At 43.2% G+C, this 143,888-nt stretch overlaps 3 protein-coding genes across 5 annotated transcripts; all 3 read left to right on the top strand.

Annotated features, from left to right (window-relative positions):
* Positions 1-40,665: 40,665 nt before the first annotated feature.
* On the top strand, positions 40,666-41,758 carry LOC116897879 (40S ribosomal protein S26-like). Its single transcript, XM_032899284.1, has 2 exons — positions 40,666-40,814; positions 41,324-41,758. The coding sequence occupies exons 1-2, from the start codon at positions 40,666-40,668 to the stop codon at positions 41,691-41,693; spliced, it is 519 nt and encodes a 172-aa protein (XP_032755175.1). The 3' UTR covers positions 41,694-41,758.
* A 25,775-nt stretch (positions 41,759-67,533) lies between these two features.
* Positions 67,534-119,739, top strand: Atp13a3 (ATPase 13A3). 3 transcript variants are annotated; one of them, XM_032900061.1, is made up of 32 exons: positions 67,534-67,597; positions 71,876-72,049; positions 72,706-72,876; positions 73,195-73,265; positions 75,053-75,133; positions 77,044-77,113; positions 78,330-78,464; positions 79,645-79,717; positions 81,370-81,501; positions 82,481-82,660; positions 82,773-82,930; positions 83,653-83,841; positions 85,370-85,431; positions 86,624-86,774; positions 89,097-89,213; positions 89,752-89,769; positions 89,863-90,016; positions 90,101-90,221; positions 92,958-93,082; positions 93,691-93,866; positions 94,443-94,565; positions 94,642-94,721; positions 95,651-95,693; positions 95,789-95,898; positions 96,550-96,646; positions 97,819-97,891; positions 100,343-100,511; positions 101,837-102,024; positions 107,043-107,131; positions 111,569-111,649; positions 112,599-112,688; positions 119,112-119,739. In XM_032900061.1, exons 1-32 carry the CDS (start codon positions 67,547-67,549, stop codon positions 119,307-119,309), a joined length of 3,750 nt encoding a protein of 1,249 aa, XP_032755952.1. In that variant the 5' UTR covers positions 67,534-67,546; the 3' UTR covers positions 119,310-119,739. The 3 variants fall into 3 exon arrangements, with proteins under 3 accessions (XP_032755952.1, XP_032755955.1, XP_032755954.1); XM_032900064.1 differs by lacking the exon at positions 75,053-75,133; XM_032900063.1 differs by lacking the exon at positions 112,599-112,688.
* A 5,285-nt stretch (positions 119,740-125,024) lies between these two features.
* Gp5 (glycoprotein V platelet) lies at positions 125,025-126,955 on the top strand. The gene has a single exon (XM_032900060.1). The coding sequence runs from the start codon at positions 125,095-125,097 to the stop codon at positions 126,718-126,720; it is 1,626 nt and encodes a 541-aa protein (XP_032755951.1). The 5' UTR covers positions 125,025-125,094; the 3' UTR covers positions 126,721-126,955.
* The last annotated feature ends 16,933 nt before the right edge of the window (positions 126,956-143,888 follow it).

Genomic DNA, 143,888 nt, shown 5'->3' with positions numbered 1-143,888 from the left:
AGCAGACAAGCAGAAGTCCTGGGTTTATAGAGGGAGGAGGGAGAACAACCAAATTATTGATATATGTAATAGTTTGATTACAGTTTCATGAAGTTATGTGAGTGTCACAGCTAAATGTCCCCAAATTAGGTAGCATATGATTGCCACTGACGTTTTAGGACAAAACACCCTGATTGCTGGAGCCCTAACTGGCTATACATTTATCTATCTTGTACAAAACTGTGGTTGGAAGATTCTGCCTTACCGGGAATGAATCTATTTTGCAAGACATCAGTTTGCTCTACAGGAGAACAATTGCTAAGGCAGAAAGAATTCTGCATCTTGATCTATGTAGTGAACAATTATGACGCATGAAGCACAGACTGTTAGATAACCCACTCATAAATAAAAGGTTACCACCTATGAATTTACCGATCAGGAGCACCCAGTGAAGTTATCAAACACACCAGACTGATGACAAATGAAACCCCCTCACAAAGGCCATATAAAAGTCAGGTCCTGGGGCTGGAGAGATGACTCAGTGGTTAACAGCACTGCTGCTCTTCCAGAGGTCCTGAGTTTGTAAGGCTCGAAGTGAGTCTTAACTACGGGGAGATCCCCCCAACTGAGGCACGAGAATAGAGTTTGATGCAAACGCAAGAGGTTTATGTCCCCTCGTGGTGAGTGACTGGAAGGTGACCCCCAATGGCTATAGCAAACAGTTTTTATACTTTTAGGGGTACAGGTTACATCACCAAGTTTACAGTTTAAACTTACATGACATGCCTTCAAGCTCTATCTGGGACAAGAGGGTCAGGTGACTAACAGTCAGTACATTCTGCAGATTTTCAAGAATGTTCCTGCTCCTCATAAGAACTGTGGGTGGAGGATAGAACTTGGCCTAGCCTTGACCCGAGGCAGGAAGCTGATACTTGACCTAATCTTGACATGAGGGGGTGGGCATAAAGCTGGCCAAAGCCCCTAGGGTCCTCATAACCGACCTACTTTCTACCAGGCCAAGCCTCCTAACAGCTCTTATGCTTCAGTAAGAACTAATGTCCTTCAAGTTCAATTCCCAGCAACCACATGGTGGCTTACAACCATCTGGAATAGGATCTGGTGTGTCTGAAGAGAGCTACATTATACTCGTATACAATCAATCAATCAATCAATCAATCAATCTTAAAAAAAGAGTCAGGTCCTAGCAATGAATATCCTAGTAAGAGCACCAGTGGAAGGGGAAGCCCTGGGTCCTGCTAAGACTGAACCCCCAGTGAACTAGACTGTTGGGGGGAGGGCGGCAATGGGGGGAGGGTGGGGAGGGGAACACCCATAAGGAAGGGGAGGGGGGAGGGGGACGTTTGCCCGGAAAACGGAAAAGGGAATAAAACGCGAAATGTATAGAAGAAATACTCAAGTTAATAATAATAATAAATAAATAAAAAAAAAAGAGTCAGGTCCTACCAGCTGTGGTGGAGTGTGCCTGTAACTCTAAACACTAGAAAGCAGCAAGATAGTATCTGTGTGTTTAAGGACAGCCTGGTGTTTTTACAGCCCTGGTCTGCCAGGGCTATATAGTAAGATCATGCTTCAAAAAAATAATAAAATAAGGGTTTGCAGAGATGTCTCAGTGTTTAAGAGCACTTGCTGCTCTAGTGAAGGATGGGGGTTTGGTTCCCAGACCCTTCATGACAGCTCACAACCATCTGTAATTCTAGTTCCAGAGACATCCAATGCCTTCCTCTGGCATCTTCGGGAATGTTTTTGCCTGCATGTATGTCTGTGTACCACGTGTATGCTTGGGGCTGTCATTCAACCACATGGGGCAGGGTACGACCAACAGGCAACGACCCCTCAGAGCTTCAGTTCAGCAGGACTACCTGCTTCTTGTGGGTTTCTCTGATGGCCATTGATGAGACCAGATCCGGTTCCCCAGTGCAACCTTAGACTTTGCCTTGAACTAGCTGTGCACGTCTGCAATGGACTGGATTTGTCGATATCACCTGCAATGTTATTGGCTGCACTGGCTCCCTGACTAGGCCTCCAGTAAGGCCTCCCTCATAGCTTCTCAGTAACTTATATATCTTCTCTGTTAGGTATAATGATGGAGCTAATGCTAGCAGTTAAAACAAACTAGCCAGGCAGTGGCGGCACATGCCTTTAATCCCAGCATTCTGAAGGCAGAGGCAAGCGGGTTTCTGTGAATCTAAGGCCAGCCTGGTCTACTAAGTGAGTTCCAGGACATCCAAAGCTACACAGAGAGACTCTTGTCTTAAAAAAAAACAAACAAACAAACAAACAAAAATATGCGGAGGGAAATCAAGATCATTCGTTCAGTATAGCCATAGCACCGATGGGACTTGGAGTTCTGTTGTTAGTTACTCCATTCTAACACTGTGGAAAGACACTACTAATGTATCCGTGAACTTGGAGGCAGAGTATGCTCATGAGATATGATCACAAATCCTAATAATTAGAGTAGAAATCTTGAAAAGACAGTCCACCGTGGTGGCCACACAGAGAGGCAGAAAGAACAATGCACCTCCAGTCCACGTTCAGCAAGCCGACATAAACTTGAAGATGTGATGGGAACTAAGGAAGGATTGGGGTGGGGGTGGGGCGAGAGATTTTGGTGAAAATATGGTCTGGTTTGATCATCCTCTCCGTTCTGGTTCTGCCTGTTGGCAGTAGTTGTTATCTCTGTTTTTCCTTGAGGGATAATCTGACTCCAATAAAATTATCCCTTTTTGGGGTTGGGGATTTAGCTCAGTGGTAGAGTGCTTGACTAGCAAGTGCGAGGCCCTGGGTTCGATCCCCAGCTCTGAAAAAAAAAAAAAAAAGAAAAAAAATTATCCCTCTTCTAGAGTACAGTATTACCATCATAGTTGATCACCCTCATCGGGGCTACCCGTTGCTTGGGGAACAGTTTGGTACCTTAGTAATGTTTTGACCAAGCCAGCCCAGTCAGTCAACAGGGTCTCAGGGAGGGAGTGAGGAGTTAAGAGACAATCAGACAACGCTATAACGTGACTCCAGCCAGTGTTGAAGCTGAAGACGATTTTTTTTTTTCTCTCCAGTCTGCTTTTTTATCATACAAAGAATATGGTCGGTCCTAAGGCATAAACAGAGTAGTGCCTAAGGACACAAAAACACAACACAAAGCATAGAGTTTAAGGAAGAAACAGCTTAAACAAAGGTCCCGTTATTACTGTATTCAGGGCCTACTTCCTTGTCCTAGCCCAATGTCAAATTCCTGCGAGATTCCTAGAAGGCAGCACCTGGAGCTCTCAACGTTGTCATTTTACGGTATTGAAGGCAGGAGGGTCTCACTATGTAACTCTTCCCCAGTCCGTGTGTCTGGTCTGAGAAACCTGGCTGGGGGATTAAGAAAGACAGACAGGTGATGGATCTAATTTGTTAACATTCTCACCTGTCCCCACATCCATACTATACCAGGACTTAGGACAAACAGGACTGATGTCGTCTCGAGCTTTTATTTTGACTGTGATTATTTGGAGTGGAGGCATTGTTTTGTTTTGTTTAAAGAAAAAAAAACAGTCATGTGGGTTGTCTAAAAAGAAAGTGCATTTAAATATTAAAAAGAAAAGAAAAGAAAGATAGACAACTGCACTTGGTACCAGCAGCCCAGGGACTCCGCACATTTATTTTATGTATATTATGAAAGAGCAAGCAGCCTAGCTAATCTTGGTAGGAGGGCTCTGTAGGGGAGTAGGCTGGGGGTGGTGGTGACCAGCCAGTCACTGGGGACAAGAAAGCTGTGGTTGGTATTGTTTGCACATGCAGTTTTTAGCGGAAGGTCAACCGTTGGTCAACATTCTTACTCAGACCAGGGGAAGACCTTGCCATTCCCATGAGTCTGTGGCATTGGCAGCCTTGGCATGGCTGTGCTTATGTCAGCAGTGTGTATTTATACAGGACTTCACCCGTTCCTCACATAGCCCAGGCTGACTGTCAACTCACTGTGTAGCCCATGCTGACCTTGAGCTTGCAGTCACCATTCTACCTCAGCCACCTAGGTGCTGGGGAATCAGATATTTGCCACCAGAGCTGGCTTATCACAAAGATGTAGGCTTAGTTCTTCCTCCCAGTCCTATGCTCCCAGAAAAAAAAGACTCAGGATCAAAATATACTTACAGATACCTTGGTCATATAGCTAGGCTCTACTCTGGCTAGGTCGTAACTGAAATAACCCAATTATTTTCATCTATACATGTGGTTGGTTACCTGTGCTCAGGGACCATTTGCCCTTCTCCTCATCTCTTTCCAGGCTGCTCTCCTGCCTTGCTCTCTCCCAGAATTCTTTCTCCTTCCAGATGTCCCATTTCCCATTTCCTGCCTAAGCCATGGGCTTTTTAACGGGCAGATGTTGTATCAATACAAATCACAAGATATTCGCTCTACAATAAGATGTTATTGATCAGTCTCATTGTTTCTGGAATCCAGGATAACTGCAGGTTGAGAGAAAGACTAGAGACCTTCAGGTGTCTTTTGAGAGTCTAAAGTATGTTATAAAGGCAGTGTGTCTCAGTCTGACATTAAGATACCTGTTAAGTGAATTCTCTCCCACTAGGGAGCTGGAAACAAATGTCTAAGGGCTCCAATGACAGACCAAAGCACAAGTCTCCCAAAGACCAACCTAGGAACTACTGGATTATTATAGCTCTTAGCTATTCATTAGGCTTACTTACTGAGCACGAGTGAAGGGTAACTTACAGGAACATGGGTACTCCGTAAAGCAGCTGCATCACTGCTAAGTCTCACCACAGTATTGAAGGACCCTAATTCTCACTGAAGTATAAGAGCTATGAAGAAGCTTGGCCTGGTAGAGAGTAGGTAGGTTATGGGGTTCCTGTGAAGGACCCTAGGGGCTTTTGCCAGTCTTACACCCACTGCCTCAGGTCAAGATTAGGCCAAATACCAGCTTCGAGCCTTGGGTCAAGGCTAGGCCAAGTTCCATTCTCCACTCATAGTTCTCGGGAAGAACAGGGACATTCTTGAAAAACCACAGAATGTACTGATAGTCACCTGACCCTCTGGTCCCAGATAGAGTTCAAACGCATGTCATATGCTTGCTAGCCAATAGATTCAAAGGTCAATATGCTTAGCCAATACGTTTAAACTGTAACGTTGCTGATGTAACCCGTACCCCTAAAAAGTATAGAAACTGCTTGTTCTAGCCATTCAGGGTCGCCTTCTAGTCACTCACCATGAGGGGCTGATTGAAGGTCGACCCCGATGTGCCGGAAAATAAACCTCTTGTGTTTGCATCAAACTCCATTCTTGTGTCTCACTTGGGGGGGGGGGTGTCTCCCAGTAGTTAAGACTCACTTCGAGCCTTACAGTATGGATGATGACTTCTTCATAGCTGCATAGCTGAGGTCCTCCCAAACCATCGCAGCACAGATCACCCCCTACACACACACACACACACACACACACACACACACACACACACACACACACACTCGTAGCCTAGATAGAATCCTATTCCATAGCTGCAGATGTAGTCCTCCTCCCACAGTTGCACAGATGAAGTCCTCCTCACCGCTTAGCATCACAGATACAGTTCTTCCCCCATAAGGGTACCAGTGAACCCCTCTGCTCAGTTAACCTTCTGTCTCTACACGCTCCTGCACTTTAGAGGACCCTGCAGCTGAAGAAGAACTGCACACAGGTGTGTGGGAGGTGCTGGAATCTCACATGAGCATCCAATAACCCTCTCCATTGCCTCCTCCTCTTGGGGAACGCCAACAGATAACAGGCTGGATTTCGAGGGCCTCTTGCAAAAAGTCATGGCTGCTGTGATGACTATGATGTTCAGCGGGTAGTGCTCTACCACAAAACTTTTAAAAGGATAGATTTTTTTTTTTAAATGGAGGCAGAGGTGGAGCGATGGCTCAGCAGTTAAGAGCGCCAGCTGCCCTTCCAGCAGACCCAGGTTTCATTTCCATCACCCTCGTGGCAGTTTAATATGTTTATTAAATGTTGTAAAAAGCCACAGAGGTAGAGATGCCAGGCTTGTCCTCTGGCTTCAGATATCTGTGGGCTGCACTCATAGCTGTTCTCACAGCTGTGGCCAAACGCTGGACAAGCAGCCATTTAAAGGGGAGGAAATGTTTATTTCGGCTCATAGTTTAGGGGACAGAGTCTATCGTGGTGGGAGAGGCATGGCGGCAGGAGCATGAGGTGGCAGTGACATTGCATCTGTAATCAAAATCAAACACACAGAGACGTTCTTTCTCTTTGTCCGTGTGTGTGTGTGTGTGTGTGTGTGTGTGTGTGTGTGTATACACCCACATGTGCCTATATGTATACACATAGAAGGAGGTTGGATGTCTTTTTCTATCACTGCCCACCTTATTTCCCTGATGACAAGGGTCTCTCGTTGAGCTAGAAGTTTTCTGCTTAGGGCAGGCTGGCTGGGCTCTGTCTATCTACACACACACCACACACACACACCACACACTGAGTTTAAAAGCATTGGAGGGGTTGGGGATTTAGCTCAGTGGTAGAGTGCTTGCCTAGTTAAGCATTAAGGCCCTGGGTTCGGTCCCCAGCTCCGGAAAAAAAAAAAAAAAAAAAAGCATTGGAAACCCTTCAATTATTTTATATATGAGTACACTGTAGCTGTCTTCAGATGCACCAGGAGAGGGAATCAGATCCCCATTACAGATGGTTGTGAGCCACCATGTGGTTGCTGGGAATTGAACTCAGGACCTCTGGAAGAGCAGTCAGTGCTCTGAACTGCTGAGCCATCTCTCCAGCACCCCCCCCCCTTTTTTTTTTGAGACAGCCATTTAGTGTAACAAATGGCAGCTGGCCTTGAATTCCTCTGATCTTCCTGTCTCCACCTACCACAGGTGCAGGACACCACACTCAGATACCTCCTTCCCTCACTCTTTAGTCTAAGACCACACCCCATGGGCTGGTACTGCCTCCACCTACCACAGGTGCAGGACACCACACTCAGATACCTCCTTCCCTCACTCTTTAGTCTAAGACCACACCCCATGGGCTGGTACTGCCCACTATCTGAAAGCCTTTTCTCCTCTCAACTAACCCTCTCTGGAAAAGCCCTCACAGACACATCTGAAGACGCACCTCGTTAATGCCCTAGGTGTTTCTTAATACATTCAAGTTGGCAACATCAACGTCATATGACTTCACTTGGAGAGTCAGCCATTTTAAGCGAAAGCGGCTTTTATTGCCTGCTTCATGGTTTCCTTTATATAACGTTCATTTTTAAAAAATTTATTACATAGTGCTGCAAAGGCTATTCTTATGCAAGCAAATAATACATTTTGAGCATTTTCTCTCTCCCTCTCCTCTCCCCACCCCCATCCCCTCTCTAGGATGGATCTCAGCAGAGATGGCCTTCAACTTGAAAGGCAGCTGATAACAACCTGAATGTCTGGTCCTCCTGCTTGCACCTCCCAAGAGCTGTACCAATTCGTAAGATGCTGGGAACCGAACTCTAAGCGCACACCTAGCCAACTGAGCCACATTCTCAGCCCTATAGAATATTCTTGAAATAACAGCTATAGGGGTTGAGGATTTAGCTCAGGGTAGAGCGCTGCCTAGGGAAGCGCCAAGGCCCCTGGGTTGGGTCCCCAGCTCCAAAAAAAACAAAAAAAAAAAAAAAAAAAAAAATAACAACTATAGAAATACAGATGAGATCAGTGCTGACAAGGGACTGAGGAGGAGGGGGAGTGGGAGGAGGAGGGGGAGGGGGAGGGGGAGGAGGAGGGGGAGGTAAACATAGCCAGAGCAACTCATGGGTGGCCTGTGATGATAGAATTCTTTGTGCTCAGCCAGGATTTCACGCTAGCCCAAGCTGGCCTTGAACTCCTGATCCTCCTGCCTCAGCTTCCCAAGTACTAGGTCTCAGGCCGGCACCACACTCAGTGACTGAGTCTGATCTATCTGAAATCCTACATCATTGATTTGGTCACAAAAGGGCCTAATGTGTGCAGATCATCATGCAATTTGCCTTTTCACCTGCTGCTGTATCCTGAGCCTTTATCCTTCAGAATGCGCAACCCCACCTCCGTCTTCCTGGTTACCTTTGGTTTGGTCACATGGACACACCACAGCTCCCCAACTTCTCAGTAGCTCTGGGTTGTTCTGGTGAACAGTTGAACTGCCTGCTTTGTTCTTTTCCTCCTTCAAACTCGCCTTCCAGGTGTGCTGGTTCTCACCTGTCATCTCACCCCTCGGGAAGCTGAGTTTCAGACCATCCATACATCCCCCTGCCTCAAACGACGCAAAAGGAGCACAATGCTAGCCTTGCAAGGTTCAGCCTTCTCATAGATCGTTGTATTTTTGGGGTGTTTATGGACCAGATTCCAGTAGATTGCATTTAAAATTTTAGAATACCGTATTAAATTGTCCTGCAGAATTAGGTTGTGTCAACTTTCCTCCCTGTGGTGACGAGGCTTGTGGTCGGTCCTCTGTGTTCTTGGCAAGCTTATTTACTTGTTCCCACCCCTTACGACCTTTCCTCCAGTTACTGTTTTCCATACCCAGCTCTCTGTAGAGCCTCTGTAGCTCTAAATGTTGGTTGTAGAAATGACCTGGTTTTCTGATGATCATTCAGTCAGCTAAAAGCTCAGAGGACAGTAGAAGAAAAACGTGCAAAAGAGCACCATATATAGCATCAAACATAACAATGCAACTGAAGCTGGGTGGTGGTGGCCACACCTTTAATCCTAACACTTGGGAGGCAGAGGCAGGTGGATCTCTGAGTTCGAGGCCAGCCTGATCTGTAGGAGTGAGTCCTAGGACAGCCAGGGTTGCATAAAGAATCCCTGTCTTGAAAAAAAAAAAAAAAGAAAAGCAAATAAATGTTAAAAAGTAAATACGTTAATAATTAATAAAGTTGATAAATAAAGCTGATGTAGAGCTGAAGAGTGTCTTGAAGGGTAGAACATCAGCCCAGCATACTGTGTGTGTGTGTGTGTGTGTGTGTGTGTGTGTGTGTGTGTGTGTGTGTGTATGCCGGAAGGATTTGTTAACTCATACTCTGTGGACAGAGGGTGTTACCATTGTCTTTATTACATAGATGCCTTGCTGATAAATAAGTAGGAATTACCTAGGTGGAGAAAGGCCACGAACAAGATGGAATCCATGCTGTAATGAAAGGTGTGCACAGAGACAAGAGGGTTGTAAAAGCCAAGTGTAATCTCAGAAGAGGGGAGGAGCAGTCAGAGGCAACTACAAGACAGAGAATGAAGTTGGAAAGAGCCCATGAATGCCACGAATGGGAGGATAGGGCTGTTTTAAAATAATCTATTCTTGGATGTTCTGTTAATGGTAGCACAAAATGGGCTAAGACACTGAGTATCTTGTAAGGGATAAAACCTTATTTTTCTGAAGTTCTGGAGGCAGGAAGTCTAATAGTAAAGTACCGATAGGTTTGGTTTCTGGTCACAGAATGTCTCCCTGTTGCTATGCCGTCACACTGTCGAAGTGGAGAGGGTGAGAGAAGACACCACACCCTGAGGCCCAAAGGCAGAACAGAGCCAACCCACCAGTGATCAACGTTGTCAAGTAGGCCAGGTTTGGCACCACTGTGGAAACCAGCATCTGGGTATGCTGGGAGGGATGCTCTAGAAGGAATTCGGATGCAAAGACACATACTGAATGTGGGAGAGAGCATCCCATGAGTCCTGGGTCCAGGGTTCTGGACTGAACGGAAGGAAAGGGGATCACAGCAGCAGAGTCCGTCTCTCTCTGCCCCTGCTACGATGCTGCGTATCCAGTGGCCCTATGCTCCTGGCACCACGACAGACTGCAACCACAGACCATGAGCTGAAGAAGCCCTTCTTTCTTCCTTTAGTTGCTTATGTGAGAGATTTTTGTCATAGCAACCAGAAACAAGGGATACAGTACTCTAACAGCATTGCCACTCCACTCAGAAGGGCCGAGTTCTCATAACCTAAGCACCGTCCATTCAGCCCTTCCTCCCAACACTGTGGCAGGTGTATGGAGTCCAAGTGTGGAGGGGCCTGTATTAGTTATGTTTCTGTGGCTGTGATTAAGGTACTATGACCTAGGCACCTTTTAAAAGGAGTTTATTTTGGCTTAAGTTTCCAGCAAGACAAGGGTCCATTATGTTGGGAAAGCATTGCAGAAGACAGGCGGGGAGCCAAAGAAAGGAGCTGAGAGCTCACATCTTCTAAACAGAGAAAACAAACTATATATAGATTCCAAAGTCCATTCCTAGGGACACACCTCCTCCAGCAAGGGCCACACTTCCTAAGCCACTAGGGGCTAAGCATTGAGATATCTGAGCCTAGAGGAGACATTTTCATTCAAACCACTACCGTGTCCATGTACATGGCTAAAAAGTCAGTTTTACTCCTCCGAATAATGGGTCCATTTTCCTTTCCTCGGCATGGAACGGTGATTAAGAGAGCTTGTCTAAGGTTGGCTAATCTGGAACAAAAGAGAAGAGAGGAGTAAATCTGGAAAACAGCCAAGGCAATTAGCACTTTCCTGATATGTCTGAACAAAGTTACAATGTTTAAGCTAAAATACAAGAAGGTGGCTGTTGCTGTCATGTTCATGACAAAGGAACAAAGTATCTTTCTTTCTTTCTTTCTTTCTTTCTTTCTTTCTTTCTTTCTTTCTTTCTTCCTTCCTTCCTTCCTTCCTTCCTTCCTTTCTTTCTTTCTCTCTTTCTTTCTTCCTTCCTTCCTTCCTTCCTTTTTGGTTGGGGTGGGGGCTTCAAGACGTGGTTTTCTGTATAGCCCTGGCTCTCCTAGAACTCTGTAGACCAGGCTGGCCTCTGAGAGATCCACCTGCCTCTGCCTCCTGGCAGATTAAAGGTGTGTGCCACCCTTGCCAGGCTTGCCATCTTTTTAAAACATTTATTTGTTTCATTATTTTATTCTTTAGTTACATGTGTTTACGCCATGACATGTATGCTGAGATCAGAAGACAGCCTTCAGGAGCTGGTTCTCTCTTTTTACATGTGGTTTCTGAGAGTCCAACCACACACACACACACACACACACACACATGCACACACCACAGCACGTGTGAAGATGAGAGAACAACTCGCAGGTGTCTGCTCTCTACTTCTACCCTGTGCATTCTGGGGACAAAACTCGGGACACATGGCTAGGTGGCAAGCTCCTCTAGCTGCAGAGACATCTCACTACTCACTGTCCCTGTGTCACTACCCCCACCCCATACACACACACACACACACACACACACACACACACACACACACACACACACACACACACACAAGACAGGGGTTCTCTGAGCCCTGGCTGCCCTGGAACTTGCTCTGCAGACCAGGCTGGCCTCCAACTCTAAGATCAGTGGGCCTCTGCCTCTTCAGTGCTGGGACTAAAGACATGGGACGCCACTGCCCAGTTCTTTCTATCTCAGCAAATATTTGGTACTTCTCATTCTGCATTTCTTCTAGCAAATGCAGTAGCTTTTCCTCTGTTAGGTTAGGGATCCAGGAGAGCACCTGCTTTTAGGGCATGGTCAGCACCCTGTCTGAGAGTGTATGCGTGTACGCATCCACAGTTCTTCAAGCAACTTTAGGAGTTTACAAACCAATGACTTCCTAGGTTGAGAACCCGTCTCTATGCCTAGTAGACAGGTGTTGTCTGTAGGCTCTGGGGAGTCAAGATAGAATCCTATTAACTCTACCTCATCGAAGGAAAGTGAGAAGAAGCATGAAATAAATAAAGTTCAATAGGTAACTTGGATAAATTTTTGAATGGCACAAACGGAAAGGTTAAAATAATAGGATAGGCCTCGGCGCTCAGAGGATCTCTTTGAGATTGAGGTTAGCCTGGTCTACGTAGTGAATACCAGGCTTGCCAGGAACCCCTGTTAAATAGTAGTAAGTAAACAAATAAATAATTAAGAAATGAAAAGCAGAGTGGGAGGAGGGGCAGGTTAGAAGCTTTATCTTATTCATTATTTTATTCCCGTTGACACAGGAACGGAGAATTCCTGTCCCCCTCCCTGCCTCCAACTGCCTTACCAACTGGGCTCTGTGTTCCCTAGAAAAGCCAGAGTGTGTACACCCCCACCTCAGATAAACAGAAGTGGTCACTATGTGGCCAGAACTCGACCAAGCCTTGCCCAGCTGTTATCTCTAACTCTGACCATGGTAAGTGGTGGTGAATATTATTACCAATGTGCTGAGAAAACTGAATTTCAGGCCCAGAACCTATCTATGTTCACACAGCCAGAGCGCCTGAGCCTGCAGACATCAGCGTTTCTTCCTGTTTTTATCCTACATGGTGCTTTGGGTGGGTTTAAATGTCTTGTGATTTTACATAGTCTGCTGTCTTAGTTAGGGTTTCATTCCTGGCGAGAGGCATCATGACCATGGCAACTCTTATAAAAACAAACAAACAAACAAACAAAAAACCAAAAAACAACAAAAAAATCTTAATTGGGGCTGGCTTACAATTTCAGAGGTTCAGTTCAGGATCCTCATGGCGGGAAGCCTGGCAGTGTGCAGGCAGACATGGTGCTGGAGGAGCCAAGAGTTCTACACCATGAGCCACAGACAGCCACAGGAGACTGTGTACCACACTTGATACATATGAGACCTCAAAGCCTGCCCCCACAGTGACACTTTACCTCCAACAAGGCCACACCTCCTAATAGTGCCTCTTCCTGTGGCCAAGCAGTCAAACACATGCGTCTATGGGGGCCGTTCCTATTAAACCACCACATATGCTAAAGGGAAAAAAAAAAGAACAAACAAAAAGAAAACTCGCGGGGTTGGGGATTTGGCTCAGTGGTAGAGCGCTTGCCTAGGAAGCACAAGGCCCTGGGTTTGGTCCCCAGCTCCGAAAAAAAGAATTAAAAAAAAAAAAAGAAAGAAAACGCGCACATCCATAGCAGAAATGTCAAACTTGTTCAGTAAGTAGATGGAAAAGAGAAAAAAGATTAAACTTCTTGAAAATCCATCCCAGAATCCAATAGGGTGTGTTCACTCCTTGGGCTATTTGCCTTAGCCAGATTCCACAGACCAACCAACATCTACACCGAGACACACACACACACTCACTCACTCACACACGTCACCCTCTCAGTCAGAAGCAACCCCCAAGGACTGGAAGGTGGTTGTGGAAGAGAGAGCCTGAGAGCCTGAGAGCCTGTGCCACGTGTCATGGGAAACAAAGACACAGGACCCTAGCATAGGAAAGCCCACCTGCTGTGTTACTGCCCAGCTACTCCATTACATCATCCTTTACTTGTCAGTTCTCTCATTCTCTTTGATGTCCTGTTGTTTGTTTTTGTTTTCCTCCCTTGTTTTCTGAAACAAGATCTCGCTCTGTAGCCAAAGCTGACCTCCAAGCCGCAGCACTGTTCTGCTTCAGATTGCCGGTGCGTACCACCCTGCTTGACTACTATGGAAACTTTCTTTTTTTTTTTTTTTTTATTAACTATGGAAACTTTCTAATACAAGGCGAAAGATTGGGGCTAGGGGAGGATCTTTCTATTGGCTTAAACCCAATACATGGGAGCTGGCTTCTCTGTTGAATACCCCACAACTTTAAAAATGCCAGCTGTGAAAACATGAGGGCCTGAGTTTGGCTCCCCATCACCCCAAGGGGGAAGTGGGGGGTGCAGCAGCACTGTTTGTAATCTCAGCTGTGTGAGTGGGGAAAAGCAAAGCATTCCTGTTTGCTTTGGTTGTTTTTATGCTTGGTTTTGTTTCTTTGTTTGTTTGTTTTTGTTTTTGTTTGTTTTGTGTTTTGGGGACTGGGTTTCCCTGTGTATCCCTGGCTGCCCTAGAACTTGCTCTGTAGAACAAACTGGACTGGAACTTAGAGATCTGCCTGCTTCTATCTCCTGAGTGCTGGGATTAGAGGTATGTGCTGTAACGCCCAGTTCCTTCTGTCAATCTTTATCACTAAGCCCTCCCCGTATGACTGTGTCACGTTATTTCATTCACAGAGGTCTCAGGCAGGCTTGACAGAACCCTTCTCCTTGTGATTTATTTGTTGAAGAAACTGAGTTGTTCATCTCACGAAACTTCTCATGTCCCTAATTTGGTTGGTTGCATCTAATGGCATCACCAATGTGTCCCCTGTGTCTTAGTCAGGGTCTTCTAGAGTCACAGAACTTATGGGTAGTCTCTATATAGGAAGAGAATTGGTTGATGTCTTACAGTCTGTAGTCCAACTCCCCAACAATGATGAGCAGCAGATCTAGCAGCGGCTCAGCTCCACAAGGCAGGCAGGCAGAAAAAAAAAGACTTCCTTCTTCCAGTGTTCTTATATAAATCTCTCCAGCAGAAGGTCCAAGGTTAAAGGTGTGTACTACTACACCTGGATCTGGGACTTGCTTTGTCCCAGATGACCTTGAACTCAGCGATCTCCTTGCCTTAGGCTCCTGGGATTCATAGCCACTTTGCCTCAAGATCTCCATGCCAAGATCCAAGTCAGAAACTTGTATCTCCCAGCCTCAAGATCAGGATCAAAGGTGAACCTTCCAATTCTGGATGGTAGTTCATTCCAGATAGAGTCAGGTTGACAACCAGGAATAGCCACCACGCCCCTGTAAATTAGCATGTGGATTGCTATTTTCTGGTTCTTTTTTTTTTTTTTTTTTTCCGGAGCTGGGGACCGAACCCAGGGCCTTGCGCTTGCTAGGCAAGTGCTCTACCACTGAGCTAAATCCCCAACCCCGAATTGCTATTTTCTATAAGCTACCAGTTGTGTGTGTGTATGTGTGTGTGTGTGCGTGTGTGTGTAGACTATAGTAGGTAGAATCTATTACAGGATAACATTAGGTACTACAAGTGTCTGATTTTGTCTTTAGTGGTGAAATCTGCAAGTCGAAAGTCCATTTAAAGCTGCTCAATATTGTGTTGCAGGTATGTAGTTTAGTTGGTAGGGTGCTTATGTAGGAAGCCCTGGTTTTGGTTCCCAGAACCACATAAAGGAGGTGTGGTAATGTTTGCCTTTAATCTCAGTGGAGAGAAGATAAGAAGTTCAAGATTATATTTATATATGATATGAATATACAATATATTCATATACAATTATACATATTCATATACATATGGGATATATGATTTATGTATGAGACAGGGGCTTATGTATCATCCTAGCCTGGCCTTGAACTCCTTATGTAGCCAAGGAGATAGAGATCTAGTATTCCAGCTTACCATCCGTTTCCCAAGAAACTGGCTTTCTGTTATATAACGATTTACATCCCTGACTAGTATGAAAGGTTCAGGAACAAGAAACTGAGAGGTGTTGACATTAGCCTCAGTAAGTGGAACCCACGTGGACAGGTGGGTTCTTCATATGCTACCTGCACTAGAGAACCTCTCCTAAGGAGAGGAGGCTTCTGTCCTCCCCTGAGTGGATGGCCACATGGGTGGATGGCAGACAGTGTTATGTAAAACCAAAACCAGTCCCTTAAGTTACAGTTGAGTGGGGATTTCGATTGTGGCCTGCAGCCCTACCATTGAAGGACACATCCTGGGATGGAGGGGACACCTCTTCTACCCGGAAAGGTAACCGTCTCTAGTTAGGTTGGCAGTGCGCTCTCTGTTTTGGATGACATGGGGAAGCTGGAGAGAGCCTGCTCTGCTGACCCGGCAGTCCTCGTGTCTGAATGTCTTCCTGTAGCAAGGTGGTCCATTTGTTGCCCATAATACCTGTCGCCTGAAACGCTGCCCTTCCAGTTTACACGCCTGGGCCAAGGGGAGCATCTCGACTGCTTCTTGCATTCTGCCTGCTTTGGATTGTTCCCAAGTGGAGAAAGATCTTGCTTTGCATATGAGGTGATCTGCATTCTGAAGTCAGGAGTCCCGTCTGCTTTCCCCCATGTACCCCAAAGAGTCCAGTCCGGGTGCTCAACAGCTAGCAGGACTTAAATAGCCCTACATGAGAGCCCCTCCCAAGGCTTCCTGAGTGTTTATAGACAGTGGCGTCATGACGCCCTTTGAAAAGAGCAAGGTTAAACACAGCTACTGTTAGGAGAGAAGGCACTTGATAAATATTTAACGAATGGTCAAACATCCAGGTGTGGTGACACATGCCTATAAACCCAGCATTTGGCAAGGCAGGTGCAGGGGGCACTGCCAGGCAGTTCTAGGCCAGCCTGAGCGGCAGAGTAACTTCCTCTCTTAAAAAGCCAAACCAGAGCTGGAGAGATGGCCGGGTGGTTAAGAGCACTGACTGCTCTTCCAGAGGTCCTGAGTTCAAATCCCAGCAACCATATGGTGGCTCACAACCATCTGAAATGAGATCTGATGTCCTCTTCTGGTGTGTCTGAAGAGAGCCACAGTGTACTTTAATAGTAGTAGTAGTAGTAGTAGTAGTAGTAGTAGTAGTAGTAGTAGTTGTTGTTGTTGTTGTTGTAGTAATCCACTTTCTTTTTAAAAAAAAAAAAAAAAGCCAAACCAAGGGCTAGAGAGGTGGCTCAGTGGTTAAGAGCACTGACTGCTCTTCCAGAGGACCTGAGTTCAATTCCCAGCAACCACATGGTGGCTCACAATCTGTAATGGGATCCAATGTCCTCTTCTGGTGTGTCTGAAGACAGAGACAATGTACTCATATAAATAAAAATAAATAAATATTTTTTTTTAAAAAAAAAGCCAAACCAAACAAAACAGAAAAACAAATGGTCCCCTGAGTTTGTTGGGGTGGGGGCAGGGGGATGGAAAGAACATGGAAGGACATTTGGAGGATGGGGGATCTGGAGAGGTTGTGGGAATGGGGAATGATCTAGAAAGAGAACATGGCTCCAGCCTTCAGTTCAGCAATGAGCACTGTTTATCTGGTCAAAGACGACCTACGAGGAAGCTATGAAGAGCAAACTGCCCAAAGCTGACTATGTGACCGTTTGCAGGGACCTGTGGCTGCTTCCCTCTGGGACCCACGCCAAGAGCTTTGCTTGGGTAACTTAGTTTTATCCTCTTCCTCTTCCTCCAGACAGTCCCAGGAAGGGGCAATGGTTTTAACTCTCACTCTTGACTAATAGATGAGGAAATGGAGACACCGTAAGTTTAATTAACTTACCTGCAGGGTAGGGAGAGCCAAGACATTCAGTCCTTCCTGCCAAAGTAGGAACCCGATCGCCAAGCAGCAGAGCAGAGGACACAGTGGTGCGGATGCTTCAAGAACATTACTGGAGTACTTGGTATTAGCCAGGGTCACGTCATTTTATATAGGAACCCTATGTTGGTTTAACAATGCCGATTCTCAGAAAGTAATTTGGTTCCTGAAACTTAAAACTTAAGTAACTCGTTTCTCTAGCTTTTTTTTTTTTTTTTTTTTTTTTTTTGTCCTCCTGCCCTCTCAACCCAGGAATGGCCAACCACCAGAGGTGTTTAGTAACCACCTGGCTGACATTCCTGATTCAGAAGTCCCTCATTAACCCTGCAAAGGTCACCCGAGGCCAAAGAAGGAAAGTCTTCCTTCTCTTTCCCTGTTCCCTCTGCCTGTGCTATAACTAGGGCAGTCTGCACGCTGATGTAAGCTGACTCTGAGCTGGCTGGAGTCTTGAGTTAGAGATCTCCCCTCTCCCCTCCTCAGCTCTTTCCAGAAGTTTCCCCAAGCTGGCTAGTTTCTCCCAGAGGGCTAGTTTCCCTGCCTGTCTTTTCTCTCTCTGACCTCGCACCTGACATCTTAACTAACACACACACACACACACACACACACACACACACACACACAGCCCAATTCTGAACTGGTGAACCTGGTCAGTGGGTAAAGGCACTCTCCACATAAGTTTGGCACCTTAAGTTCAATCTCTGGAACCCAGCTAGGGTGGAAGGAGAGAGGGGTCATCTGCCCTCCACACACAGAAAGGCACACTAAATACTGAGTAAAAGTGAGCCCACTTTTGGAGTCAGTGAGAAGGCTCAAAGGTAAGGGTGCTTCGCTGCCAAGCTGGTCTACCTGAGTTCCTTCTGCAGCACACGTGTGGTGGAAGGAGGGATTTGACTCTTACAGGGTTATCCTCTGAGCTTCACACATGCGTATGTGTGCACATGCATATGCACTAACAGACATGCATAGGCACAGGGAGGAGGAGGGGGAAGGAGGAGGAAGGGGAGGGAGAGCACACACTAAATAAATATAATTAAAATCTCACATCTGCTTTTTTGCTTGCTTCATGATCTCAGACATACCATTTAACTCCCCGGGGCCTCCATTTCCCCATCTATAAAATGGGGACAGAAAAGGCTTACAGAACTTTCTAAGTCATGAATGAGATGTGCTAGTTAGTTTTCCATCGTGACAAAAATACTTGAGATAAGTCAACTTACAGATAGAAAAGGTTCCTTTTGGCTCACAATTTGGGAGGTGTCTGTTCAACAGTGCCTGGGTGAGTAACAGCTCCTTTCACCCTCCAAAACACTCATCTTAAGGAAAGGGGGCCACAGTTCCTTTCAAAGCACAACCTCCATGATAAGCAGACCTCTCCAGGACCCCTCTCCCAAGGTTTCTACCACCTTCCTGTTGTATCCTGGCCTTTAACACTCTAGCCTTGGGGGACACCATCCAAACCATGCATGGGATGAGATAAAGTTCACGGAACACTTAGACTTCAGGGGGCCACATTAGTGATGTGGCGTATGCTCCTACGGTCAATATGGTAGCTATATTGGTCTCCCAGACTGGAGAGTGGGCAGAGTCAGAGAGATCAACAGAAGGCAGGACAAAATCAGCATGGCCAAGGGCAAGGGCACTCTTGGTTTATGTGATCTCTTTTTTTTTTTTTTTTTTTGGTTCTTTTTTTTGAGCTGGGGACCGAACCTGGGCCTTGCGCTTCCTAGGCAAGCGCTCTACCACTGAGCTAAATCCCCAACCCCTATGTGATCTCTTTTACACACACACACACACACACACACACACACACACACACACACCACCGCACAGCACAAATAACTTATCATGACTCTTAGATTCCCACTCTTACTAATTAGTAAATGATTTTGGTGGAAACATAATATCTTGGCGGGGCCCTACCCTGGGCAGATCAATACCCACACTCTTTTGGTGGTGCCTGGTCGCACACACATTATCATCCCAGCCCTCAGGAGGTGGGAGCAGGAAGTTCAGGAATTCGAGGCTATCCTCTGCTACATAGTAAGTTCCAGGTCAGCCTAGGCTACATGAGAACCTGCCTCAAGGAAAAAACAAAACAAAACAAAACAGAAATGAGCAACAACGGCGATTGAAAACCTTGACACTTCGGGTAAGTGTGAATAGAGGAAAGACAAGAAAAGATGAGTCTGAACCTTTGCTTTTGTTTCTTTGAGGACCCTGAGTTCTGTCACAAGCTTCCTAGGTTCCTCCCTTCTCTCGGCCTCAGTTTCCCCACAAGTCCAATGAGAAGTCTTTTACATTTGGCATTCTCTCCAAAGCAAAAGTTTTCCAGTTTCACATGGGGTACCTTAGATTCCTGTCCCCCCACGCATACACCACAAAAGACCATGCTGAGGCCTGGATTTTAGAACCCTCCTTTTTTTCTTTGAGTGAGAGGGGGCAGACCTTGCTATGATTCCCAGAGCATCAAATTCCTGGGTTTAAGTAATAATCCTCCTGCCTCAGCCTCCCAGTTACTGGGATTATTGTATAGCACACCACAAATGCCTGGCCTCTTGGGGGCTCTTTTTGAAATCTGGGGTGGAAAATGGACAAAGGGAGCTGTATAGAAGAGACCCCACCTCCTGCCCCTGACACACACACACACACACACACACACACACACACACACACACACACACACTTTTTCATATTCCCTTCCATGTGGCACTTTGGAACAGCTCCCTCTGCAAGGCTCCCATGAACCTTTCCCATGGACCAACTCCCTTTCAAGGAACTTTGTGAACTGGAACCATAGAACATCATGCACAGTGTTGTTTGGCTTAGCCTGGTGCCGTCCACGTGACTGGTTCCTGCTCAAGTGTTGTTTTTCCACCACCTTCTGGAAGAAAGGGGAGGTTGTTTCAAAAGTTCACTGCCCTTAACCCTGGCACCAGAGATGGAGAACTGTGAAACCAGAACCTCGGTGGACGCGGTCCAGCAGAGCCTGTGTGTACCAAAGGGTGATGCGGGTGGGGTGGGAAGAGGTACAGGAGAGGCAGGGGCAGAGCACCACCTATCCAGGTGTGAGGCCTGGTCCTGGCCTCAGGCAGGTGCAGGGAGCCTCCATCCTTAGCAGCCTGTGGGATAACAGGCAGGCACTCCTGTAAGAAAAGCTGTGGTTTGAAGTAAGAGTTTTACATCAAGTAGTATAGGATAAGAAAGGCCTACAGCGGGCTGGAGAGATGGGTCAGTTGTTAAGAGCACTGGTTGTTCTTCCGAAGGACCCAGGTTCTAATCCCAGCAACCACATGGCAGCTCACAACTGTCTGACTCTGACACCTTCACACAGACATCCATGAAGGTAGGACATCAATGTAAGTAAAAAATTAAAAAAAAAAAACAAGAAAAAGAAAGACAGACAGACAGACAGAAAGAGGCCATGATAGCATCCTACAATCCTAGAACTGGGGTGGTTGAGGAAGGAGGGTCATGAGTTTGAAGCAAAACTAGATTATCTGGTGAAACCCTGTTTCAACATTTGTAAACATACATATTAAGTACACCAGAGTGAAGAAGACAAGAATAAACATTTCATATGTTGATACATGCCAATCAACTGATCAGAAAGCAATGCCTGAGGGGACACTTTTTCCAAACAAAAAGCCAATCACACACGTAGCAGAGAGAACAATACTGTGGAGACAAGATGCCTTTTCCTCCCTAGTTGGTCTCTGTGCCCTCTACCCCTTTCCTGTTATCAAATCTCTGAAGAGTCGGGAACAGTTGAGCCGAAGGACCACGATCTTCTTCAGATCAGCTGTGCCTGCAAAAGTCAATCCCAGCCTCACTGTTGACCATTGATCTTCATAGGAAGAGGGGGGAGTCCAGAGCCGTGAGACCCACCTGAGTATCCAGAGCCATCTCTAAATTAGTCATCCGCCATCCTGCTCCGACTGCACATGGACATGGCTGCGCTCTGAGGGTAGAGCGAGGCAGGTAGACCAGGAGTGGGTGGTCGCCCCCAGCTACATATGATAAATTATACTCTCATCTGGGCTACATGAGACCTAGTCTCCAACAACAAGGGGGATGGAGAGATGGTGTGGTGGGGGGTTAAGAGAACCTCCCGCTCTTGCAGAATATCCAGGTTTGGTTTCCAGCACATCAGGAGGCTCACAGCTCCCTATAACTCTAGGTCCAGGGAACCTGATGCCCTTTGGCCCCCACCAGCAGCTGCTCACTAGTGGTACACACAAAGGCACACATGTGCACATCAATACAAATAAGGAGGTCACATTAGTCAGAGATCTCTAGAGGAACAGAACTTATGGAATTAATCTATATCAGGAAAGGGGAGTTATAACTACAGACTGCATTCCAGTTAGTCTAACAATGCTTATCTACCATGGGAAGGTCCAAGAATTCAGTAGCTGTTCAGTCCACGAGTCTGGGTGTCTTGGCCAGTCTTCAGCATGAACTACAATCATACCAAAGTAGGCCAGAGAAGGAATGGAGTTGCTAGCTGGAGAAAAAGCAGGCAAAGAGACTTTTATATAAGCTTCCAGAAGAAGGTGTGGCCCAGATTAAAGGTGGATCCTCCCACCTCAAAAATCCAGATTGGAAGTGGGTCTTTCCAACTCACATTATTTGATTAAGGAAAAAAAATTCTTCATGGGTATCCAGCCATGTGGGTCTTAATTCCAGATTAAGTTGACAATCAAGAACAGTCACTGTAGAGGTCTTAATAAGACAGCAAAAATAGAAGGTTCCAAGGCAGATCAGCAGGTTCACTACTGGCAGCGTGAGCCTGATGACCAGTGTTTGGTCCCACACAGAGGTAGAAAGGAGAGAACTGACTCCACAAATTGTCCTCTGTCCTCTACATGCACACCAAGGCACTTGGATATCAACACACATATTATTATTATTATTATTATTATTATTATTAAAAAAATTAGAATCACCAACCAAGGAGCACTCAGGGGCTAGACCTAGGCCCCCTACACATTTGCAGTCACAGCGCAGCTTGGTCTTCACGTGGGTCCTCTAACAACTGGAGTGGAGGCTGTTTCTGACCTGTTGCCTGCCATTGGATCCCCTTCCCCTAAAGAAACTGCCTGGTTGGACTCAGTGGGAAAGGATGCACTTAATCCTACTGGGATGAATGTTCCAGGGTGGGGTGGTAACCAAGGGGGAGGGGCTTCCCCTTCTCTGAGAAGGGGAGGGAGTAATGGGGGGAGGGTTTGTAAGGGTGGGACCGGGAGGAGAGGAGGGATGTGTTGGGGGGTGTGATCGGGATGTAAACTGAATAAATAAATTAATGGAAATTTTTTTCTAAAAAATGAAATTGTATTTGAATAGAGTTGTTATCCTAAATTTCAAAATGAAAAAAAATTGCCATCTTAGTTTTTGAAAATAAGCATGAATGAAGCATTATATCTTCAAAAAACAGATAAACTATAAATAAAAATCATCCTATTTTCCTTAAGATGTTTTGTTTATTATTATTTGAGGAGGGGGATATGTCAACTATGCCCAGTTCCTGTCTATGTTTTATTTGCAGAGTGTGTCCTGGTTTCTCTGAGAGCAGTTGATGGGTCAGGTGTTCTGATCTGCAAGAAAATTTGAAAGGGCTTAGTGAAACCTAGCACAGGAGGTGGTCCAGGGATGATGGATACAAGTGCATCCAGGGTCACAAATGCAGATAATAGGTTGCCGGGATGCTGGAGGTGCTGTGGACTCTGGAGACAGGGACCTGAAACAAGGTGTGAGCTCCAGGCAAAGATGACCTGGGATAATGATGAACTTCCTCCTCTCCTCCACCTCCATCTTCCTCCTTCCTTCCTTCCTTCCTTCCTTCCTTCCTTCCTTCCTTCCTTCCTTCTTTTCTTGTTATTTTTAATTGTATGTACATTGGTGTTTTGCGTGCATGAGGCTGTTGGATCTTCTGGAACTGGAGTTACAGACAGGTGTGAGCTGACATACAGGTGCTGGAAATTGAACCTGGGACCTCTGGAAGAGCATACAGTGCTCTTAACTGCTGAGCCATCTCTCCAGCTCATCCTTCTGCTTCTTAAAAACATGAGTCACAGGGGTACGGGCACAGAACATACTCATATTCTTATTCGTGCACATTGACTAATTTACATTGACAGGTACCTGCTCTGCTTCATGCCACAGAACCCTAGCACAGAGTAGACAGTAGTGAATGGAGATGTGTAGTAAAGCCTGGGGACAACCAGGACCAGCTGTGTCTATTCTCTGTCTGTGTAGTTTGGATGAGAGCCAGAAGGATCCTGCATCAAATGTTTGGTTTGCAGAGTAATGTTTGTAAGGGTGATGAGCTCATAAGGGCTCCATCCTAAGCAAGGAATTACATCACTGCCGGATGTGATAGCACTATTGAGAGGTGATGGTGCCTGATTGGAGGAACAGGGCTGTTGAGTTGTGCTTTGAGGGATAGATCTCCTCCCTGGCCCTTCTCCTTGATGCTGGCTGCCATGAAGTGTGTGCTGCTGTGCCTCCTCCCAGCCCCCATAATGAGCCAAAAGACCATGAGCTGACTCCTTTGTAGACTGACTCTTCCTTTGCTTCTTTCAAGTATTTTGTCACAGCAACAAAAAAGTACTTAAGGGGCAGGGAAGGCAGAACTAGGAAGTGCATTCTGGGTTGAAGTGCAATCATATATTCAACAACATCTTCTATAAAAAGTTCTAGGCATGAGGGTCCAGCATCTGCCTCCATGGACACTGCCACAAGTTGGAGCATCAAATGTAACATTTATCTTTTTATAGTATCTAATATTTATACCAATAAAGACACAGGAGGTATAAACTAAAGTAAAAATCTGTTAGGTCAGCAAGGTAACTTTATTTTCTGAACTTTATACAAAATATCTATTTACAAGCTTAATTCTACAACTAAACTATTAGCTCTTTAGAAATCTCTGTGTGCTTTTACCTAACTGGTCTACCTTTCTCTTGAGCTCCTCTAAACCCAAGAGGGCTCCTTAGCTCTCTCTCCTAGAATACTGTTTTACTTGTGATCTGTCAGCTACTTCTCTGCTGTTCTGGCAAGCCCAGAGAGAAAATTGCTATCTCTTACCCAGAGCTCTTCCATGAGGGCTCTCCGAAGCCAAAAGGCAGACAGGTCTGAAAGGTCCAACTGCTATAAAAGAAGCCTCTACAGTTCCTCTCCTACACCTTTGGCAGGCTGAACCACGTCACCATCATGGGGGTAGGTGGGCTCCAAGCCACGTCAGTAGGGGCTGAACCATTTCACCTTTACAATGGGGTAGCTCAAGGCCATGCAGCTGACTTTACTTCCAGTCCTAGAGCAAAGACCACAAGACCTCTCCCAGGCAATTAGCCTTAAAATAAGCAGAATATTTCCATTCTTTAGCTTCTTATCTCAGGAGGCTTTTAGAGGCTGTATCTCTTTAGGACACACCTACCTGCAACTGACATCTATTTAAACTTTTCTATTTAAAAGGTTTTCTATGTACAATAACCGAATATCCTGTAACAAGGAACAAAATATCCTTATCAATATTATGTTCTAGCAGGGAAGGGAAGATGGACTACTGTCTTTTAGATAGAAGATGTGAGCTACAGAGAGGACTAAATTTTGACATGGGCCTGGTGTTGGGGTTTAATCTTGGCTTGCATCCCGACAGAACACAGCAAACCAACATGGTTCCACATGGAGAGGTTTAATGGGAGAAGAAGAGTAGAGGGGAGGAACAAAGGCCGGCCATGAGCACGTGGAGGGAAGGTCGTGGGGTGGGAATGAAGAGAGAAGGCACGAGAGGGCACGAGAGCAGAGAAGAGAGGAGAAGAGTTAAGAGAGCAAGGAGGGGGCCAAGCAGCCCCTTATATAGTGTCAGGCACAGCTGGCTGTTGCCAGGCAACTGTGGGGCAGAGCATACGCCAGGTAGCTCTGGGGATGGAGCTTGGACAGAATACCAACATTCCCCAGTTTTGGTTTAATTAAAAAGAGAAAAATTAGAGGCAATGGTGGAGCAGGAATAGGGTCATTGTGATCTCTGACTGCTTCCTGCTTGCTTTAGGGTGACATGTCTCTAGGGAACCTAGAAAAATGGGTATAGGATGTTTGTTTAGTCATAGAGCTGGCTGTTTCCTTGTTGTCCAGGGTCTGTGGAACCATCTGAGGACAGGTCAGAAGGGACAGGTCCAATAGAAGCGTCTGTGTCTGTGAGGGGAGATTGGAACTGGAGGTCGCTTCTCTGGAGTTGTCCTGGGTGTAGTAAGTGCCTGGACTTGACGAGATGCTGGAACACACACACACACACACACACACACACACACACACAGAGAGAGAGAGAGAGAGAGAGAGAGAGAGAGAGAGAGAGATTTATTGTAGGCAGAGAATAAGATTAAATGCATTTGGAAGAAAATATTTTTCTTAGATGTACATTTGAAACCCAGGGGAACCCCACCCTTTGGAATAGGTAGTTAAGTGGGAACTTTAGGCAGACGTACGTACCTGGGTGGAGTCTATTTAGTCCATGAGAGGTGGGTCTGAGTGGGTTTCCTGTGGCTTATAAGTTTACAAAAGAGATAACAACATGAATTAACAATACAAACATTCTTTAAGATAAGCTTTTTTTTTTTTGTGGCGCATAAGGAAGAATTTGTCCTACAGAATGTGTCCTGGATCTCTTAAAACAGTTTGCCATGACAAAATGACAGAGAAAGCAGTTTCCAGATCCTACTTGGAAAGACTGTTTAGCAACAGAGGGGTTGTGGACCTCCCAGACTCGGGGGTCTACCTGAGAAGCTGGTAAAGGAAGCAGCATATCCGTGTTAGTAGGTTGGTGGGCTAGAGGGAGCAAAAGGGCTGCTGGCGAGCTTGGGTTTAGCCAAATGGGGGGAAGCAAAATAGAGGCTCCCAACTCAGCCAGAAGATCCCCTCCCAACAAGGGGACAGGGCATGTTGGCACCACCAAAAAGGAATAGGTGAGAGGTACAGCCCTAAAAATGCAGCCAAGCGGTGGGGTAAGGTGACTCCCTACCCTGACAGAAGTAGGCCCCCAAAACTCTGTTAGGACCGAGTAAGTGACCCCAGTGTCCAAGAGGAAGGAGATGGGCTGCCCACATACCATGATGGTTATCCAGGGCTCTGCTGGTGATGGCTGTGGTCAGGTCCAGGAAACTCAGGCCCCTTCAGTTGCCCATAGCCAAGCCTAGGAGATCCGCTGGAGGGTTATCTGGATGTGATGTCCCCTGTCCTGCTCAACACGGGGGCAATCAACAGCCCAGTGTCCTTCTTTTTTTTTTTTTTTTTTTTTTTTTTTTTGGTTCTTTTTTTTTCGGAGCTGGGGACCGAACCCAGGGCCTTGCGCTTCCTAGGCAAGCGCTCTACCACTGAGCTAAATCCCCAACCCCCAGTGTCCTTCTTGATGGCACCTAGGACATGGCCCCTTGGCTTGTGGAAGTTAGGGCAAGCACTTGCCCAATGACCTTGTTGACCACGTTTGTAGCAGGAATCTGGTGGCCTTTTAGCCCCAGAAGGCCAGGAGTTCCGGGCAGTGGCTGAGGCTGGTCTGACAGCCTTTGCCAGCATATGGTACTTTAGTCTGCGAGCCTTCTTGTCCCTTCCATGGTGCACTTAAAGGCCAGCGCCAAAACTTCTGCCTGTGTGTAGGGGCCCACAACTAACTCTAGCTTTTTAAGTTTGTCTTTTAGGTCGGGGTAGCTCTGGGAAAAGAAATAGGTCGTCAGAAGTTGCTTACCTTCTGGGTTTTCAGCATCCAGATTAGTGTATTGTAATAAAGCCTTTGTAAAGCATTCTAAAAATTGGGATGGGTTTTCCTGTTTTTTCTGGATGACCTCTTGTAGTTTTTCCAAAATTCATTGGTTTTAAGATTGTCCTGTAAAGACCGTCCAGAAAACAGATTATAAATCTATCTCTGGCTAAAATACCACTTATGGAATTATAATTCTATCGGGGATCTTGGTCAGGTACTGCCTCAGATCCAATTGGGTATGTTCGTCTGCATGTATTCTCACCTGCTCCCAAACTCACCAGCGTTCCTCAGGGAATAAATTATTAGTAACTCAGTGTGTTAGCAAGAGCTCATTGTACAGGTAATGTTTCCAAAAAAAAATCTGAAAGGTTTTGGAGCGATTGCTCAGTGATTAAGAGACCTCATACATATAAATAAACATTTTTTCTTTATTTGATGTGTACATGTGTTTTGACTGCATGTATGTCCGTGTGCTGTGTATATCCAGTGCCTGCAAAGGACAGAAGATGAAGTCTTGATCCTCCTGGGACTGGAGTTAAAGAAGTTGTGAACCTTCATGGGGGTGCTGGGAGCCAAGCTGAGATCCCCTGCAAAAAGCAACAAGTGCTCGTAAGCACTGAGCCATCCATCTCTCCAGCCTTGACAGAATAAGTCCTTAAAAGAAGGAAGACCCAAAGGGAGTAAAAGAGCTCCGGCAGTATACCAGCTGCCTTGCTCACAAGAGTCCAACCCTCTGAAGCTGTAAACTCCTCCCAGCCCCAGGTTATAAATGCACTCTTTTATAAGTAGCCTTTTTTACACTGTCCTCCTAGCAACAGAACAGTAACTAGGACACTCTGTGATCTATTGGTGAAGAAGGCCCCAGAGTCCCCCAAAAAACTCAGGTTTCTGTTATTGCTCTCCATGGCCCACCAGAGTGAGATGGTAAGATCCTCCTGCTGAAGGCAAAGCGCACCTTGGATGCTGTCTTAGTCAGGGTTCTCTAGAGTCACAGAACCCATGGGTACTCTCTATATAGGAAGAGAATTTGTTGATGACTTACAGTCTGTAGTCCAACTCCCCATCAATGATTAGCAGTAGCTGTGAATGGAAGTCCAAGGATCTAGCAGTGGCTCAGTCCCACGAGGCAGGCAGGGAGAAAAAGAGAGACTCTTCCTTCTTCTGATGCCCTTAGGCAGATCTCCAAGAGAAGGTTGCTTTGACCCAGAAGATCTTGAACTCAGAGATCTCCTTGCCTTAGACTCCTAGGATTCACAGCCACTATGCCTCAAGATCTCCATACCAAGATCCAGGTCAGAAACTTGTATCTCCCAGCCTCAAGATCAGGATCAAAGGTGAGCCTTCCAATTCTGGATTGTAGTTCATTCCAGATAGAGTCAAGTTGACAACCAGGAATAGCCACTACAGATGCCAAACTCAGAGAAATCAGGGCGGAAATTGACCAGGAAACATTCTCCTTCCTGGCTAACTTTCGGAGTGCTAGGAAGGTGCTATGCAGACCATTGGGAAAGAAAAGCCATTAATGTTGTCACCTGGGGGTGAATCCTGCAGGGCTGCAACAGCAACCTGTCAGACAAGACCCCCACTGGTGCAATGGTGACATGGGGTTTTGCAATAGCCAACTGTTTTTTGGATCTAATTTGAGGAATTCCACAGGAGGGAATTCACACCTCATATTGTAAACCCAGTCAAAAGCCTGTGGTTTGGGAGGTTACCAAACCTTCTTTTGGGGAAAGAAAACTGTTGACATGCTAAACGGACGTTTCAAACAGACCTCTAAATATTTGTTCATGCACTAGATTAGTTCTCCCCTCCACCTTAGCCAGAGAAACTTGTATTTGGAGCATGTAGTAGTTAATGCAGAGACTCAAAATTGGTCGAAGTGACGAGAAAAAGTGACTATTGAGTGCTCATAAGCGGGACACGCATGTCACCGCTCCTGTCCCTAGGCTCAGGGAGAGAGGTCGGACAGAACTTCAGGGCCAGAAGATTCAGGAAGAGTGTGATGACATAGCATGGACATAGCATGGCTGCTGTGCTCATGAACTCGCCTTTAGTCCAGATCTTCCGAAGTGGGAAGAATCACCTCTGATCTGCTCCTCGCCTTCTGCAGGAAGGACACACGGAAAAAGGAAGCTCTGGCTCTTGGCCTGCTTGCCTTGCTGGCAAATCCATTCCTTCACAGGCATTCGAGCCCGTTTCTGTGGGATTCCAGCACATTCTGAAGAGCAGCTGAGGGCAGGAGAAATGTACATACAGTGTACTTATATATAATAAATAAATAAATCTTAAAAAAAAAAAAAAGAGCAGCTGAGACATCCAGCCTCGTGGACTGAACAACTACTGGATTCTTAGACCTTCTGTTGGTAGACAGCCATCATGGGGACTGGCTGGACCATAGCCTGTAAGTAGAGAAAAGTCCCTTCTCTCTCTCTCTCTCTCTCTCTCTCTCTCTCTCTCTCTCTCTCTCTCTCTCTCTGCCTGTCTCTGTCTCTACACACACACACACACACACACACACACACACACACACACACACACACACACACACACACACACAGGTTTTATCATATCTAGAGAATCCTGACTGACACAGTCTGACTCTGTAGTCCAGCCTGTCCTCAAACTCATGACCATCAGTCTACCTCAGTCTCCCAAACACTATTTTTTTTATAGATGCGTACCACCAAGCTGGACTTAAGAAACATTTGTTTTTACTTTGTATGTGTCTGTGTACAGCATGCATACCTAGTCCCTATGGAGACCAAATGAGGATATCAGATCCTCTGGAACTGGGGTTATAAAATGGTTGTGAGCTGCCCTGTTAATACTGGGAATTTAACCGGGATCCTCTGGAAAGAGCAATAAGTGATCTCAACTGCTGAGCCATCTCTCCAAACCCCAAGAAACTTTTTTTTTTAAGACAGAATTTCATGTAGCCCAGGCTAGCCTAGAACTCCTTATGTAGTTGATGAGAACCTTGAACCTTGAACTGCTTCCACCTCCAAGGTGCTAGTCAGTTCATTCTGTAATGGGAACTGAGCCCAAGGCCTCATACATGTTGGAGGAGTGCTCTACCAGCCAGGCTCTATCTAGTTCTTTCTCCCCTGATAGAGCATTTTATGTAATTTGGGCTATCCTCAGACTCCACATACAGCTAATTCTGCCTCTTAGCTCCTTATCTTCAACTCTCTACCACCAAATGCTAGGATTGCAAGTGTGTACTACCAGGCCTTGCTACGTGAATTATTTATTTGTTTGTTTGTTTGTTTGTTCGTTTATGAAAGAAACTCTGAGCTTGGCACTCCGTATGGGCACAATGCATTTGTAATTTAGCTCAGTGGTAGGATACTTGTTTACATACTCGGTGCGAAGCCCTGACTTCTGTTGCCAGGACAAAGAAAGAGAACGGTGTCAGGGGAAGGAAAGGAAAAGTAATCTCTGTCAAGCTTCTCTCTGCGACTGTCCAGTGCCACCATGAGTGACGACGAATATTTCAAGTGAACCTATGCCGACAAAAGGCATGGGGGTTGGGGGAGGCCTCTCGTGGCTTGGGAACGTTTTCTAGGCCGTGTGTTGGGATGGAACCAGGAGCTTCTTCAGAGCTTTCATAGTCCCTCGCCAGTCGGTGTACCTGCTAATGTGCAACTACGGGCCAAGGGGCGATGATATACACACATGTACAAGGGAAGAACCCCGCCAAAACACAGTCTTCGTCACGGGTAACATGTTTTCCTCTCCGAGGGTTAGTGTGGATTTCTGGTGGTTAGTGTGATTTCTGAGTAGCGCGTCCTCCTAGTCACGCTCGTGGATGAGAATAGATCACCTCCACGGATGCCCGCTCCCAGGCTCCAGCTCACTAGCGCTTTAAATGCTGCAGACTACGTTGTGGTACACCTGATCCAAGCATGTAGGTGGGGCAGAGGCAGGCAGACTTCGTGATTTCAAGCCTAATCCGGTCTACACCAGTTCCAGTTCTATAGGTCGCCAGAGTTACAGAATGCTTGCTTGTGGTCCAGAGCGTCCCCAGAGCAGGCTCAGCCCCCCCTCACCCCCGGGTGGCTCCATTCACACATTCAGAGCGAGGAAAACTGCTGGGCCTGAAGCAGAGATGGGGATCTTGGTAAAACCCAGCTGCAAGTCTTAGCTCGTGTGCGGACATTTTATATCATGCACTGGCTGTTTTCTGCTTTGCTTGTCTCTGAGGGGTTCAGCGTTCAGGCTTTAAACTTTAATCCCAGCAGGCCTGGATTGATGCCTCTTAATTATGTCTACGACGTAGCAAATCAACACCCGATTAGGGAGTTATTCACGTATTTAATATCTAGGAAGTTATTACAAGAAAATTGCAACATTTAAGCCCTCTGGTAGGTTGGGAGGCCGCTAATTTAGGCTTGGTCCTGAGCAGTGCTGGTTGGCCTCCTATAAAGCAGGATTGGGCTTTTGGTTATATGTTCATTAGTAAATTTCATCAAACCAATAAGGTCTCATGTGTTCTTTTACTTTTTTTTTTTTTAAAGATTTATTTATTTATTTCATGTATGTACTCACATACACTGCCCCTGTCTTCAGACACACCAGAAGAAGTCATTGGATCCCCATTACAGATGGTTGTGTGCCACCATGTAGGTGCTGGGAATTAAGTTCAGGGCCTCTGGAAGAGCAGTCAGTGCTCTTAACCGTTGAGCCATCTCTCCAGCCCGTCTCATGTATTCTATGATAGAAACATTGAGGAGGCTGACGGTGACGGCTATTTCCAGTTACCAACTTGACGTTATATAAAATGAGCTACAATCCTGAAATGGACGGCACGCCTGGGATCCAGATTGTAAGGCTGAAGACACAGGCTTTCGATCCGGATCTTGAGGCATAGTGGCCAGGAAAAGCATAGGCCCAGGCAGGGTGATACACACCTTTAATCCCAGGAGACAGAGGTAAGCAGATCTCTTGAGTTCAAGGCCAGCCTTGGAAAGGCTAAGTAAGGGCTTGAGTTCCATGCATGGTGGTACACACCTTGAACCTGGGTGATAACTTCTGCTGGAGACCTACATAAGGACAATGGAAGAAGAAAGGCTCACTCTTCCTCTCCTGCTTGGACTTGATTGCCAGCACATTTGTTGAAACTTACCAGCTTATACTGAAGATCGGCTGAGACAACTAACCTCGTGGGGCAGAGTAACTACTAGATTCTCCCACTTCCCACCCACAGCAGCCCATCGTTGGGATAGTTGGACTTCAGACTGTAAGTCATTACAACAATTTCCCTTAATATAGAGAGACATTCCAATAGTTCTGTGACTCCAGAGAGCCCTGATCTTGACTTTGGATTTTCCTGTTTCCACCTCTGGGTATTATAGCTATGTAATACTAATATCCAGTTTGTTCAACACTGGAGATTGAACAGAGGGCTCCCTCAGCCCACGAATGCTCTCTACCTTGGACAAGGCTTATTTCTGAGCCTCTGTGAACTAGATCATTCCTCAGGCTGCTTTCGCTTTAAAGCCCTATGCCTTTAAACAGCCATCAGCAACTGTGATTTTTGAATAGCAGGGAAATAAAGGGCCAAGACCTGAGCCTTTCTGGAGTTAGGGGACCTCTTTGTAAGAAGTCTGAGCTAGTGCAGTGGTGTGAGTCTGTAATCTTGGTTCCCTGGGAAACTGAGGCAGGGTGATTGCTTAAGCCCAGGAGTGCACAACCAGGCTGTGGTGAGGAATTACCTACAAAGTAGATGAACGAAGAACTGTTGATTCACACAGAATAGATATTGCTACTGTTATAGTGGGAGGTCACAGGATCCTAACCAGAATCTGTACTGGATGACTGGGAATGTGAGGCCAGCAGGGCTACATTAAGACCCTATCTTAGAAAACAAAACCAAGCTGGGTCTCTCTCTCTCTCTCTCTCTCTCCCTCTCTCTCTCTCTCTCTCTCTCTCTCTCTCTCCTCCCCTCCCTCCTCCCTCCTTCCTCCACCTCCCCAGGGGATTGGGGTAGGTGGTGGAGCTCGTATGGTACTGGGGACCCTTCAACCTTCTATAATAAAAATGCTGTAAACATTCAGGCTAGTGTAACTAATACACATCCTGTCTCTTTCATCCCCTAAGCTCCACATGTAGTCACAAATTCCCTACCCTCCTGACTGATAAACGCCGGGACCATTGGGTGTGTATTACCACAATCTCTTTTTTTTCTATTTTTTTTTTTTTTTCCGAGCTGGGGACCGAACCCAGGGCCTTGCGCTCGCTAGGCAAGCGCTCTACCGCTGAGCTAAATCCCCAACCCCTCACAATCTCTTTTCTTGATGCTAGGGATTAAACTTGTGTTTGGTTCAGGCTAGCTGGTCACATTCCAAATTTTTCACATGACAATATTTTACTATACATACTTGGCTGTTCCTCACTTATTTATTACATATTATTCCCTCGATTTCCCAGTAATCTTTCTTTTCTTCTCTTCTCTTTTCTTTTCTTTCTTTCTTTTTTGGAGACAGGGTTTCTCTGTGCAGCTCTGGTTCTGGAACTCAATCCATAGACCAGGCTGGCCTCAAACACACAGAGATCCATCTGCCTTTGCCTCCCTAGTGCTGGCATCAAAGGCCTGCACCACCAGCGCCCAGTTCCAATAATCTTTTTTAAGAGTAAAAAAATAATTGAGATTGGAGAGGTGGCTCAGTGCTAGAGACCACTTGTTCTTGCAGAGGACCCAGCTTCCATTCCCAGGACCTACGTGTCACTTTATCTTCAGGGGACCTTGAGTTCTCTTGGCCTTTACGAGCTTCAGGCGTGCATGACGTGTACAAGGATACAGACTGGGGATGTGCAGGGGTGGGGATAGGAAAGGATAGGGGTTTGGGGGTAGTGGGAGTTGGTCTCTGTGACCACCAAGGCCAGCAGAGTGTCATACATTTGAGATAGGAAGGAAATTCAACAGGAATCAGTAGCCAGTGTTGATTCAAACTTTGAGAGTCTGACCCTGAGAAGTTTTATTTTAGGTATATTTAAGCACAGTGCAAACAACAATAACAAAAAAAACCAACAATTTTCCTGTTAATAAATAACTCAGTGTCATTTGCAGAGCAAAGCTTACGACAGGACTGCATCTAAGCTATTGCAAAGTGTGAGCGACATCTTCCATAAAAGACAGGATCTACAGGCTAACAGGAAACAGATTCCACATAAAGAAGCTCATGGCAAAGGTCTGGGGCGTATAGTGCTATACATGGAGTTGGTGGTGAAAGAGTCACTAGGCTTTTACCCATGTCCATTCCCAGCCTTCTAGGCAGAGGATGTGATATATCTCCCTTTGAAGGTACAACCCAGTGGTTCCCTAGTGCTTTCTGTGAGCACAAGGATCTACGTGCCTCGTGCAGAATGGTGGCACACACGTCTAGTGTCAGCACTTGGAAGGCAGAGGCAGTCAGATCTGTGTGAGTTCAAGGCCAGCTTGGTCTACATATCAAGTTTCAGGTCAGCCAGGACCCTGACTCAAAAATAATAACACATGCATGAAGGCAAAGCGCTCATCCATTAAGAATAAAAATATAACAACAACAACAACAACAACAACAACAACAATAATAATAATAATAATAATAATAATAATAATAATAAAAGATCATCATCATCATCAAGAGATGGCTCAACAGGGCAAGTGCTTGTCATACAAATGAGGGTCTGAGTTTGAATCCCCAGGACCCACATAAAAGCAGGACACATAATAAAAGAGTACCTGTAGTCAGATGTAAATAACATACACACACACACACACACACACACACACACACACACACGCACACGCACACACACAGAGGCAGGCAGACAGAGAGAGAGAGAGAGAGAGAGAGAGAGAGAGAGAGAGAGAGAGAGAGATGAATAACAAAGAAAATTCAAGCTAGCAGTATGGCTCATTTGCCTTACCTTGCATGAATAAGGCCCTGGGCTCCTGAATTCTGGGATTAAGGTGTACACCATGCTGTGTATGTGGTGCTGAGAATCCTCAGGCTTCATACACGCTAAGCAAGCACCCCATCAACTGAACTAAATTGCAGCACATGCATTGTGTATGTGTGTACCTGTGTATATCCAAAGGTGAGTGTAGAGACCAAAGGACAGCCTGGAGTGCCATTCCTCAACTGCCATCTACCTTCGAGACATAGCCAATCAGTGGCCAGGAACTTACCAATTAGGTTAGGTTACCAGGCTAGGCTATTCCAAGGGACCTCCTGCCTCTGTCTCCCCAGGACCAGAATTACAAAGGCAATACCACCACACCTGTCTTTTCCTGTGGCTTCTGGGAATTGAACTTCAGCCTTTGTACGTGAGAAACAAGCACTTTACTGGCTGAATTACCTCATCTGTCCTCTACAGAAATTTGACACATGAATGTCCTAGGTGAGAAGGCATGGTTCCAGAGTAGAGAGGAAAACGAACTAGACATGGCCAGGGCTAAGGAAGTGGGAGACTGGGAGAAAATAATGGAGATAGTGTGACAGCAGAACATAGATAATTGAGCAGACAGACAGACAGACAGGAGAAAGAGCTGGACAAATCCTGTGGATTATAAGGAGGCTGAGTAGCTATGGGGAGGCAAGGGCCAGAATGCTGGTGTGGACTTTGAAATGTGTAACCCATACTTGTGTTACAGGAGGCGCCTCATGGCCAGTGTGAGCTTTGATATGTCGGGCACCATAGGCAGTCAAATGTCTCTTCAGCCAGAGCTAAGGGAAAGGATTCCTTCGGGCAGATGAGAGCTGATTCCCTGAGGAATGCTGGCTTTGTGTAACATCCAGAATTCTATAGTCCAGTTTGAGCTCACACTTCTAGGCATACAGACAGCCTGAGTCCTAAAAAGTGTAATATAAATTTTACTAGTAAGTTGTCACTCACGGTTTCCTTTTCACGCGGAGAGCCTTTGGGAGAGAGGAAGACAGTTGTTTCCTAGACTCCGGTTTGTTTATTTCAAGTGTCTTCCAAGACTGCCTGTCCTGGAGTGGGCTGGCCCTCTAACCCTATAACAGTGAGGAAGGGGTAAGAAAAACAACCAAGGATGATAAAAGGCACGGCCTCCTTGATGGCATCTGAAAGGAAACCCATTTCCAAAAGAGGCTACCGCCGTTTATCCCGAGGCAGAAAGATGCCCGCATTAGGAAAGAGAAGCTGGAAGTTCCTTCATAGAGGAAAAAAGTCTCTGCCCAGAACTCTGGGTTGGGAACTCTATCATGATGGTTTCAATTGAGACTCCCCAGCTGCTTCTGCTGGATGGTCTAAGCCCTTGATTCAATATATTACTTCTGCTTGCTCTCTCAGCTGGGCTCTGCTCCAGTCCAGAAGTGTGAGCTGGGTCCTTTGAAGCCAACAATATGGGTGCTTGTGAGCCACCTGATGTAGTGCCAGGATGGAATGCTGGTCCTGTGACAGAATGGTAAAGGCTCTTATGTGCGCTTGATAGAATGGTAAATGCTGTATGTGCGTGGCTGTCTCCCCAGTTCCTTTGCCGTCTTCTGAGCGGCTACTCCCCTGCTGCTTATGTCCTGGTTCCTGGGTAAAGGACTGAATGGGTAAAGCTCCTAACTTCCTTAAGGTTGTCTGCGGAGTCGTATTTTCTGGCCGTCGACTACTCTATGCAAAGCATTATTATGCGGTGGGGGATGGGCGGGAGTAGAGAGAGGAATATGGTTCTTCCTTACAGTTTTTTCTTTTATTATTATTGTGTGTGCTCATGATATGTGTGTAAGGGCCAAGGGCAACAGTCTATTATGTATACAGCTAAGCTAAGATAGTCAGTCGCACCTGGCACATTAAAGCATTTTCAACATAGGATATTTCAAGTTTACAACAGATTTATCACTACACACTGCGTCATAAACTGACGAGCACCTGTATTTAAAAACATGCCAAGGGGCTGGAGAGATGGCTCAGAGGTTCGTAGCGTCTGCTGTTCTTGCACAGGACCTTGGTCAGGTTCCACATGGCAGTTCATGACTGTCTATACCGCCGGTTCTGTCTGTACTTCCAGTTCCAGAGACTCTGACACCTTCTTCCGGTCTCCATGAACACCTGCATATGTGAGTTGCATATTAGATGCACTCAGTCCTAAACACATACACATAATTCTAAAGAAAAAAACCAAAGGTCATAGTTATATTCGAATTAATCTTTAAATAAGTTTAGGTCTTAGGTTCTAGCTCAGCTGGTAGAGTGCTGGTCTGGTTGTTGTAGGTTCAACCCGTAGAGCTTGAAGATAGAATTGTCCATACATTTGCATATGCATGATGGCGTATACTTATTACCCCAGCACTCAGGAGGCTAAGCCAAAGATCTGGGTGGCTCAAGACTGGTGACAACAGTAGATAAAAGGCAGCCTCAGCTACATGGTGAGTTTGAGGCTAGACTGAGATCCAGGAGACCCTGCTTCTAAATAAGTGAATGGATAGATAAGTGGAACCTTTAAAGCACGATGTCCTCCTCATCACTGTGGAGGTTGAGGCTGGAGATTCTTAAGCTGCAACCTATATAGCCTGCACTATATAGGTTGACCCCGCTTTTTTGCTTTTTGTTTTATCTTAGTTTATTTTGTTTATTTTGAGACAAGAGTCATTCTACTAAGCCCTGGCTGTCCTGGAACTCGCTATGTAGACTAGACTGGTCTTGAACTCAGATCTGCCTGCCTCTGCCTCCAAACACAGACCCAGCTGACCCTATTTCTCTCTCTCTCTCTCTCTCTCTCTCTCTCTCTCTCTCTCTCTCTTCTCTCTCCCCCCTCTCCCCTCTTTCAAGGAACTACTCCTTGGCCTTTTGACCAAGATCCAGTGTGAAAAATGAACTTGTAGTTCAGCTCCAAGAGGTTTCACTTCAGTTTGCTTGACTGCTAATAGGAACTATTTAAGTCACTCTAAGGACTACAGTGGCTAAGGCCCTGTGGCGTGGAACTAACAGTGTTTAAGCTCTTCTCCGGCTTAGAGCCTGGCTCCCCTTCGTTTGGTGGTGACAGCTGTTGTGGATTTTGCAGAACCTTGAGCTATTTGGATCCTGCTTCCTCCGCTGGATTAGATTACAGGTAACGCCAAGCTGGAGGCATGTTTTGGACAGGCTCACTTTTGAAAAGTGTATGAAAGAAATTCTTTGGCAGCAGAACTCCCACACTGCAGCTGGCAATCACTATTGACTTAACTTTCTAGATCTATGGAAGCCGTTTTGCTTTGAGGGGGGGAAAAAGTAACGAAGAGCAAACACCCTCCTCCTTCCTCTCCCTCTAGCCCACAAGGAAGCAACTGTCTTAAGCAAACAAAAGATAATAGCCTTTGGCTATCTAGATCATAAGATACTGACTTGTGGGCTACAGCACTGAGAATCTATCTACCTTTGGGCTCCTATCTGTCTGCCTCTCCTTCCAATGAGCAATCACCTTTTGGAACTAGGAACTTAAAGGAAACCTAGGAGACTACCCTGGAGGCCAGGCTTGTCCCATGTTTGCTCTAGAAGCCAGAACTGCCAGCTCTGAAAATAGGCCACGGGTGACTGGCAGTCCCTCCGAGCCTCATAGGAAGTAGCTGCAAAGGTCAGGGGAAGTTTTTAACGACTGAAAGCTAGTGAATGGCAGGCCCGAGGAGCTTCTTTGTTTGGAATGTGAAGCAGGCACTTGGAGAAGCAGCGTGGGTACAGGATGACAGGTGCCAAGGTGCCAGCCTAGTGCTTCAGTCCCATGGAAGAGTTGGCTTTGCCCCATTGTGCAAATAGCCCCTCGATAGGCAGGGGAATCATCTGGCAGGACAGCAGACAGTCTTGAAAGATGCGTTGCACTAGCTTTAGAAACCCAGTATAGTATTCCCAAGAGGACAGCCTGGATAAGCAGCCTTTGAATTTCTCCTTCCTTTCCTTTCCCTCTCCCCACTTCAAGGTCGAACCTAGAGCCTCACACAAGATGAGCAGAATAGCAACGTTCCCCCAACACATGCACTCCCAAGGTTTCTGATTCTCCTGTGTACCACCTAGCTGCTGGGATTATGGATGTGTTTGACACACAGAGTCTTGCTAAATTACCCTTCGGGTTCCTTTTATCCCAGGCATGCCTTGAATTTATACTTCATTCTCCCAAGTGAGTGGGATTATAGGTGTCGGTTAGCAGGCCTGGCTGAGTTCATTTCAACCAGAAGATATTGGGATCCCAAGAAGTAGGAAGCATAAATGTTCTGTCTCTGTTCCCCCTACTCTGCCTCTCTGTCTCTCTGTCTCTCTGTGTCTCTGTCTGTCTGTCTGCTGTCTCTCTCTCTCTCTCTCTCTCTCTCTCTCTCTGGAGAGAGACAGTTTTATTAAGAATGAGAAAGGGGTTGGGATTTAGCTCAGTGGTAGAGCGCTTGCCTAAGAAGCATAAGTCCTCAGCTCCAGAAAAAAAAAAAAAAAAAAAAAAGAATGAGAAAGATACTCTTGAAGCTGGATAAAAACATCTGTTCAAGGTCTTTACCTTTCTCACTGTAGAATAAAAACGGCTGTAGACATTGCAGCAGTGGAACGGGTGTGGTTCTGTTCCTGTAAACGCCAGAGACTAGGACATTGGATGGAATGTAGCTTAGTGAAATAGGTGTAAGCAAAAAGCCCAAGGTTGCATTCTAGTCATAGCTAAACATGAAAGGAAGGAAGGAAGGAAGGAAGGAAGGAAGGAAGGAAGGAAGGAAGGAAGGAAGGGAAAACAAGGAGGGCGGCAGGTAGCTCTAGACTTCAGAGCAGTGGTTCACCAGGTAGCCATCCGACTTGGGGCTCTAGAGTTTAGAGCAGTGGTTCTCAGCCTTCCCAACGCTGCAACCCTTTAACACAGTTCCTCATGCGGTAGTGATCCCCGGCCATAAAATTATTTTTGTTGCTACTCCATAACTGTAATTCGGTACTGCTATGAATTGTAATGTAAACATCCGATATGCAGGATATCTGACATGTGACCCTTATGAAAGGGTCATTTAACCCCTAAACGTATGCTGACCCCCAGGTTGAGAACCACTGCTGCCGAGTCTGGCCTTGGCTTCAAATTCACTGCATAGCCAAGGCTGGCCTCGAACTCCTGCTTCTCATGCCAGGATTACAGGAGTGTGTCAAGACACACAGCTGTCACTTAAGACAATTTTAAAAAAATGTTAATGATGTAGTTATATATGTGAGTTGGGGGTGGGGCACACATGTGGAGGCTGGAGGACTAGTTTGTGGAGTTGGTTCTCTCCTTCCACCTCTCACGTGAGTTCCTAGGATTGAATTTTGCATTGCCAGGTTGTATATTAAGTGCCTTTTCCTGCTGAGCCAGCTCAGTAGCCCCTTCATTTCAACGCCTCTTCTGGGAAGATGCTAGGGCTGCAAATAGAACCACCCACGGGCCTATCTCTTCTTCTTTCCTGTAAGTGCTGGGGACTGAACCCAGGACCTTCTGGTTGCTCTGCAGTGCCTTACCATTGAGCTTTATATCCTGTCTATGGTCTCCATCTTCCCAGAAATCCTAGCTTAACGGGAAGGACAGATTTAAATAAACATACCTGTAAGTAGGACTGTAATGATGACTACAAAGGAGATGATAAGAAAATGAAGGAAAAGAGGGGATGGCTGGCCTCCTTCTCAACATCTGATGTGTGTGTGTTTAAGCCAGAGCCCAGTTCCTAAGTGTTAGCGAGAAGAGGAGAAAAGGGAAGGGGGAGGAGGTTGTGCAAAGCCTCTGAGGCAGGAAAGAGCCGTTGGTGTATATGAGGAACTGAGAGAGGACCATGTGACAAGGATGAGGAAGGTAGACAGGGGATCTGGGGTGAGGGTTGCAGAGCAAAAGGGAAAAAGGGCTCGAACCTCGTAGGTCGACAATGTTTACATTTTATTCCTAGCAAAATGGGCAGCCATGGAAAATTGTCATCGGTAGCTATGCTCCGCCGCTCGGTGACACTCTGGTCAGGATGTGAGAATGATTGCAAGCGTCGAGGACGACAGTGCAGAAACCAGTTGGAGGTAGCTGCCATAGTTCTGGATGAGCGATGGAGGTGACTGAGATCGTTCCAATGGTGATGGACAGAGAGAGGTGGACAGATTTGTAATAGACACGTTATTAGGCTGTCAGCCAGCAGAATAAGAGATACAAAGAATGATATCCAAAGGGAAATGAAATCATCCAGCAACTGGGATGCAGTCATGGTTACCTTTACCTGCACGGCAAGTTTAAAGAAAGCCTGGGATTCGTGAAAGCCTGCTCAAAACAAGGAAAATGGGCTTGGGATGCAGCTCAGTTGGTCAAATGAGTGTGTGTAGCCTTCACGATGCCCTGGGTTCTGTCTCCAGCACTATACAAACCAGGTTTGGTAGCCCATGCTTGTCAATATTCTTTCAGTGGGTGGAGCCAGGAGGGTGAGAAGTTCAAGTTCATCTTAGTCTACATTACAAATTCATGGCCAGACTGGGAAACAGAAGACCCTCCCCTCCTTGGGAAAAAATAATATTTAAAAGACCTGCCTTATAAGGTAGCACACCTACTTACTAAGAATTCCATAAGAAGCTCTTTCACGTCTTGGCTCCAATATGACCAAAAATGGAGGAACAAGGGTCGTGCCAAAAAGGGCCCCGGCCATGTGCAGCCAATTCGCTGCACAAACTGCGCCCGGTGTGTGCCCAAGGATAAGGCCATTAAGAAGTTTGTCATTCGGAACATTGTAGAAGCCGCTGCAGTCAGGGACATATCTGAAGCAAGTGTCTTCGACGCTTATGTGCTTCCCAAGCTCTATGTCAAGCTGCACTACTGCGTGAGCTGTGCCATTCATAGCAAGGTCGTCAGGAATCGATCTTGTGAGGCCCGGAAGGACGGAACACCCCCACCACGATTCAGACCTGCTGGCGCTGCACCACGACCTCCACCAAAGCCCATGTAAAGAGGTGATTTCATGAAGGTAGAAAAAAAAATACCATGGAAAAATAAAACTGAAGTTATACTTTATGTGGCAAAAAAAAAAAAAAAAAAAAAAAAGAATTCCATGAGAGTATTCAAAACAGGCTGATCTCTTAATTCTAGGCTAGACTGGTCTACATAGAGAGTTCCAGGGCAGACAGGGTTATGTAGTGAGACCCAGTCTAAAAAAAACAAAACCAAAAAGCCAAAGAAAGCAAGCAAGCGACCAACCAGTCAACCAACCAACTGCCAAGGACCAGCCTCAGCTTGGAGAGGGGATCCTAAGGAAGGGGTCTTTGAGAGAAATGACTTGAAGTCAAATGTGGGTACAAAGCTGACAGCTTTGTCTTCTGCTTGAGATGCCTCTCCAGACAGCTGTGTAAATAGCTCAGCTCTAGCAGATCAAACCCCAGTCTTTTATTTACATATCAATTCAATCGTTACTCCAGGTTCTCTTTTGATTATCCCACGAACCAGCATTTTATGACCCTAGGCCCTAGACTCTTTTTTTTTTATTATTTATTTATTTATTTATTTATTTATTTATTTATTCATTCATTTATCATAGTACACTATGGCTGTCTTCAGACACACCAGAAGTGGGCATCAGATACCATTACAGATGGTTGTGAGCCACCATGTGGTTGCTGGGATTTGAACTCAGGACCTCTGGAAGAGCAGTCAGGTCTCTTAACCACTGAGCCATCTCTCCAGCCCAGGCCCTAGACTCTTAGAAGACAGCAAATATACTTGTTTTAACATAGATGAGTTCAGAGATCTGCCTGACTTTGTAATTATAGACAATAAGCTAGCTGGATGGGATCTTGCCCTGCAATTGCCACTAAATCTCTTTATCTCCTTCCTTAACATCTTTCTGACAAGCTGGGTCATTAATGCAGTTGTCTCTGTTCTTTTAAGTCTGTGAAGCCACTCATACGATTCATATTGCATCATTATATTTTTGCACAGCTGAAAATTTATATATTCCGTGTTTTCAGAGTTCTTTCCTACAGCCTTAAGGGTTGTCCTGAAGGTCAAAGTGTTTACTATTTGGCTAAAGAATATTAAACACACCCTTGCCTCCCAGACACATGCTGCTTTTAATTATCATGGAGAACATGAAGCAAAATAAATTATACAAACAAGTCCCATGCCCACAGCAACTGTAGCATTCTGGGAGACCCATGTCCTGCTAGTTCTGCTCCAGGGATGGGAAACCATCACGTTGTCCTTTCCAAGGCCATGCAGGACTCCACAACCAACCAACAACAAAAGAAGAAACTAGTAGGGCTGGGGAGGTAACAGTGGTTGAGAGCACTAGCTGCTCTTCCCAAGGACCCACTCATATCGGACGGCTCACAAGTACTTCATCTCAAGTAGGTCTGGTACCTCTGGCTTTCCGTGCATGGGCATTTACATGTACATGCTCACCCCACTCCTACCGTATAATTTAAAAAATAAATCTTAAACAACAATGACAAAGGGAGGGTTGGGGATTTAGCTCAGTGGTAGAACGCTTGCCTAGCAAACGCAAGGCCCTGGGTTCAGTCCCCAGCTCCGAAAAAAAAGAAAAGAAAAAAAACAATGACAAAGGGAGGCAGGGAAGTATGTATGGTCCTGAGTCTTATAAGAAAGGATGGGCTGTGGGTTTGAGAGTTATTAACGTACATGCAGATGATAGCTACAGCCATGGTAGACAAAGTTACCTGGGAAGAATATGTTACTGCATACACTAGAGGTTATCTTTGGCTTTCAGGCAGTGTGTGTGTGAGTGTGCATGAGTGTACATGAGTGTGCGTGCATGAGTGTGTGTGTGTGTGTGTGAGAGAGAGAGAGAGAGAGAGAGAGAGAGAGAGAGAGAGAGAGAAAACGAGAACAAAGGTCTAACGAAGAGGAAGAATCCCAAGACTATATAATCGAACATAATTGTCTTAGTTAGGGTTTTACTGCTGTGAACAGACACCATGACCAAGGCAACTTTTATAAAGACAACATTTAATTGGGGTAGGCTTACAGGTTCAGAGGTTCAGCCCATTATCATCAAAGTGGAACTGTGGCAGCATCTAGGCAGGCATGATGTAGAGTTCTACATCTTCATCTTAAAGCTGCTAGTGGAAGACTGACTTCCAGGCAGCTTAGGATGAAGGTCTTAAGCCCATGCCCACAGTGACACACTTACTCGAACAAGGCCACACCTCCTAATAGTGCCACTCCCTGGACTAAGCCTATTCAAACTATGACAATAGTTGACAGAAAATGTGATAGAAAGGGGGAGAGATGGTGGGTGAGGAGGAACAAGCCTGCAGTCTCACCACCCACTTGAGGATTGCCACAGAATTTTAAGCCATTCTGGGGTACATAGTGGGTTTCAATCAGTCAAGGTAACATAGAGGGGCATCATCTCAAAAGTAAATAACGGACTGGAGAGAGCTGACAGCCTTCCAGAGTGTCCAGGTCCAATTCTCATCATGTACATTGTAACTTACACCTGTCTATAACTCCAGTTCCAGGAGTTAGCAACCTCTTCTGACCCCAAAGGGTATCAGGCAGGCATGGGGCCCCCGACATACATGCAGGTAAAACATTCATACATGCGTGTTGCCTTAGTTTGAAAATTTTGGTTGCATCTTGAAGTCTGGGCTTTTCAAGTTTGTTCTGGCTTGTTGTCTTGAGACAGCGTCTCATACAGTCCAAGTTGGCCGTAAACTCACTGTGCTTCTACCTCCCAAGTGCTGATTGTTTGTACAGGCATGAATCACCAAGTGTGGGCTTGTAGTGTCTTTTAAAACCCCAACTGGGCTGGAAAGATGGCTCAGCAGTTCAGAGCACTGACTGCTCTTCCTGAGGTCCTGAGTTCAATTCCCAGCAACCACATGGCGGCTCACAACTAACGTGGGATTTGAAGCCTTCTTCTGGTATGTGTGAGGACAGTATAGTGTACTCATATACATTAAATGGCCTGTAGAATGGCAGGCAGGTACCAAGCCTGACCACCTGTGGGTTCCATCCACAGCATGCAACCAGAGAACCAACTCCAAAAGATTGCCCTCTGACATCCACACTTGTGCCAAGATGTGCCCCCTACTCCCACAAATACATTTAATAACAATTTTTTTTTTCCGGAGCTGGGGACCAAACCCAGGGCCTTGCGCTTGCTAGGCAAGCGCTCTACCGCTGAGCTAAATCCCCAACCCAATAACAATTTTTTTAAAAAGCCTGAGTGCATTGACCATAGAGCTTTAAGTAGGTGTGCATTTTAGACAGGACTTTGAGACAGGGTGGAGGATGTGTTCTCCCGAAGAAGGCTGTTGGAGGCTGCCAAAGCAGCATAGTTTAGAAGGGATGGGTGCCAGAGGAATGGAGGTAGGAATTTGCTGTGAAACAGATAGGGTTTGGTGACTCATCACCTGTGACTCATCTATTCCTAATTTCCTAATTCAGATGGTTATGTGATGGTGGTGCTAATAGTTTTGGGTGGGGCAGTTATAAAGGCAGGGAAGAGTTCCAGTTTTGGATACACTGTTGGTGTTTCTCTGTGAGCCCCCCATAGAGATGCATGACAGGCAGTTGGAGATTTGATTCTCTGTTTTGTAAAAGACGTCTGGCTGACGTGGGAGTTCAAAGCAAGGGTGGAGATGATCCTCCCAGAGTGAGTGAAGCTGAGTGGGTCCAGCTGTGGGCTTAGGGTGCCTCATAATCGCTGCCAACTTAAGGATGCCACTGAGGAAGGAAGAGGTCTTAGTTACAGTGACTTGACAACTGGGAGAGCGAAATCCTCTGCAGGCTGAGGAAGGAATTTCAGAAGGTGAGGACACATCCACAGTGTCAAATGGGACAGAGATGCTGAGAGGTACCGCTAAAGACAGCTCTGCCCCAATGGTGGATGACACGAGGCCAAGGGTTACTGTCAATTGAGCAGTGTGTGTGTGTGTGTGTGTGTGTGTGTGTGTGTGTGTTTGTATAGTCCGTTTGCCAAGAAAGAGTTGAGGAATGAGGAAGTAGAGGCACCAGGGGGAGACCACTGTTTAAGAGGGTCAGAATCACTTGATGGCTAATTGAAGAGGGCTCTCTAAGTGGATGGTTGGCTTGACAGTTTTATTTATAGGACCTGAAGAGGCTTGAGCTTGTTTAAGATCTGGGAGGTTAAATAACCTGCTGCTAAGGGAGCTGGGAAGTAGTGTGTGCAGGATTTGTTCAGCCCTGCCCAGGCTTCCTCAATTCTGTACCATTTACTTCAGCACAAGTGAGCTAGGAAACACATTGAGAGCTGAAACACAATGGCGAGCAGGAGTTGGGAAGACCCAGCTGTAGTCCATCTTCCTTTACTGTGGTGTCCACATCACCTGGTAGAAAGAAGTCCATGGCTGCTACCCAGGCCCCCAATCACCGCGGTTGGGAAGCAGGGGCAGCATCCTTATTGTTCCCAATGAAGTATATTAGGGCCATGTATCTAGGGCACATTACTGACCCAAATGCGGTGCCATTCTCCACTGTGGACCAAGAGGTTGGACGCTCCGTGCCTCTCTGGTGGACGGTGACCAAGTGTGGGAACAGAAGTTGAGCGCAAGCTGTTCCCTCCTCTAAGACAGTCAGTAGCTAAAAGTTATGTTTGAAGGAAGGCGGGAGAACAATAATGAGTGATGGCCAGGCGTCTGAGATGCAGGTGAAGTCGACTCAGAGTGGAAAGATGGCGGAGCTGGTAGCAGCAGGTGGCAGGCTCAGCTTCCCGCGCTCGAAAGAGCGGAAGGCAGTGAAAACCAAAACCGCGATTTGAATATCCGGGCGGGGCAGTGCCCCAAGATAAATCTCTTGTGGAGGGAAGTATTTAATTTGCTTCCAGCGCTGTCGGAAGAAACTCCTCCCTAATGCCGGGCTGTCTCCCTTATGGAAGCTTTCTCTTACCTACCTGACAGTTCTCTGTCCCACTCCCGCGGGCTAGGCCAGGAGTTCCATTGGAATTAAAGTGTTTTGTTTTTGGTGTAGGTGGGGATAAAGGAGGGAAAGAATCTGAATCCGGAGGAGCTAGGAGCTAGGACTTCGCTCTCCACCTTGCTACTACAGGCGTCCTTCTGATTGCCACTCTAGACAAGCCTGCACTTATCACTGGGCCTCAGTGTCTTTGTTTAGAAAATGGGACTTTGGACTATGCTCTTCTTGCGTTGCAAGCAACACACAGTTGATCGCCTACCGCAAAACGTGTCCTAAAGAGCATCCCGCTAGCGGTTCTTGCTTAGGCGGGCTGGGGGCCCGTAAGCGGGGAGGTGGGCGGAACCATAGGGTTGCCCCGCCCCCTGACGGCCCCTCCGCGCTGGGCTCTGGGATGAGGCAATCACGTGACCTCACATCCGGCGCGGGAGTCCTGAGCTCGCGGGGCGCTCCCCGTGTGCCCGCCGGCCCTCCCCGCAGCGTGACCGGGCGCCGAGGCCGCGGGGAGGGGGTCTGCTTCGTCGCCGACGGCCGGTGGCCGCTTCGCAGCGCAGACCGCCCCCCCTCCCCTGCCGGTCTTCCGCGCCGCGCTCCCTTGTTCTCGCCCTGCCGGGCTGCACGCCGCCGCCGCTGCCGCTGCCGCAGGCGCCGACAGCGGAGCGCGGACGCCCCTGCGCCCGGTGCGGCCCGGCCCCGCCGCGGCGTCTCTGTTCCCACAGCCGGAGCCGCGACGCGCGGCGGCGGACCCTCGAGCCCGAGCGACCCGCGGCCGCCGGCTCCGGCCGAGGGCGATGGGGCTGGGCTGAGGAGAGGCGGCGGCGGTGGCGAAAGCGGCCCCCCGGCCCCCTGCGGCCTTTTGGCTGCCCGGGCCGGGAGGCCGCGAAGAAGTCGGCCGGGCGGCGCGGCTGGTGAGTGACTGGGCGAGCGGGGTGTGGGGCGGGAGAGGAAGGTGATGGAGAGGCTGGAGGAGGCGAGCGCCCGGGTGGCGGGTACCAGGTGGATCTACGGCTACTTCCTCGACCGAGATCGGACATCACTTCTCTGGGAAGGGGTGTGTGACAGGGAGAGGGTGCGAGACCCGGTACTGTCTGGGAGCACGTGTGCGTGTGGAGGTCTGGCGTGCACCGGCTGCGTGCGGGCCGGCAGGCCCGGTAGGCCAGCTGGTCTACAAAGTCCAGAAGGTGATGCGTGCCCAGAGCTAGAATGTGGGAAGGGTCCCAGATGGGTCCGTGTGCCGGTGCTGACTGTCTGAAGCCACTGAGGAGTCAATTACCCTGGCTATCAGCACACTTTACACTGATAACCGAGGTCCAGAAAGGAAAACGGACTTGAGGTGTCAACACTCCAGATTAAGAAGAGAAAGGCAGGGCCGTGAGGAGGACTAGGAAAACCCGGATCCCTTTGCATCTCACGCAGTCAGTCAGACTGTTGTCCTGGTGGGGTCTGGAGTTGGGAGTTGGGGAAGGAATAGTATTTGGCGATTGACAGTAACTGGGGCTTCCCAATTTGGAAAGCTTTTGTGACAGGTGTTCATTGTTTACTTTCCCCTTAGGTCTGACAGAATCATCCTGGGATCTTGGTGTCTGGACATAAGAGGTATGAATCACTTATATAATTAGCTCCTAATCATTAATGTTTTAGAGCTATATTTAGTGGTTTGTGTTAGTGCAAAATGAATGGGTATGGAGTCATAAACCCAGAAACTTACATGAGTCTGAACTGAATGTAACATAAGATTATGTTAATGGCGCTTTTGAATCTATGGAGCAGGACATCAGGAGTGTTTAAATTGAAGAAAGGTGGGGGGTCTTTCGTGAGGAATACAGTTCTAGAAGTTTTGAGGCTAACATGTAAGTTTATTATTGTTATTTTTTACTTGCATATGTTCGAGTATGTATGTGAAATACGTGGATGCCTTTGGAGGCCAGGCCTTTGAAACCAGAGTTACAGGTGGCTGTGAGCTGACTGCTGTGGTTAGGTACTAAGAACAGCAAGCACTTTTTACTGCTGAGCTGTCTTTCTATCTCCAGTGTAATTTTATTCTGGAAGGGCCAGCACATCATTAAACGCGCTCCATCTTTGATTAGAACCAAACCTTTTTGCTAAAACTGGCATCAGTTTTGTTTTCTTGGAATATATGTACATTCTTTTGGAGGATTGTTGCTTTGCTGAATAGGCTATACTTTCCAAAATTGATTGTGTGGACTTCTATCCCATCAGGGTTTAACAACAACTTCAAAAGTACAGTTTCTGGAAGGTTTGTTTTTTTTTTTTGTTTTGTTTTTTTTTTCAATAGTAAGTTGGTTAATGATTGTTGTAGAAGAAAAATAAAAGATATTGCTTTAGCCTCCTGAACAGTTGTATTACAGGTAGCACCGCTAAGTTTCCCCTAGAGGATACTATTTCTTTTCCTGGTGTTAACATCTGCTCTCCCCACCCAACCCCCCCACCTCCAATCATTTCTCTTTAGATTAGGTTGAGGATGGAGTAGTTGAGATTTTTAAGCATTGTTAGAACAGCAATGCCTGTTTTGGTTATGGGATTAGGCAGAAAACGTGATAATTTATTTGCTTCTTTTAAGTACAGTTAGATGAAAATATTAAGTGGCAGTATATTTTTGAAAACAGTTGATTAAGTTTTAGGTTGATGGAGTTCTATGATTGATTTCTTTGCCCAGGCCAACCAATAACAGAAATTGAAATCTTAATTTAGAATTAGTTTGAGTGAGATGATATAAATTCCTATATTGGTATTAAAATAGTTTCATAGATAGAAGAAAACTCATGTCCAATGAGGTGCTTGGTTCTGTTACCCGATATTAACACTAACATAGTTCAGCTGGTTTCTTTTATCCTTAATAATCATGTCATGCTTCTTTTTTTTTTTTTTAATTATTTTTATCTTGTATATACATTAGTGTTTTGCCTGAATGTATGCCTGTGTGAGGTGTCCAATCCCCTGGAACTGTAGTTGTGAGCTGTCATGTGGGTGCTGGGAATTAAACTGGAAGAGCAGCCAACGCTCTACTGAATCATCTCTCCAGCCCAAAATGTTTATTTTTCAAATACTGATTCTTCCGTGAATAAGTGTTTGCCGTTGGGAATGTAGCTCAGTTGGTAAGGTGCTTGCTACTGTGTATGAGGCCCTGGGTAATATCCTGGATGTTGTGTGAAATGCTTGGAATTTGTGCAAGGGAAGAAGAAGTTAAAAGCATCCTCAGCTACAGACTTAGTTTAGGGCTAGCCTGGGCTATAAGAGACTTTTTGTCTCAAAAAAATAAAAGAAATAGAAAAGGAAAGGGAAAAGGAAGAAAGTGTGTTGACAGTTAGCAGAACTTGTAATAGAAAGAGTTCATGGCATTTGAGAATGACTTGACTTTGTCAATGGCAGTAGTTACTGATATTGTACTATGTACTAGGCCCTAACATAGATACTTGGTATCTATGGAAACAGGTTTTGCAGTAAGTTCCTAGTTACACACTTATACAGCCAAGAAATAAGAACTGCTTGTAGGTTGTGGTTGTCTTCAAAATCCTTAACCTGTAAGTTACTTAACTGTTATTTTTCCCCTTTCCAGAGAGAGGCTTGAGGGCAAATGAGTGCATGTGAAGGAGGGAGCCCTCAGCTATCTCTTCCTGGGTTCCTTTCTTATCCTATTCATTGTGCTTAGAAGACAGGAAATAGAATTTCACAGTGATCTTGGTAATGATGGTCTTATACAAAGTGGGTTCTGTGTTTGGTGATAACTTGAATTTGAATTCAGGGCTTCACAGGTGGTAGGCAAGCACTATTCAGAGCTACATCCCTAGCCCAGCCACTTTGTGTTTTTAAGTAAGATTGTTGGTAGAGTCTTAATGCATTTGTCCCCGTTGGCTGACCTTAGATTAAAATTCTGTCTAGGATTCCCAAGTAGCTGGGATTATAAACCTGTGATTTTAGGACAGGGTTATTTGGTAGTATGCTTGGTGGCCTGCACTAACTCTAAGTACTAAATGTGAGACCTTGTATGTGACTAGACCATACATTGAGCAGAAGTTAGCAGCTTATCAGTTATTGACAAGAACACTCTTAAAACAGAGGTATCTAGTGTGTAACATCTGTTAATTTGATGTGCTCTAAAGTTCTAGTGCTAAAGTGTATTCTGAGTGCAATAGTTTCCCTTCTGTACAGCTCCCACCCATAGTTTAACCTTCGCTGGTTTCAGTTAATGATCGTTTAGCTGTGGTTTGAAATCATTAAATGGAAAATTCCAGAAATATACAGTCTAGGCCAGTGGTTCTCAACCTTTGGGCTTCAACCCCTTTGGTGAACCTTTATCTCCAAAATATTTACATTTACAATTTATAACAGCAAAATTACATTTATGAAGTAACAGTGAAAATAGTTTTATGGTTGGGGGCATCACCATACCCTGAGGAACTGTTTTAAAGTAAACATTGGGAACTACTGATCTAGAAACTTCAAGTTTTGTGTTGTTTTGAGTAGTGATAAAATTTTATACTGTCCCACTGTTCTGGCCTAGACCCTCATCAGCCCGTGTCTAGCACACTCATTGCCTATTCCTACAAGTTGGTTATTAGTCATTATAAGTATCTCTACTTATTTATGTAGCTAGCAATTCTATTGCCCAAAGAAAAACTAGAAATTGCTTCCTTTAGTTAAGATATTTGAAGAGAAAAGGTCATATCTACATAGCATCCAGTATAGTATAATGTGAAGTTGCTTCATTATTGTTGATAACCTTACTGTGCTTAATTTATAAATTAAACTTCCTCATAGACATGCATGTATAGAAGAAAGCAGTATATCTAAAGTCTGGTACTACCTCAGTTACATGTGTGCAGTAGGAATTCTTGGACTGTCCAGTTGGTTCGAGTACTATTGTATGCCATATCTGGTCTGGTTTAAGTCTTGATCTAAGAGGTGGGTTACAGGATTTAGCCTCTGTCTTTTTTTGTGACTTTCTATTAATCGAAGTAAATTTGGTCTAAATATGCAGAGTAATAACTATGTAGTCTTTCATACTTCTCTTACTTTGAGAGAGAAGTTCAGGATTCAGGTATATGTTTAGGTTAAAAAAAAAAAAAGACCAAGTGTTCTGGAATTATTTAATTCTTTAAAAATGTTTATTTGTAACACATATAAGTGTTTTGCCTGCATGTATATTTGTGTACCACATGTGTGCCTAGTGCCTAAGGAAGTCAGAAGGGGGCGTCCAACCCCTGGAACTGGGGTTATGAATGGTTAAGGTAACCAGTTGTTATCACAACAAAAACCATGATTACTATTCTTCACTATTATGGGTCATATTGGGATCTTTAGTAGACTCTGAATGAGTGCTAGGAATTCAAGTTCTGCTAGAGCAACATGACTTTTTTGATTGGTTTTTTGTTTTTCCAAGACAGGGTCCCTAATCCTGGCTGTCCTGGAACTTCCATGTAGAACAAGAACCTTGAATGTACAGAGATCCTTCTGCCTCTGCCTCCCAGTTTCCGGATTAAAGGCATGTGCCACTACTCCTGGCCTCTTAACTGCTGAGCTACCTCTCTAACCCGTTTTTATTTATTTTAATCAAATATGTGTATGTGTCTGTGTTTGTCTGTGATAGGAGTTCAGATGCCTACAGAGGCCAGAGGTGTTAGCACCCCTGGGAGTTGGAGTTACAGGAAGGTGTGCACTGCTTGGGTATTTGAAATCATACTTGGGTACTCTGGAAGAGCAGCAGCGTGTGTTCTTAACCATCAAGCCTTCTTCCAGCCCCAGCTTAATCTTGAGTAAAGTAGTTATTTAAAAGATGGAATGTCTTGAAGTTAATGATAATCTGGTAACCATTGATAGAATTAAGATAGTTAAAACATCAGCATTACTGATACTAAAATAATGTGTGCGGTTAGGTAGTGTGTCTGGTTGGACACAGTGCTGTGAGCCTGCAGTTCATGACTGAGGGGACTGAGTTGAGGCACATGGATGATTGATGATAGGAGTTCAGAACCAGCCTGTGAAGTTTACTGAGACTGGCTCAAAAAATCAAAACAAACCGGGTATTGTGATGATGATTTGTAATCTCAAGGAGTTGACAGGAGGTTCACTGAAAAGTCAAGGCCAGCCTGGGCTACTACCTAACATGACCCTAGCTCAAAATAACAAAACAACAAAAAACAAAATAACAAAAAAGGGTAAAGTATATGAATAGTAATTGACAAATCATTGTAGTATGATTACTACAATGATCAAATTTATTTTTATGATAATTACTACTTAGTGTAGAAAAATGGAAGTGAAGAGATCTGTTCAAAAATGCAATGCAATATCTGAAGCAAGTTATTTGAGGATGGGAATTGCTGGAGAGTTCCACAGAACAATTCTAACACCAGATCTGAGACCAATCCATAGGTCATATTAAAATAGGCCTTAGGGAATAAGACTAATTTTGTTAATTAGAACTTTCTCTTATGTTCTGTAGGTCTTCCCTTAGAATGAACAGTCAGGTAACACACAGAATAGTTATGAAAGAAAGTTTTACAAAGACTGAATTGTACCTTAATAGTAGGTTGGGTTTACTGTTATTTAGTTTTTCTTGTTTTCTTTACAAAAGTATTGGGCACTTAAGCAAAGGTCCAAGAGTATAAAATAATAATGCTGAGAAGTAAGACTATTTAGACTGGCCCTTACAGACATTGGTGTCTGGGGAGGGAAATGGTAGCATGTTAATAAAGGGTCTCGGTCAAATTCCTGTCTTTGTCAGGTAGGTGTCCTTTTCTTCAGGGTCTTTATTCTGCACTGTACCTAACCTGGCAGAGGTGAAAAGGAGACATGCGATCATTGAGCTATCGAAACAGTGGGCTCCTCAAAATTGGAGCTCCCCCAGGAATCTTATGTTTGGAGAAGGGAAAGCAAGCCTAAAGCCTAAGCCCCTATGGGGAGAGGAGGGAGGATGGACACTCATCCCACTCATCCAGAAATTCCTTAGAGATAAGAGACGGTGGAACCACACCATGACCTAGACTGGTTAGTAGAAATAGGTAACTCCAGCCCTCTTCTAAACTTTAACCTCATGGTAAGACCCAGAAGATGTGCGTGGCCAGGGTCACTGCATCTTCTTACCCTTCCTCACACTATTTGACTGTCTCAGCTGGGTTAGTGCATACATGTAGACACTTTTGGTCTAGCAGTGTGGCTGCTCTGGCAAAGGATCATAGACCTTCTAGGTCTGTGTGATCTGCTCGAATGAAATGCACCTTTAATCCCAGGAGACAGAGGCCAGCCTGGTATAGAGCAAGTTTCAGATAAGGAAAAGCTTAGATCAGGCATGGTGGTTCACACCTCTAATGCTAGCACCCAGGTGAGAAGCAAGCACGCAGATCTCTGAATTCTAGTTGGTGAGTTTGGTTAAAAAGCAGTGCAGTGGAGTTGCGACCCTTTGAGTTCATGCAGTTCAATACAGGTCCACAGAGGCAGTTGAAGCCAGAAAATTAGGAGCCAGAAGATTAGAACAAATTGCCAACATATGTAGGTATTGTGTGTATATATATGCACGCACTTGTGTGGAGGCCAAAAGACAACTTGTGTTTGTGCAGAGGGGCTGTGGTGGTGGGGTGATAAGGGTCAGAGGTTGACATTCTTCTTTGTGTCTTTTTTTTTTTTTTTTTTTTTTACTTTTCTATTTTTCAGAGCTGGGGACCGAACCCAGGGCCTTGCGCTTGCTCTACCACTGAGCTAAATCCCCAACCCCATTCTTTGTGTCTTCTTTGTGACTTTTCTACCTTATTTTCTTGAGACACTGTTTCTTACTGAACCTGGGGCTTGCTAATTGGCTAGATTGTCTGCAAGAAAACCCTATGAAGCCCTGGGGTTACAGATCTCTGCCAATTCTGGATTTTAAATGGGGCCTGGGGCTTCAGAACTTAATGCTTATACAGTAAGACTTTCCCTCTGAGTTATCTCTGCAGCCTCCTACTGTCTGTCTGTCTGTCTGTCTGTCTCTCTCTCTCTCTCTCTGTGTGTGTGTGTGTGTGTGTGTGTTTTCTAGGTTCCTGGTGGAGGTTGTGATCCGATATGGGCACTGGAAACCAAACCTGGATCTTATAGAATAGCATGAAATACGTTTAACTGCTGAGCCATTTCTTCATCCCCTATTCTACTACTTTACTGTTGTGTGTGTTTTTTAATGTTTTTTTTTTTTTTTTTTTAAGATTTATGTATTATATATAAGTACACTGTAGCTGTCTTCAGACACACCAGAAGAGAGCATCTGATCAGGCATCAGGGGGTCAGGGTTGTGAGCCACCATGTGGTTGCTGGGATTTGAACCTCTGGAAGAGCAGTCGGTGATCTTAGCCACTGAGACATCTCTCCAGCCCATTTTTTAATGTTTTATATTGCATATTATGTGTTTTATCTGCATGTGTCTGTACCCTGTACGTGACTACCTATGGAGGCCAGAAGACAGTGTTGAATTCTCTGGAACTTAAGTTTAAAGATTGTGTGAGCCACTATGTAGAATTGAACCTGGATCCTCTGGAAGAGCCAACAGTGCTTTTTTTTGTTTGCCTGTTTTTCAAGATAGGGAGCCCCTGCGTAGTCTTAGAATTCGCTCTGAAGACCAGGTTGGCCCAGAACTGCTTACCTCTGCCTCCCAAGTGCTGGGATTAAAGGTGTGTGCCACCATCCTTCACCCAGTGCTATCAACCACTGGACCATCTTTCTATCTCCTTTTTTTGAGACCATGTATTTTATTATTCTGAGGCCAGTGAGCCTGGGGGTCTGCTTGTCTTTAGACTGGGTCCAAGCCCTGATTATTTTGCATTGGTCCTCTTTAACATGGGACTTTTCAAGTGCTTTACCTGCTGAACCCTCTTACCCACTCCCCAGTTGTGACTTCTGTATGCATTTAAACTTCTGAGAAGAATGACTCTTGAGCAGTGATTCTCGACCTGTCTGTCAACCCCTTTGGAGTCACACATTAGATCATCCACATATCCAGATATTTACGTTACAATTAATAGTAGCAAAGTTCAGTTATGAGAGTGCCGAATCCTAACAATTAGACCACCAGGAATCATTGAAAATTACAGTTAGGAAGTAGTCAACAAAATAATTTTATAGTTGTGGGGGTCACTACACCATGAGGAGACTGTATTAAAGGGCCACAACATTAATAGGAAGATTGAGAGGCACTGCTCTTGATAGAGGATTTAGTTTGATGGACATAACATTGTGATAGGGAGGGATACAGATCAGGAAGGAATCTGGCTAAGTTGGAAAGGGGCATAGGTTAAGATGTGGAGCATGTCCAGACTCAAAATTTATTGTAGGATTTTGCCCATAAAAAAAGAGATTCCACCTTGGTCTTACCTCATTTCGTTCATTTGATTGCATTACCAGGTGCTGGCTTGAGTGTCATACCTTAAGCTTTTAAGACTAAGTTTGATGTCTTTAGTAACTGCTCTGACACTTGGTGTAGTGGGAAAAAATAGTGGGTGCCAGAAGAAGACGGAAAGAACAGTCAAAAGTGTAGTGACTTGAGTTGGCTTCTCGGCTGACTAGGTCTGTGAAGGCGGTCCTGGCAGAAGGAGTATTGTATAGAGAAGAATGGAGTCAGGAAGTGGTAGAGCCATTTGAAGAGCTGCAAATTGTGCTCTTTGTGAAAGGGATGTGAAGTTTCTAAGTGTGAAGGGTAGCAGTTGGAAAGTGGCTGTAAAGGCTTCTTTACAAGTCTTGTAATTAGTTTTTTACTTTGGACCCTTCTTCCACAGTGGTAGAGAAAGAAATACATATTTTGCATTATGAGACTTCAGACACGAGCTGAAGAACAGCATTCTAAACTTTTAAACTACCATTCAATTTTTATGAGCAGGGAGTCTTTTGAATGTATTTTGAATGTAATCTTTGGATGTATTCTCACTAATTTGGGAAATGGCATTGCAGATAGTGACAAGCTATTGAGACTACACAGGGAGAAGTCATGGTTGGTGTACATATAGATGTGAATGAGGAAGATTTGGAAAAGGACCTGAAGTGGAACCGCTTCTGTGGAGAGAAGGCTGGTGAGTGGAGTGAGGAAGGATAGACGAAATGATGCCCAGTTAGATAGATGTAGGAGGAGGTATAAAATAGTGGAGTGTAGGGTGACTGGTAAATTTCTTGCTTTAAACAAATCATTAAAGGGTAGAACGAATTGAAAAGTTTGAGGGGCGGGATATTGTAAAGAAAGGTTGAATTTTAACTGTCTCTAAAAAAGGATGGAAAGGTTCAATCTGTGGGTCTGAAAATGAGAGATCAGAAAGCTGATGGGTGGTCGTTGCCATCATAGACATTCCAGTAGTGCTACACTTTGTCCCCAGGGACATTGTAACAAAGACACCCCAGGGGACATTAACAATTACGTGATCTTAGGAAGCAGTAGTTTGGTAAGTCTGCTTGCCTTTCTATTTAGGCTGGTACAATGTAAACTGCAGTTAAGCAGAATTGGGGGAGGGAGGTAGAAAGGGCATTTGGGGGCCATCTTGGAAGCCTGGTTACTGTTTTTCTCATAGTAAATGGTTCAGCTTTATTTGTAGCAACAATTGGTTTAGTGGATTTTTAGAAAATAATCATGTGAAAGTATGTCAGTGTCATTTTTTAAAAAACTTGTTGGTAAAGCCTTTTAATGTAGTTTAATCTCATGCTTGTCTTTTAAAAGCTACTACTTAGGCCTGGAATTGTGCTTGAGTATCCAGTGGTATATTGCTTGCTCGGTGTGGGTGAGACCTTGTGTTCAGTCCCCAGCACCTCAAACAACAAACTACAACATAACAATGGCAGTATCAGTAGTTTCGTAGATGCCCATGAATGTGGTTTCTAGGCTGAATATACCTGTCCAGATTAGCCTTCTCTCACAGCGTAGGCAGGGAGCTCTGCCTGCTTTTGCCTCTTGACTGCTGGGATTAAATGAAAGCGCCAGTGTGCCCTTTACTCCTTATTTTTTCAAAGGCATGGTCGTACTAGGTAGCCTGAGCTGTCCTTTGCTACCTGAATATTTTTATACTATCCATGGATTATAGTTTGAGGTCTTCTGTACTGCAGTGAATCAACATAGCAGATTTTTAATTGAGAAAAGGAATAAAGCAGAAAAACAAACTCATACAATTTCTAAAGTTCACATAAGCCAGGTATATGTCTTTAATCCTGGGAAGCTGAAGCAGGAAGATGGAGAGTTAAAGGCCCACCTGTCCATTATAATCAGCTCTTACTTCAACATACAACTTTCTCCTCCTTAGACGTGTATAGTTGACCTGAGTTCTTATTACAGTTGTTATTTTGTAAAGAATAATGTCCTGCTGATTTCATGCTTCTTTGTGATTAGACTTTCAAATCAGCAAGCCTGGGAGAGTGAAAGATGAATCATACTGTAGTAAACAGCATGAATAAAACACCGAATCTTGGTTTTTTGAAAGCAGTGCAATAATGTTAATGAAGTGTGTGTGTGTGTGTGTGTGTGTGTGTGTGTGTGTGTGTGTGTGTGTGTGTGTGTGTAACTGAGGTGCTGTAAGTGTAGCTTGGGTCCCTTCCCTAATCCCCTCCATAAACCAGGCACTGGAGTCAGGAGGACCCTAGTTTCAGGAATTCTAGGTCATACCCTACAAGTTGGAGGTCAGTTTGTGGTATATGGGGCCTTGTCTTAGAGATTTCCGGGGTTTCTATCTCCCAAACAAGATTTAGGAATATGATCCTCTGAAGCCGTCGTCTTTTCCTGTCACTGTTCTGTACCCCCTTTTCTAGCCTGGCTCTTCCGTCCACTCTCCTGCTTGTATTTTGAGTCCTTTCTGTGCATGCTATTACTTTAGTTATTTAAAATGCATTAGTAATATAAGACATGGACTCACAGTGATCAGCCTGCCTTTGTCTCCAGAGTGCTAGGATTAAAGCCATACAACACCACCATTCCTGTCTCTTCGCTTGTTTTTAAATACACATATGCAACTATTTGATTGCTACAAAAGTTGCAGATTAGTCATTTTTTTTCTTGTATAGAGCTATCCTGGTCTCTAAAATAGATTGGACTCGTTTGTCTTACTTTCAGATCTATTCATACATTCTGTTGGCACACATTGCACACAACAGATTGTAAGGGAATTAGGTTTTGTTACAAATAGTACAGTAGGATTGTTTTATCCATAAAACAATTTTTATTAGAATTGTTAGATTTAGGTATATATTTTTTAAATTTAAAGATGCTGTCAGTTGGTTTTCTTTTTTTTTTTTTTTTTAAATGTCAAATGCTTTGCGATCTTTTTTTTTTTTTTTAAGTTTTTTTTATTTATTATTATATATAGTACCCTGTAGTTGTCTTCAGATACACCGGAAGAGGGCATCGGATCTCTTTACAGATGGTTGTGAGCCACCATGTGGTTGCTGGGAATTGAACTCAGGACCTCTGGAAGAGCAGTCGGGTGCTCTTAACCACTGAGCCATCTCTCCAGCCCCCCAGTTGGTTTTCTAAAAAGATAGTATGGATTCTTTTTTTCCCCCACTCCCCTTCCCCTTTCTTTCCTTGGGTATCAAACTCAAGTTATATATACTCTTTTTATTGATCTGTAAGAGACAGGAAGGATTTTATGTAGCCCAGGCTGGCTTAAACTTGTGTTCTTCTTGCCTTAGCCTCTCAAGTATTACAAGTATGCACTACCATTTCTGACCCAAAATCTGTTTTCATTTTTTAAGACAGGGTTTCTTTGTGTAGCCTTGGTTGTCCTGAAACTCACTTGGTAGACCAGGCTGGCCAGAGATCTCCCCCAGTTCTGGGTAGCCATGATGCCCAGATCGTTCGTTTGTCTGTTTTACCTTTGAAGAGACAGTTTTAGGTAGTTTACCATGTTGGTGTCAGAAGTCCCGTGCAGCTGAGGATGGCTTGAGTAGCAGATTTCCCGGTGTCCACTTGCAGAATGCTGAGATTCCAGTGTGTGCCGCTGCCGTGCTAGGTGGCAGCCGCTGCGGCTCCTCCTCCTCCTCCTCCTCCTCCTCCTCCTCCTCCTCCTCCTGTTGTAATCTTGAGTTGATCTATAGTCGATTTCATTATTATTATGTCATTATTATGACATACAAGTCATTATACTTTGTTTTAATTAGTGTTCCTCCCTACTACCCTCAGAATCCACTTTTAGTCTCTGTGTTATGGTGTGCCTTGCCTATTTCTTGGTTTTCATCACAAATTTAATGGCTATTTTACCATATAGTTTAGGCAGGCTGTCTCTCCCCCCCCCCCTTTCTATTTTTGTTTTTCTGAGAGGGTCTTACTATTGAGTCCTGGTTGGCCTTGATCTCAGATTGCCTGTCTCTGCTTCCCAGTGCTGGGATTTTAAAGACCCGTGTCAATCATGCCTAGCCCTCATTATGGTTTTTGTCGTATGTCTTGTCACACTATGGGGAAATACTTCAAAAGCAACTCCTTTTCATATTGACTGAACAAATTGGTGTATAATACCTTATCTCTAATCACTGAACATTTTAGTTAATTCCAGCCATTCTTTTTCCTTCACAATCTTAGACTGCCACCTACAGGTGAAAGAATGCAACTGCAGGTGGTACGGAGTGCCCATGCTTTGCTTTGGTTCCTTTTTTTCAAGAGTCAGGGTCCCTATATAGCTGTGGATGTCCTTGAACTTATTATGTAGACCAGGCTGGCCTTGAACTCATAGGGATCCACCTGCCTCTGCGCCCGAGTGCTGGGATCGAAGACATTGTGTCACTACATTTGCCTGTGTTCTTTTTTTTTTTTTTTTTTAAAGACTTATTTATTTATTTTTATGTATATGAGTACACTGTAGCTGTCTTCAGACACACCAGAAGAGGGCATCAGATCTCATTACAGATGGTTGTGAGCCACCATGTGGTTACTGGGAATTGAACTCAGGACCTGTAGGGAGAACAGTCAGTGCTCTTAACCGCTGAGCCATGTCTCCAGCCCCATTTGCCTGTGTTCTTCAGGCACAACTTTTTCATGGTTGAATCCAGCCTAGGGTGTTATTTCACCAGCCTTGTATTGTAGTAGTGGAGAGATTGAGACCAGGATAAGCGAAGGGGGTGCTCTCAACAGTTCTTAGTGATTGTCTTCTGTGGACAAGTTAAAGCCGAGACTCCTGTTCTGTGCCTTTCATTTTGTTTGCTTTGGAGGGTAGGGAAGTTATATTCTCCTGGAAATATGGAAATAGGTCTGTAGACTGCCTGGCCTTGAACTTACAGATCTACCTGCCTCTCAGCCTCCCCAGTGCGGGGATTAGAAGTATGTACCACCACCACCCTGGCTCTTTTGTCTCTCTGTGTATAGCCCTGGCTGGCTGTTGCATTGCAGAACTCACTGTAGAATGGGCTGACCTTGAACTCAACAAAGAACTTTCAGTGTCCTGAGGGCTGGCATTAAAATATGTACTACTGCACTCAGTTTCTTTTTCTCTAAATATGGTGATGCACTTGCTTACTTAATTCAATAAAAAACAAGAATTTGTAGCCAGGCTGTAGTGGCACAGGCCTTTGATCCCAGCACTCTGGAGGCAGAGGCAGGTGGATCTCTGAGTTTGAGGCCAGCCTGGTGTATAGGTGAGTTCCAGGACAGCCAGGGATACACAGAGAAACCCTGTCTTAAAGAACAAAATAAAAAATATGCTGCTACTTATCATATTTGTATTATGGGTCGCTATTAACATTTACTCAGCTGAACCAAAACGTAGATAAGAAAGAAAATTAACTCACTGTATGTAGTTTGGTGGTAGAGCGCTTGCTGAGCTTCTGTGACTCTGGGTTATGAGTTGTAGGCAAGCCTGTCCTACAGGGAGGCTCTATATTAGAAAAAGAAAACAGAACAAATAAAAGGCAATGTGCTTGTTAAAGAAATAGCTTTAAAAATGCCAAAGGTAAAATGACTTCAGATGAGATCTAGGCAAAGAGAGTGGAGATTTTAGGATTTATGTATACATCATTCAATCTTCCTTCTGGGTAAAACCAGCTAACTCTGTCTTCTGATTCCCCTTCCTTCTTAAGTAGACACTGTAAAATGCAGACTAAACTGGGTGGTGTGGCGTATGCCTACAATCCCAGCACTCTGGAGGTAGGTAGAGGCAGGAGGGTCACATGTTCAAGGCCAGCCGCAGTTGCATAGGGAGTCGAGGGCCAGCCTAGGTTATATGATATTGTCTTAAAATATAAATTAATTAGTTGATTAACCAATCCAAGCTTTATCAGATGAACTATTTTGTCTCATGAGGACAGTCTTAACCATTTGGAATACCTCTAAATAAAAATGCTTATTTAAAAAATAGTATATAATAAAGTGATATAGTGTAGGCTAAACTCATTCTTTATATTAAATCCCAACATGGGTAATACTGTGTGGCCTAATTATAACTTATTTTGTTATACCTCTTGTGTTGCTCCTTAACACAGAAAAAAATGCAAAAACTTCACATGACAAATGTAAATACAGTCTTAGTTTGGTGTATATTGGACACAATAGTCTTCCTTAAGCCTAAACACAGAAACAAAAGCATGTATTATAAGAGAAAGTCTAAGATGGGAAGTGATACAGTGGGTATTGAGTAAACCTTTGTTAAAATGTAGCTGGTATCTTTGTAAAATTTCCATGTATTCATTAAGCTATATTATGTCATTTTATTGTTATGTTAGGAGCTGATTTGAAGTTGAGTTCTGTCCTCAGCACTGTCAATTGTTCGCTTACTATGGTTGGAGGATTAAAATTTCGTTAATCTTTTTACATAGGTATTTATATAGATAGTAGAATAAAGATCGTTTGTTGGGTTGAGTTAGAACCAGGGCATGCACATTTTGAATTGTGGGTTTGTTGTGGGTACAGTAAATTTGAAAGTCTATGCCAGTTGTGGTATTTGTTGAAGTATCCCTTTTGGTGTCCTTTGGTTTTTACTTGGGTGAGGTAGTAAATGCTTGTAATCTCAGCCCTAGGAAAGTTAAGGCAAGAGATTAGGAGCAGTTTAGACTATATGGAGAGACCTTATCTCAAAAAAGGAGGGGTAAATGTCTGCTTAAAATTTTTTTATTTGTGGGCATATGTTATGGGGTGGGGCAGGGGGAGCGTATATATGTAGCACTTATATGGAGGTCAGAAGCAACTACATAGGAAGTGCAGGACCAGCCTGGGCTACATGGGAGTCTTCACAAAAGAAAACAAAATATAATACTTAAAATTGCTTTGCTTCAAGTTTTACTTAAGTTACTGATGACTCTGTAAAGCTTCTTGTGAAATTAATCCTTTGGGAATTCTAGGCAGGTTTAAAATTTTTCATTTTATTTTGCGATAGCTTCAGACTGACCTTGAACTCATTATTCTACCTCAGTCTCCTGAATGCTGAGATTACAGATGTATACACCACATTTGACTCAGATGAACTATTACAGTATTTTGCTCATGGAAAGCAAAGATGTCTATGATGTTCTCTGCAAGTTGATGCCAGTTTGTCTTGTTTGAGAAAATAAGCTCTCATCAACTTCTAGAACAGGCTAAAGACTAATTTCAGTAGTTCTTAAACTATGGAATGTATGTGCGGGAGAGTAAGCATTATATTAAACTCAGTGACTTTTATTTCGGATAGCTTCACTTTGTCCTCCCCTGCATTTTATTCTCCTGATGAAGTAAATCCATTTCATTATAAATTCAAGGAAGGGTTTGGTTAAGGACAATAGCCTAGACCTTTACTGTTAGATAACATCAGGATTCAGGCGTGCACTGTAGGCCGGAACCTGTGTGTGCTGGCAGGAGAGGGTTTATTCAAATAGGAGTTCTGCCAGTGGCAAAGAACAGAAGGGCATATCTTCTAAAACCAATTTAAAGTTGCTGAATTAAAAAGTCCTAAATTTTAATATCATAATCATCTTTAAAGCAATTTAAACAGAACCAGTATTTGGTATAAAATTCTAATGTTTGTGTGGATTTTTATGGTTTTATTTTATATGAAGAGCCAGCTTTTGAAAGCTGATGTGTCAGGATCGGAGAAGAGCAATGGTATAATGCTATTGGTAAGAAAAAAATTCTTTTTCTGTGATGTAGAAATTGACTTGATTGAAGAAAAAATGCAAGCCACCTTTTCAAAGCTTGTTAATGCTTCACATGTCTTAGATGTGTGAAAAACACATTTAATATGCAACTTGGTTACATTTGTGTGTATGTATATATGTATATGTATTTTTTAGTTTAAAGGAAACTTTATTGAGACCTGGTGAAGGGGGCAGACAGAGAAAGGTGACAGAGAAGGACAGAAAGAGAGGAGAAAGAGGGGAAGAGGAAGAGGACATTTGTATTTTTAAGATTTTTTTATTGTTCATTGTCTTTATGGAGTCCTTGTAATGTTAAAGGTTTATTTATATAAGCACTTACGTTTAGTTATCCGTTTACAATCTGTATGTTTTAGATGTAAGCACAAGCACAGTTGGGTTATGAGTTTTCCAAGTGTATTTGAAGGGTTTAATTCTTGGTAATTTCTTGTGAGGTGTATATATTTAAAGTTAATGAGATAGCTTCAGACTATGGATTATTTTTTAGAACAATTTTATATTTAAATTAATTTTATCACTTTGCTAACTTTAGTAGAATTTGTTAAGCTGTTACTTTTGTCTTAAAGCAGTTGACTCATAGAGAAGTAATTCTGTATAAGGAGCTGCAGTATACTGTGGTCAGTGATTGCTGAGGAAGATTTAAGTATCGGTTGTCCTACCCACTAAATCACCACATGATAACTCAAATAATTGGAGTATTCCTTGCTACGTTTTTTAACTGTTTAAGATTTTGGGAATAAACTCAATGTTAAAATAAGGTCAACTTGTTAAGGAAATTTAGGGAAATATTTTTAAAATAGTAAACAGGCTCAATGAGAGCATTGAATTTTAATGGCAATTTCAGCTAGTCATACTGGTTCATTTCTTTATAATCCCACAAAAGGAGGGAAAGGAGAGATAGGGTGAAAAAGGGGGGTGAGATCAAAAACTTGGGCCATTGGTCTGCACTGTAAGCTCCAGGCCAGCCAGGGAAGAGGTTAGAACTGATCATTTAAATGTTACTGGCCATTGGAATTTGTTATGTAACTGCCAGGACTTTGCCAGGGACTAAAGTCTGAGGTGCTTAATCATTTGTATAAAGTGGTAGGCTATTTGCATTTTAACCTATGTGTATTCCTTTGCTATTCATGACAAGAAAAAAGGGTATTTGTTTAGTACTAGTGCTTTGTCTTCCCAAATATTTGTTCAACCTGGTTGGTTAAATTCTCTGGAAGTCTTCTGGGGAAACAGATGCAGTTGGGTGGGAGAACACTTAGTTATCACATACACTTCCCTAGCCAGGCCCTCCATACATTTCTCCAGCCCCTCAGAAATAATGCAGGCTGGTTCTGCAGTGGCAGTGACATGCCAGTTGTTGACTCTCTACTACTTACGATCATAAAACTCAGTATGCTTCCTTAATCCATACTTCCTGCAGTTTTGATATATAATAATTTAATTTCTGAGAGAAATACTCTTTTTTTTCATCCCTTAGTGTTAGGGGAGTCTTATTCATCTACTTTGGTCTAAAAGGCTTTACAGAAGAACTAAATTCACTGTAAAGCATCAAGCAGCAGCCAGGAAACCAAGCTCACAGCATGTGGGTGTGGGAGTGGGTGTGGGAGTGGGTGTGGGTGTGGGAGTGGGGGGTGGGTGTGGGGAGGGTTTGGGGGTGTGGGGGAAAGGAAGGGTCAAGTAGCTCAGTCTGCTCATTCATGATTCCTGCCTCTGCCTCCCGGATGCTGGGGTCATAGGTGTGTACCAGCAAGTCCAGACCTTAAGAGATTGTTTTTTTTTTTTTTTCCCTACGTGGAAAGGTTTAATGAGAGAAGAAGAGTAGAGGAGGGGAGAAGTAAAGGCCAGCCATGAGCACGGGAGGGAAGGGGGATGGGGAGCGGGGAGAGAAGGGACAAAGGAGAAGAGGGTAAGAGAGCAGAGAAGAGAGGAGAGATTGTGTACCTAAGAAATACACACACAATAGTAACTCCTAACACATTTTATTAGGATAACACTTAACCAACCCTGTATGACTCCAGGCACACTGAGCAGTCCTCTGATTGTTCCTTCCTCTGTGTTCTTTCACCCTAAGTCTAGGGTGAAAACTCACTGAGTTCACTGACAACTAGCCAAAGAGATTACTTAAAAGGGGAGAGGAGGAGATTACTAAAGAAATTTGTAAACTGTAAAGCACGGCCCCTTTTCTTGCCAAGGTAATAGAAATTAAAGTTTCAGTTTGGCCAGGTGGTGGTATAAAATCCCAGCACAGAGACCAGCCAGGGCTACACAGAGAAACCCTGTCTCAAAAGACCAAAACCGGGGTTGGGGATTTAGCTCAGCGGTAGAGCGCTTACCTAGCGAGCGCAAGGCCCTGGGATCGGTCCCCAGCTCCGAAAAAAAAAAAGAAAAAAAAAAAAAAAAACAAAACCAAAGCAGACAAAAAACAAAAAAAAAAAATTAAAGTTTGTTATTGAGACAGTCTTACTATGTAACTCCAGTTGTCCTGGAGTTCACTGTGTGACATCAAGTGTGACATGCTGGCCTTGATTTTACAGATGTGCTCACACCTTCCAAGTGCTGGGCTGAGATGATAAAGTTAGGAGCTATGACACCTGGTATATACTAAAAGATTTTGTTTTTGTTTTTAGGATAACTTATTCTTTGATAATTTCATGCCCATGTCTAATGTGTATGGATTTTCACATACCCATCCTTTCTCTCTTCCCCCATTGTCTTATCTTCCACTTCAGAACATGTTTTCTCAGCAAGCCCTTTGCTTTCATCTACTTTTTTGTTTTGCTATTATCCATTGAGTTTAATTAGGGTTGATCAGGTAACTTAGTAATGGCCATTCAACTGAAGAAATGGTCTCTTCCCCTAGCAGCCATTAGCTGCCAATAGCTCCTCGGGGATGGATGGGGGTCTCATGACTCTCTGTCCATGAGGAAATATCGATGGGATTTGCTACTGGGAGTTAGTGAGTACAGCTGTCATGTCATGTGTTGTGGATAGTATTTCATACTTTTGTTTGTTTCTCTTTTTTTTTTTCCAGCCCCCTATAATTTCGTGGTGTTCTTTCAGCCTTGGAGTGGGTGAAATAGTTGTCCTAAGTGTTTAGGGCTGGAGCTCTCAACATTTATTCTACCAGTTATGTATCGCTTTGCTAACTGCAGATGTTTCTCTGTCCAAGAAAACAACTGGAGGTAGTTTGAACAAAACAAGAATAATAGGTTCATTACTAAAGGGTCTGAAACTTCCCCAGACATGGGCTTTAGACAGGTTTACAGGTCAAAGCATGCTTTCCATCCTGTGTGTGGAATGAGTCCCAAATCCAATCAGTGGTTGGTTATGTACGTAACAGTCATGACCCTATTAGATTTCGTGAGGATGTTTTACCTGACAGGTTGGTATTGTAGTGCAGAGTGTATATCTGGGTTTTGACCGTTGATGGTTTTCTCCAGTAGCAGCTTGCACAGCACCTTTTGGTGGTAGGAAAGCTACTCACCGGGGACTGTTTCTAGCTCAGTTCCAACTTGATTTCTCCATGAGTGGTGTCATCAGCAGTGGGGTTTTAGCATCTAGTTCTGTTGGTGTCCAAGATTTGTTTTTAAAGAAAGCCAACATTTGTTTTTTTTTAATTAAAGATATATTATGTGAGTACACTGTCACTGTCTTCAGACACCAGTAGAGGGCATCAGATCTTATTACAGATGGTTGTGAAGCCACCATGTGGTTGCTGGGAATTGAACTCAGGACCTCTGGAGGAGCAGCCAGTGTTAATTGCTGAGCCATCTCTAGCTCCCAACATTTGTTTCTTTTCTTGCAGTTATCTTCACCTGTTGTGTGAAGCACAGCACCTCTCAAGCCACTGTAGAAATGGACAAAGAAGAAAGGAAGATTATCAACAAGGGACAAGAAGATGAAATGGTAACCAACTTTCATAATTTTCTCGGGAATAAAAGGATACAATTAAAGGAAAACCAACATAGACTGGGGGGTACCACAGTGGTGGCCTGTTTGTCCACCTAATGTACTGAGGCTCCAGTGAAACACCCACTCCCATGAATCAGAATTTTTGTATCCTTACTAAGGGGTATGTGTGTGTGTGTGTGTGTTTGTGTGTGTGTGTGTGTGTGTGTGTGTGTGTGTGTGTGTGTGTGTTTTCTTTGCTTTAGACAACAAAGTCTTCACTGTAAAGCCACAGCTGGTCTGGAACTTGTTCTGTTGTTCCTGGCCTGACTTGAAGTAGTGAGCAGTAGTGATGGTAGCAGGGTTTCTCTGAGTAACCCTGGCTGTCCTGGACCTTTTTCTGTAGAACAGGCCTCAAACTCAGAGATCTGCCTTCCTCTGCTTATCTAATGGTGGGATTAAAGTTATGCTTCTCTGTGTCCTGACATTGGGTTTTATTGTTTATTTTTGGTTATTTGAATTGAGGTTTTTCGTTGACGTTTTAAAATAATTCATTTTTATGTGCATTGGGTTTTTTTGCCTACATGTATGTTTGTTTCAGGTGTCAGAAGCCCCACAGCTAGAGTTAGACAGGTGCAAGCTGCCATATGTGGGTGCTGGGATTGAGCCCTGGTTCTCTGGAAGAGCAGCCCTTACCACTGAGCCATCTCTCCAGGCCTGCATAGTTTGGATTTTAGTATATAGATTTTCAGGGTTTTTGTTTGTTTTTATTTTAATTGTTGAAGGTTTTCATTTTCTCTTGTAGTTTAGTCATAGTGAACAATGGATCACCAGTTTATTTTGTCCATCAGAAGCATGCCTCTCCTGCAGCTTAAAGAGTTTCATCCTGAAGTGGGGGCAGGACTTTAGAATACCTAAGCACTTATCCTGAGAAAAGAGTAATTTTAGATGTATTTCATAGCTATGTGACTTAATGGGAAGGTTAAAGTAGAACATTGGAATATTATATATATACTATTCATATATGATATATTGGAGTATTATATATATATATGAATAAATGACAGAACTTGAGCAAAATCCACTTGGTTCCAGATGGTTTTTTTCTCTTCCTCTGTCCCCTCCCACTCCTTCTTTTTCTTCTTCTTCTCCTTCTTTTGACAGTTTCATTACTTTTCAATTTTTTCTTTTATTGAAAAGATTTCTTTTTTTTCCCATTCCATATATTCCCCTCCCTCTGTTCCTCCCAGTTCCTTCTACTTCTCCCATTTGGATCTACCCCATTTTTGTCTCAATAGAAAAATGAAAAGACATCTAAGGGATAACAATAAAGCAAAATATTATAAGATAAATACAACAGCAGATGAGAGTAGGACAAAGCAAGCAGAAGGAAAGGAGCCCAAGGGGAGACAGAGAGCAGCCATAGACACAGACCCGTGCTGTGCACCCAGAAGCCCACAGAAACACAAAGCTGGAGACCATGATGTATATGCAAGACTTGTAGGGCCAAAGGGCTGGGGAGACGGCTCAGCGGTTAGGAGCACCGACTGCTCTTCCAGAGGTCCTGAGTTCAATTCCCAGCAACCACATGGTGGCTCTCAACCATCTGTAATGAGATCTGATGCCCTCTTCTGGTGTGTCTGAAGACAGCGACAGTGTACTCATTTAAAAAAAAAAAAAAGGGAAACAATATCCTGACAGGACAGTGTGAGGCAAGGAGCCTTCAAAGATGCGATAAGTTTGGTTTTATTGGTCTCTACTGCTGAGCCTGCAATCTACTCTTAAGGTGGTTTGTTGTTCCCCGGGGTCTCATTTTGTTTTCCCGGCTGATCTAAATACACTGTTGCCCAGACTAGTCTCCGGTTTATGGCAACCCTTCTGCTTTAGCCTGAGTGTGCTGTGATGGGACGCATAAGCCGTCATACTCAGTTCCCCTTTCCCGTGTAAACTGATAGCAGTTGGGGGAAGACATGGTTCTTTTTTTTTTTTTTCTTCTTCGGAGCTGGGGACCGAACCCAGGGCCTTGCGCTTGCTAGGCAAGCGCTCTACCGCTGAGCTAAATCCCCAACCCCTGAAGACGTGGTTCTTTATGTGGTGATTTAAAGTGTTAGCTAGTGCTAAAGTATCCCAAATAAGGTCTCTATCTGTCTGTCTGTCTCTGTCTCTCCCACCCCCTCCTTGAGACAGGGTCTCTTTGTGTAACTCAGGCTATCCTGGGACTTGTTATAGACCAGGTCTCCCTAGTTCTGGGAGTGCCTTCCAGGTGCCACCACACCTGGCTGTTGGTGTAGGTACACATGTGCCATGGGTGCATGTGGTGGATGTCAGAAGACAACTTTCAGGAGTTTTGTAGGTTTTTAAAGTTGTATGGGTTTTAGTGATTGAACTCAGGTCAGCATGCATGGCAAGCATATTTAGTCTCTGAGACATCTTGCTGGTTCCCCAAGTAAAAAAAAAAATCGTGGTTTATAAAGGTGAAAATTCAGCTCAGTTAAAACAAAAACTCGGTTTTTTGTTAGGTGAAGTAGATGACTTTAAAATAATCATAGGATAAAGTTTTCTCCTTGCTGTATAGTTCAGGCTGTGCTCAAACTCACATTTTCTTTCCCGTGTTAGGCTTCCAAGTGCTGAGATTATAGACATGTATCACCACTGTTATTGTAAAAATATAAAAAATAAAAAAGGTAAGGTTGTCTTTTATCCCTATTAGGTCCGGCACCGCAGTGCCCCAGATATCTGCTGGATATCTTGTCAGAAGCACATGTTCCAATTCCCTGGCAGCCCAAATCAGCGGCCCCACACTCCATTACACTTAAATCTACACATGAAAGAACAGACAACACAATAACCTTAGATCCAATTGATAAGATATAATTGCCCACCTAAACATACAACGCCCAGTACCATCCATCCCCTAAGAACATTAATAACAACCTGTAAATAGTGGAATCTTAACATCACCTGCCATGGCTTCTCTCCCTCTTCCTCCTGTCTCTTCTCCTTTCTGTTCCAGTCTTCTCTTCCTTCAAACTTCTCTCCCATCCATCCTTCCTTCTCCTCCAATGACAGGCCTCCTTCTATCCTGTACCTGCCCCTCACCTGTATTTTACAAATTCAGTGGGGAGAAGGATCTGGTGAAGTCACCTGAGTCCTGAGTACTGACTAGGCAGCCGTCCTTGGGGCAGTGGAATTAGCATCAAAATACAGATAACTCACAACACACCACCACATCGAATAATAAGTTGTAATATATTTCAGATGTTGCCATGGGGATAAATAATTTCTATTGCTTGAAATTTACACCTAACTAGGCCTTCAATAATTTGAAATGTTGTATTTGGTAGCCCTTGTAAAGTTAATTAATGGTGTGACATTGGAACAATTTCCAAGTCACTTAAAACAAACAAAACCTACTGAAAGGGAATGTGCAGGGCAGAGAGGCATGGAGGTGCATGCTTTGTAATTCTAGATGTAGGAGACAGAGAAGCAGGAATGGAGGCCAGCCTTGGGTACTTTCACTTACCTGTGCGAGACCCCATTTCATGGCAAGCACGTACACATTTGAGCCATCTCAACAGTCTAAGACCCTGTCTCAATCTGTCCGTACGTCTGTATGTCCGTACATCCATCTGTCAGTCCAGTCCAGTCAGTCAGGAATGCAATGTCATGAAACAAGATGTAAGTAGAAAAACTGGTGAAATTCAGAGTGTAACTGTTAGTACAGGAACAATTTTTGACAGAAGCACCAGATGTTAGGGTCAGGGGAAAGTGGATGGAACTGTCTACAGTTTTCTATAAGTGGTTGCAGAATAAAAACTTTATGAAGACTTATGCTTTTAAAAATGAAATGATAAAATTACAAGGAATAGGACTGATGAGTTGCCTTGGTGGGTGGTTAAGAGCACTGGATGCTCTTCTGGAGGACCCAGGTTTGATTCTCAGCATCCGCATTGGGCATATAGCCATCTGTAACTGAATTTCCAGGGGGCATCCCGTGACCCCTCTGGTCTCTGGACATTTTATACACACGGTGTATAGACAGTAGGCAAGATACCCATGCACATTATATATATGCTGTGTTAGTAGCAAAGAATTATTAGACATAAATACAATACGTGATTAACAAATTTTACTATTAAGTCTAAAATTTGTACAGTGAACTTATTGAAAATAACAGGAAAATTAGCAGTTGAGAAAATACAGTTACTATGCAAAGAAAATAGTACATAACTGAGAGCAAATGCTAGTTTATCTGCCTTATCATTTGCTCATCATGTGATTGCCATTTCTGTGCAGGAGATACATGGCTATAACTTATGCCGCTGGAAGCTTGCCATGGTTTGTGTAGGGGTGATTTGTACTGGTGGTTTTCTCCTCCTCCTCCTCTACTGGATGCCTGAGTGGCGAGTGAAGGCCACGTGTGTTAGAGCTGCAGTTAAAGACTGTGAAGTGGTGCTTCTCAGGACGACTGTAAGTCCATGGCTGTATTTACTAGTAGCTGATTGTTCAGAGAGTAAAATAGTGGCTTTGTATAAACTGTGTAGAATAAGTAACTTGGACTTTATTGCTAGGACATGATAAGGAATGTTTAATATGTTTAAATATGGCTTTGATGTGAATACTGTTTCAGTGATTAGGCTGAAAGGAGTCTTAAAGCTGATGAAGCTGTCCTCCTACAGTGCTTCATGATCCACGGCATTAGATACTTAAGGTCCTGGCCCTTTAGGATTATATATATATGTGTATATTATATATTACATATAATATTATATATTATATATATTCATACACCTCGTTGACTAGGCCAGCTGTTGAGTGTGATGTTACATCTTAAGCGATTTCTTTAGAACCTTAATTGGAAGCATTTTTTAAGAGGTTGTAATATTTAATATTCAATATATATGTGATTAAGTTAAAGAATTGTGAACTTTTATAAATCTATTGATAGTATTGGTAAAGTGTGTCAAGAGTTGATGATAAATTTTTCCTATTAAGTGAATGTGAAATAGTACCATATCAGCAAGAGATGACTAAATTTGTAAATAATAGCATTTACATAAAGATTTAGGCAGTGTTTAATATATATATTTAATATTAATTAACTGACCTTTCCCCTTTCTTCTAAGGATGAATTTAGAATATGGTTTTGTGCAAAAATTCACTTTCTTTCTCTGGAGAATCAACCAAATTTGAATGCAAAGTCTTTAGTTAATAAGGTTTCTAATGGCCATGCTGTTCATCTGACTGAAGAAAATAGATGTGAAATGAATAAATACTCACAAAGTCAGTCACAACAGGTACTGTGATGGAGTGTCAACGCTGTGAGAAACTGTTACTTACATTCTACATTATGAAAGATACATTAGAATCTTACATTTCAGTTACTGCTTGAAATAAAATTACATGCTTTATAAAATACCTGTCACTAAATAAAACTTGAGGGTTTTTGTTTTTTGTATTTTGGTTTTTGTTTTTTATTCTTTTATATATTACATTCCAACTGCAATTTCCCTTCCCTCCTCCTCCCAACCCCTACCCCAAAAACTTTAGGTTTAAGAGAAAGTTTGTTTTGTTTGATAGAAGCCTTTTGATTTAATGTTATGTGTGTTCTACAGATGCGTTATTTTACCCACCATAGCATAAGATATTTCTGGAATGATGCCATTCACAATTTTGATTTCTTAAAGTAAGTATCTTTATTGTTTTTGGAATGTGTTATGAATATTTTTAAATGTTTTAGTAGAAGTGGCTATATTCTAATGTTAACACAAAAATCAAAGAGGCTTTTACTTTATTACTTAATTCACTTATTAACAACTCTATGTTGTTTGAAGTTTCATTAACAGTTTTAAAGTAAGTCTCACCTGCAACTTGTACCTCAGAATTTTACATAAATATAAAAGGAAGCCAGACACAGTGGTGCGTGCCTGTGACCCCGCAGTACGAGGCTGAGTGCATGAAGAGTTTGAGTTTACCTTGGAGCTTAGGTTTTCAAGTCACGTTTTTGTTTGGTTTTACTCTGGTTTTGGTATACCCTGGGCTGAGCATCTGGGACTCACATGCTAACAAGCGGTGACTCTATCAGTGGTCCCCACTCCCAACCCCTATGCTCTTCTCCTAGAGTATCTGCATTAGTTCTTAGTGTTGGCAGTCCCATCCAGTGTACTCAAAGAACCATGTAACATGTACTTAAAAAACTTTTACCATCTTGGTAAAATGTTGTCCTTGGACAGGACAAATTGGAGTAATCCCTTATTTGCTTTATTTGTGTGTGTAGAGATCAAAGTTAAATAAAAACTTACTATAATTTAGACTTTATTTAAAAGATGGGGTCTTGCTATTTCACTCAGTTTGTATCCAATTTCCCATCTTAGCCTCCTGAGGATTCTGTTTTGCTCTGTAGCTGTTCTCAGACACACCAGAAGAGGGCAGCAAGTCCCATTAGAGATGGTTGTGAGCCACCATGTGGTTGTGGGATTTGAACTCAGGTCCTCTGGAAGAGCAGTCAGTGCTCTTAGCCTCTGAGCCATCTCTCCAGCTTGAAGTTAACAGTAAAAACAAGAATCAGGAACATTTAAGTTAAAACCTGTAACGCATACCTAGAATACTAAAGAATGTTCTGGAATTGGCCAGTGCTTTTCTCATATCCGGTTGAAGTTGATGCACCATTGCTTTAGTGAAGAACTCCAGTGTCCTACAGGCTTGTTAAACACTTCGTTGCTAGTCCTTCTTTATACTGCATTCTGGAGAAGTCAACAGCTGTTGGAAAGAGCGTATAACATACTTGTTGTGTGTCAGCCACTGAAACTTATAAAATTTAAACCTACCATAACATCAACAAGTTGTAGAACTTAGCTTTCCTATATGTAAAATGTAGGAAAGAAGAAGGAGGAGTGTGCTTAATTCTCTTTGCTTTAGAATTATTTGGCTAGTATCTATTAAAATAAGTGTAATTATGACATTTTGGAGGGAAAGCAGATATGTTAGTTGGTTCCTAGTTAGAATTGTTCTAGATCTTAGACATTTATGATTGTAAATTCTGTACTTTCAAATGTAGTCACAAAAGGACTTATTTGTGCATTGTGGAAGAAAACGAACAGTAAATAGTAAATCTTTAGTTTGAAAATCTCATTAGTCACCCTTTATCTTAAGTTTTATTAGTTTGATTGTTGACTCCTAAGCTTTGGAAACTGTCAGAGGATAATGCTGCTGTGAATGTTTATTTTATATAGCATTATTTAGAGCCATGGCAAATGCAGTGAATAATTTAGTTGTGTTTGAGATTTAAACTATTGATTGTTTTATTTTAAGAATTTGAGATTTTAAAATTCTCATGACTTCTATTTTTTGTTAAGAATTTCTAAGAAGTTTGTAAGGAAGTTAGTTCTGAATTCGAACATATAGCAAAATGAGGCATTAATACATTTGGCTATTTTAAACTTTGTTTAAAGTAAAAACTTTGGATTTATTTAGGGGACTGGATGAAGGTGTGTCTTGTGCGTCAATGTATGAAAAGCATAGTGCAGGCCTGACAAAGGGGATGCATGCCTACAGGTAACTGTATCCAACTGAAGGAGGTCTCTTCCCAACACTCTCAAACCCAGACGTGCACACAGCTCTCCACGTAATGCAGGCTCCTGAATACTACATTCTGTTAGTTACACCTTACTGAATGATACTGTGAGCAAAACTCCATCAGTTTAAAACTATAAAAAAATGTTAAAGCTAATAATCCCTTAAGTTTTACTATTTAATCAATTCTACGATGCAAATTTCCCCACCTTTTCCTATCTCTGAATTTGGGATGTGTTGTGTGTTGGGTAGTGTTCTTCTCAGTCACACATAAGTGTGCTCTGTAAATTATTAGTAACACCTTAAGATTTTTTTATGTGGGAATTGTAAGCATGTGCTGGAATTTCCCACCTGAAACTGTAAACCGGGAGCCATGCTTTTTCTAGCCTTTTTTTTTTTTAAAGTATGAAAATATGCTAGTGTCCCAGTGCTGGGGAATCACAGGCAGGTGGATCTCTGAGTTTGAAGCTAGCCTGGTCTATAAAGTGGGTTCCAGAACAGCAAGGGCTATGCAGAGAAACCCAATCTCTGAAAAATAAACACTGCCAGCATATTGCACGTTTTAAAGATAAATGTAGTGTACTATTACAAGAGATTACGATGAAGAAGCTATGGGTTTTAGAGGGAGCAGAGGTAGTATAGAATTCAGGTCCTTACTTGGGCTAGTTAAATACTTTACACTGACCTGTGCATACCACCCCTCCACACCCCCCTTTTTAAATGAGGTCTCAGGTAGCTTACTATGTGGCCAAGGGTGGGTGTCTTTGAATTTTTTGACCTTGAGTTTGCTTCCCAAGTGCTGGTCTTCCAGGAAAGCACCTCATCGTGCGTGGTTTATGGAATTGTTAGGAATTAAAGCCAGGGTTGACAGCCACTCTTGACAGTGGAGCAGCACTCCCAGCCTCTAAGCAACTTTAAGAAAACGTTTTCTAAAAGATTTTAAATTTGTAATATTTTGAAATGAACTTCATTAGTAAAATATTCTTGCTAGAGAGAAGGGTAATATTCATCAAATGTATTTAGGGTTGGGTTTTTGTTTTTTTTTGTTTTTTTCTGATTACAAAAGTTAGTTAAATAAAATTTGCTCTGTTGGGGCTGAAGAAGATGTCCCAGTGGTTAAGAGCACTGACTGCTCTTCCAGAAGACCCATAGCAGCTCACCGTTGCCTGTAAATCAAGTTCCAGAGGATCCATTGCTTTCCAGTAGCTTCGTTGGGTAGTGCATGCATGTGCAATTACACATTTAGGCAAAACACCCACGAACATTAAATAAAAATGAGATCTCAAAAAACATTTTCCCTCTGTTCAAGAAGAGGATCTTAGTCAGTTGCGATGGCTTACACCTATAGTCCCAGCACTTGGAAAGTTGAGGCAGGAGGATTCCCATGAGTTTGAAAGGCAGCCTGAGCGATACGTAAGTTTCAGGATACCCTGCCTACACATAATAAACAAATGAGCCCTTTTGCTCACATGGTTATTATTGATTAGTAAGAAAGAACTTGTCATCTAGGAAATGGGAGTCTAAAGGAAGCAAACTGCTAAACAGTCGGTGACCACTGTTGATGTCTGATTTAAATGCTGTAGCTAGCTCTTTTCTTTTACTTATTTATTTTGGCTTTTGAGACAGGATTTCTCTGTGTACCTTGGCTGCCCTGGAACTCAGTCTGAAGACACAGTTGGCCTCGAATTCAGATCCACCTGCCTCTCCCCGAGTGCTGGGATGAGTGTGAGCCACCATGACCCAGCAGCTTTTTTATTTTTAAAAGTAGAGAATTTTAGTCATGGAACATGAGATTTTTTAAAACATGAATCTAAGAATGATTGGCTTTACCCATATTTAGCATAATTCTTTTCCTAAATTATTTATACAATTACTGCATTTTTCTGTCGTAGAAAGTTGCTTTATGGAGTAAATGAAATAGCTGTGAAAGTGCCTTCTGTTTTTAAGCTTCTGATTAAAGAGGTAAGACTTTAATACAGCTCAACAGCAGATCCATCAATTTGGTTGTATTTAAGAACCTGTTCTTAGTTTTCTGCTTCTTTGCTTCATATTTTACTTGAAAAGTAAAAATTGAAAAAAAAATTTCGTGTGGTGGAAAAGGTATGAGTATACATTTATTATATAGATTGCTTTTTTGTGTTTCATGTCTACATCGCATCCTAAGTGTGCGTGACGTCTTGCTCCCTTGCTCCTTTGACTTCACGTCAGAGGAAGCGTGTTAGCTCTTGCAGTGAGGATTCATTTAAAAGTGCTAGGCTGTGCGAGTGAAAGGTTAGGGATATGTGTGGGAAGTTGGTGAGTAACTGCCTGGCAGAAAGACTTGCCAGTCTTTGTTCAGGTTTGGGCTATAGATAAAAAGTAGTATTGGGTGGACGCTTTAGTAGAAGTAATGATTGTTTTCCACCACTTTCTTAGAGTGTAAGCATGGTTTCATGTATGATTAAAACATTTAGGAAGCCCCATAGTTTGAGAGTATCTTATTAAGCAGCAGTCTCTGATTTTTTTTTTTTTAAAAGAAAGCATTTCTACTTGCTACTTCTTGTATGGATAAAGTTGGAATCATTTCTTAATATTTCGTTTGGGTTTGAAGTAAAATGGTACTTTAAACATGAAAATGCTTTGAAAAGTACAAAAGCAAAAGTCGAAAGACATTGGGAAGTAATTAAGAAAGATGAAAAATACCATTTCAAAACCCTCATTACCAGGACTTTCTAGTCATTTATTCTAAGTTCCCTTTGAGAGCAAAGTAGTTTGCCCATTATCACATATTATTTTTTCCTTATATGCCAATAAACTTTTGAAATGTGTTTTCTTTTATGTTCTTTAAAGCAAACATTTGTTGTTTGATTAAAAGTTTTGTTTTAGCTCAGAGCATAGAATTTATTACAAATAAATTTACTTTAAAAAGTATAATATATAAAGAACACCTACCTAAATTTTCATACAGGTTGGCCTTTTCTAGTTGAACCTGTTTTTGGGTTTGGTATGACCCTAAATTAATGTAAATAATTTAAGCTTTCTGGATTAAGTTTAGTGTTCACTGGGAAGCAAGAGTAAGGGTGCGTGCATCCTTTAAGAACCTGGTTGTTGACCTCTCCAGTCTGTGGTGGGGAATCCATATGCATACATATCCTCTTCCGTTGTTGATGGAGCTTTCTTTCCTTTTCTTTTTAACTAGGTTCTCAACCCATTCTACATTTTCCAACTGTTCAGTGTTATCCTGTGGAGCATCGATGAGTACTATTACTATGCTCTAGCCATTGTGGTCATGTCCATAGTGTCCATTATAAGTTCACTGTATTCCATTAGAAAGGTAAGTCAAGTTTATTACACATCTCAGGAATATAGTTGCATTTTTAATAACTTGGCAAGGTTTGTAGAATGAATAGTACTTGGTATTAAGTACACTTGCTGTTATTTGCACATACACACTTCCTTTTGCTTGTTTGTTTGTTGAGACAAGGTAGCTAGAGGGGCCTTTAACTAATCCTGCTTTCTGCTAGACCTTGGACATTTTTTTTTAAAGTATGTACTAGTGTTTTGTCTGCATTTAAGACAGTATACTGCTTGTGTGTGTGGAAGACTAGGGAGTGTTTGTTTGTAACCAAGGGCTTTTCTTTTCTTCTTTTTTTCGGAGCTGGGGACCGAACCCAGGGCCTTGCGCTTGCTAGGCAAGCGCTCTACCACTGAGCTAAATCCCCAACCCCACCAAGGGCTTTTCTACTTTGACCTTCTGTTTTGAGAATGTGTGTGGATGTGTTCACTTGTCAGAGTCCAGTTGTGCCCAGAGGCCCCAACTTGATCCTGAGTTTTTCTTGGATTGTTCTCTACCTTATTCATTGTGTCTGTCCATTGTGGCAGGGTCTCAGTTGAACTCAGTGCTCATGCACTGAACTAATTGAGCTAGCCAGCTTGCTCTAGGAATCTCACTCTCGCCTCTTGAGTACTGGAATTATAGGCAGACTGCTTGGTGTTGATGTGAGTGATCAGATCTGAGCTTGAGTAGTAAGTAGTTATCTTAGTTAGGGTTTCTATTATTACTGTGAAGAGAAACCATGGTCCCAGCAACGCTTACAAAGGAAAAGATTTAATTAGGGCTGGCTTACAATTCAGAAGTTTAGTTCATTGTCATGGCTATAAGCTTGGGAACATACAGGCACACATGGTGCTAGAGGGGTAGCTGAGAGCTCTACGCATGGATCAGCAGGCAGCAGTAAGACAGTGATGGTGTCTGACCTGAAAGTCTGAAAACCTCAAACCCACCCCAGTGACACACTTCCAACAAGGCCACACCTCTTAACAGTGCCTCTCCCTATTGGCCTGTGGGCCATTTTCATTCAAGCCACAAGTAGTGTATCAACCACTGCGTCCTGTGACTTTTCACATTTATGTAGGCAGAGCAGTAAACAATGATCAAAGTAATTAAGTTTTTTTAAAATTATGTTGAGAAATGGATTTATATTTATTAGTTTTTGATTTCTTTTTTCTTTCAGCAATATGTTATGTTACATGACATGGTGGCAACTCACAGTACTGTGAGAGTTTCAGTTTGTAGAGTAAATGAAGGTAAGAACTTCCAATGAGCACAGATCGTCCAATTAAATGCTCACATGTAAAGTAAGACTGTGTGCACATATGTATCTTATTTTTTAAAATTGCATTTATTTATCTCACTGTATGCATGCATATGTATGGAGATTAGAGGACAACCCATGGGAAATCACTACCACATGGGTCGTGGTTTATCGAGGAGTAAAACTGAAGACATGACCTAGATCAAGAACGGGGCTGTAGAGCAGCAAAGTGTGGAAGTGAAAAAAGGAAGCCTTTCGAGAGGTCTGCACAGTGGATGGATGATGGTGGTGGTGTTACATGGGGCATAGTGAAAGGGAAACACTCATTGTAGGAATGAGAGGCTTGGAGCATATAAACTGAGATGATGACGTAAAGGACAGACAGTATAGTAGCATGCTCTCTGGAGGATACTTCCATTTCTCCAGGATATACCAGTCAGCCTTCATGTATTCTCAGCGTTCTTCTCCCCTACCCCATTGCCACTTCCTGCCTCCTCCCTCTTGCCGCCTTCTTCCTTCTCCTTTCTTCCTACCTTCCTGGAGTAGATTGCTAAATTTTGCAACTCTGACTTCCTAAGAAGCTGGGGTTCTAGGTTTGAGCCATGCCCTCAGGCTCCATTTTGTTGACTGTATTCAATTGATTACTTCCTTCCCAGTAACTCCCTTCTCTCACTAGATTCTCCCACACTGGCTGCCACCTTACTTATTTTGGTAGGATTATTTGCTTATTTTGTTTTGGAGGTTTTTGTGTGTGTTTTATTTCTGTATTCTAGTAGCACAGACCGGCCTAGTCTGTTATATAGCTAAGGATGACCTTGAACCTCTAATTCTGTTGTATAAACTGGTATTCCTGAAACCCAAGAGTTGTTGTATTGTTTTTAGGCAAGAGGCACCTACACACACAGACACCTGAGAAGGGTCTTACCAGGCTGGCCTCAAATTCATGATTTTGCTTTTTCAGCCTTCCAAATGTTGGGATTTCAATGCCTGTTCTAAATTTTCAAGAAGACAATTAAGTAATATTAAATACTTAATAAATTCAGCTTGCTGTACTTTAATTTCAAAGACTAAAATATACTGAGAAAGGATGAGAAATAATTGCGGTGAGGAAAGAATACCATTGGAAAGAAAATGGTAAATTTTATGTGTTTTAGTTTTGGTAGAATTGGAGAAATTATTTTGCTTGTTCATCAGAATTTCCTGTGTGGACTTAGGCTTGTATTTTAAGGTGGCTGACAGCCAAAATTGATTGACAGGAGTATGGGCTTGTGATGGGAACTTGATATCACCTGTGTTTAGTCCTCATCCTGTCAGAAGACAAGTTAGCTGACATATCTCAATGCTTGGTGCCTATGGAGGCCAGAAGAGGGCGTCAGATCCCTTGGAACTGGAGTTACAGATAGTTGTGTTACCTCCATGTGGGTGTTGAACCCAGGTCTTAACTGCTGAGCCATCTCTTTAGCCTTGATGCTTGGTTAATGCATAGTCCTATTTGTTGAGACACTCCATGTGATGCAATTTTGGTACTAACCGTACTATTGTAGCATCTTACTGAGAGCAAGAAACTTTTGGGTAGGTCATTTATTTATTTGCTGTGCTTTTATTACAAACTAAAGACAATTTCTAACTTTTTTTCATTTTCAGAAATAGAAGAGATCTTTTCTACAGACCTTGTGCCGGGAGATGTCATGATCATTCCATTAAATGGGACAGTCATGCCTTGTGATGCAGTACTTATTAATGGTACTTGCATTGTAAATGAAAGCATGTTAACAGGTAAATGGAGTCAGCAATGCCATGCTCATTGTTTTTGATGGTATTAAAATTCAGTAGTTTAAACTTTTTCAAAATCATAATCATTTACTCATAAACGTGATCGGTAGTGATTTTCTATATGTAAGTAGACTACATTCTGGGCTGAAGATTATATTCCTTCTGGTACTGACCATATTCCTAGACCTGCTTCTTGTCACTCCTTGGACATAGGGAAATGGTCTATAGTAAGAGAAGAGGAAAGAAGGCCTTCGTCTACAGAGATGATATGTTTTTGCTTTTGTATAAATTATGTGAAAATGGGAATAAATCAAGATTTTTTAAATATTCTTTTAATTGGGAAGAAGTAGACTTTAAGCTAATTTAGTTGGAAATTCACAACCTAGAAGTGGATCTTTCTGACTTTTAAATTGTGTTCTCTTTTTTCATTATCATAATCTGACTGGAAATTATTTCCTGCATGGTATTTTGAGACTTAAAGCACACAATGTCACACATGTCTTTTCTACATTCTTGTCTTTGAAGAAGTGTGAATACCCTAGAGAATTATCCTCATACTCATTTCTTTCTTCATTGCTCAAATTGCCTTACGTTTCTGTGATATGTGTCTATATTGTATCTTTCTGTCTAGTGGTGACTAAAGATATCATGACATCACCAGATACTGAAAGTAATAATACTTTTAAATTTTGTTCTTAAGGATGTATGCTATGTCTTTGGGATTATTTAAGGGTCAATAAAAACAATTTTTATGTAATGGCAGGCATTTTTAAATTGTGAATCATTCTCTGGAATTACTGTGTAAAGCAGCTTTATTTCTCAGTAAATCAATTGATGAACAAAAAGATGGTTTATTCACTGTGTTGTCCAGATGTAGAGCAGTTCTTATATACAATACTGTTAGGTAAACTTCACCATCTTTTCAGTATGTATTTGACATTGATTTCTAAGATAACCTTTAAAATTTGATTTTTCGTAATAGGAGAAAGTGTTCCAGTGACAAAGACTAATTTGCCAAATCCTTCAGTGGATGTGAAAGGAATGGGGGAGGAGCAATACAGCCCAGAGACTCATAAGCGGCACACTTTGTTCTGTGGGACGACTGTTATTCAGACCCGTTTCTACACTGGGGAACTTGTGAAAGCCATAGTAGTTAGAACAGGTAGATTAAGTCTCTTTTGAATTTGAAACCTACTGGATGTTTATAAAGGCATTCTGGTTGGTGAGGTAAATTCTTATAAAAAGATAAACAATTTTCTTTAATTTTTTGAAAGGATTTAGTACTTCCAAAGGACAGCTTGTTCGCTCTATACTGTATCCCAAGCCAACTGATTTTAAGCTCTACAGAGACGCCTACTTGTTTCTGCTGTGTCTTGTGGTCGTGGCCGGAATTGGGTTTATCTACACAATCGTCAATAGCATCCTAAATGAGGTACAGAACTTTTGATAGGTTTGGACCTTAATTATTTGTCATATGTCTGAAGTTAATATTAATTCTGAAGAAAATATGACATTATTTATTATATTAGAAAGCAAAATATATTGGGTAGCCTAGGCAGGAAAATTGGAAGTTCTACGCCAAGCAAGATCTCAACAACAAAACATTTCCCATATAGCATATAATTTTTCAGAATGTCTGCTGCTTTCCTTTAGGTGATGTAAAGCACACACCAAAAGCCTTTTCTTACTTGTGGGATAAAGTAAAATAATATATACAATAATAATTTAGCTAAGTTGTCCTGTTCCTAATTCTGCCTCTAGGGTGCTGGAATTACTAAAATCCTTTTTTAAACACTTATTGAAGGTACTTTTAAGCCCTGGTGCTTATAGGATGACTGTATCAAATCAGTACTTCGGTGTGAAGGTCATGTGAAGAATCAAGGTGTTAAAATGAGACAAGTACTTTGGCCCTTAGCTCTCCTTTAGCTGTTAGTGTCTTAGTCCATTGGATAGCTCATTGAAACATCTTTGTTAAGAATTCCCACTCCCCTCCTACATTGGGGTTTGAACCTAGGACCACAAACATTCTAGGGAAGAATTTATATGCCTGTTGTTATAGATGAGTGTATATATTTATCACAAAAAGTTTATTTTTCAATGAAATTAGTAAATTGAATATTGTGAGTTTGATGTTTATTTTTATGTTGATTGTAGAAAGAAGTTCAGGAAATAATTATTAAGTCTCTTGATATCATTACAATTACTGTGCCACCTGCTCTTCCTGCTGCAATGACTGCTGGGATTGTGTATGCTCAGAGAAGACTGAAAAAAGTTGGGATTTTCTGTATTAGTCCCCAGAGGATAAACATCTGTGGACAGCTGAACCTTGTGTGTTTTGACAAGGTTGGTTTGTTTCATAATTGTTACAGTGGTACTTTTAAGTATTTATGTTTGTGCTTTATGAATTGATTTGTCCTTATTTTTAATAGTTTTGTAGTTTTCCTATTTCTCACTTAGTTACATATTCAGATTTTGAAATTTTTTTTTCCCTATCCCTCTTCTCCCATTTGAAAAAGGTTTTCACTATATAGCACTGGCTGGATTCATTCATTCATTTATATAGACTAGACTGGCCTCAAACTGACAGAAATCTGCCTTCCTCTGTTCTCTAGAGTGCTTGGATTAAAGTCACGGTGTACCACCATGCCTGGCCCTCTTTCTTAGCTTTTATTTATTGTTAATCTGTTGAGTGTTTTGCATACATCTTTGTCTATACAGCATGTGTGTACAGTTCGCATAGGCTAAAAGAGGTGTCAGATTCTTGGAACTGGAATTACAGAGGGTTGTGAACCACCATGTAGGTGCTGGGAATTGAACCCAGGTCCTATCAGAGAATAGCCTTTTGTTACCCATCTCTTCAGCTTTTCTCCCCAACCTTTTCTCAGTGATCAGTCACTTGAGTGTTGCTTACTTACCCAGATCTGCAAATTAGTGTTTGTATTCAGTGTCTTAACAGCAGTTCAGGGAAACAGATGACTGTAGTTTCAGCATCTGGGAAAGTGAGACAGAATGATCGCTTGAGCTTGCAAGTTCTAGGCCCTCTGGGTAATACGGGCTCTGCCTCAAAGGAAAGAGTCTGTTAGCAATAAAATTTAAGATACGGGTGTAGAGACAACTCAGTTGTCTGCTCTTGAGGAGGCGCTGAGTTTGATTCACATTACCCATATAGCACCTTCCAGCCTTCTATGACTACAGTTCCAAGGGATCTGGTGCCCTCTTATGGTCTCCACAGGCACCAGGCATGCACAGGGTAAACATTTATATATAAAGTCAAAACACCCATACACATAAAAATAAAATTTCAAAAAATTTTAATGAATTAAATATAGTAGCATTAACTAAGAGTTATATGGTCTGTGGCGTTTTTAGGCAATTCTGATTTAATAGAATAGACACGATATGTATTTACTATGATTTTATTTTACTATTCATAAGTATGCATGTGTATGTATATATATATGTACATATTTAATGTTATGTTAATTTTGTTGAAGAAAATCAGTCTTTTTTTAAACGTGGGTTTGACCAGTTAGTAGCTCTCTTTTGGCGTTTACGTTTTTTTCTTGCTTCCTTGTCCCCTAGTCTGTCCTACCATTATCTCTCCTACCAGTATATAGAGACTTCCCGTTGGTAGGTAGGTAGATTGACTGGCTCATTTTGTGTCTGCACATGAGTATAGTCGATAGGCAGGTGCCTGCTTGTACTTGAAGGAGTCCTAGTGCAAGTACCGTTGAATGCAGTTTCTCATTGTTGATGTGTCCCGGAGGACTCCCGCCAGTGTGTGTGTAGGTGTTATTGATTTGGGTCTTGGCGTTTTGTTTTAGTTTTGTGAGATATTGTCCTTACTTTGTGCATGTGTACTTTTTTTTAGACTGGAACTCTTACTGAAGATGGTTTAGATCTGTGGGGAATTCAGCGAGTAGAAAATACCCGGTAAATATCAGTTGGATTTTATAGATTATCAGTCTAGTTCATTTTTAACATTTTAGCATATTCAACATTTAAATATAATACGACTATACCTACCATTAAGAGTAAACAACTGATATTTTTCTATGTATATTTCAGATGTCTATTTTAAGAATTATGGGAAGTATATGTGTGTGTATCTGTGCGCATGCACATGCATGTGCTTTTAGTCAGAGCACAACTTGTAGGAGTATCTTTTTTCCACCAGCATCTGGAGTTTGAACTCAAGCTTGGTCGTCAGGCATGGTGCCTTTATCTGCAAAGCCTTTTCAATACTGATTTTTGTTTGCTTAGCCAAAAGCACTGGTGGTTTCCATGCTACCAAATAAGCTTTACTAATGTTTTATACTTTGAGGATTTACTTTGAGGATATACTTTGAGGACTTTGGACCAGGAAGTACCAGACATTCAGATCCAGACTTTATTCTGTACAGCACAGTAATTCAACATATTTTTACATAGGAAACTAAATCTCTTGTATTTCTGCCCTTGCTCTGTTAACCTTGGTGGGTGGTTGTGTAACTTACAGAAAACTACAGGACTGCTGTCCTTCAGTTCCCTGTCTAGAGTGGGGACAGTAACCGTCCTGGGCTGGATATATACAGCTCAGGGTTAGATCAGCTGCCTCTCACATTTGTGTGTGGTGCACATGTGAGTGAGTTCAGTAGTCAGACTCTGCGGTAAACAAATTAAAGCAAACGAAATGAGTTTGTTTTTCACTGTTGTGCCTGCTACAATAGTAGGAACAACACATCTTGCTAAGTGGGTTATTTTTATTTAGTTGTTTAGGGGCAGGGATATTTGTTCGTGGTGTCTCTGAGGATCAGATTTAGGCATTGTAGCTAGCTAGCTAAATTCTTTACTTGAGCTGTACCCAAGTCGACAGCCTACTCTTGTTTGAATTCACTGTAGAGTGGATTGACTGAACTCCCGATCTTCTACTTCTTCTGACCCTCTCTCACTGTACTTAGCTTATTTTTAATTAAGACCTTAAGGTTATGTTAGGGGGTTGGGGATTTAGCTCAGTAGGCAAGCGCAAGGCCCTAGGTTCGGTCCCCAGCTCTGGAAAAAAAAAAAAAAAAAAAAAAGTTATGTTAGAATGTTGGCTTGAATCTAGAAATTTGTGGTCCTAATTCAGTGTGTAATCTCTGTTTAGATTCCTTTTACCAGAAGACAATGTTTGCAATGAGATGTTGGTAAAATCTCAGTTTGTTGCTTGTATGGCTACTTGTCATTCACTTACAAAAATCGAAGGAGTTCTTTCTGGTGATCCACTTGATTTGAAAATGTTTGAAGCCATTGGGTGGGTAAGTTCAACCTTTTTTTTTTTTTTTTTAATTAGAATAATTTATTTAGAATATTAGAATTTTTTTTTTCTGATTTTTATGTGTGTTTGTGGTTTGCCTGCCTGTCCTTTGGAAGAGCCTCTCTGCTGAGCCATCTCTTCAGTCCTACGGTCAACTTTTTTGCTTTTCGTTTTTGATACAAGGTTCATGTAGCCTAGCACACAATAAACACAGCTGTGTAGCCAAACTGTCCTTCCTTTACCTCCTGAGTACTTGAATGTGCCCCCCTTGCACTCTGTTTTTGTGGTGCTAGGCTGTACCTTCACCAGTGGCTTCTCTTGGTTTCCCCCAACCCCCGCCCCAAGATTCTAGCTCTGTCACAGAGCCTGTACCTCAGCTTCTCTCCATGGCCACATTCATACCTTCAAAATAAGTACCCTTAAATGATTCAAGCACATTACTAGTTACATGAGATGCAGTTGTGGCTACCCTGAACTACATTCTATGATGACCAGAGAAATAATCCCATCAGATTTCAGCTCAGTGATTCTGGTCTTGAGATAGGGCTTATCTGTGTAGGCCTGGCTCTCCTTGAACTTCCTCTGTAGTCTATGCTGGCCTCAAACTCAGAGATCCTCCTGCTTCTGCCTCCCTAATGTTGGGATTAAAGGCATGTTCCACAATTGTCAGCCACCAGAATTTTAATCACTGCTAATTCCTCAGCCCCAGCTGACCATTATCAGTTGTTCTCATCTTTTGTTAATCACAGCTAGTTCTTAAGCACCAGATGACCAGAACCACAGATTCTTAATTAAAACTACTTAATAAGTGGTTGCTTCCCCTCTGAATCTTTACAAGTCAGACCTCCGTGATCCACACTGGTCTCAGCTCGAGCACTCGGTGCCTTTTCTATCTCAAAGTTTCAAAGTCCTTCCACAATCTTTTCCAAAACATGGTCAGGTTTGCCACAACAATACCCCTCAACCTGGTATTTCTATTTTTGTTAGGGTTTCTATGGCTATGGTAAAACACCATGACCAAAGACAGCCTAGGGAGGAAAGGGTTTATTCCAGCTTATAGTTCCACACAATACCCATCATTTAAAGAAGTTTGTGTAGGAACTCAAAGCTGGAACTTCCTGGAGGCTGGAAATGAAGCAAAGGCCATAATCCTGGCTGTCCTGGCACTCATTAGAACTCAGAAGCACCGCCTGCCTCAGCTTCCTGAGCTATGGGGTTAGGGCAAGGGCCACTGCGCCTGGCTTCATCCTGTTTGCTTCACCTGCCCAGGGATGGCATCATCTGTAGGAGCTAAGTCTACCCACATCAACCATTAACCATAAATCATCAGTCATAAGTGTTCCCATCAGACTTGGGGCATTTTCTTGGTTGACTTTTCCTCTTCTTAAACCTGACTTAAAACTGATTGTAGGACAGTAAGATACATCTCAATTTTTGAGATGATCAGATGTGGGAAACTGTTGTGGAATTGTTTAGATTTAAGTGTTTGAAAATGCTTTCACTGATTCCTCCAGTTAGTGAATTAGGCTAATTTAGTTTACTAAGTACAGGTTTTGCTTCAGCCTGGTTTTGGTTTGGTGTGTTCATGCCAGGCACATTCTGCCATTGCCCTAGCCATAACCCTGGCTGTTTGCAGTTTTGTTTTGTTTTTTTTTTTTCTTCACTCTTACCACTTTACATTTTTGTTTTATGTGTGGGAGGGAGAGGGAGAGAGAAAACACTGAGAATTCATGAACTTGTTTTGGACTGCACATGGACAGTTTTTCGGAGTTGGTTCTCTTCTACCACTATAGGAATCTCAAGATCACAATCAAATAATTTTGGCATAGCAAGCATCTTTCCTAGGAAAATAAATTGAGCCAGAGAGGTGGCTCTGTGCTTAAGAGCACGAGCCTGCAGAGGACCAGTGCTCAGTTCCCAGCAGGATATGGGAGCTTAACTCCATAGCTCCAGTCCCAGGGAGTCCACACCTCTCCTGGCCTCTGTTGTCATCAGGTACACAAGTAGTGTACAATATACCCATTTGTTGACAGAAAAGAAATCAGTGTGCTATTACAGACTAAAAGTACTTACAAGTAACAGCCATGTGTGTCACTCTCCTTCTGATGACAGCCAGGCTATTCACATACGTATGCTCTTTATTCTCTCTCCAACTTCTTTCTCTCCTGATCCAAAAGTTGCCAGGTATTTAGTAGCTATTTCTGTTTGTTTTATTTATGTTAATAATTTAGTGTTGACATGTCCTTTGATAGCAATTTTTTTTAATGGTTCACTAAAAATGAAACAAGTCTGGAATTTTGTGACGTGGAATTTTTGTCTTTAGGTTCTGGAAGAAGCAACTGAGGAAGAAACAGCGCTTCACAACCGGATCATGCCTACTGTGGTTCGTCCTTCCAAGCAGCTGCTGCCTGAGTCTACAACTTCAGGAGACCAAGAAATGGTACAGTGTAGTGGCTGCTTGCTTTTAATTTAGTTTAGAAATGTATACAGAAGAAGCCAAGCCGGTATTTACTGAGTTTATCAGGAAGGTTACCCTGCGGTGCTAAGGCATTGCATTCTCTGTGAGCTGTTGAGATTTCACTCTCAGTGCCCTTCTGTTCCCTTCCTGTTTATAAATGGGATAGTCTTTCTAGTGTGCATTCTGTGCTCCTAGAATTTATAGAAAGGTACTCTTACTAGTTTTACTTTTAAATAAAATTTAGCATTCCCCTCATTTATTTTAGCTTTTAATGTGTCAATATTTTTATTTCCAGACTATTTGAAATGTTGAATATTGTTTCCCACCTCCTCCCACCTTTCCACTAGGCATTGAACCCTTTGCCTTATGCATTCTGGCCTGGTGGTCACCACATGGTTTTGGGAGCCACTCTAGTAACTTAAGTATTTAAAGTCACTTGTCATTTTCTAAGTGAGGTTTATAGATGTTTAGTTTTTCTAGCTAATGTGTATTAATCTGTACTTTCTTCTCTTGTCTTTAGGAGCTGTTCGAACTTCCAGTAAGTGAAGAATGCTTTCTTTTTAGATAAGTACATTTGCTTTTACCCTTAAAGAATAATAAATCTTTTGTGTGCACTTTTGAAATTAAATAGGCTATTTATGAGATAGGAATTGTTCGACAGTTTCCATTTTCTTCGGCTTTGCAACGGATGAGTGTGGTTGCAAGGACACTAGGCGATAAGAGAATGGATGCCTACATGAAAGGAGCCCCCGAGGTCATTGCCAGTCTCTGTAAACCTGAAACAGGTAAGGAGGCTCTGGATACAACTCTGATGTCAACAAGAACTTACAGTGGCAAGCAATTCTAAAATTTCCTTGTATTTTTAAAAGTTCCAGTTGATTTTGAGAAAGTATTAGAAGATTATACCAAACAAGGCTTCCGTGTAATTGCTCTTGCACACAGAAAATTGGAGTCAAAGCTGACCTGGCATAAAGTACAGCATGTTAGCAGGTAAGACTGAATGGCTTCCCTGTAGTTTTCAATAATCTATTACCTGCATTCCTGTGAAAGACCGAATGTGTGAAATGTCTGCGTTGGAGCTTTGTTTTATCTAAAACTACGACTTTTCATTCAGTCTGTATTTTTGGGTTTTTTTGTTTGTTTGTTTGTTTGTTTGTTTGTTTTTGTCAGTTGCTGTGTATTCCTGGCTCTCTTTGAAGTCACCGTGTAGACGTTTGCTGGCCTGGAACTCCTGGTGCTGGGATTAAATTGTGCACCACCACACCCCACTCCATGTTGATTTTGTTGGCTATATTTATCTTCCTGAAATAATTATTTTCTTTAGAAGTGTAGACATACTTATAACTGTTACTTTGATTTTTAAATTTGGTTTATGTCTGCTTGTGGATTTGTGTATGTCCATGCAGTGCCCACAGATGCAGAAGTAAGTGAGTGACGCCCTTGATCTAGAGCCATAGGTGGTTGTGGCTGCCTGATGTAGGTGCTGTGAACTGAATTTGAGACCCCTTTCAAGATTGGTGCTTTGTGTCCCTCACTACTATAGCCTGTTACCAAATTTTTACAGTGTGCCAGGCTTATTCTAGAAATAGGCAACAATTTTGTTATTTTCTCTAAAAGCCACCACCCAATGGGAACCAAATCTTGAGCCACGATACCTGCTGTGTATTCTTTTCTGCCCTTTGTCAAATGACATTACTAACATCTATTTCTGTATAAATACGGTTTGATATTTGGCTTAGTTTCTTTGCTGTGATAGTCTTCTGACAAAAGAAACGTAAGGGAAAGGGGCTTATTGTAACTTACTGTTCAAGGTCCAGTCCTTATGATGGGGCAGCCAAAGAGCAGGCGCGTGGAGCACCGCGGACCGTTACAGCCGGTGACAGAGGCGTGGACGTGCACTGCTGTTCTTTTTTCATTTCTGTAGTGCAGGATGCCAGGCAGAGAATGGGCCACCTTCAAGGAGTGGGGCTTTCCATCTCAACATAAACAAGATAATCCTCCACAGGCATCCTCCTGCCTCCCAGCTAATCCTAGATTTTTTTGTCAGATTGGCAGTTGCTACCAAACACCCCACCCTTCTGATGTCTGTTGCTATAAGTGACAATGAACTTACCCTTTTGTTAATATTTCATGTTTTGTTTAGTATTTTGTAAGCAAACAGGAATATTGTTTGTCTTGCTACTTCTGCCTGTTTTAGAGTAGTGATCTGAACATAAACATGAAAACCTAGAATAAGGGGGCTGGAGATATGGCTCAGAAGTTAAGAGCCCTGGCTGCCCTCAGTACTGGGTGGATCTGACTTCTGTGGGCACAACAGGCATACATGCAGGTAAGACACACACATGCAAAAACAAAAACCTAGTAAATGTTACACATATCAGGTTGAAAATCACGGGTATGTTCTAATTCCCACAGAGGACACAGTAGTCCTTTCTTTACAATGTTACCCTTGTTGTTGAGCCCATTAAAGACTAATTGTTCATTTACCTACAGCTCTTCATGCACTGGAATAGATAGACTATGTTGACATCATCATCCTATCTCTCCTTGTTCTTCCTCTTCCTTCAACCAAGACTGTTTCTTGTGTTTTTGCCTAATAGGAACACTATTGTTTGTTTTTTGTTTGTTTTTCAAATAACCATTTCTCTTACTGAAACCTTTACATTTTAGAATTGTACAATTCTTTAGAATACACCATGTCCATGACATTTGGCATTTAGCGTTTGTAAGATCTTGACTTAGGAAATCTGCTGACCCACTGGTTCAGTGCTGCTAAACTGGTAGTTCCACATTGTTACAGCTGAGCTCCGTCCTTTCCCCTTTCCTTTCCCTGTAATATTACTATTTTTTATGAATCAAATACTCAGCCACCCTTACTGTTTGAGTTTGTGTTGTATGTGTGCTTGGGACTCTTGTGTTTGGATGTCAGAGTTCAATGGTAGGCATTTCCCTCTATCACTCTCTCTCAGTGCTAGCTGGCTAGCTTCACTTTTTTACACGTGTGTGCTGAGAACCCAAATCAGATCTTCATGCTTCCGTTGCTAACACTTTCCTAGCTGAGCTGTACCCATCTTTGTTGTTGGTTACTTGATTTCACATTTGTAACTGGGCTTTCTGACCTTAGTCTTTTAAGGCTTTCTTTGACAGTTTGTGACTTTCTAGGAATGTGGCTGTCATTGAACCAACCTTGTCACCTTGGTAGTGCTGAAGTATGTTTTTGCAAACATTTATTAGATCTGTCGTTACAGAAATGTCTTTATGTTTGACCTGGGGACTTTATATATTGCTGGCACATAGCAGCTTCTCAGTTATTTGAAAGAGTAACGTTCTTGGTTATCACTTCTAAAAACAATACCTATGTACCGAGTGGGTCTCCTTGTGCTGCTAATGGTTATTTTACCATATTGCCAAGATAAGGAGCTGTGTTTTGTAGACATCTTATGGAATTGATTGGGATTAAAGCGAGGTGTGCCCCACCCCATCATTCAAATCGGGTGTATTTGATGAGGTATATTCTATAAATTGTGTATATTTCTTGACACAGATTTGTTCTTTTATTATTTTGGGTAAACTATAAGTATGCCTTAGTTACAGAACTGATTAATGTTTATAAAGATAGACAATTTTGGGCTGGAGAGATGGCTTCCATCTTTTACTTTGTTTTACTTTATAACAAATATAGGTTTAGGTCTTTTAGACTTATCTGTCAATCTTTTGTCTAAACAGAGATGCCATTGAAAACAACATGGATTTTATGGGACTGATTATAATGCAGAACAAATTGAAGCAGGAAACCCCTGCAGTACTTGAAGATTTGCATAAAGCCAACATTCGAACTGTCATGGTCACAGGTGAGCATAACTATAGAGAGAGCTCCAGTTATGTGATATTGAGGGCCGGTCAGTTAGAAAGGCACATTATTTAGTGATTGACTCTACCATGGATTGTACTATTTCATCTCTAAATATTTCCCCAAGATAATAGGTAGCTATAATTCTGCTTTGACTTCTAACAAAAATCCATTCATGGAAATAATAGTAGCGAGGAAGAAACTTAAACTTTAGTGATGTCCTTTTTGTTGTGCTTCCTTACCACGTGGGCGCCTTGCCTCGTGGGAGTTATCTATGGATGCCTTCTCCTGTGGAGTGAATGTGTGCCTTTTTCATTGTTTACAATTTTTAGTATTGAAGTAAATATAGAAAATGGTTATCAGGTGTTTGTTAGAATCAGATGAATATTTTCTATTACATTTTATTTCTGTACTATGTATGTATTTATGTGTGGAAGTCAGTTCTCTCCTCCCGTTCCAGTGCCGAGACACTTCCCTCTGAGCTATGCTGTGGACCCTTCTTATCCTCCTCCTGTTGTGCCTACCCTAGCACTCTAGTAGAAGCCTGGTGCCTGTGTGCTTGTTCCACATGTCCAGTTTCCCTTTCTGTGTTTCAAATACTTCAACTAGGAGACAACATGTTGACGGCTGTGTCTGTGGCCAGAGACTGCGGGATGATTCTACCTCAGGACAAAGTTATCATTGCTGAAGCACTACCTCCAAAGGATGGGAAAGTGGCCAAGATCAATTGGCATTACACAGACTCCCTGACACAGTGTAGTGAATCGTCAGCCATTGACTCAGAGGTATTGTTTATATTGTCAGGTTTTAAGTCTGCTCATTTGAATTTAGTCTGAAAAAAAAAACAAAAAACAAAAAACAAAAAACAAAGGAGGCACTTGAAAACCCAATAGTAACAAAAACTAAATGAAAATAGAAGCCAGAATTCCAGAGATTCTGATTCATTATCATAAGAATCTGGATGTTTAAATTTTGATACTGATTTTCCTTTACTTTGAATAAGCGCTAGGTTTTTTTTTGTTTTTTTTTTTAATTTTTTTAAACATTTATTTATTTATTATGTATACATCATACAGCTTTCTGCCTGCATGTATGCACCTGCAGGCCAGAAGAGGGCACCAGACCTGATTATAGATGGTTGTGAGCCACCATGTGGTTGCTGGGAATTGAACTCAGGACCTCTGGAAGAGCAGACAGTGCTCTTAACCGCTGAGCCATCTCTCCAGCCCCAAGCGCTAGGTTTTTACTGACATATCATTTATACTGTGTAACAATCAGTCTTGGCATAAAACATGTTGAATATATAGAACTGTATTTTATTGGTATGGGTGCTTGAATATTGTCGAATGTCTTTTATATAGGCTATTCCAATTAAACTTGCCCATGATAGCTTAGAGGATCTTCAGGTGACTCGCTACCATTTTGCGATGAATGGAAAGTCATTTTCAGTGATACTGGAACATTTTCAAGATCTCGTTCCTAAGGTAAGTAATGTGAATTTAGAGATGAGATCATGAGCTCATGTGAACATTTTTTTTAAAAATAATGTTTGTTTTCTAGTTGATGCTGCACGGCACTGTGTTTGCCCGGATGGCACCCGATCAGAAGACACAGCTGGTGGAAGCCTTGCAGAACGTAGAGTGAGTCTTGATGGGCTACATGGTTCTGTTCTTATGAATTATAGTTTCATTTTCAAACTTCTTATGGAAAAGTCCAGCATCCTTAATCCAAACACCAGAAATATGAAATGCTTTAAAATCTGAAACTTTTTGAGTGTCACAGTAGAATTTAAAGCAAATATTTTAAAATAAAAAATTTCAAAAATCTAAAACACGTATTTCAAGTGAAAAATATGTGCACGTGCATGTTTGTGTGTAAAGAATTGTTATCTACCTCAAGTGGATAAGAACTTTATGTATGTTTTAAAATAAGTTCACCTACATGTTTATTCTTAAGGTTATACCCACACGGAGATCATTAATTGGTGCTCTTTTTAATTGAAACGTATGTACATGTATGTTCTTTGTTACAAACAAACCTGCTTAGTCCCTGTTCCCTCTGGTCCTCCTCGTTCTCTCTGGCTCTCCCCTAGCTCTCCTACTCCCCTGCCCCACAGTCTCATTTGTTCTTCCTTTTTCAACCTGATTTCAACTGATTGGTCCACTTAGTGCTTCTCTGTGTGTATAATGAAGAAGTGGCTTTATGATTTGAACTCCGGGCAGGGTCTTAGCCTGCAACTCATGTTCCTCTCGAGTGCTGGGTTTACAGGTTCATCACACAAATGCATTTGGGTCATGGCTCTGGAATTTCAGTAACTAGCAATGTTTGAAGTTTCTAGGGGAGAAATCTTTACTCATAACAACAACAAAAAAAAATGTGTTCAAGATCTTACCTTGCCCACTGAAATCATTTGTCTACGTGCAGTCAGTTGAACAGTAATGTCTGATCACCTGGTGCGAACACTTGTTTCATGTATAGGCTAGCTCTCTGACTGTGCTGGAGGAGAATCAACTACTTTATATGTGACTTGTAAGAAATTAAAATCTTAAACTCATTTTTCTTTTCTTAGCTACTTTGTTGGGATGTGCGGTGATGGTGCAAATGATTGTGGTGTAAGTACTGTTTTTCTCTGTGTGTGTGATTTATTTTGTAGTTCTTTAGCCTAAGTCATCAACAAAATTAATCAGATTTTTTTTTAAACTGTTAGGCTCTGAAGAGGGCACATGGTGGCATTTCCTTATCTGAGTTTGAAGCTTCTGTGGCGTCTCCTTTTACTTCTAAAACACCCAGTATCTCTTGTGTGCCAAACCTTATCAGGTAATAAAGATCTGAATTTTTTCTTATTTGTGTTTTTTGTAGAGACCTTTTAAAAAATGTTTTGCCTGTATGAAAGTATGTATGCTATGTGTGTGCTGCGTGCCCAAGGAAGCTGTAAACGTGTTTCTGAACCCCTGGAACTAGAGTTATGGACAGTTTGGAGTTGCCATGTGGGTGCTGTGAATTGAACCCCAGATGTTCAGTGCTGTTACCTGCTAAACTAGCTCTCCAGCCCCAGAAAAAATAACACTGCCATTGTCTCCCCCACGCCCCCTTGTGACACAAGCTGGCTAGAATTTTACTCTGTAGCCTGGATAACCTTGAACGTGCAGTCCCCCTGTCTGTCCCCCGCCTCCTCCTGCTGTGAGTACAAAGATCTCTTCTGTCTCAGAGTTCACTGTTTTGTTCTGTCTGGCTCTAGCATAGTAGAATGAGTTACCGTGGAGAGCAGTAGCACTTGTTCAATGTTTAACAGTGGCTGGACCTACGTGACCCACTAGCAGCAGATTGACATTCTTCCAGTTGTATTGTTAGATACATTTTTTGGTAGCCGAGAGCTTCGTTGTAGACATGAATGTCTGTCAAGATGGAGTTGTGTTCAGATGGACAAGCTAAGGTGCTGTTAATCACATTCAACATTTCTATTCACAGGGAAGGCCGAGCTGCTTTAATGACATCCTTCTGTGTGTTTAAATTTATGGCGTTATACAGCATCATACAATATTTCAGTGTTACTCTCCTGTATTCTGTGAGTACCCACACCACACAGACGTAGTAGGTACTTAGTGGTAAAGCATGAAAAAGGTAGTGAGCATGTGTCTTTGATTTTGAGTACATGACCTAAAGGAAATTTATGCAGCGTTTGTAAAATTACCTAGAGATATTAAAATGTGGGATACATGTTCCTTAAAGCCTGCACTCATGGCTACAGCTTTGTGTGAAAAAACTGCTGGGTTTTGTTTGGTTGGTTTGGTTTGGTTTTGTTGTTGGGCGCGGGGAGCTGTTCTTTGTCTATAGTACATATTGGCTTTGCTTGCTTTGGACAGGATTTCAAGTTTGTAGACCAGCCTCAAAATCATTATGTGGTTGAGGCCCTAGCATGGATAGAGAGGAATGCCATCTGTGTTACAGTTACAGGTGTAGTTAACTTTGCTACAGAAAAAAAAGAAAGAGACATTTCGGTTGTAAAACAATACATTTGGAAAAGAATGTAGGCAGTATTTTCAATAGGTTATCCTCTAACATGATTACCCTGTAATTTCCTAATTGACACTGTAACATTCTTTGTGAGCATTTTATTACTTAGAAAAGTATCAGAAAGAAAGATTTAAAATATGAGGAAACACTGACACTTGAGAATAATGAGTATTAGAATGTTAAATGTTTTCAGTAAAAACTTGTTGCCAAAATTAAAAATACTTTTGACAAATTTAAAGTCAAACCTTTTATATTAAGATTTGACTTTGAAGTTCTGTTGATACTGATTCTGTTGCTGTGACGAAACACTGTGACCAAAAAGCAAGTTAGGGAGGAAAGGGTTTATCTGGCTTAAACTTTCAGATCATAGTCCATCCCTGGAGGAAGTCAGGTTAGGAACTCAAGCAAGGCTGAAGTGATGGCAGAGGCCATGGAGTAGTGAGTGCTTCTTATAGAATCCAAGCCCACCACCCAGGTGTGACAGACACCATCCGCAAGAGACTGGGCCTTTTCCTCGCCGATTAGTAATTGAGAAAATGCTGTACCGTTGGATGTCACGTAGGCATTTCCTCGACTGAGGCCCCTTCCCATCTGATTCTAGCTTGTGTCAACTTGACACATAATGGCAAATACATACCATTTTGAAGGTGTCATTCTTGGGGTAAAACAAGACTATAACGGTGCTATGAAAACCCTCTTAAACTTTACCGATTGCTTTTGTAGATCTTGAGTAACCTGGGAGACTTTCAGTTTCTCTTCATTGATCTGGCAATCATTTTGGTAGTAGTATTTACAAGTGAGTATTTTGCTTTTTTTTTTTTTTTTTTTTTTTTTTTTTTTCAAAGCAACCAAAAATTTTAAATTTTTTTTTAAATTTTGGTAAATTTGCATCAACCATTTTATACATAAGCTTATATTGGTCCAGTTTTCCTGTATATGTTTTATTACTGGTTTATATTTTGCCCTATATGTTTTCTAGAGTGACTCACACATTTTATCTAATGTCTGTCTGTCTCTTTACCTCTCTCCCCTCTTACTTTTGGAATAGATTTATTTACATCAAAAGAGTCATAAAGTTGTTGGGGATTTAGCTCAGTGGTAGAGCACTTGCCTAGCAAGCGCAAGGCCTGGGTTCGGTCCCCAGCTGGGGGGGGGAGGGGGCATAAAACATTTAACTGCTTACCTTACCCTTCTTGCTTGAGTAATAAATCAGGAGAGTATCCAATTTCAACGATTATGTTTCTGATCCCTGCTGCATTATCTTACTCTTAACTAATGATGTTATTTTTCTTTTTCATGAAAATAGATTCCCTTACTCCATAGCCCTCCTGGCGTAAGGGAATCTATTTTCAATAGATCACTGAGCCTGATCACTTCCTTTCCTGTTCCCACAGTCCCTAGTCCAGCCTTAGACTCTTCTTCCTTCCCAGGGAGACCCATGCTTTCCCCTCAACCTTCTTCTTTACCTAACCTCTCTGAGACTGGATTATTAGTTACTTAACAACTGTTACCTACTTATAAATGAACACAGACCTTATTTGTCTTTCTGGGTCTATGTTTTATCACCCAGGATGATTTCTTTCTAGTTCTATCCATTTGCCTGAAAATTTCATGTCATTTTTTTAAAACCACTAATATACCATTGTGCAAAGGTGCCACATTTTCTTTTAACTACTCAATTGAGGGACATCTAGATTGTTCCCAGTTTCTGGCTGTTGTGGATAAAGCTACAGTGAACATAATTGAGGAAGTGTCGTTGTGGTAGGATGGAGCATCCTTTGGTATATCAAAATGCCAACTTTTTTTTTTTTTTAAGACAGGGTTTCTCTATAACCCTGGCAGTCTTGTAACTCACTCTGTAAATCAGGCTGGCCTTGAACTCAGAGATCTGCCTGCCTCTGCCTCTTAAGTGCTACCACCACCCTGCTTGGCAAACAATTCTTTGCAGATCTTAAAAGGACAATTAATACCTTTATGTGGGAAAACAGAAGACCCAGGATAGCCAAAACAATCCTGAACAATGAAGGAACTGCTGAAGGTCTCACTATTCACCATCCCTGATGTCAGGTTATCCCACAGAGGTGTATTAATAAAAGCTGCAAGGCATGGGTGTGAAACAGACATGTTGGCCAGGCGATGATGGTGCTTGCCTTCAGACTCAGGCTTTGAATTTCTTAAGGGAGATTACAGTGCTAATGCTGTGCCCTTGTATATCCATCATGTATGCATACACAAGATGTTAGTTTTTACTAGTGTTGGTATTAATACCATGATAAATAATAGGCATGTGGCTTGTTAAATTAACAGGGACTCACAAATCTCTCTGCACTAGAAATAAATATCTGGGAAATAAGTAACTTGAAGTATACTTGAAGGAACTTGCTAGTTGATATGAGGACTAAGATTTGAGCAGGAAGAGATCCAGGCCTTCTTAGTTATACTTTAGGAAGGTAATTCTATGTGGAGAGCTATCCTGTGCATTGTAAGGCACACAGCTGATCCATTGTTTACTGCATGTCTTCAATATTGTCAAAATCCAACTACTTGAAATAGCCCTTGCCGTATCTTTCCTAGGGGTGCTAAAATTACCTCCAATGAGAATTACTGAATTAAAAAATGGCTTAGTAGATGATAAGACTAGCTAATGAGTAAGCAAAATTTTGATAGTGTCATTGTAACATTTGAGGTTATTATCAAAAGATAATAGAAATTTATAGTGGAAAACAGTAGACCCCATGTGTTATCAGTTGGACTAATTTTCCTTTATTTTACTGTTGTATTCATATAGATTCAGACATTGCTAGTATATCATATAGGTAGGGTTTTTTCTTTTGTTTTTTATGTTACATTCTGTTATGATATAACATTACATGGTTTTGTTTGTATATCTCAGAAGAGCCTTGCACTTGTGATCCTCTTGCCTGAGCCTCCCTAGAGTGCTGGGATTACAGGTGTGCACCTCTACCACACATTGGCTCTTGGTTTATATTTTTACTGGTACTGGGATTTTCCATGAGTTTCCATGGAAAGGTAAAAGTTTCTAAAGGCATTTTTGAAATTAAAATAAATCATTTACTTTTGTGGATTATTTAAATGTGTATGACATCTGGTGTCAGTGTTTAGAAACTTTTAAATATTTAAAAGACAAAACCAGAATTTTAAAAGTCTCATTTCCAAGTTTATTTAAGTATGTCTTTCTTGGTGAGAAATGTAGATACATGTTTTTTTCTTTGTTGTCCTTTTACAGTGAGTTTAAACCCTGCCTGGAAAGAGCTTGTGGCACAGAGACCACCTTCGGGCCTTATATCTGGGGCGCTCCTCTTCTCTGTCTTGTCTCAGATTGTGATCTCCGTTGGATTTCAGTCGCTGGGCTTCTTCTGGGTCAAGCAGTATAAAGAGTGTGATCCGTATTCAGAGTGAGTTGGTCAATCCATCGTAAAAACTGTATGAGGTGACTAGAAAAGATGAGCCTGAAACTGCGTATAGAAAGTACATGCGGGGTTGGGGATTTAGCTCAGTGGTAGAGCGCTTGCCTAGCAAGCACAAGGCCCTGGGTTCGGTCCCCAGCTCTGAAAAAAAAAAAAAAAGTACATGCAGCTTTTTAAAACACCTTAATAATTTTGACTTTTCGTCATGTTAACTTTTGTCTTTAGGGAATAGTTCTTGAATAATTTTCTGTTCATCAGTACCACAGCCAAGTTATAAAGAAAAGGGATCCATCTACTCATGGGGGCAGAGCTCAATCACCCCTTAAAGTTCTCACCCAGTCTCTTAGCATCTCAGTGGCATTAAATTTGAGCATAAACGTTAGAGGGGACCATATAGGATCATAGCAGAAAGTGTCTAGGCAAAGTGCAACTTATTACCTAGATGGAACATGAATTTGCTTCTGAGACCTGCTTACCTGTAAAATGAGAAAAATTAGCATCAGAGTCCAGGAGGCATAGTATAGTGCTTCCAGGTTTTCTATTTCCAGGTTGAAGAAACATTTAATTTTAAATATTATTTAAAAACATCCTGAAAAGAATATTATGTATTTATGAAGTGTTCTACTATTCACAAACTCTGAATTATTTAGTGTGGATAATTTTGTCAACTCTTCAGTTGTGAATATTTTAATTTGATTGATTGAGATCATTAACATTTTTAGGAAATGAAAGCAAAACAAAAAAAACACCAACCCATTGTTTGCTTAAATGTATGTAGGCATTGCCCATGAAAGGGAATGGACAAAATGGTCTTGAATCTTTTCAGAGTCCATTTATAGAGAATCTTTTCAGAGTCCATTTATAGAGAGTTAACATTTATCTATGTTTTTTGCAGTGACATTCCTAACTGCGCATGCCTGACAGTACTGCACACTCAGAAAATGAGGGCAAACCCTGGGTAGAAAGCATTGAAGGTTAGCTTGTAACTCCAGAGAAGTCTGAGCCCTAGGTAAAACAGTACAGTCACACATATTAAATAGGATGGTGTATCCCCAGTTATCATGGGGTAGTGCTAAAGACAGACTTGTGGTCTGCTTACATTCACTGCTAAAATCCCAAATATGTTTAAAAATTATTTGATTATAATTTTAACTGATAATATGTAGCTAAAGGGTGAAGAAAAGCCTGCACGCCCTCTGTGTTGCTATTGTCTTACCTTTTCCTTGTCTCGTAGTGATTTAAGGCATCTAAAATGACATTGGCCCCTTGGGAAGACACTGCTGTGTCCTTAATGGGGTCTTTGTGTGTTCCAGTGTTTGCAATACAACAAGAAGTGCATGTTGGAACTCGTCACACTTATACAACGGGACTGAACTTGATTCCTGTAAAATACAAAATTATGAGAATACCACAGTGTTTTTTATCTCCAGTTTTCAGTACCTCACAGTGGCGGTTGCCTTTTCAAAAGGAAAACCATTCAGGCAGCCTTGCTACAAGAATTGTAAGTGTGACATCATGATTTCCACCTTTCTCTTCCTTTACAACATTACGGAGAAGAAACCTGGTCTTGGCAACATGCCAGCAATCCTACTTAGCTGCATACATAGCCAGACCCTGTATCAAAAATAAAACTTTAAAAAGGGAATCAATTCCTTCATGGAGAGGCAGGTTTTCGATGCTTTGAATGTTTACTGTCTTGTTTTCACTTTCATGAGCATTCCCACTCCTAAGTTTTAAGGACTCTGGTTTTCATATCCTGTTACTTTGGGCCCTTTCTTTGAGTGAGTACAGAGAATTCGGATTGGAAGCAGGGACCTGCAGGAGGCTCTGGGAAAGCAGGGAGTGTGCTTTCCTCCAGAGTGGGCTTCACCTTCAGGGGCCTTGTTCCTTACACTATTGTCAAGGTCAGAGTCTGTGCAATTTCCAATATCAATCACTTTTGCTTCCTATTGCAGAAGTGGCCAACAGATTAGAGGTCTGTGTCTCTCTGTGGGTTTCAACATAAATTTCCAAATTTTTGGCTTTATAGACAAAACTTGGTTAGACATGTAAGTTGCTAGCTTTTGAAAATTAAAATGGGAACAATGAAATGGCTTCAAAGGAACACCTGTCCTGCCATAAAAGCTTAACCTGAGTCCAGTTCTTAGAAGATATGAATGCAAAAAGAGACTCAGTTACCACAGATGTGTGACTTCCACAAATGTCCATGGTGTGTGTGTGTGTGTGTGTCGAATGACATAATAATAATACTTTTAAAAATTGAAAACATTAGTTGATATGACTTTTGCAGTATCGTGGAGCAAATGACAAGTGTTTATGTGTAGCTGTGAAGAGATGTCATTGTTCAGTTAAAGTGCCAGGACTAGATTTTGGGTATCATATAAATGATAATCATTGGAATCTCATTCTCATTATGGATTTGAGGAGCATTTCCACATGCACTGCCCTTGTTTGACCTTGTGCATGTATATGTGAACAGGTAACATTGAAATTTGTTTTTACTGATAATTTTTCTGTAATAGTTCTGATAGTTCTTATTAGCTTTCATGTTACTGTGTAACTGCACTAATAGCTGTTATGGAGATCTACTAGAAGCATGCTGTGCTACTTAGAACACTTTATAAGTAATGATAACATACTAAATAGTGAACCTTTTTAGAGGGAGCAAGTGGAGGCAATATTAAGGCCGAAACCCTGGGGACTTAACTACCACAAGCTAGGTACATATCATTGAATTATATCCCCAAGTCTCTTCACTTTAGTGCAGCTTGTATAGGCTAGGCTGTGTGACTGAGCTTCCTCAGAGCTTCTGATCCCCATTCCTCCACAATTGAGTCCTAGGATTGCAGATGTTTGCTACCACACTTTACGCAATACTAGGAACCCTTCTCTGGGTAACACATCCCCAGCCCTTCCTTACTTAAATTTCTTTTATTAATCCTCTGTGTGAAAGACAGAGGACATCTTTTTAGATTTTTATTAATCCTCTGTGTGGAGGACAGAGGACACTTTTCAGAGTCCGCTCTCTTCCATCTTTTACATAAGAGTCAGAGTAGACTCAGGCCAGCAGGCGTGTGCAGCAAATGCCTTCACCTCAGCAGATCCCATACTTGTAATTCTCTCCTGCCTCAGGCTCCTGAATTCTGAGATTGAAGGCGTAGTGTGCTGTGTCCAGAAACAGTGGTTTTCCTTTCATTTTTTTCCTCTATTTTGTTTTTTCTTTATAGTTAGGAAGAAACCTGGCCCTCAGATTCATATCGTATTAGAAGAACTGTAGTGATCCTGGAATATATATTGTTTAAAAAATAAAAAAGAATATATATTGTTGTGAGTGAGTGAGGTCACTTCAAGCAGGGACAGTAGGGGTGAACTTCGGAGCGTAAACCTTTCCAGGCAAGTGCTCTACCACAGAGCCATACCCAGGTTTGTTTTTTTGTCAGACCTGGGTTTAAAAGTGCTCCCCCACCACCACCACCACCACCTTAATTGGTTTTAAGCTACTTATTTTAAAAGTGCATCCTTTACATTATTAGAAGACTTCAAATTTATCTCCTCATGTTTTCAATTGAGTAAGCATTTTATTGTTGACAGTGACACTGATTTCTTTTAAGTGTACTAAAATATTTTGGCAGAAATAGCACTTTTTTTTTCCTGTAAGCTTTGTGCTTGCAGAAGGTATAGAGGAACCAGTATAGTTGGCCAAATATATATTCTGCTAGTTTTTACCCCTTGTTTTCTTATTAGTAATGTACATTGCCAGTGAAATTCTTGGAACAGTTCTTTGTTAGGGCTATTCAGTTGCTCTTTAAATCTAATCAATGTAGTGCATTACGTATAATTTGAGATTTTGTTAGTGCTGTTATTAATATTGGTCTTAGGTGTGGAGGCAGTCTTTCTAGAAAATCTAATAGTGTAGCTACAGTTTTCAAACTTTGTTTTTACACATGCATAATTGTGTTTGGCTGTGCTTCCATTTCAAGTATGATTGGTTCACACTTAAATTTCAACTGTCATTTTTCACTAGGCTTAACTTCTTTTTGAGGCAGGGTCTTATGTAACTGAGGGGGTATTGACATTGACCTTCTGATCCGTCTACCTCCCAAGTTGTGTTTTTGAAGTTGTTAGCACTATACCTGATAGTTTTCAGTTTTGTCACAGAAACTGATCGGGTTTTTTGGTCATCCTTATGGGGTTTTTTGTTTGTTTGTAAAATCCAACTCCTGTCTTTGCCTCTCAAGATGTTATCACTGAATTTAGGCTGTCTATATTTTTCTTGTTTAGTTTTAGTGCTTTGTTTTAGGAATGCTTCAGATAACTTAGACTTAAAAAATATTGTTGATAACTGCGTAAAGGAAAAAGGGTTAGATAGCTGAGTTACACGGTAGAGATTACTGTTTAAGAAAGAGACATCAAGAGGAAGAAAGCAAGAGAAGTATGCTTGCTTTCTGTGTTATTTTGCTATCTGAAGGCAATAGTCAGACCCTTTTCTATTGAAAGGACTGGAACACAGTGACTTGATGGTTACACCTTTCCTATTGAAAGGACAGGAACACAGTGACTGATAGTTACACCTTACTTTTCTATTGAAAGGACTGGAACACAGTGACTTGATAGATAGTTACACCTTTCCTATTGAAAGGACTGGAACACAGTGACTGATAGTTACACCTCACTTTTCTATTGAAAGGACTGGAACACAGTGACTTGATAGATAGTTACACCTCACTTTTCTATTGAAAGGACTGGACCACAGTGACTGATAGATAGTTACACCTCACTATTGGAGACATTCTGCTGTCTCTTTCTGGTCTTGAACTGGTGATATTCCTGTCTCAGTCTACCAAATATTGGGATTGTAGACATGTGCCATCAGACTAGCTTATTTTACATTTTGTTTCCAACAAGGTCACCATTGGTCACTTTTGCAGGATTTCAAGGCAATCCTTTAATTTTTGATCCTCCTTCCCCTACCTCCTAAGTGTTGGAATTACCATGCCTGCTCTTTATTTTACATTATTTCAAGTATCTCAGAGGATCTACTTTTTCAAAATAACTTCATTGTAACAATATTTCTCCATTAGGCAAAATGATTTGACTTATGACTCAAAAAAATTTTTTTTCTTTTTTTTTTTTTTTTTTTCGGAACTGGGGACCGAACCCAGGGCCTTGCGCCTGCGCTCTACCACTGAGCTAAATCCCCAACCCCGGACTCAAAATTTTTCACTTAACCACTTTGCCCAGACCTGTAGTCACTAGCAACAGGTAACCTGCTCTGACACTTGTCTGTAGGATTGCTAAGAGCTCACTCACTCACAGTACCAAGAGGACCCAGGAGCTGAGCGCAGCCTAATTAGACGTTCCTACCTCTCTCAACTGCATACTAGATTTTTCCATTCTTTATTTGCAAAAGGTTCTTGTGTGCTTATATAAAGGTACACAACATCTACCTTTTTTGAGTAGTACTTAATAGTTACTTTTATTTATGTGTGTCTTTTTCTCTCTCTCTGCCTCTGTGTTTCGGTGTTCACAGAGGCCAGAAAAGGGCATTAGGTTCTCTGGAGCTGGAGTTAGAAGTGGTTGTCAGCTACCAGATATGGGTGATGGGAACAGAACTTACATCTTCCAGAAGAGCAGCAGTGCTCTTAACTGCCAGGCATTCCCAGCCATAGTGACTTGACCTCTGGGCTAATGAGAGATGCACATGGATAGATATTCACTCCTAGGGAAATCCTGGCAGATTTAAAAAGTCAGGTCTGGGGGTGACTCAGCAACTTTTTAAAAACAGGTTTAGGTAAATATAACAAATTCCTTAGCTAAAGATAAATTATTAAATTCAATAAGATCTGAAAAGTATCTAACATGGGTTATTTCTTTATTGAACTCAAACTCCACCCACCCACCCACCTATCCTTTCTGATTCATTCTTTTCCTGAGATCTCTTGCAGGTCAGGCTGACCTCAGACTTAGTCTTCCTACCTCTGTTTTCCAGAGGAAATCACCTGCATGTGATTATTTCTTTTAGTTTTTTTTCTCCCCGTTTTATTTTTTATTTTTTATTTTTTTTAGTTCCAACCAGCACTTTTTTAACTACTAGAATAACTTTCAGATAACTAATATTTATTACTTTAGTTGTATTTTGTGCAGTAGATTATTAAGTTTCCATTCGTAATTATAAAATTAGGGCAAGAGAACCACGTAATCAGGGTCTCGCTGTGTATTACTGACTGGCCTGGAACTCAGATCTGTCCACATCTGGAATGCTGAGATTAAAGCAGAATGCCACCATTATCTGCATACATTTAAGGTTGAAGGGAATGGAGTTAATCTCTAATAAATATGGAGGAGGAGGCTATGCAAATGTCTTATACTGTAGGAAATAACAGTATATGCTTTTTATATTTCATCATCTTAAATAGAGGCATTCAAACCAAATTGTATGTTTGAAGTAATTGTATGCTTCTTGATGTTTGACACTTTTTAATTTAAGGGAAATGCCTAATTGTTGGCTTTCTTTTCCAGATTTTTTTGTTATATCTGTGATTATTTTGTATGTTTTCATATTATTCATCATGTTGCATCCAGTTGCCTCTGTTGACCAGCTTCTGGAGGTAAGGCTTAGCACTTCATTACTTGTCAAGGTTGATAGAAACTGGGATAAACAATAAGACATTGGTAGCAAGGGACTTTGTAGTATCATGTGGAGTGTAAACAGCTAAATAATATTTTGGATGTTTGGTACCGAAGAAAGATTAAATAAACTACCTTTATTTTTTCCAGTATTTATTTCCCTTTATTTAAGATGTCTTTGTAAAGAATCATTATGTATTTCAGAGTAGGACTTCTGCTGCAGCCTCTTGTTGAATCATCAAGATAGTGTTGTCTCTTGCGTATTTCTTTTTACGTTTTAGATTGGGCTTATTGGGACCCAGGAAAAGCACTTAGGATTAGAGTTATTCTGAGATGCTCAGTATTTTCAGGGAACAATTAGTTGTTCTTTCTGTGAGCAATGCTTGTTTTTCATATTGTTTTAGTTACTTTTCTCATTCCTATGGTAGGATGTATACCGATGAGCCATTTAGAGAAGAAAGACTTACTGTGGTGCATTGTTGGAGGGGTATCTTCTGTCGTGGGGTAATGCGTGCGAGTAGAAGTTTGAGGCAGTTGGTCACAGTGCGTCTGTAGTCAGGAAGCAGAGTCTCTGCACTGAGTGCTTTGGACACTGCCAAAAGAAGCTTCTCTGACCAAGATTGAGAGCAGCCCTGCTCAGCGGAAACAGACGTGTTTGGGAGGCTCACATCCATTTATTAAAACAACAGTAGGGATTGTGACCCAGCCCAGCCGTGGACCAGCAGTGAGATCTGTCCTAAAGAGCAAGCCTGAAATCTCGTCAAGAGTAGTTGGTTACCCCAAACCTTTGTGTACTAACTGACACATAAATCTTTGCTTGGTAGGTCTCAGACCACAGTGGCGTGCCAGGTCTACTGCGGAATTTCCAGATCAGTTTCAGCTTGATCTCTTTGTGTCTTTCTGTAGTCAGAGTTTTGATCTTCAGCAATCGAGTCTTCTAGCTGGGATGAGCAATGGCTGTAGTCTCTTTTGGTTGGAGGGGCCTCCAGGGTCTCCCTGACCAGTAATTTATAGGAAAGTACCCCACACCTGACACTTAAGATTATCATATATTTTATGTCTTCTGCAGGAAGCATTGTTTACCCCTGCATGGTCTTCATTCAAACTCATTCTTCTTTTAAGAAAAAATACAAGAAAAACATACATATATAATACATACACACATACATGTATATAATTTTTTAAAATGATTTATTTTTGTTTTGTATGTGTATTTTGCTTGCATGTCTGTAGATAGACCACATGCATGCAGTGCCCATAGGAGCCAGGAGAGGGAGTCAAACCAGCTGGAACTAGAGTTATAGGCAGTTGTGAGGTTCCATGTGGGGTCCTGGGAACTATAGCAGGGTCCTCTCCAAGAGCAACACGTACCCTTAACTGAGCCATCCCCGCAGCCCCGTCCATTATGTATCTTTTTAATCAGCTTGCAAAGAGTAGGTTTCCATAAGGCTACTTCCTTAGCTCACGCCATCTCCCTGCCTCTGCCTAAACCTCTAACCACTAATGTACATGTGTTCCAGTCTCTCCATTTCCTGCACGGCCCCCTTCCTCTCTTACTTGTCCTTTCTAGCGCCCTGACACCTAATGTGAAGGTGGAATCGCCATCTAAGAGAGAACGTGTATTTGTCCTTCTGAGCCTGCGTTGCTGCACTTACATAGTTTTTTCCAATTCTGTCTGTCTGTTCTGCAGATGATATAATTTTATTCTTTATAGCTGAATAAATTCCACTGAGTGCGTGCAGCACATCTTCATTATCATTCATCACTTTGTCCTCTGGGTGCTTTCACTCCCTAGATTGAGACAGATGGCGACAGCAGCCAAGGTGCAGGTTTGATGTATAAAATTACCATCTTTAATCACTTGTTTTGGCTTCAAGTCAATATCTTTGTCCAGTATTAGAATATTGGCATGTTTGCTAAGTCCATTTGCTTGGAAACTGGATCCAGGTCCTATGCAGGAGTAGTGAGTACTCTTAACCAGTGAGCCATCACTCTAGCCCCTTTAATGAATTCTGTTGCCATGACAAAATACTCGACTCGAAGAAAGATAATCGTAAGAGAGGAGAGGGGGTTGTTTGTTGGTTTGGTTTGTTGGCTTTCAGTTCTAGATGTCTGAGCACTGAGCCAGCATCTGGTCAGCTTTTAGTGCAGACTTCCATTTCTTTCAGAGCCCAAGGGTGGAAGGGCATGTATGGAAGAGATCACATAATAAGTATTTATAGTAAGAGAAAGTAAAGGAAGCCCAGTTCACTTCTGAACAACCTGCTCCTGGTATAACTAAACTACCTGGGTGGAAAGTACATCGATCGTTCCTTGAAGGAGGAACCCCTGCGAACTGATTGCTCATGAAGACCTGTTCCCTCGTAACATCTTGCATTTCACCATGTGTGAAACCATAGGAAAGGTTATCTTGAGTCTTCATAAAAACTGCACTAGTATTGAACTTTGAAGAGCAACATATGAGTGTGTTCATGAATTGAGAGGTTTAGTTAAGGATTTTGAACAAATATTTCACTCACCTCCATACACTTGCCACATAGCATGGCTGATTTACTGAAACTGCCCTGACTAAGGCTGTGAACTACCTTAGTAGTTAATATCCCTCCAATGGGCATGTGCCTTTGAAGTCCTTTTCCTTGGCCTTGTTTAGCGTCTGAAGTATTGAACCATGTAGCCAGGCCAGTGTTTCCTTAGGAGATTGTGGTTTTTTGTTCCCTTCTGGCTTTTTCCTGCCCTCTGTGATTTTCATTCTCAGTCTTCATCATGGTCCTATTCTCTCTGATCTGTCTTTAAGCATTAGTTCCTCACCTTTCTGGTTATGTCCCTCTTTTCCCTCAGTACTCAGAAAATCTTCCGTGTGGCCATGGTTTGCCTGTAGTTGGCACTCAAAGAATCTTCAGTTCTATACCCGAGTTTAGCTCTCACTGCTGAGCTCTATAGACCTGAATATGCAGTGACGGCAGTTCCCCAATTGCATATTTTAAAAAGCGTTGGGGCTGAGAAGCTGGCTCAGAGAGTAAGAGTGCTTGCAGAGCCCAAGTTCAAATCCTCAGAACCCACATAGAAGGATGGATGTAGTTATGCATTCTTCTAATCCCACACAAGGGGCGTAATAAATTGGAGAGTGATAGACTAGAAAACTGTCGTCCTACTTTGTGTACACATAAGTGTCTGCACACATCTTATCAAGCAGCTCAGGCTTCAAGCTAAGATGATCATCTCCTTCCATCATGCTTCTTTATTTCTCGGTGTCCCACCATTTTTAAAAGTGTGTTTGTTTGTGGGTTCTTTGGGGGTTTTGTTGTTGTTTTTGTTTTGTTTTTGCTGTTTCCTTATTATGAAAATTCTGTGACTGGGTTCCTTGGGCCAGTCTGGCTTGGTCTTCCATCATCTCTTACAGATTCTTCATCAAACCTTTAAAGAGTTTGTTAAGCAGTATGTTAATGTGACCCCCATCAGGTCCTTGGCTTCTAAGAGTGTCTTAGGTACTCGGTGATAAAAATACTTGCTAACTAAAAGGATGTTTTATGTTGTCGAAAGCAGTCAAATTTTGGCATGTTCAGTTGTTTGGAGGCTTAAGTATGGGGAAGTTACCTTGAGATTTGACCAGTATTAAATTAGTATTCAGCTCATATTTAAAAAAAGATTTATTTTTAATTGTGTGTATGTTAGAGGGGTGTGCATGCTTATTGCCGTGCCTGCAGAGGCCAGACGAGGACATTGAATCCCCTGGAACTACAGTTAACAGATAGCTGTGAGCTACCAGATTGGGTGCCAGGAACTGAGGTTGGAGCCTTTGAAGAGAAGCTTATGCTCCTAACCACTGAGCCATCTCATATCTCTGGCCTCTGCCTCACTTTTGAAAGAGATTGTATTTGAAAAGTATAGATTTGTTAGACATTTCTTTTTTTTTTTTTTTTTGGGGGGGTTCTTTTTTTCCGGAGCTGGGGACCGAACCCAGGGCCTTGCGCTTCCTAGGCAAGCGCTCTACCACTGAGCTAAATCCCCAACCCCCTTGTTAGACATTTCTAACACTATAGATTAGAGCATGGACTGTTGAGTCTCTAAGAGTTAATGCAGAATTGTCACTTTTAAAATTGAGTTACAATTTTATTGTGTGAAAAGATATATGCTTTGTGACATTATTGAAAGTTTAATGGATAAAGTGTACATATAAACACTTATATTTATGTATATGTATAAATTTGCTATTTATACATATGTATATAAATAATAGGATTTTAGCAAGCTTGGATTTGTCTGTTGAGGATTAGTCAGCTGAGGATTGCCTAAACTCATGAACTTCCTGTGTCTACATTTCCTGTACTTGTGCTGCCGTGCCTGGCTTTAGATTTTATGGTGTAATACTCTAATCTCAATTAAGATGAGAACTCTAACCAAAGTGTTTTGTCTTCTAGATTATGTGTGTGCCATACCAGTGGCGCATATATATGCTTATCATTGTTCTCACCAATGCCTTCGTGTCTATCACGGTGGAGGTAAGCACTCAGCTTTGGGATTCTGGGGTGACTTAGTGCTGGGAGAGCAGGTAACTATTATGTAGAAGCCCACACTCGCATTTCATTTCAGGGACATTCGTTTAGCTTCCTGCTCTGACCTTTTCTGTAGTTATATCAAGATTTGATGAGTTGCATTCAAACACTAGTTGTGAATGAGTGGGGGGTGAAAAAGAAGCAGGTATCCAGGCGGTGCCCAGAGCCTGTGCTGTGAGGAGAGAGTAGAGGACCACTTAAGGAAGAAAGAGGAGTAAGTTCTCGATGCTGCTCTTTAACCAGTGTCAGAAACAGGTAAGGCAGATAAAATTGTGATGGCTAAAGGTGTAGTGGAAGCTTTTGAAAGTTTGTATATATTTTAGTAATAATTCAAGATTGAGAAATTATCCTGAAACTCAGCTGTCCCAACAAAAGATGGCTTAGATTTAAATTGACATACGATGGGAGCATGTAATGGGAAATGGATGTATCATTTCAAGTTGGTCCATAGGTTGCATTTTCTGTTCTAGATGTCCTAGAAAGCACATCTAAAATTGTATCCATCATAAGCACTCCCTTTCTTACAGTGTACATTCATCTTTTCAAATGTTATTTTTTTATTCTTGTTAACTAAAGAATCATTTGTATTGGGCACTGATGAAATGTTTGTAAATATATCCGTAGATGGAATTAATATTAGATACTAAGTGAAAATAACTCTTTTTCTGAATCATCAACATTGTTAGGGAAAGACTGGAGATCAGGAAGTTTAGACTTTTTATCAAGAATTTTATGATTTGTATTTACTATAAAAGCTCTGTTATTTATCCTTTTGTAGCATGTACTAAGGTTTGCCATATGAAGAGCAAATCCTTGTTAACGATGTAGCATTGTGTGAATGTTATCAAATGTGTGTGTTTAAGTTTAATTCTTAACTCACTGGAATGTCTCTCAGAGCTTCTTCCTTGACACGGTCCTTTGGAAAGTTGTGTTCAATCGAGACAAACAAGGAGAGTATCGTTTCAGCACCACACAGCCACCACAGGTTGGAAATGAGCAGTTACTGTCAATTCTTCACTTATATCTTGGTTTTTCCACTTGTTTTCTTGCTTCTGTTACTCTGTGTGTAGCTTCAGCTGTCTTTGTTATGCCTTGCATTTCTTCTTTTTTTTAAATAAGAAGTCTTAGAAAAATCATGGCAAGCATTTTAATAGAGTGCTTTAGGACTTGGGGAATTCCACAAGACTTTTCCATTCCCATCCTAACTGTGCGTGTATGTGTGTGTATTGGTCTGTCTGTCCTTGTCCTTATACAGGACTTCTCTGTAGAGCCTTGGCTGTCCTGGAATTTACTTTATAGACCAGGCTGGCCTTGAACTCACAGAAGTCTGCCTGCCCTCATCTTCTGAGTGCTGGGATTAAAGGTGTGCACCACCAGCTAGCCCAGAGTCAGTTCTTCCATTTCTGTCCACTTTATATTTTATGTATTTGATTCCCTTAGATGGTAAATGGTACGTAAACAAAGTTTCAAATCAAGTTTTGTAGGGGATCAGAATCAAGAGATATTTTGAGAATTTATTTCTGATTTTTATTTTACCATTTCATTATGTATTTATTTTACCAGTTGCTATGCATTATTTTAAGGTGGCCTTTTGCTTTCTCTGACTAACGATTCTGACTTAGAAAATTATTTGTTCCTTTCTACTTACGGGTGAGGGCTTTTAAAGTCAATGGAATAGCCTGTAATTTACTGGAGGTACAAGGTTCCTCTAGCAAAAGGAAAGAGAGGCCAATGAGTAAATGTTTCCTAGTGTGAAAATGTTACAGATTAGACTTAGACTGCTGTCAGTCAATCAGAGCCCTATGAAAACTTCAACATTTAGTCTGTCCCACACGTGAGAGCTATCTATCTGCAGAAGTACCAGATCATAGAGAGCTCAGTGATAGATTGTGCCGCATTAGAGTCTGTTTCAAAACATGGTACCCACTGCTCTTTATAGAGTGGGTGATGTCTTTAAGCCATCAACCATATGAGGCGTTGAAGGGGATTGGCTGGCATTTTTTACTTAGATCATTAACTCATGTTCTTATACCTTTCACCTAAATGGTGACTTCCTGGGTTTTGTGTTAGTAGTTGAGCAGGCCTAAGATCCATGTTTCCTGCCCGGCTTACTGTATAGGATATGCCATGCCGTTTTGTGCTGTGTGCTCTATGGTGGAGTAATGGTGGCATGCAGTGACAGCATGAGCCTGATGCCAATTCCAGTTTCTGTTTCTTCAAAGCAGTATGGTGCCTGTTTGTCTCTAGTTAGTAGTGGGCAAGGCCAGAACCAGGGCTCAGGTCATCCTTCAGCTGCATCTCCTTTGTGATAATGGCAAAGGTATGTTTTCTCTAGGTGATGACCTCATTATTGCAGAAGGTCACACTGGTTCAGGTCACCCTTCTCATGTGAAATATTAGGGTTCATTGGAAAGGCACAGCCTAGGGAAACTTACAGTCTCCAAAAAGTTCTCTAGCTCCCTCCCTATGCAGGAGTGTTTTAAAGAGGGGTTTATTTGCTTAATTAGTCAATAACACCCCCAATAAAATATTTGAATTAGAAATCCCCAATTTTTCTTTTCTTTTTGTTTGTTTTTTTGTTTTGAGACGGTATTTCTCTGGACAACAGCTCTGGTTGTCCGGGAAACCAAAGTCAGAGATCTGTCTGCCTGTTTCCTAAATGCTGGGATTAAAGGCATGTACCACCACACTCAGCTCAAGGAAATCCCAATTTTTCAACCACAATAAAATGGCGGAAAAAAAAAGTGTTCCTTACTAATACATGTTTTCTTAAAAAATTCTAAGTATCGGTTCTTATTTTTTAAAAGTTTTTATTATTTCATGTGAATTTCTATCTCTAAAAGTGTTCTCGGGAGGGAATGAAGCTATGGGATAGTCCATAGCTTTTAGGCTTGACACGTCCCACAGACTGACCCATTTTGGGAACCATTAAGACAAGAATTTTGGCCTTAGTTCTATGGTTTTAAGAGAGCACATTTTAGAGCTTTACTTTTCTAATTAGAAAAGAGTTGTAAGTTGAGAAATTAATTTTCCCTCTGCGTGTTGTAATGGCTTCTTTCGGTGGCAGCTCTCTCTAGCTCCCTTCCCTTTCCTCTCCCTTCCCTCCTCCAGCAAGGACTGCTTGGCAGTGTCTATAGAGACAATTTTAGGTATCAGGTTTTAACACAGAATGGGTAGAGGCCACTGGTGCTGCTAAATAATTGTCCAGTAGCACACAGACCCTGCCAAGGACTTGTATAGCCTGAGGTGCCACGCATCCTGAAGTAGAAACTCCCATGGAGGGAGGGAGGGAGGGAGGGCAAACAGCTGCTGGCAGCCTTACCCAGGCCTGGCACATGGTGCTGACTCTGCCGCAGTCCTTCCGCACTGCCCACTCCGTGCTCCTCCTTTCAAGAGAAGCCCAGGAGATCTCAGACTGAAACTACTGTGTAGTGTTGGGAAAGAACACCCTTTCCTTCTTTCCCTTAGCGTACTCATGGGAACCACTGAGTTAGTTTGAAGGTTTCGCAGCTGTAGGCTGCAGTCTCGGCTCCTCCACACTAATCCTCAGTGGCTTAGTTGGGGAGTCGTGTGAGAACTAGAACCATGCCGCTGTGCACTGTTTCCTGTTGAGGTTACGTACCTTGTTAGTGAAAATCTGGAAACTGTAGCCATTCTGCAACTTTAAAATCTACATGAAAATACTGTTTCCACTTATATAGAATACGAGTTTGGAGTGTATTCGTTTTATATTGAGGATTGAACTGGAAGATTTATGAAAACCACAGAACACACCATGCATGAGAATGTTTCCAAAAGGACTGCTGGTCCTGAAAAGCTGGGCATTAGAATGTACAACTTGGAATGCCTCAGAAGCACGAGTGTGGCTACAGATCTGTATGAGCGTTCTGTATGGTTCTCTGTGGACCTGTGGTGCCTTTGCCCTTGTCTCAGGGATTCTGTTTGGATACATTAACCATTCCAAATTAATTAAGTGTAGAATCCAGTGTTCTCTTGCTTCAGGGACAGAAACTCTCTACTCTGGGAAGATCCAAGTGTTCATTCTAAGCCCTGTGATTAAGTCATCTTAGTGTTGCACAGTGACTGACTTTCTCCCTTTGCTTTCCTCTCCTGATTTTTCACTCTGTCATGCCTGTAGCCTTTAATTTTCCCTTCCAGTGAACTATGGTATTTTGGGAGAGATTTGTGTGGTGCATTTATGTGCAGGCTCACCAACCTATGTATAGTATTTTTCTGTATGGAGATAAAGAACAAACCTGTTTCTAGTTATTTATGGTGGAGTAGGGGGATCTCAGGCATTCCTTATGAGTTAGCATATAATGAATATGCATTGTTTTAAACAGATGTCAAAAGTACACACATTCGGGTTGGGGATTTAGCTCAGTGGTAGAGCGCTTGCCTAGGAAGCGCAGGCCCTGGGTTTGGTCCCCAGTCGAAAAAAGAACCAAAAAAAGAACCCCCCAAAAAAAAAGTACACATTCATGTCTGTATATGTGTGTTATATGTGTGCATCATTACCAAGAATGCTGTGTAGTTAATGCCATTGGCTTTAATTATATTGCTTGCCTTAGCTTCCACGGGTATAGAACAGTGAATGTAGAGGGTGTGTGTATCTATGTCTTAAGTCCCATTACTTTGGCTTTCTGCCTGTTGTACATCACCCCTCCACTGGATTCATCTGCATAGACAAGCATGGTGTTGTTCTCTGCTTTAGCAGTGCTACTATAAATGATGGTGACAGCTTTCATATTTAGGAACAGTGGTCTTTTCCACTCTTGTATGGAAGACTTGAAGCACCAGAAAGGGAGCACAATGCAGTAGTTCAGTATCCCCTTGGTAACCGAGTTCCGTGGGGAAGGAAACTGCTGGCTGTTGCTCAGATCACCTGAAGGACCCTGCGTGTGTTATCCGCTGGATCCTAATGCTGAACACTGTGGTGGATTCTTTTTGCTTCCCCCAAATCCACCCCTACCCCCACTTCGCTTTGCTTTTTTTTTTAAATGTAGGATCTCACTGAAAAACACTTTGAACTCACTATGTAGACCAGGCTGGCCTCAACTTGTGAGGATGCTCTTGCCTCCACCTAGTATTGCAGGCAAGTCCCACCACGGACATCTGAAACCTTCATTGTGATGATAATAGAGGTTACCTGGAGAATAATCTTTTTAAATCTTTTAGTTTCCCCTAGATTGTAACTCAGCTTATCTGTGACTACGATTTTGCCTTTAAATCTTTGGAGCAATGCATCTCAATGTTTAACTACAAACTGAAGAGGAGGGCAGAGTTACTGATGGCTGTCTTACTGAATGAGAAGAGCCTTAGGGAAGGTAGTTTTCCGAGCTTTCACTTTGAAGGCTTGGTCCTGTCGGTTGGCTGCTCTTTGCCTTAGTTGATTGGTAGACCGGTTGGTTGAGGTGGAGCTTTCACTTTGTAGATTAATCAGCCCAACGATTTCGGTTGGTGCTGAGCTTCAGAACGTCCTGCCTTGGCCTCCCCAGTGCTAGGCTACCGATTAGGAATTGTGTTTCAAGTATACATTGTAGCACATTTGCCTTTCTTGGCTGTAGGTACTTTGGATGCTCATATAAGAATGCCCATCTTGGGGCTGGAGAGATGGCTCAGTGGTTAAGAGCACTGTGCTCCTCCAGAGGACCTGAGTTCAAATCCCAGCAACCACATGGTGGCTCACAACCATCTGTAATGGGATCTGATGCCCTCTTCTGGTGCGTCTGAGGACAGTAACAGTGTACTTATATGTAATAAATAAATAAATAAATAAATAAATAAATAAATAAATAAATCTATCTTTAAAAAAAAAAAAGAAAATGTTTAAAAAAAGAATGCCCATCTGGTATGCTGTATTTTCATTTGTACAGTTGCTTCTGTTGAGGTTAGAGTGTGGTGTGGTAGTGTGGGCTGGGTCAGTGTTGGTGGGCAAAAAACGATCTAGAATTTAAATTTTACTTGGGAGAAGCAATAGCCAAAAAGTAATATATGGACTGTTTTCAGAAGTGAAGTATATAGTCAGATTTATTTAAACTTCACTGAACTATTTTTTTCCCTAGTAGCTCCGCTTTCCCATTCTCCAAGGATAATTTATCTAAGGTCATATTCATCAGTAACTTCATGACTGATTACAATGGTTTCAACTTATTTTGTGTATTGGTATTTTTTTTCTTTTTTTTAAAAAAACTTAATTCAAATTTTTTTTTTTTTTTTTTACATATTCACTTTACATCCCACTCATGGCCCCCTCCTGGTTACCTTTTCCTATAGCCCCTCCCCCAGGCCCCCGTGTATTGGTATTTTTAAAGATTATCTTATGTATATTATTACTCTACCTACATGTACACTTGTGTGCCAGAAGACGGTCTCAGATCCCATTACAGATGGTTGTGAGCTACCATGTGGTTGCTGGGAATTGAACCCAGGTCCTAAAGGAGAGCTAGTGCTCTTTATCACTGAGCCATCTCTCCAGCCCAGTACTTGCTTGTGTACCTTTCTGTGTGTCTCCTTCCCATTCTAGAGCCCCAAGGGAAGCCTCCTGGATAAAGGCAGTTTTACATTAGTGAGTATGGTGGTACTTGCTTTGTTTTGAAACAGAATTTTACTACACAACTATGTGAGCAGGGTTTGTACTGCTTTGATAAACACCTTTACCAAAAGTACCTTGGGGAGGAGAGGCTTATTGGCTCACAGGGTACAGTCTACCATTAAGGGAAGCCGAGGCAGGGACTGAAGTAGGGACCATGGAGGGATGCTGCTTACTGCCTTGTTCCCCATGGCTTGCTCAGCTTGCTTGTTTTAGACAACCCAGGACCACCTCTCCAGGATGGCACTACCCCCAGAGGGCTGGTCCTTCCCACATTAATCGCTAATCAAGAAAATGCCCCACAGACTTACCTACAGGCTAGTCCAATGGAGGCGTTTTCTCAGTTGAGGTTTCCTCTTCCTTTCTCATCTCGACAAAAAATAAACAATCCAGCACCAAAACTGGAATTGCGGGTATGTGGCACCATGCCTGGCTAAAGCTGTGGTTTTAAAAGATGTGACTTCTTTTTTTTTTTTTTTTTTTTTTAAATCAGGACCTTGTCTCTCTCTCTCTTTTTTTTAACGGTGTTTACTTCATACTTTGTGTTTTGAAAGTGATATTAGCAGTAACAATGATATCTTTCACTGCCTTCTTCAGTATTTTCTGTTAGAGTATATCAGTATATAAAATACGTGCACAAAACTAAAGGAGCTGGGAAAAATCCTCTTTAAAATCAACCTGTTCCTAAATTGAAAGCTGGCTTTTTTGCATGAAGTTTTTCCTAGTTATTTGTTATGTTCAGAAGTCATTCCATATTTTCTGTGCGTGATGCGTGCTGTAACCAAAAAGCCCTTACCTGGGTGTTTTCTTTCCTAGGAGTCAGTGGATCGATGGGGGAAATGCTGCTTGTCCTGGGCCCTGAGCTGTAGAAAGAAGACACCAAAAGCAAAGTACATGTATCTAGCCCAGGAGCTCCAGTTTGATCCCGAGTGGCCACCGAAGCCTCAGACGACGACGGAAGCCAAAGCTATAGTGAAGGAGAACGGATCATGTCAGATCATCACCATAGCGTAGCAAAGACTGCTCTGCTGTCCAGTAGCAGTGATGACCCTGTCAGAACAGCACTCTTTCAGTTTATATAGCCCTCTCATAATACGGCAGTTAAAAACACAGAACAGTAAAGTGTCATTTCTGCACAGTTAGCTTTTAACTATAAATCTGGCTATATCTTCATGCAGTAACCTAAATACGATGCACACTTTGTATTGGGTATGAGAAACTGTTTGTGTTTTACAGATTGTAGGTTTTGACACTAGTTTGCCTCTTTAATTTTCACAAATCCCCTTATTAGAAAGTTCTTTTACACGTAGGCCCCAAAATTGTGATAGTTAAAAATAATAGTTAATTGTGATTAGCCTTTAGTGAAAATAGGTTGAAAACCTGTTTTGATCCCGTGTTTTCTCCCAAAGAAGACTACATTAAACGTACACCAGTTTTCTTTTATGACCTGTAGTGTTATTGTTGATAGAGCAACTCAGGTGATTTCCATTTCTGGTTTTATATTTTCTGTGTAGCCTGCCTTGGTGTACTTTCTAGACAGCTAGGTGCTCCACTGCTGTCTTGAGATGTCCTTCATAGTATTCCATGGGTCCCATGTAGTATCTGACATCAGCAGTCTACTTAAGCAAAGAACTCTCTCACTAGAAAGGTCTATTTCTGAGCCAGGTATGACAGTAAAGGCCCCTAGTCCTGCACAGGCAGGAGGCTAAGGCAGGAAGATTGTTCCTAGTCCAAGGATAGCCTAGAATAGATGGTAGAAGCCTGTCTCAGAATACAGTTACAGGGAGAGAGATTGAGGGTATTGTATTTCTCTTGGCAGTGGACTTCATTCATATGTCTTCAACCTGTTTTTTCTTTTGGGACTTGTATCATTTTAGATGTTTCATATTCTCTCTCTCTCTCTCTCTCTCTCTCTCTCTCTCTCTCTCTCTCTCTCTCTTTCTTTCCAATCTCTCGTCTCCTTCCCTCCCTTCCTACCTAAAGGAATGGAATGATGCTGTGTTTGTTGTGTTTGTTTCAGTTAGATCTTAACCTTGCTATATGTCTCTCCTTTGAATAATAGGGCTTAAAAGAATAATGAATCCTGAATTTGAGTGACTTTTACAAAGCAATATGAGCTGCAGAGCTTGTTTCTTGCCATTAGGTGGCACCAGAAGTCATCAATACCTGTTTTGTAACAAGTGAGCTTGAGAAAATTAAAAAAAATAGACATTTATTTAGCCAAAAGGAATGAGGAAAGCATTTGCACATTTATGTTTTATCTGATAGTTCATAAGGAACTTTCACAATGCCTCACAGTTAGAGTAAGTGTGGGCAACTGGCATTATAAAGTGAACCCTAAAAACAAATGTAACAATATAACATTATTCTGTGTTCTTTCTTAACCACAAGTGTATGCTTTCCACTTCTCTGGGTTGATCATTATTTTCCTAGTAAATACTTTTTACCTAGTAAATACCAGTTTACCAAATGTTAACCAGATTTGTAGAACCTTTTTTTTTTTTTTTTTAAATATTGCAAAGACCCGAATGATGTTGGATAATTGTGGGAAAAGTAAATCCGTCTCAGGATCACTGTCACTGCTGTTGCCACTAGTGATTCTTAGGAATACACAATCGACTTTTCCAACAAAATGTATGATACTATATGTTCGATATTAGAACAGTTGTCCCATGAATGATTCTATGAAGCTATGCATCTTAGACCTCTTGAGCTGTGAATTAGCACTATTTTCTATAGTTATTATTCTCCTTGTTTTATACTTTCCATGTGCATTTCAAATAATGTTAATGTTAGTCAATCATTTTCTGAATTGTTAACTCTTACTCTCTGGTTTAAATACTGAAACATGATTAATTGCTAACTACAGCTTAGAAACCCAGTATCAATTGTATTTAACATTGTTAGGAGCATGATCATAAATGCTATGTTGACACATCATTTTAACATTTAGAGTTGATAAGGGTTTATATCTCATCTGTCCATATCGTTTGCAAAGGAACAAGGTTTTATGTAGGTGAGAGAAGGCATTTGTACGAAGTTAGATTTGAACATAGACAGGATAGGCCTATTCCATTTGAGAATGTTATTGGAAGAATGTCTGTCAATCCAGACATGGGTCCTGCTTAGTGCCATAGGTAGACTGAGTCTCCTGTAGGTCATCATTACGTAGTAATTTTGGTTCTGAATTTTACATTAAATTATTTGAGTATAAACAAACCTAAATTTTAAAATCTGTAAATATATTATTTTGATGTATTAAGATTGATATTGATGATTTAAATTTTATTTATGCACATACTTAAAGGACAGAAATGTCTGGGAAAATAATTGTTAAATAATGATATGTAGCTTTTTAACTTTTTAAATAAATAAGATTTTTTTAATGTGGGTCTCCCTCAGGGTTGTTTAAAGTTGTTTGTTTTCCTCCCTTAAATATAAATAGTGGTAACTGTTTTCTACCTTCTAGCACCAACTGCTGTAAAGGCATGCTGCAAATAGTGCTTGGGTGAGAGCAGTGACTTATGTTGTATAAGCCTGACGTTCTGAAGCTCTCCAGTCGCACCTTTCATTTCAGCAAGCCTGTCACTGTTTTCACACTTTATCCCCATGATGAAAGCAGTGCACAGTTCCACAGGCGTGGTGAAGAATGTGTTCGCTTTCACTCGTGTGTATATATGTATATGCATACATATATATATATATATATATATATATATATATATATATATATCCAAAAAGCAGCAAAACTCAGATCCAGTGACGAGCAACTTCAAGCTTTAGAGAACACCTAATATCTCATGCATGCAGTTCTGTTGTATCAAAAGGATTTTGTATATTTATGGTAGGAGGCTACTGGGAACTTTAACAAGATAGGGTATTAACTTTTGTACAGTCTGGGCATTTACATGTATTTTTAATGTATTACAATTTGGTAATTATGTGCACATGAAATTAATAAAAGTTACTTCCTGTTATAATTTGTGAATTCCCTGAGACCGTGGATTTTTTAAGTAACTTTATATATCAGAAATGACACATCTTTATATTTTTAAAATTGTATTGCTGCTCAAAAATGGTACCCTGTTGTCAAAAAGGTAGATATTCATAATTGTACATTCAGCCTTGTAAATAACCGTATGAAATCTTTTTTGATTGAAGCTATTCAAAATAAAACTTTTAATGAATTAAATATGTCTATACTTTTTCCTGAGTCTTTTTACAAGTAGCTCTCTTGGGACCAATTTCACTGTCGTGGGTTTTGCCCCCCCCACCCCACCCCCCGTGGGTTTTTGAGAGGAAGGCAGCTTGACTATTTTAGCTTGATGGACAGGTTGTGGGAAGAGCTAGCTGGCTGGTGCACACTGCAAGGAGGGTGGCAGTTTGGGGTCTAGAGTTGCTGCTTGGTGAGAACTAGAGCCAGTCAAGACTCTGAAGTAAGGTCCAGGGACCCATTTGTCTCTTATGCTTCGCTTCCCTTGTGAATTCCAGAGATTAAATGTCTTAATGCTTGCGAGGCAATCATTTTGCTTATCTAGCTATCTCCCCAAACTGGACCTTTGTCTTTAAAGGTGAAGAATAACCTTTTGTCTTAAAAATAAAAAATAGTGATAGCACATTTAAAGCAACTGCCTCTTAGGTACGTAAAAGGAATCCGTCTGGGTTGGTCCCCAGCTCAAAAAAAAAAAGAACCAAAAAAAAAAAAAAAAAAAGGAATCCGTATCCCCTGCAGATCTAAGGCTAAGGAAAACAGCCTTGGAGCATTTAAAGGAATTGGTGGGTATTTTGCCTTGGAGGGATTTACTTGATAAACACCTATGACTTGACAATGGATAATAGCATTTATAAAGGATGTCTACATTATAGTTGCATATGGGAAAATGAACACAGCTGGACATTGTGATGCAGTCTTCGTGATCCCCAAAGTTTAGGACACTAAAGCCAGAAGATTGTAAATTTGGAGCTAGCATGGGCTACATATACATAGCAAGGTTATCTAAAGGAGAGGAAAATACACATATAAAAGGAGAACATGAGTTTCTCATAAGCTTAAGAACAGCTTCATTATAAGAAAAGCATCAAGTTTGTCATTAAATGCAACATTAAAAGTCATATTGAGACAATAGGTTGATAGATTGGTGTGCTGTTTTGCCCTTCAGGCTGGGCCTGAGCTGTGCCAAGTGAGGGATGGGCATTCATGGAAACAATGAATGACCCGAGATTGAAAGGATGCCAAGCACCAACCAGAGATGACCAGAAGTTCTCGAATGGTATGTGGCACTGTGTCAGTTCAACCACGGCAGTAGGCAGTTTGACATTAAACTGAACATGAACTCTTGGGCAATGCTATTACAGAACATGCTTGACAATGGCTAGACCATTGGGGGTGGGGTCGGGCATTTGAGAATTCTTTAGCCTTAAGAGAGAAAACGTTGGGCAAAGGAGATGGCTCATTAGGTGAAGAGCATTACCTCCTAAGACTGATGGTAGGAGTCCTTGGGGAACCTACATGGAGGAAGGTGAAAAATGCCTAAAGTTTCTGACACCCATGAGTGGGGCACTGCCACATGTGCACCCACATACTCATGCACAAGAATGAGAATTAGTGCAATATAGCATGCAAAAAAAATGCCTATTGGGGTCGCCGATGTAATGAGAATTAGCATACCATTTCTGGAAAAACTAAGGTCTTCTACCCTCTAGCTTTGACAATAGGACAAACATGCTCTCAAAGTCTGAAAGCTCTTTGTCGTTAAAACCTAGAATGTGCCTTACGGAGATAGCCTTTTTCTTGACTTTTTATCTGCTAAGGTCTTTATCCTCAGGATGCAAGAATACTCTCTCTTCCTCTGTGAGGTGCTGAGTCACAAACAGAGCTTCGAGCCTTTCAGTCAGTCCAGGGTGCAGAGCTGCTTCAGGTAAGGCCAAATATTCTTACATTAGTATGCAATTAGAGGCTCAGTCTGTATAGGGGCAAACGGAGACCTGGTACAAGAAACAGTACACATTTTTACTTGGGAAACATTGAGTGAACTCTGTGCTTCCTGGACAACTCAATGCCCAGAGTAGTTTTATTAAGCAGCTTGGCTTATAAGCGAAACAGTAGCTCCTTATTTAAATGTGTGAGTCAGAGAGACTAACTTCAAATTCTATTTATGTGACCCTTAACCTCACGTGCATTGGAGCGCCCAGCCTACTGTCCTTGTGTTACTGTAGCAGTGCAAAGTTCGGAGAAGCATGGTATAGAACAGTAGGCATCATTGGGTACCGGCTCCATTGGGCTTAGGGATGGGGGTGAGGTTACAGAAGGGTGTAATGTGTTGTGGGATGTTAGTACTTTGAAAATAAGATTGTAAGAAACTGAATCTAGTGGAAGTGGGCCTTGCTGTTCCCTTGCTGACTATTGGGGATAAAGTTTCCCTGCTTAAGTTGTTAAAGTCAGTGGCACAGCCAGTCCCAGTAGGCACTGCTTTCTATTCTCTGGAAAAGACCGTGACAATTTTAATTCGTTCTGTCACGATTTTAAGGTATTGTTCATAGTGCCCAAATGTCAATACTCTAAACTGGGGAGATGGTTCAATGGTTAAGAATGTGTACCCAGAAGTCTGATCTAGACTTCCAGCACCCACATAAGCTGAATAGAATATTTTGTAATCCGCCTTTGTAAGAACAGAGGGGGACTTGGTTGTATCTGGACATTCCAAGGCAGCGAGAGTGCTGGTCCAAGAACTGTGCTTGAGGCAGGTGCAGGGCTGCAAGATCTGCTCTGAGCCTTGTGTCATGCTCTTGTCTTTCAGACATGCTAAGGAGCGTCCTTCTGTCCGCGGTGCTCTCATTCGTGGGCGCCCAAACCTTCCCCTGCCCCAAAACCTGCAAGTGTGTGGTCCGCGATGCCGTGCAATGCTCCGGGGGCAGCGTGGCTCACATCGCCGAGCTAGGTCTGCCCACGAACCTCACACACATCCTGCTCTTCAGAATGGACCGGGGAGTATTGCAGAGCCACAGCTTCAGCGGCATGACGGTCCTTCAGCGCCTGATGCTCTCAGATAGCCACATTTCTGCCATAGACCCCGGCACCTTCAATGACCTGGTAAAACTAAAAACCCTCAGGTTGACGCGCAACAAAATCTCTCATTTTCCACGTGGGATCCTGGATAAGATGGTGCTTTTGGAACAGCTGTTCTTGGACCACAATGCACTAAGGGACCTTGACCAAAACCTGTTTCAGAAACTGCTTAACCTGCGGGATCTCTGTTTGAACCAGAATCAGCTCTCCTTTCTTCCTGCTAACCTTTTCTCGAGCCTGGGAAAGCTGAAGGTGTTGGATTTATCGCGAAACAACCTGACCCACCTGCCCCAGGGATTACTTGGGGCGCAAATTAAGCTTGAGAAACTGCTGCTCTATTCAAACCGGCTCATGTCTCTGGATTCGGGGCTGCTGGCCAACCTGGACGCCCTGACTGAGCTGCGGCTGGAGCGGAATCACCTTCGCTCCATCGCACCGGGGGCCTTCGACAGCCTCGGAAACCTGAGCACCTTGACTCTGTCCGGAAACCTCCTGGAGTCTCTGCCGCCCGCGCTCTTCCTTCATGTAAGCTGCGTGACTCGGCTGACCCTGTTCGAGAACCCTCTGGAGGAGCTCCCGGAGGTGCTGTTCGGGGAGATGGCCGGCCTGCGGGAGCTGTGGCTGAACGGCACCCACCTGCGCACGCTGCCCGCCGCCGCCTTCCGCAACCTGAGCGGCCTGCAGACGCTGGGGCTGATACGGAACCCGCTCCTGAGCGCGCTCCCGCGCGGCTTGTTCCACGGCCTGACGGAGCTGCGCGTGCTCGCGCTGCACACCAATGCCCTGGAGGCGCTGCCGGAGGACGCGCTGCGCGGCCTCGGGCGCCTGCGCCAGGTGTCGCTGCGCCACAACCGGCTGCGGGCCCTGCCCCGCACGCTCTTCCGTAACCTCAGCAGCCTCGTGACCGTGCAGCTTGAGCATAACCAGCTGAAGACGCTGCCAGGAGACGTGTTCGCGGCTCTGCCCCAACTGACCCGTGTCCTGCTCGGTCACAACCCCTGGCTCTGCGACTGTGGCCTGTGGCCCTTCCTGCAGTGGCTGCGGCATCACCTGGAGCTCCTGGGCCGAGATGAGCCTCCGCAGTGCAAGGGCCCGGAGTCACGCGCCAGCCTGACGTTCTGGGAGCTGCTGCAGGGTGACCAGTGGTGCCCAGATCCTCGCGGTCTGCCTCCCGACCCTCCAACCGAAAATGCTCTGACAGCCCCGGATCCGACCCAGCGGCCTAACAACTCACAGTCCTGGGCGTGGGTCCAGCTGGTGGCCAGGGGTGAAAGTCCCGATAACCGCTTCTACTGGAATCTTTATATTCTACTTCTAATAGCCCAGGCCACCATAGCCGGTTCATCGTGTTTGCCATGATTAAAATCGGCCGGCTGTTTCGAACATTGATCAGAGAGGAGCTCTTGTTTGAGGCAATGGGAAAATCGTCTAACTAATCAAACTGTGACCAGAGCATTGTGGACGGGGCCCCAAGAAGAATCCAGTCAGGATGCTGTGTGCCACTCCTCCATTTCCCCTCTCCCAGTTCTTCCTCTCAGTGTCCCTTCTCCCCTCTCCCCAGAAGGACCTTTTGTAAAATCGCTACTGCTTTCTAGCCTGGCCTGGTTTCCCTCCTCTGTTGTTAGGTTCGGGGGCTCGAGGGTGGGGCGGTAGTGGGGGCGGCGGCACAGGACTTGGCTTGTGTTTGGCTCATCCGGTCCCACTGTGCTGCGTTGGGTGCCTGGTGGAGAGAGGGGCTCTTTCTTGGTTTCTGAGTCTGAGGCCACATCCTGCCAGGTGGGCAAGACCTCTCCTGCACCGAGCAAGGATTGAGTAACATTTGCGGAAGGAACACCGGCCTAAAGCGAACCCTAGATCCCAGAGATGAAGGCTCTTCCCAGGAACAAGCTGGAGTGTTCTTGTCCCTTTCTACCTGAAAGGAGAATTCGTATCCCTTCCTTTTTGTTGTCTCATTTTGAATTCGTTCTGCTCTGGGGCTGTTTGGAAGGGCTCTGGTCTCTGATCCAGTGACAAATTTCAGAGCAAGCCTCCTCTGTGATAGGCTGAGCTAAGACACACAGGAGCTCCCATCTCCATCCCAGTGACAGCAGCCACTTTGCAGCACCCACTCCCGACCTGACTAAAATGACCTTACAGTAGGTAAGGCCGTGGCGGGGTGGGGGGTTGGGGGGGTGTTGCTCTGAAACAAGCACCCCCCAGGAACCTGAGCCTGGCCGACGGGGTTCCGGAGAGTGCTGGGAAGCTTGGGGCGCTGCTTAGTCAGTCCCATTTGGCCTCCTGGGAGTTTCCCTATGTCATTTGTTTCCCATTTCCTAGAAGAAAACGCCACATCATTTCACAAGCATTTATGGAGCTGTGACCATGAGACGGGTGTTGGTGATTGTAATGACAGCTTGGTTTCCAGTGGACTGCGCTTGTATCAGTCTCGTTTATCCTTCCAATAGAAAACAATTAAACCCTTGTTGCAGTAATTGGCTGCTTGTGAGAGACAGTGGTTAAACATGCACTAGGAGCTGACAAGTGAGGGTTCAGTCTTGGTGTCCCCATTTACTAACACCCCCCCCCCAGGACTCTGTACATCCAGTAAGCCTGAGCTTCCTCATTCTTGAAAGGGGACAAAACAGCACCTGCCTCGTAGGGTTGTTGTAAGAATTAAAGGCAATAAAACATACAAAACTTTACCCAGCGCCCTGCATACAAAAACTGCCCAGCGGGTGGCGACTATCATGAAAGAGCATGCAGTTACAGCCCGCCCCCCACCCCACCCTCTGTACTTTTCGATGTCTCGCTATGCATCCCAAGCTGGGTTTGAACTTGAGATCCTTCTGTTTTACTCTCCCAGGGTCTATAGGTTTGGGCGGTCACATTCAGCGGGAATCATGGCTTCGAAAGAAGATCGTCAGGATATTCTCTTCTGTGTAGAAGAGAGCAGACTTTCTCAGAGGCTATATCCAGCAGTTGTGTCTGCCTATAGGAGGCCTCAGGCCTGTGTGCTCAGGTCCTGTGCTCACGGGCCACAGGCACCATCAAGTAGGAGGAGAGAGAGCGGGATCCTGTCATCCATGCACATCTTCAGCATCAACTTCCAATATCTCCTCCTTGGTGACGATTTCCCGGTTCCTCACTTTGTCCTTCCTGCACTTCCTGCACTGGGCAACACCCTCAATCTGGTCCTGGGTATGATTTTAGAGTATCTGTTTAATTAGCCTCTTGTGCTTATAAACTCCTTGGATAGTTTTCATCTTGTTTATTGCAAAAATTCGGAGCCACCTATAGCCACAAATCTAGATTTTTTTATTTTTATTTTTTATTTTATTTTAGTTTTTTTATTTTTGGTGAAATGCAGACTCAGTTCTAACCACTCTTCTCTGAGGCAGGCTTCCTAGTGCAAAACCTGTTTTATTCATCTGTCAGATGAGGATAACAGTTGTCCCTACTAGACCTCCAAGGACCAAGTGAGGCAATCCTTGCCAGATAGACAATGGGCTGGTCCTTGGGGCCCAAGGGCAGCTGTTTTGATCAACTATTCTGGACCCCACTGTTTTTTTGGGTTTTTTTTTTTTTTTTTTTGGTTCTTTTTTTGGAGCTGGGGACCCGAACCCAGGCCTTGCTTCCTAAGCAAGCGCTCTAGCACTGAGCTAAATCCCCAACCTCTGGACCCCACTGTTTTAATGTTTCTCACTGCCTCTTCATGCCTTGCTTCGTCTGGCAAGTTGGTTGACCAAGTTTCCACTTTCGATGGGTTATCCTCTGAAGTTCGACTAGCTTGAAGTTGCTTCTAAACTTCAGGACATTCAGAAATTTCCAGAAAAATGTAGAGGATGGCTTCAGACACTTTGCCAGCTTCTTAAAATATTTATACTTTGCTCTATTCAATTCAATTTTTGAACAGTGTCAAAACCAAGTATTGAAAACACCTTATCCTCTTCCTCTTTCCTGAGCAGTAAAACTACTCAGGAAATGTGTTTCACATGGTTCTGAGTGGTACATTTTAAATTTTACCTTAGTGATGCTAACCAGAATACAGCAGTCCTCACCTCCGGGAGACTTGATGATTATATAACATTCCATTGAGTGACAATATTATGACCTACTGCCTTCCGTCTGTTTATTTGATTTTGGTTTTGTTTTGAGACATAGTCTTACTGCATAGCTCTGGACGATTTTTTATAAACTTTTATGCTTGCATCTTGAGGTTTTCCTATGCTCTGAAAGCTTAAGAGATTTTGAACTTTTAAAGGTTCTTTTACTTTGTAGACGGCCTTGCCGTGCGTATATGTTCCCTCTGGGATGTTTTTGGTGTGTGTTTCCTATTTCTCTCAAACCCTTGGTGATTACTGGACATTTTAAAACAGAGGCAAGACAAATTACCAACTTTGGGAGTTAGGTGCACATGAGGAAGAGTTTTGGGGGCAAGACTTAGTTTAGGCCACTGGGCTAACAAGCTGTTTTTGTTTGAGAACCTCATACATGAGAACTTCCTCCGTGATACTCCTCTACTCCAAGACCTCTTGTGCCTCTCTGATCCCTCCCAAATCCATGACAGTGTGTGTGTGTGTGTGTGTGTGTGTGTGTGTGTGTGTGTGTGTGTGTGTGTGTGTGTGTGTGTGTGTGTGTGTGTTTGTGTGTGTGTGTGTGTGTGTGTGTGTGTGTGTGTGTGTGTGTGTGTGTGTGTGTGTGTGTGTGTGTGTGTGTGTAACCTACTGAGTCCATTTAGGATTCAGTGTTCATGGACGTGTCTAGATCTGACCAGTAGGGATTGGATAACCTATTGTCCCTAAAGGAAATGGATCCCACCCCCAACTATCACAGGAGCCATCGGTCACCTGTAGCTTTGTCTCTAGGGGCAGAATCTTGTGGGATTTCTTGTCCCTTATTGACTTGTCAACTGGTGTTGTCATTATACTGGTCATTACACTGGTTCTGGTGTCCATTGTGTTGAGACTTCAGGGATACAATTTCCCCGTCATGTATGTCTAGGGTTTGGGGCTTCGGTTTTTTTGTCTTGTTTTGTTTTGTTTGTTTGTTTGTTTGTTTATGGAGAGCTTCGTCTGTCCAAGAGTTTGTGATCTCTTTAAATCCCTGAGGATGGGAGCAAAAGCTGCTGTCATATACTGGCTGTCTTTCTTCAGCTCATATCTCACACCTGCCTTCTCTTCCTACTTGGTCTAAGCAGCAGTCAGCCCTCAATGAAGTTCTGTGAAGATGACCTCTCTCCTCCCACACGACTGTGGCTCGAGGCTCACCTACCACTGTGGCAACCTTTCTGTTTCATAAACTTACTGGAATATGAGGTCCTTTGATGGTGTTACCCACTGCTTCTGGTGTAGAGCCTCTCGCTACTTCAATCTCTGTACATCCATCTGGACGCAGTCCTGGGAAAGGGGGCAGTGGCTGATATTCAGTCTTATCTGTTTCTCTTCTCTAAGTTTCTAGTTCTGGAACTTTTCCCTGACTTCTGGGAAGAACAAGGTCCTCCTTGCCCTGGGTCCTTCCTGTGCTCTGTCCTCCATCCACCATAAGGTCCTCCTGTGCTTAACTTACCTTCCTCGAATCTCAACAGATCAGGGCTGGACCTCTGATGATGCTGGAACTGACTCGGTCTGTTCTGAGAGAATTTTCTCTGGGCTTCCCAGCTTTTAAAAATCACCATTCCTTCCAGGGTGTGCCGCAGGCTGGGAGATTCCGGGACTCCCTAGCCAACAGCCTGCACCCCCTTATTAGGCCCTGGAATGTTACAGGATGATCCATCAACATCGTAAAGAAACAAACAGTAATTGAGTCCAGTGGCTGGTCTAGAGTAGGAGGCCGACACCTGTGGGGAGAAAACAATGAGTAGCCTCCACCCAGTGCTGCTCTCTGCCCGGCTTCTGCCCCATACCTGCCTGGTCACGGTGCCAGTGACTCCTGGGTTTTATTAGTCAGCACTGGCTCTAATGTTTCTAAATCCAGCCCTTGGGAGAGTTCTGCATTTCAGGGGCTGTGCCGGCTATGTGACTTTAGTGATATTCAGCACACCCTTCCCTGTGATTTCAGTTGTCCTAGCCCATATAACCACGCAGGAGTTAGGTATTATTAGCCCTCTTTAAGGCCTAAGAGCCAGGCCCTGGTGGTGCATGCTTTTGACCCCAGAACTCAGGAGGCAGAGGCAGGCAGATCTCTGAGTTTGAGGCCAGCCTGATCTACAGGGTGAGTTCCAGGACAGCCATCTGCGCTCTGACTTGCTTTGACAAATGGAGTCTCTGCTAAATGTTGACTAGAGACCTTCCAAAGGGATTTAGGACAAATGCAGGCTACCCCAAGCTGAGCCTCAGGGAACCTTGACTTAGTTATGGGATCTACTGCTGCAATGAGAAGACCATGACCAAAAAGCAAGTTGGCAAGGAAAGGGTCTATGTGGCTTACACTTCCAGACCATAGTCCATCACTGGAGGAAGTCAGGATAGAAACTCAAGCAGGGCAGGAACCTGGAGCCAGGAGCTGATGCAGAGGCCATGGAGGGTGCTGCTTACTGGCTTGCTTCCCATGGCTTGCTCAGCCTGCTTTCTTATAGAACCCAGGACCTCTGCCCAGGGATGGGGCTACCCACAATGTGCTGGGCTCTTCTGCATTGATCACTAATTGAGAAAATGGCTTAGAGCTGGATGCCATGGAGGCATTTCCTCAATGGAGGCTCCTTCTCTGATGATTCTAACTTGTGTCAAGTTGACACACAAAACCAGCCAGTACAAACCTCTCGGCCCTATTAGACCACTTTACACCATGGCCCTCCGTTGCACAGATGTGGGGTCTAGCTAAAGTCACAACACTGTGGGGCTTGTTAATATTTCCAGCAGTGATAGACACATTGGGACTGAGTTCAATTAACAGCGCCGAACAGAGAAAAGTCTTCCTTAATTGAGCCCTGATGTTTGATTGCTTCTTGAAGGGTAGTAAACCTCTCAGGACCAGAAGCAACCAAGCAGATCTTGGGTCTTCCTTAAAAAACAAGTAACCAGCCAGGCATCGGTGGTGGTTCCTCCCCTTTAATCCCAGAATTTGGGAGGAAGGGGCAGGAGGAACTCTGAGTTTGAGGCCAGCATGGTCTACAGAGTGAGTTCCACGACAGCCAGGAACAGAGGAACACTACACAGAGAGACCCTGTCTAAACAACAACAACAACAGCAACAACAAAAACAAAACCAAGAAAACAAGTAGCCAAGCCAAGGACAGCAAGAAAGGATGCTTTCAGGATTTGTGCAGGAGTGTGTTTCTTCTTTCTAGCTATCCCACTCACGCCGAGGGCTTTTGAGCAGAAATCTAGCAAAGCCTTACCCTGTCCAGTGTAATCATCCCCACATTCCCACAGGGAGGAGTTTGCTGTTCTCCAGCCACGGGAGGCAGATTAAAAGCCTCAGGTATGCTCCAACCCCAGGCCATTGGGATATGTTAAACAGCAAAGGACATTCCATATAGGACATTAGATAAAGGACTCAGTGGGAGGTTGTTAGGTATCTAACAACCTTTGTGACCGTGGGAGTTTGCTCTATCACGAGGTAAGTGTCCGGTGAAGGTGTGATGCTGCTGGCTTTGAGCATGGTGAGAGAAACCAGGATCCGGGACTGTGGTAGCTTTTAGACCCTGGAAAGGCCTGGAGCGTTCTTTCTAGCTTCCAGTGGGGCACAGCTACCCTGACACCTTCATCTCGGCACAGTGAGACTTGTTCCAGGGCTGCGGTAACTCAGGACAGCAACAATAAGGAAGGAGCCTCCCTTGTCTTCCTGTTTGATATGTGTCATTTATTCTGTGTCCCTCAAACAAAAACCTCACATGGACACAGTGGGTACTAAGGGTGGGCACATCCTGCATGGACGGATGAATGTTGCAATGTGTGAGCCGTCAGCTAGGATGGTCATCTTAAACACTTGGTGTGCTCTTGGGAGCTCTTGTTGGCTCATGCAAACCTGTGGTCTTCTAAAATGGTGTCTCTTCTTTACTGAGCCTTTTTTTTGTTGTTGTTGTGGTTGTTTGTTTGTTTGTTTGTTTTAAAGGAGGCAGGATCTTAGTCCCACAATGACCGCGCTCCCACAGGGTAACTGGACATCCAGGATGCTGGCCTTGAACTCTCAAGCATGTACCAAGCCTCCCAAGCTGGGATCACAGGCAGGCACCACCACATCCAGCCTGTTAGATTTTAAAGAAACTTTTGCCACACACATTTGAGCATCTTGAGCCTTAGATGTTTACGGCCTTGTCTTTTTATTTATTTTATTCTTTAAAGATTTATCTATATGAGTACACTGTAGCTGTCTTCAGACATGCATTAGAAGAGGGCATCGGATCCCATTACAGATGGCTGTGAGCCACCATGTGGCTGCTGGGAATTGAACTCAGGACCTCTGGAAGAGCAGTCGGTGCTCTTAACCACTGAACCATCTCTCCAACCCAGCCTTGTCTTTTTAGATAAGAGTTTCTTTCTTGTCGTGGACCAAGGCATCAAGGTAGGAGATGGCAGGAAGGGGAAGGGGTTTCGGGTCTCTAGAGGAAAGGTGTTGTAATGTTGGCTTCCACCTTGAACATCTTGTAGTGCTGGCAACCGCAATCTGAGTGGGTAATGTGGATCCATTAAGCGTTTAACCCATTAGCGAGCAAACACCAGGCGACTTGTTCTGTGTCATTTCAAAGGAATGGGGTCTAGTGGGAAGACCTGGAGGCAGTAAAGTTTCTGCTGGGTCAGACAAAGAATGTAAGCACTGTGCAAGGTTCTCGTGACCCAGCATTCCCAAGAGCTTCCTCTTCAAGCCAAGCAATGTTCGGCTTAGAGAAAGGATTCCTGGTGTTGGATGAAGATAGGAATGAAATTGGGAAATGGCCTCTAAGATCCCGATACCTCAGCTTGTGACTAACCACCCCCTACCCTGGCTGAACTGGGTGGGGTGTGGGTGTAACCTACCACCCAGGCACTGGTCAACTGAGACACTGACTGCAACCTTGCCAAGCCACCTGCTTGAGTCGCAGGGCAATTTGCAAGGACTGTCCCGGCTTGGGCGCTTCATGCCCTAGGGTCAGGCCCCATCCTTAGTCAAGCATGACAAACCAGCTGCTCCAATAACAGGCTTTTTGAGCTGTTGTTTCCAGGGTGTCATCTTCTGGGGTGGATGAGTATCTTTGAAGATAATCAGTGTATCTTCACAGAGTCCTTGAAGGAATGCTCAAACAAGAGTGGGTACAGGATTTTCTATTTCCTGACATCCTAAGCCTTACTTCCGTCCCTCCTTCCTTCCTCCATTCCAGCTTAGCCCTCCCATGCCACATCCCTTTCCTGCCAGAGCCCCACTGGAGGGCTCTGTCTGATGACTCCACAGAGGGGGGCAGCTTGATAAAACCGATAGGCCACCTTGTGTTTCATCCGGTCACATTGGCCATCTCCAGACTTTAGATATTATAACTGAAAGGTCCTGAACACATGTAGGCATTTCTAGGTGCAAATCCTGTTCTAAAGCAGGATTCCAATAGTCACCCTGATCCACGTGACTCCAAGTGAGTGGCTTGCCCTCTTTGCTTTGGTATCCTTGTGTGTGAAGTGGGAATCTGGAGCAGAGGGACCTTCCAGCTTGGGGTCTGATTGTTAGGTCCCAGAGCACCCCTTTCTCACTTTCCTTCACCCATCCTCTACCCTGATTCTTCCAAAGCCATCTCTAATCACCTGTCCTCCCCAAACAGTCTGCATCCAAAGGGCTGGACCTGCTCATCTCTCCCAGCCGAGCAGCCATACAAAGCTCCCTTTCTGGAATAGGTAGACAGTTAGTGCATGTGTCTGTCCAACAGTCCCCATCCCTGGGTGCCCCAATGGCTCTTGCCACACCTAGCAGAAACACCTAGGTCAATGGTTCTCATGGCTCCTGGTTGAAGGGACCCTTCTAAGTTCAGTCACCTTGGCACTGCTGGTCCTCTGTGCTGGTTAGCTGCTACCTGGGAGTGCTGAGTGGTGGTGGTGGTGGTGAGTGAGGGTGGAGGGTTCCTAGGTGGCTCCTTGCCCTGCCACTGTCATAAGGAGGTCCCCTGGCTCTCCGAGGACCTGCTGTTGTCTCTGATGATGGATGTGAGCAGCCGTCTTTGGAACAAATGTAATGACAGCACAGATAGAAAGAGCTTTGCAACCCAGGAGCTCTGGAGGACGGGCCCCTTCAGAAGGTCCACTGATACCCAGGGGACACAGTGAGGCTCCCCAGGGGCTGCATCTCTCTAGTACTGTCTGGTGGCACATTGCAGGTACTCATGTTGGCTAGGACCTTCCTGGGAGAGTGACTGTAGAGTGACTCTGAACACTAGCTTCTGTCTGGATCCTGAAATGTTGAAAAGCGTGTTTCTGAACTCAGTCAGCCATGCACAGCATGACACTGAGGATCCAAGTCCTCCCCCGAGAGGCTGGCCCAGTAGGGAGACCAGAGGGATCGGGGCAGCTCAATAACGAGGCGTAGAAATCTGCAGGGCAATGGAATTCTGCACAGCTGTCCCTGAAGTTGTGCTGGGCAGGTGGTGAGGACAAGCTCCAGTGACACTGTGGGCCACAGGCTTCCCAAGTGTGTCACCTTTCTGCTGGCCTGAGTCTACCTAAATGGCCCACAGCCCTTCCTGGTGTGTAGGCTGTACTGTGGATGTCACCTGTCACCTGATGAGACTCAATCCCTATTCAACTTTGCTGTCTTTGCACAGATTAACCAAGATCACATGATGCTTTGAAGGGCATTTAGGAACCTCGTGTTTTAGGAAACTCGGTTTAGGAATAGAGGCCAATTCCAGTTCGACGGACTGATTTCTGGGGAGGAAAAGTCCCACACTTTGACACCAGGCTTTGATGCAAGGGCATCTTCAGCCTCAAGGTCTGACGTCCCAAAGGCCATATGACAAGAATAATGTGTAGGGGGAGTCATCGAGAGGAGAACCATGGCTCAGCCCTTTCTCCTGATGGCCACAGATACATCTCACTCAAGCCTGAAGACCAGAGGGGAGGAATCTGACTCTCACAGGGCCACCTCTTAGTCTGTGGAGGTGCCTCAGCCTGGTGGAGAGAAATACCTCTGGGTTTCATGAGACCCTGTAGCTGGGATGACTGTTGGGCCCGGTTGGACTAGGATCAGTGTCCCCTGCAAAGACCCTTATGGGAATGTCCCACACGGCCCTTGACTCGGCTCCCTTCGGTACATCATCATTGTGTCTAGTCACCTCTGTGGACCTGGTTTCTTTCCCTGCTAGGAGGCTTAAGGAGCTATCTGGTCCATCATGGCAAGATTCCTCCCTCTTCCTGCTTCTTTGGCCATCTTACCTCAAATTCCATCACATGCCCAGCCTCTTTTTCTCTGCCACTGAATGCTGAAGCAGCCAAACGTAGCCACCATTCATCCTCTCCATTCAAGCTCTGCCTGACCTAAGGCAGGTGCAAAGAGTCCTTAACACCTGAGTGACAGTCAGCTGCATGCCCTGCATCCACTGGGGACAATGCCTGGCAGGTCACAGAGGGCTGTCATCATGTGCCTGCTGGCTAGCGTAGAGACAGCCACGTCATTGTCTCTACCCAAACCCTGTAGTGTTTGTCTCTGTGGCCATGGTGTCTGCTGCCTCTTGCCTATGTCACAGGTGAGAAGAGGAGGCTGAGTCTACCTTTAAAATGTGAATGTGTTTGTTTTGGTTGTTTATGGTACTGGGACCCACAGGGCTTGGCACATGCTAGGTGAGTGTTCTTCCACTGAGCTATTATTTAAGAGACTAGTCTCATTTAATTGCCCAGGCTGGCCTTGAACTCGTAGACTTCCGGTCTCAGCTTCCCAAGTAGCTGGGATTACCACTAGGCTTGGCTCAACATGTATGCACATGGGTCTTGTCTATTTGCACAGCTCGGTGATCGGTCTGCAAATGAACATTGAGCATTGGCTTTGGACTTGTTCCTAGCTCCCTGTTAGTCTTTCCGTCTGGTTTTCCTAGCTTTGATTTAGGTGATCTCATTGCCGTTTATGTGAGCTGCTTAATTCTTTTCTGGAGTCAGGCATTAGGAGGATAAACGAAAAGATGGGTTCTCTGTTCTCTGACTTGATCGTGAAGAGCCTAGGCCCGAGGACCACAGCTCTGCCCTCCGTGTGAGGAACTATCTCATGTTATACACAGAAGGGATACAGTAGGGTCAGCGTAGGCCCGGCTCAGGAGCCACCCTTATCCTGACTGACCCCAGCGTGTCTTTTACCCATCATGCTGTAATGGCTCGTTCCTTCTGCCCTCTGGTGCACTAAGCAGTATCCTTACTTCCTTCCCTCTGCTGAAGGAAGAAGGCCAAGTCCTTTCTTTCCCTTCACAGCTCAGGCAGGAAATGCCAACACCATCGCCAAGTCTGCAGCTGCAAGAAGTCAGGTGTGGCTCTGAAGCGGACCCCTGTCCACCACCATCACTTTGTGTCTACTAAATGGCTAAATGGTGGCTCTTGCCTGAGGAGATAGGATTACCATGAGTTCGAGGCCAGCTTGGCCTGCACACTGAGTTTCACGCTCATCAGAACTACCACATGAGACACTGTCTTGAGGAAATCAAAATTTAAAGCCACAAACGAGAACCAACAAGTTATCCAGGCGGGGAAAGCCATGTGTGTTCCCCGCATGCTTATGCTGAGCCGTGCAGAGTCAGGAGAGTTCTGGATGCTCGGTAAGAGTGCTGGTTACACAGCATGAGGATCTAAGGTCATATCCTCAGCACCCATGTTAGAAACCTAGGAGTGGGGACACACACCTCTAAGCCCTGTCACCGAAGGACTTAGAGACAAGAATCAGATCCCTGGAACTTGCGGGCGACTGCTGGCCCAGCTTTGGGTTTACTTCATCTCAATGAAGTAGGATGCAGTTATCACCTACGGAGCAAGGATTGATGGATACAGATACGCACTGTGGTCAGACTCCTCTCCCTCCCCTCCCCTTCCCTCCCTCTCCTCTCCCTCTCCTCTCTCTCCCCTCCTTCCCCTCTCCCTCCCCTCCCCACTCCTCTCTCTCTTCTCCCTGTCCTTCTCCCTCTCCCTCCCTCTCCCTCCCTCTCCTCTCCCTCCCTCTCCTCCCCTCCCTCCCTCTCCCCTCCCCTCTCCTCTCCCCTCCCTCCCTCCCCCTCCCTCTCCTCTCCCCTCCCTCTCCCCTCCCCTCCCTCCTTTCCCCCTCCTCTCCTTTCTCCTCCTCTCCCTCCCCTCTCCTCCCTCTCCCTCTCCCCTCTCCTCTCCTCTCCTCCTCCTCCCTCCCTCTCTCTCCTCTCCCCTCCCTCCTCCTCCCCTCTCCCTCTCCCTCCCCTCCCTCTCTCCCTCCCCCCTCCCTCCCTCCCTCCCCCTCCCTCCCTCACTTTCCCTCCCTCACTTCCCCTCCCTCCCTCCTCTCCTCTCCCTCTCTCTCTCCCCTTCCCTCTCCCTCCCTCCCTCCCTCTCTCCTCCCTCTCCCCTCCCTCTCCTCCCCTCCTCCCTCCTCCCCCTCCCCCTCCCCTCTCCCCTCCTCTCTTCTCCCCTCCCCTCCTCTCCTCTCCCTCTCCTTTTTCTTCCTTCACTCTTGGATGAAATGGGGTTTTATAAAAAATAAAAATACAACCCTCCCCTGCCCCCAATAGCCTAATAGGCTGCTGTGCGTGGTTGTCTCAAGTCCTGCAGGATGGATGGGAGGCCTGAGACCCACCAAGGGATGACTCACTGGACCCCGTTCATGTTCACAGCCTTCCTCGAATCCCACAAGCACGTCCGCTGGCCTGCTTTTATTTCTCTCTAGCGCCTGGAACTTTCCGATTCCTCTTAGGTTCTCTCACTAAGAATGGGGGGCGGGGGGCTGGAGGACGACTCAGCAATTAAGAGCATTGACCGTCGGTCCAGGGAACCTGCGTATAATTCCCAGGACCGACATGGGGTAGTCTGTAACTACAGTTCCAGAGGATCCCACGCGCCCTTCCAAGTCTTTTTGGGCGCTGTACACACATGGCGCCCAAAAGCACATGCAAGCAAAACATCCATATGTGTACCGGTTTTTAGAAACTTAAAAACCAAAGGAGTAGGTGGGGCAATGTAGCTCTGTAGTCTGGGTTCGTGTGGCCCCGAGTCTCTTGCCGCCCGTCATGTAGGGCATCCAGAACAGACCTGTTCGTTCATGCAGAGATCCGGGGAAACACCACATCCCTTACAGCGCCCATCCCCGACCTTTAATTAGGTGTTGTGACGCGCTGGAAGCTGCTCCAGCCGTAAGGACTGCGATGTTGTTAGCGTAATCATTTCAAAGGCTGCTCTGTTTTATGGCGGTGTAAAATTTGGAAGTCTCATATTAAAATGTACAATTAAATGTAACTTGAATAAATTGCTTTAGGCCAAGGAGAACTTTTCCCCCACTTCTGTTTCTTTGCATCTGCCCCAGCCTTCCTGACCCCCATCTGTTAACTATCTGCCTTCAGACGCCCTGAGCCTCCTCCTTCAGGGACTGAGGAGGGAATGCAGGAGTCTTTGAAAATGAACATTTCAGAGGCATTTGCCAAGCTTGCCACTTGGGCTTGGGTGATTCTTCAGGCCGATGTGACATTTAAAAAAGATAAATAAATAAGCAGCCTCTATAGCAATGGTTCTCAACCTCCCTGACACCGCGACCCTTTAATACAGTTCGTCATGTTGTGGTGAACCCCCCACCCCAACCATAAAATGATTTCATTGCTACTTCATAACCGTGATTACAAATCATAAAGTAAATGTCGGCCATGTGACACGGCGGCATCGCGACCCACAGGTTGAGAACCACTGCTCTAGCGTGATGGGTCGGGGGATGGGTAAAATAAACAACACCGCGCCGTTGTCACCTGCCAGGTGTGCAAGGGCCTCATGATCGGGTTAGCTGTTCCAGCCCACTCTCTCCTACAGCAGCCTTCCCCGAATCCAGCTTCGCTCCCGTCTATGGCGCCCCCAACCAGAGCTTACAGCCGCCCCACTTCCTGTAAGCCCCTGCCGCTGCCTGTTCTTTACTTGTCCTTTTTGCCTTATTATCCTGGCTGGGCCACCCCTCCCTCCTCCACTGAAGCCAGATTCCTGGCTTATAGGAAACTAAGACTGTTTTGAGTTTGGAGTGCCTTGTGTTCCTTGTTAGGTGTCCTGGGATAGGGACTGAAGATCACCCCAGCTTGTCTCGGCAGGGACCTCATGAAGAGACTTGCCAGGCCTTTTGTTCTGCACCACGAGTCCAGTCTGTCCTTAGCGTGACTCACCCCGGGAAAGACGGCCTCACTGGTCATTCCCAGACCAACTTGAGAGACACTGTGGGGACGCTCGGAGGACAGGGTCTTTAAAATGGAGAACCTAAGGAATGTTTCACTATAAAAACCATCGGTCGGCATTAGAAAAAATGTGAAAAAAATATGACAGACAAAATTATAGGGGCAGGCATCTGAGCCACATTCCTGTCATCTGCAGGCAATCGAGCCTTCCCCAAAGGCTTGGGCCATGCCTGCTGGGTGCAGGAACCCAGAGCTGGCAGGGCAGGGGGAGCCCAGCGCTGGCAGAGCAGGGAAATGGCTTCCACACTGGCCATGCTCCTCCAGGAACAGGTGCCAGGATGGGTGGATTGGTTTTCCATGGTCTTGATTTTTGCTTAATAACGTGGGAAAGGAGTAGTTTTGATCTTGTAGTAGGATATCATCTTACTCTTAGAGTGATGGACCCCAACTCTCTGAAACGTAATTTTACCTGGGGTGACTTTGCGTATTAAAAATGATATAACACGCAATCTAGTACCTTCCTCAAAATTCACCATGATAAAGTATCTATGAAACTTGCCAGGTTAACTATTCTTTTTAATTGTTGGAATTTTGGTTTTTATTACTGGAGGTGGGGCCGGCAGTTGAGGACAGTTTTGTGGAGTTTCTTTCCTTTCATCTCACGTGGGTTGAGACATCAAACTCAGACTCAGGTCGAGAGGTCAAACTCAGGCTCGGGTCTCAAGGTTTATTGAACAGCAAGCGCCTTTACCTGCTGAGCCATTTTGCCAGCCCCTTTTTTGTTTTGTTTGAGGCAAGATCTCATTATGTAGCTAGCCTAGCCTGGACGTAGCAATCCTTCTGCCTCAGCATCCCGAGTGCTGGGATTATAGGTGTGAATCACCACACCCAGCTTGCATCAGCCATGTTTAAATGTACAGTTTGTGGCATTAAGGACACCATAATTTTGTGCAGCTGTTTCCATCACCCAAGCTCAACCCATTATCAGTCCCTGCCCCCCACCCTCCCTCCATGGCAACCACTCTGCTATACCCTGTCTCTGTGAATCTAGCTACTCTACATACATGCATGCATACATACATACAAACTATATGCATACCATACTACATATATACATATACATACATACTACATGCATACCATACTACATACATACATACATACATACATACATACATACATTCTTTCACTTAGCAAAATTTCCAGATCATATCCACGCTATACACATCCATTCTATATGCACCATACTCTATGGTTTGTTCATAATTCACTTGTTGATGAGCTCGGCTTGCCTCCATTTTTGGCCGTTAGGATTAATGCTGCTCTCACTATGAGTGAATGAGTTCTACTATGGGGCATGTGCCCAGAGGTGGTCCTAAGTATTTAGAAGTACCATCCTGCTCCTATGATGACTGTGTCATTTGATGTCCCTGCCACTGTCAAACAAACAGTCCAACTTCTACACATCCAATCTGACATGTTAGTAACACTTGCAATGTGTGCGTGTGTGTACATGCATGTGTGTGTGTATGTGTATGTATGTGTGTATGTGTGTGTATGCATGTGTGTGTATGCATGTGTGTATGTGTGTGCGTGTATGTGTATGTGTGTATGCACGTGTGTGTGTATGTGTGTGTATGTGTGTGTATGTGTGTATGTGTGTGCCTGTATGTGTATATGTGTTCGTGTGTGTGTGTGCGTGCATGTGTGTGTGTATGTGTATGTATGTGTGTATGCATGTGTGTGTGCGTGCATGTGTGTGTATGTGTATGTATGTGTGTGTATGCATGTGTGTGTATGCATGTATGTGTGTGCATGTGTGTATGTGTATGTGTGTGTATGTGTGTGTATTGTGTGTATTGTGTGTATGTGTGTGTATGTGTGTATGTGTGTATGTGTGTGTATTGTGTGTATTGTGTGTATGTGTGTGTATGTGTGTATGTGTGTGCCTGTATGTGTATATGTGTTCGTGTGTGTGTGTGTGTGTCTGTGTGTGTGTGTGTGCCACCTGTGTATACTCCTTGGGGAGTTGTCTGTCAAGCTCTCTTGCCCGTTTGGGGATTGCTTTCTCATTTTGAGACACTCTCCCCTCCACCCACAGCCCCGGGCTCCACACCGTGAGCAAACATCCTCCTGGAGCACCCATGACTCTGCAGTCACCATCATGAGGAGCACATGCTGGGGACCCAGAGCAGTCTTAGGAAACTCATCTCCTGAGAAACACCACTAATAACTGGGTATGGGCTGGGATGAGTCTGGGAGTTGTCGCTAAGGATGTTAAGAAGGTGACTGTCTGCTTGTCTGTCCTATTATCATTATTCTACATATTTTCAGTATTTCTGGCATCACTCTTCCAACATGAGCGTGGCGCCTGACCGTCATTTGCCGCATGTGATGTTTATGTCAACCATATATATGCCCTTCGTATGGCCATATATATATGCCAGTGGTTCTCTCAGATTGTATCTCCCATGACTTAGCCTTCTTCTAAGTGTGTGCAAATAGCCCCTGATGTTTACACAGGATGAAATCCCCTGATGAGGCAGTTATCACTGGCACCTGCTGTGGAGAGCTGCACAGGTGAGCTTCATGCAGCCCAAATCCAGCCCCTTTGGCACAGCAAGGCACCATCCAGACACTTCCTCCATGGTTACCTGTGCTCTTGGTCGCTGAGGGCATCAGTCCTAGGGGCATGAAAAGCTGGGGGCTCAAGGCAGCTCCCACTCAGCACTGAGGCTCTCACAAGTCATTTGTCTTCTGGTCCTGGGTTAATCAGGCAGGCAGGTTGCTAGTGAAGCTCAAGCCGAGGGAGAGAGAGGGTGGGGACTTGTGAGCTGACACTTGATGCCATCAGAAGCATGCGCCCTCTCTGCGACAGGGAGCCTGTTCCAGGCTGCTGAGAGCACACTGGGTGCTGGGCAGGCATTCACAGCTATTTTGCCCCATCTTCCTTTTCTCTGTCCCCACCTCTCCAAAAGACACTCATCTATCCGGTCGATGGGCGTGTTGAATTCTCAGACCTTAAAACAGCCTCCTGTGCTGTGAAAACTTTCCATACAAGACTGGCGGAAGACACTTGTTACATTCCTCCAGGCCCAAAGAAAGTCGGGACCAAGTGAATTCTCATGCAGATAGAGGACTGACTCGACGTGAAGGACCTGAGTTTGGATTCCCAGCAGCTGTGCAGCAGCAGGTTACGGTGGCACTTGCCTGTAATCCCGTGCTGGGGAGGCAGAGACTTGGGGAAATACCTGGGACTTGCTGACCGGCTAGCCATCCAGGCAGCGAGTTCC

This window comes from Rattus rattus, chromosome 4 (assembly GCF_011064425.1).
Source record: "Rattus rattus isolate New Zealand chromosome 4, Rrattus_CSIRO_v1, whole genome shotgun sequence".
Lineage (NCBI taxonomy): Eukaryota > Metazoa > Chordata > Mammalia > Rodentia > Muridae > Rattus > Rattus rattus.
The sequence above is the reverse complement of the archived record's forward strand: the minus strand, read 5'-3'. Positions and strand labels throughout refer to the sequence as shown.

Excerpts from the sequence above, each read along its gene's own strand:
- LOC116897879 (XM_032899284.1), top strand. The coding sequence starts at position 40,666 with ATGGGCAGCCATGGAAAATTGTCATCGGTAGCTATGCTCCGCCGCTCG. Across the intron at positions 40,815-41,323 it reads GTTCTGGATGAGCGATGGAG|CTCTTTCACGTCTTGGCTCC; the intron begins GTGACTGAGATC and ends TTCCATAAGAAG.
- Gp5 (XM_032900060.1), top strand. The coding sequence starts at position 125,095 with ATGCTAAGGAGCGTCCTTCTGTCCGCGGTGCTCTCATTCGTGGGCGCC.
- Atp13a3 (XM_032900061.1), top strand. The coding sequence starts at position 67,547 with ATGGACAAAGAAGAAAGGAAGATTATCAACAAGGGACAAGAAGATGAA. Across the intron at positions 82,931-83,652 it reads TCAATAGCATCCTAAATGAG|AAAGAAGTTCAGGAAATAAT; the intron begins GTACAGAACTTT and ends TGTTGATTGTAG. Across the intron at positions 100,512-101,836 it reads GAGTGTGATCCGTATTCAGA|TGTTTGCAATACAACAAGAA; the intron begins GTGAGTTGGTCA and ends TGTGTGTTCCAG.